Genomic DNA, 120,098 nt, shown 5'->3' on the forward strand with positions numbered 1-120,098 from the left:
AATGAATATGTATCATCATTCGCTCAGTTGTGTGTTGAATTCGATCAAACATGAAACAACAGCTCATTATACTTCTCAACAAAATGATGTTGTTGAGCAAAAGAATCACACTCTAAAGTAGATGATGAATGCTCTTCTATTAAGCTTTGAATTATCAGAGTTCATATGGGAGAAGTTGTGTTAATAGTTAATTACTTTTTAACTAAGGTGCCCCGAAAGAAATGGATAAGAGTCCTTATAAGTTGTGAAATGAAAGACAGTCATCTCCTAAATATTTACAAATGTGGAGGTGTCTTGCCAAATTTTGATGAATAATCCTAAAATAATTAAGATAGGACCAAAAACTATTGATTACATATTTACTAGATATGCATATAATATCAGTGGGTATTAATTATTTTGTATGAGTCACAAATATCGAATAAACACAAAAACTTGATATTAGAATTGAGAAATGCTTTGTTCTTCAAGTATATGTTTTTGTATAAGATCTGAGAGGAAGCAAATTTCTCAAAACAAGCATATGAAACATAAGAGGAAGAAGAATATGATGGACCAATTGAGGTTGAGTTCAAATGAAGTAAAAGAACTCGGATAGAAAAATTCTATAGAATAGATTTTATTATTTTTATATTAGAAAGTGAGCCCCAAAGTTACTCAGATTTAGTAAATTCTTTTGATGGACTTCATTAGAAAGAAGAAATTGCATCAGAGATAGACTCTATCTTGTAAAATTACACTTAAAAACTTAGGAATTTTTCTCAAGAAAGTAAACTACTAGGTTACAAGTGGATCTTTAAGAAAAAAATAAAATTAGATGGTACAATTGATAAGTTTAAGGCTATATTGGTAATTAAAGTTTACTAACAATGAGAAGGTCTTGGTTTCTTTGATATGTAATCTCTAGTATCAAGAATAACTTACATTAGAGTATTGTTGGCTATCGTCGCTTTATGGAATCTAGAAATATATCAGATAGATGTAAGACAACCTTTTTAAATAAGGATTTAGAAGAAAAAATCTATATGGAGCAACCTGAAGGATTTTCTATGTCAAGGTAGGAAAATAAAGTTTGTAGATTGGTGAAGCCATTTTTACAACTTGAAATAGACACCAAAATAGTGACATGAAAACTTTGATAATGTTATAAAAGAATGTGAATTCAAAATTAATGAATGTGATAAATTTATCTACATGAAAGTCATAGGAATGACTATGTCATCTTATGCCTATATGTAGATAACATACTTATCATTGGGAGTAATGATAAAATAATCAAATCCACTAAAGATATGTTAAATTCAAGATTTGTAATGAAACACATGAGCCTAGCTGATATGATTCTAGGAATTAAGATTCTTAAAACATCAGAATGACTTGTTCTAAATCAATCTCATTATGTGGGCAAAATTTTTGATATTGTACTGGCATAGACTCTGATAAATATGAGTCAACATTATTAGACAATCTTCCATAATAAATATTGCTTGCTGAAAATTACAAGGACAATTCCTAAATTGAATGTAGGTTCCGTGCGACAGGCAAGAGAGGGTAAATTACCCTAAAATTATAAAGACACCCCTCTCAGAACTTTTGACTAAAGTTAATACAAACACGTTTAATAAACAAAACTAAAATTCATAAAAACAAGTATGAGACAAAAGTGTTTACTTGATTTGCAACCGGAGAGGTTGCTAATCCAAGGCAAGTGAAGCTCAACTAACAAACTCCTTCAACACAAGTCGGAGGTGAAGAAACTTTGTACAAGACGTTTAAAGCACATAACTTGAAGAATATAATGGAAATTTGATTATAATGAGTGTTGTTCTAAATTGACTGAACCAGAGCTCTATTTATAGTGCTCTAGTGAAATTTATTCTTTTATGATGTGATGCAGTCTGAGTGCTTGGACCCTCATTGAGCGCCCCTAAGGTGGCAAATTTTATCTCTACGCAACGGGCTTCGCGCAAAGGTTGGAAGATAGACTTTTTCATGTCCCGGCGCCTGGACCATGTTCGGGCATCTGGACCATGTCCGGATGCCCTGACCAGTGCTGACATGGACCCAAAGGTGATCAATAGTAATGGAAATACGACGAGGAGGCTATGAGGAGCCTTGGTGGTCCGAACTCCTGGACCATCTTTTAAAGTTTAATTAAAAAAATATTTTAAATTTTTTAAGTAAATTTAAATTTTAAAGTTTAATTTAATTTAAATTTAAATTTTAATTTTAATTTTAATTTTAATTTTAATTTTAATTTTAATTTTAATTTTAATTTTAATTTTAATTTTAATTTTAATTTTAATTTTAATTTTAATTTTAATTTTTTAATTTATTTTTATTTTTTAATTTTTAATTTTTAATTTGATTTTTTATTTTTAAATTTAATTTAAAATTTAATTTTAATTTTAATTTAATTTTAAATTTTTTATTTAATTTTAAAATTTTTATTTAATTTAATTTTAATTTTTTTATTTAATTTTAAATTTTTAATTTAATTTTAAATTTTTAATTTAATTTTAAATTTTTAATTTAATTTTTAATTTTTAATTTAATTTTAAATTTTTAATTTAACTTTTTAATTTTAAATCCTTAGTCATCTCACCCCATCTACGTTTTCAATCAGGGAATCCTATAATTTTGTGAGATGAGTTAAGTTCAATTTCAGGGTTGGGTTTAACTTTATGTTAAATTCAGATTTAGCTTTAGGTTCAATAAATAGGCATTCTTTGGATAAACTTCTGGGCTATGGTGAGTCACCTGGACATCATTAGAGTAACCATGCCTTCGAAGTTTTCCAAATAGTCCTATCCATTGAACTTAGTACAAAACCTTTGTCTAACTAATTAGGATCTGTAAGGGGTAGCTTAAGTTAGTTCCACTAAGCCAAATGCACCAGGTCGAAGTTATATCTTCCTAGACATGTATAGACATAGTTTCCCTAACCTACTATCGTCCAAAACTTCACCAGTACTTTTGTCAAGTTAAAATGTTGTCCCTATTGTAGCTGGTCCTAATTCTCCTGCCGGGTAAGTTATTATTTTGGAGGTGCCAACTAATTTGAAGTCTCCTCCTGGATTGTTGAATATTTTGAGTTTAAGTTTTGGGTTTATATCGATTACTTAACTCCGCCCATGATGACCGGCCATGGCCGGTCCCAAGCCCGGATAAAGGAGGAGGGTTGCGTTAGGTTGCCAACCAGCGTCAAACTATGGCAAATATTTCATGAATGAATCCATTAAATTATTGTGCTAATGCTAGGTTGTTCTCCGGAATGAACGCGTTGCAGGGTTCGACTGTAACGTCTCGGCAAGGACCGCTACATCTCCAGAACTCGGGTGTAGTGATAAATATGCAAGAGTTCGCGTTACAGGGTCCGACTGTAACGTCTCAGCAAGGACCGCTACATCTCCATGAGAACTTGGGTGTAGTGTTAAATAGGCAAGAGTTCTCACACCATAGGTTAGATAAGAACAAATATGATAGGAAAACTAATAATCTAAGATTTGGAACATGGAACATAGGAACTCTCACTGGTAAATCAATGGAGGTAATAGATATGATGATTAGGAGAAAAATTAATATTTTATGTGTACAAGAGACAAAATGGACAGGTGAGAAGGCAAAGATGATAGAGAACTCGGATTTTAAGTTATGGTACACTGGAAAAAGTAAAGCAAGAAATGAAGTGGGTATTATTGTAGATAGTTTGTTAAAGGATGAAGTTGTAGGAGTAGTTAGAAAAGGGGATAGAATTATAACCCTTAAGATAATAGTGGCGAAAGAAACTATGAACATAATTAGCGTATATGCACCACAAGTAGGATTAGATGAATCTACCAAATTAAGGTTTTGGGAGGACTTAGATGAAATATTACAAAATATTCCACCAAATGAAAGGATTTTAATAGGAGGTGATCTAAATGGGCATGTCGGAGTGAAAAATGAGGAATATGAGAGAGTACATGGGAGTTATGGGTTTGGAACGAGGAATGAGGAAGGGAAAATTATATTAGATTTTGCGATAGCATATGACCTTATATTAGCTAATACGTTTTTTAAGAAAAGAGAAGAACACTTGGTCACATTCAAAAGTGGGAATAATAAATCGCAAATTGACTTTCTTATGGTTAGGAAGAAGGATAGAAAGATTTGTAAAGATTGCAAAGTTATCCCTGGAGAAAGCTTAACTACCCAACATAGGGTAGTAGTGTTGGATATACGCCTCAAACATAATATCAATAGAAAGAAAATATATACAATTCCTAGAATTAAGTGGTAGAAGTTAAAGGATGGGAAGCAACATATATTTAAAGAGAAGGTAGAAGTACAAGCATTAGGTGAAATATATGATGACTCTAATACAACATGGGATAAGATGGTATCAAAGTTGAAAATAGTAGCTAAGAGTGTCCTCGGTGAGTCAAAGGGGCATGCACCGCTAAGTAAAAAATCTTGGTGGTGGAATGAGAAAGTACAAGAGAAAGTGAAGGAAAAACGAATAGCTTATAAGGAATTATATATTTGTAAGAACAAGGAAAATTTAAAAAAAATATACAATAGGCAAGAAAGAAGCTAAGAAAGTAGTGAGTGAAGCAAAAAATGAAACATTTAAACGGTTATATCAAAAATTGGATACAAAAGAAGAGGAAAAAGACATCTATAGAATAGCTAAAGTGAGAGAAAGAAAAACAAGATATCTTAGCCAAATAAAATGTATTAAAGATGAATGTAATACAGTATTAGTAAGCGATGGAGAAATAAAAGAGCGGTAGAAGAGGTATTTTCATCAACTTTTTAATGAAGGTTTAGGAGACCAACTTAACTTAGATAATTTAATTAGGTCAAATGAGCATCGAAATTTTAATTTTTATTGTAGAATTCAAACTTCAGAAGTAAAACAAGCTTTAAATGAGATGCACAATGGAAAAGCCGTTGGATCAGATGATATTCCGATAGAGGTATGGAAGTGCTTAGGGAAACAAGGTATTGAATGACTTACAAAATTATTTAATATGATATTGAAAACGAAAAAAATGCCTGATCAATGGAGGATAAGTATTCTAGTTCCCTTATATAAGAATAAGGGAGACGTACAAAATTGTGCAAACTATAGGGGTATTAAACTAATGAGTCATACTATGAAACTTTGGGAAAAAGTAATAGAAAAAAAATTAAGGAAGGAGACCACAGTGACAGAAAATCAATTTGGGTTCATGCCTGGAAGGTCGACAATAGAAGCTATACATCTTCTTAGACAATTAATTGAAAAATATCGGGAGCAAAAACAAGATCTACACATGGTATTCATTGACTTAGAAAAGGCATATGATAGAGTCCCAAGAGAAATTATATGGAGAATTTTAGAAAAGAGAGGTGTTAGCGTAACAATATTAAACTAATTAAGGATATGTATGAGGATGTAACGACCAGAGTAAAGACTTCAGGTGGAGTAATTGAAACATTTCCAATAAAGATAGGGTTACATCAAGGATCAACTCTAAGTCTCTATCTTTTTACATTAATTATGGACGAACTCACTGCACACATTCAAGACACAGTACCGTGGTGCATGTTGTTTGCAGATGATATTATTTTGGTAGATGAGACACGTGAAGGAGTAAATGCTAAGTTAGAATCTTGGAGGGAAACACTAGAAGGGAAAGGTTTTAAGCTTAATAGATTAAAGACCGAATATATGAAATTTAAGTTTAGCAATATTAGAAGTAATGAAACAATTGTTAAGATAGGAGAGGATGAGTTGCCTAGAACCGAGAGATTTAAATATTTAGAATCATTTTTACAAAATAATAGAGGGATTGAGAGAGATGTCTTACATAGAATATAAGCAGGATGGGTGAAATGGAGGGGAGCGTCGAGTGTTTTATGTGACCGTAAAGTACCTCTTAAACTTAAAGGTAAGTTCTATAAAACTGCAGTTAGACCTGCTATGTTATATGGAGCTGAATGTTGGGCTATGACTCAAACACATGAGCAGAAGATGAGAGTTGCAGAGATGAGGATGTTAAGGTGGATGTGTGGACATACGAGGATGAACAAAATAAGAAATGAGAGCATTAGAGAGAAAGTAGGAGTTGCATCTATTGAGGAAAAACTCAGAGAGACACGTTTAAGATGGTACAGACATGTACTTAGACGACCAATAAATGCTCCAGTTAGACGATGTGAAACTATGATAAACATGTATATAAAACGAGGAAGAGGAAGACCAAAAAAGACTTGGTTAGCAACAATAAAACAAGATAAAATTTATTTAAATATAGATGATGATATAATAGGAGATAGAGCTCAATGGCGTAAAAGGATTCATACAGCCGACCCCACCTAGTGGGAAAAGGCTTGGTTGTTGTTGTTGTTGTTGTTGTTGTTTATATCGATTACTTTTATAATTATAGTATAGTTAATTATAATTTTTATTTATATTTAAGTTAGGTTTGAATAACTTAAGGTTTTTCTTTTGTTTTGTATTTAGTTTTGATGATTTAACTTTAGAGTTTAAGGGAGATGATTTATTATGATTTATACAATAAATTTTATCTTTAGGTATGTAATATTGATTGAGTCCTACTTGCGTGGTTAGACATGCTTTCAGAACCCAAGTTTTACTCTGATTTTTATTTTGGTTAACTAAAGATATAAAGGATTTGTAGGTTAAGTTGGGCTTATATCTGAGTCCGGACTTGTTGTACACAGTTCTTTGTGATCCAAGTATCATGTCAAGATACTTGGATCTAGTTGTAAATTTTTCAAGTAATTCCTTTAGTTTAATTATTTCATCTTTCAATCTGAGATTATCCTCCTCAAGTTTTGCAACTTGAGTTGGGATTTTAGTTTGAATTGGTTTAGTTGTTGAGTTCAATTTTAATTATTCATTAAGTTTATCATTTTCTTTTGTTAGTTCGTTTATTTGTTTTTCATAAGTAGTTAATTTCCTATTTAAGCATGCAATGATTTTAAAGAACTTTTTATTTAATCTAAAATATACGTCATCGGAACCTTCGGAAATAAGTGTGGACTCGTGGCTCGATTCAGGTTCGGACCCATCTTCCGATTTACTCTCCGATTCTGGACCATGTGCCATCAGTGCGAGGTAGTTGGAGTGCTTCGGTTCTCTACCGTCTGATTCATTTCTGGATGATTCGTCCCACGTCTCCTTGAGGGCCTTCTTCTTTTTCAAATTCGGGCAGTCGGTCTTGTAGTGCCCCTTCTTGTTGCATCCGAAGCAGGTCACGTTCTTGTTGTTGGAGTTGGAGGTGGAGTTGATCTTTTGCAAGTCCTTGCTGATGAAGTTCTTCTTTCTCCTGGTGAACATTTTTCTTACCAAGTTCACTAGGTGTTCTTCATCATCTGAGTCTGGGTCAGACTCATCTTCCGGTTCAGACTTGGATTTTGACTTGTTTTTTGATGATCCTACAATAAAAGCAAGATCTTTCTCGGATTCGGCGTTAGTCTGTTCGTGTAGTTTTAGTTCACAAAATAATTCATCTAGTTTTAATTTTGACAAGTTCCTTGAAATCTTATAGGCATCCACGATGGATGCCCACAGTGCATTTTGATGAAATGTGTTTAAGGCATACCTTATCAAATCTCAGTTCTCTAATTGATGGTCGATTGTGTGGAGTCCGTTGAGGATGTCCTTTATCCTCACATGCAGTTGACTGGCAGTCTCACCTTCCTGCATTTTGACATTAAACAATTTATGTAAAAATAAATCTCTCTTTGTTATCTTGGCATCGTTGGTTCCCTCGTATAGTTCTATTAGCTTATCCCAAAGTTTCTTTGCGTTTTCGTGTGGGCCGACGCGGTTCAGCTCTTCTTTTGTTAGTCTGCACTGAATTGTGTTGAGAGCTTTCAAGTCGATCTGCGCCTTTTTCTTCATTTCTGGATTCCAATGTTCCGGGTCCATTGGGATTCCAGCGTTATCGACTGGAGCCTTGTAACCTCGGGTGATGTTGAACCACTGGTCGAAGTTGGTCTTCAAATAAACTTCCATCTGCTTCTTTCAGTATGGGAAGCCGTCACCATTGAATAGGGGAGGACGGACGATATTTTACCCTTCAAGTTGTGTCATTTGATAGCTGTAGAAAAAAAAACTAAAACGGAGTACCAAGACTTGGTCTTGGATTAGCAGTATTTGAGATGTATTTAAAACGATTCAAACGAAATGCGAAAAATCAAAAATGATTCCCCCAGCTTGATTGGTGGTTGCACCAATTCAGAGCATAACTGACTCTAATACCACTTGTTGGATCGATCTCACGTGAGAGAGAGGGTGAATCACATGGTTTTCAAAATTTTTCTTTTTGTAGTTTTGAAATCACGAGTATGCGCAGCGAAAATTAAAAAGAAACAGTACAAGAAAACACAGGTGGTTTTACTTGGTTCAGAGCCTTCAGCGACTTTTACTCCAAGACCTAAGTCTTGTGGACCTATCGACGGGTAATTCACTAAAAACCTCTTCCGATACCTCCAGAAGAGAGAACCAAATACAAGAAAATTTAGAACAAGTGCAACACCCTACACTTGTCCTTTTGCAGTAATTAAATACACAAAAATAAATGTTACCGAAACTTATAGATTGATGTTGAAGTGCTTGTGTTGATGTCGGCCTGCTGGCTACGATCGGAACTCCTCGGAGCAGTTGTCAGGCGCAGCAGATTCGCAGTAAAGTAGTAGCAAGATCCCGGAACAATCGGAACCTCGAAAGAACGCGTAGTAACTCGTATGGTAGTTGTTGTGGCTTGCTTGGTCGAGCCTACCTTATATAGGTTGTGGAAGGCGCCTTTCATGGCTATGGAAGGCGCCTCCAATGAGGCAAGTTTGATCCCGAACAACCCAGCACTTATCCGCTACGATGCTAAAATTTTATCCTGTGGAAAGCGTCTTCCATAGCCATGGAAGGCGCCTTCTATGAACAGTACGAAAGCGCCTTCACTGCTTAAAGGCGCCTTCGACACTATTCATCTGAAGGTAAATCAGCTCCTTTTGTCCTGCAAAAACACGTTAGTCCAAATAGTCTGCAAAACAAGTATTATGACAAATAATAAATTATAATAAAGGATAGTAATTAGTTCATGTCCTCCCAGGACCAAGAACTAGTTAAGGTCTCAATTTAGGGATCCAAAATGGACCTAAACTGGACTAACACCTACTGTTCCTATAACCGGGATGTGTTCTCACTGGGTCACTCTCCTCCGGTGACTTACCTTAACTTACCAGTTTGCCAGACATCCAGTCAGCTCGTCGACCTGTCTGGACTTCGTGCCAGCTATTCGGTCAGCCCGTCGACCTGGTTGGACTTCGTACTAACTATCCGGTCGGCCCATCGACCTAGCTGGATTTCCTGTCAGCTATCCAGTCGGCTCGTCGACTTAGCTGGATTTCGTATAAGCTATCTGGTCGGCCTGTTGACCTAGCTGGATTTCGTACCAGCTATCCGGTCGGCCCGTCAACCTAGCTGGATTTCGTATCAGCTATCTGGTCGGCCCGTCGACCTAGCTGGATTTCCTGCACACTTAATCAAGTGGTTAGATCATGACAGAACCTAACTTAACTTACTTGTCATTCATCAAAATCCAGATTAGACCGTTAGTGCGAACCGCACCAATACATACTACTTCATTTTACTATTTTATTAAAAATCTATCCCCTTTACTAACTAATTTTGGTAAAATCTAAAATAAAATTACATTAATATCCTTTTTCTTTTTATATCAAAAATGATTTCAAGATTTATTAGTAATTTCCATAAACGCATCAATCAGAGATCTAAAGTTCAAGACTCAGCTGCGGTGTATTATTGAGAATTTTTCTCATTAATCAATCAGTGATCTAGAATTCGAGACTCATTTGCAGCGTATTATTGAGAAATTTTCTAATCAATTAGGAATCTAAAGTTCAAGACTCAGTTATGATGTATTATTAAAAAATTTTCTCATTAATTAATTAGAAATCTAGAATTCTCTTTAGTCTCACATCTTAGAATTAGCAATGCTGCAAGCAGAAAAGCTTCTATAAATACCTTGAGCTGACGATGTTAGAAAACATACTTGTCTTGACTTTTTAGCTAAAATCAAGTATGATATTAAATTAATTTTTTCTCAAAGTCACCCTAGCATTGCACTATTACATGGTGTAGTGCATCCTTACCTAATTTATGGATAATCTTTTGGATAAAATTAAGTGTAGTATTTATTTTTATCATCTTAATATCTTATATAAAAAATTAAATTATTTTTTTATGAATAAGAGTTCGTTACCTACACGCGTATATTATACACACAACTAAAGGCAGAATCGTGTATAATTTGGAACTACCCCATCTCAATTTTTTATAAATGTCTTAGAGGTGTATAAAATTATTAGAGTTTTAACCTACTTAAAAAAATAAAAATAAGGATAATGCTAAAAAATTAAAATTATTTTCTATATGTCAAGTTTTGTTCGGCATGTGCACGATAATTTTATTTTATCAAACTAATTAGTGAATTAATTTGACAAAAAAAAATTAAAGATTAAAATCATTTTTTAATATATACAGATATCAATTAAATTACAATATGTTTTTTATAATATTTTTTCTTTAAAAATAAATTATTTCAATAGTTTGCATGGTCGTGTTTCAAATCCTTTGCTATATGACTAATGATAGATTTTAAGAAATCTATCCGTGCCCCTTTTTTAATTACCATCCTCATGAAATGTACTCGCAATGTTCCACAAGATGGCAATAGGAACAAAAAAAACTCATTCAAGGATGGAGAGGCGTCTAATCACAGAATTATTATGGTATAGTCATCAAAAAAATGTGTATGTTGTTTTAATTTCGAATGATTATGTCTCTATGTCTCTTTACGGTAGTGTGATAGTTGAGACATAAAATATTGGTCAAAATTCTATGAATTCGAGCATAACTTTTTTCATATCTTGGCCACCTACACTAATGTTTAATAGTCCCCCGTGATTTATCTCATCCATATTAATCTAAGGACGAATTAGTGAAGGAATTGAGATGAACAAATCGTCTTTTACCAGATACAATGATTCTTTTTTAACCCATGCCAACTAAAGATTAAATCAAGATGTTATTCAAGAGATTAAATTTAAAATAAATCATTATTTTTATATAAAAAATTATTCATAATGATATTATATAACAAGTCTTTCGGATAATATTTGAATAAAATATAAATAAATAATTAAAAATATATATATTAAAAAAATATTAAGAGAATAACCATGAAAGTGCTAAAAATATAATACATCAGGCTCATTAATACTATATTTTATTTTACGAGATTTTTCATCAAACTCATCTATATGAATTCAATATCTGAACTAGTTAGAAAATATTTTGACTTTTATAATTTGAGTCAAATTTAAAGTACCTAGAGAAGAGGATATAGTAGGCTAGTTAAAAAATTTATAATAAACTTTAATACTTGGACTAGATAATATACCTATATAAGGAGGGGGCTAATCTGAGCTAAAATGTTTCTCCTATATGAAGCCAACTATTTTTTTTTAAGAAAAATTAACAAACAAACAACAGAGGATTCAACATGGAAATCAAAACAAGAAAATGAAGCATTCACAAGGTTGAGAATGCAGGTATCCCAGCAGCTAGGCAGATAGTTTACTTGGTAGGAAAAATGTCCGGTAAAACTTTTGAGATGCAAAATCATCACATCATATACCACCTTCTGTATATAGGGGCACTTGAAGAAACACTAAAAGAGTAAGCCATGTCATATAGAAGAAAATCTTAAGGGGATAACAAACAAGAATTTTGTAAAGCAATTCATCAGGTACAAGAGGTTGTCATCTAACAATTCACAGAGGGATCAATCCAAGATTGGAAGTCCTGCATAATACGCAAAATACTACTGATTCAATCCAACTACTATTAATTTTGGATCACAGGTTAACATACCAAGAGTTGTTTGACATATGTTTGGCAACCATCTTTTAGGAAAATGAAATAGAAGGACCAGATCTTAAACATAGGACAGAAGCTTGAAGTAGATGGCAATATAGAATGTCAGAGACGCCACAGCACATGTATGCTGCCAGAACAAGAATGCCGAAGCTTCTTTCACCCCATAATTCCTCAAGCTAGAAATGGCTCCCAACAATATAGCACTTGGTGTAGTATACTGCAACAAAAGCACAAAGTGGTACATCTGGTCTCCTTCAATCAAAAGATGCACTTTAGCAGCTAAAGTCATTTCTTTATATCAGTGATCGCTTTTCGATTTCATATGCTTTCTTTCCTATTTCATATCCCTTCTCCACACTACTCAAAACTGCCATCTTAAATCTTCGACCCAATAGTCAATAGAAATGTTCCAAGATTCCGTACCATCTAGGAGAGCCAATTAAGTAGAACTGCATGCACGACCAGTTTACCTATTTCGGCCTCACATCATCAGCCATGAAACAAAGAAGCCCCCATTTCATGTGCCTGCGACACCTCCACAAAAGCCCCAAATCACCTCAATCCACGTGTCCTATGGAAACCTCAGCTGCCGATCCCTGCCTGGTTCATGCACACTGCCTTCGACAGGCCAAGGTCAATGAATCGCTGCTCGCATGTCAATTCATGGCTCTGCCCTGCATTTTTTGGATTGAGGCTTCCACACCAATCATTAAACTTGTTTCTGCCTGAGGGGCCCCACTGGGCTCGTCCTATCCTAATCTCAGTACTAACCTCCATTGTGCAGCGTATTTGGTCCATCCCCAAGACCTCCAGTTCTTCAAAAGCTGTTATGATCATATCCATTAACCAAACCCAGATTCTCTTTGATCTGCCCATGACTTCAACATATGGCATGCACGTATTTGTTGAAGTCGTTCTCGCAGATGTTGGTCCTCTTGCTGGATGATGCGACCTGCAGGCTGCGATAAGGACACACCCGTTTTGGGCATTTCTGTGAAGAAAAACTCGAGTAAAATGCAAATATATCCAAATTTGTATTACAAAACTTGTTACGGACCAAGTAAATGTACATAGTTGATCCTGTATTAAAGTTGAAGATGGTGTTGGATAAGTAGCTACGATGTTGTATTAAAGTTGAAGATGGTGTTGGATAAGTAGCTACGATGTTGACCGGATGAAAACCTCTAGATAGGATGGAAGACGCTTGAATGATGCGCGAAGTTCCTTACACATACTCAAAATAATCTAACAGAACGTCAGCATCAAAAATCAGGGAAGGGGTCCCTAGCGAAGATTCTCCGACGTTCAAGTCAGTGTATACCTCGACAGGAATTAGAGCAACAGTAATGAACAGCAGGATGCGCACTTAGTGTAATGAAGTGCATGTACCTTGCCATCTGAGAGGACCCCTGTTTATATATCACCTCTATAACCTCCGCAATCATAAGATAACAGAAAATGTCGGATATCAGAAGTTGTTGAGAAACGGAGTATATGCATCATGGAAGACGTATAGCCAGTCCAGTGAATCTTCCGCTATTCGTGTGCACCTTTTCATAGCTGACGCTATTAAGAAAGTGGTTGATGGAATATGTTGTCATAATGTGTCAGCTGAATAGAAACATAATCACCTCCTAGGAAAGTTCCCTGGACCTACATCATTGTAGAAGAATATTCTCTAACAAACAATTATTATTCTATGATAAGTTGTTAGGATTTTCTAATAATATTGTTCCCTGAATATATCTTGGCTAAGCATTGACCTACTCGAGTGAATAATAAATGAAGCCTTGAGTTTTGTAAGGTTGGTTTGCACTCTGCACGACTCTAATATACATGTGTGGCAATGCCGAAGATATGAATAGAATACCGTCCAGTTCTTTGGGTTACATGAATATATGCTAGGAGTCTGGAGCTCTGAGTAAAATATTGTCGGGTTCTTAGAGTCGCTTGGGCCTGGACGACCTTAATTACGACCGTCTTGTCGTACACAGGGTTGCTCATCTTCTAGAGAAAGGAAAGTTTAATCCCTAGGGACCACTCTAATCTTTTGATTGGGCGTTTTTATAACTGGAAACTAACCCCCAATCACTAAAGTAATATCTCGAGTTAGTTAGATCCAGTCGGATCATTGATTGACCAGCCCTTAGGCCGGCCGATCATTGAATGACCGGCCCTTAGGCCGGCCACCCCTGAATTGAGGATCTTAGGGCTTGATGAGAGACTAAGCTCTATCCAAGGATAACCTTTTGACTACCACTTTTTTTAACTTGAACCTCCATCTCACCTTAATTTTACCTTTCACGTCAGCCCCAGATTCTCATTTGAGACCGTATATCAATACTAAACCATAATTCTCTCCACCACTAAAAACATGTCATCTGCCAATTCAGATAAGCTTCATCCTTTCGCTGTGAGGAAAACATAAACCTGCAAGAACCCACAACAGCAACAACCTACAGGAATTGGAGCAGAAGAATGGTCCAGGCCTTTGCCAACTTAATTACGATCCAAAATGTCTGTACGTATTGAGGACAAAACATTTTAAGCAAAAGAAAGAAAAATGGCCCTTATTTTGCTCGGCCACATAATTTTCATTTAAAAACTATTTAAAAATCTCATATTACAGCCGCGACCCATTGGAACCAATGGCTATGTCCTATTCAAACAGAACAGAACAATTCAGTGTCCATGTGCAGTTGCTAATCAAGAACACTCCTCCTAAACTTCAGTGAGATACCAATCTGGAAACTTTAATGGAGTCGTCTAAAGGGAAGGACTTGCCTTCAGACAATTATACCTCCTGTCATTCAGGATGCCCATAAAGACGAGTTTTTTTTTTGTTTTTTTTAAGCTGCTGCTACGTTGACTAACACGGCGTCCAACGACCGGCGGAGTGCTTTTGACTGAAAGATGCATCTTTTACCTCTATTCGGATCCCAACGGTGGACTTTAACTAGAATCTTTACACCACCCTATCACATATCAATGTCTTTTAGGGTAGATTCAAGTGTAGTAAAAGATAATTATACTAGATGAGGATGGGAAAAAACCTTTTCTTCAAAAATATACATGAACTGAAAATTAATCCTTTGTCATCTTTTAATTAACTGAACATCCATTGAAGACATCGTTTGTAGTAGATTCGAGTTAGAAGGGCTGGTGGCTTTGGATCCTTGGAGCAGCAATCATTTTGATCCATGTGACCATGGTCATGTAGCTCAGACACAGACGTAAGATCTCCAGTACTAATAAAAATCTTGACTAGTCACTACGTGCAAGGAAAGACAACCCTTCGTGGGGGTTCATAACCAACGTACACCTTGTTTCAGATTACAATGCATGTCAAGGCACAGTAGTTAATACTCCATAAGATTAGTTCGGTAGTATGAAAAATAAAAATTGTTAAGCTTCTCACAAACCTCTAGTCGAATATATAATTGGTTAAGCGAATGAATCTGCAAATATACTCGATGATATTCATTCCTTGACACTAGCAGATTTGCCTGACAACGAACTTAGCGCAGCTATCACCATTTACAACAACATACAATAGCAAGAGCTCAAAGCAAATGTTCATGGCCAATGATAGAAGAGTAAGTGGAGGACCACAGCTACATAAGAGAGGAACATAACAATGAACTGGTCCAAAAGTTCTACTCCAACCAAACGCTGCAAGATGCATCAGAATAAAACATTTTATGTTCTGTTGAATAAAGTGTACCAAGATTAATGAAAATCATGATAATAACTTGAAAATAATACAGTTACAATGTTACATCATTACATATTAAAAAATCAACTAGTCATATACTCAAAAAGAACATTATAGGTGGCGGTGTGATGTTGTGACTCCACCCAAATAAGATATTATGATTATTGGAATCGTAAAATTCACAATGGATTGCTCCACATCAAGTAACACATTCTCTGACATGAATTGCACAATTAATTGTCTAACTCAACTATCCATTATGGAATACAAGCAATCATTTTCCTGTAACTATTTAAATTTCACCATTAAAATATTATCATTTGTGGAAATACGACCCACCTAAACATGAGCCACCAAACTAGATGTGCCACGTATCCGCCTAAAGACAAGTTGAGAGACCTTTAAAGGGCCACCAGCTTCTCCTCCAACTCCATTGCTTCTCTGCTCCACATCCATGGGAGAGTCTCTTCAGGAATTCGACTACCTTAGGCGTTCCTTTCCTTTCGTGGAATGGGAACAAAATTTTGAGCTGATGAGCCAAGTTACAGAGTTCACTGGCTCTGTAATGCAGAATCAGTGCATAGGGTTGATGGATTACTCCAATAATTATTACTTGCCTCACCAGGAGTTTGCAGTGCCAGTTATTGATAACTCCGTGAGCTTCTTGCCACCTGTTGAATGTCAAAAGCCCATTTTAAAGCAGCAGCCTGTCCCAGGCTCAATTGGAGAACATATCCATGAAGACAGGAAAAGGAAGTCAATGGTGGCACCAGATACCAATTCATTGGCTGAGATTAAGGTTAAGAAGAATGTATGTGCAATAGGTTATAGTTCAAACTTAAGATGAGAAAGCTTCTGAAGGTATTTTTTTAATTACTTACCAATTTCTCTTTTATCTTCAGGCCTCAGGGAGTGGGAAGAGACACAAAAGAAATTCAAACGAAAAGAACAAACAAAAGGAGGTGGTTCATGTGAGGGCAAGAAGAGGCCAAGCCACTGACAGCCATAGCCTAGCAGAGAGGGTAGGCAAGTAGTTTGCATGCACTAAAATTCAGTCCCTTGATAGCTTATGTGGTAGGATTGTAGTACTTGTATATATATATGTGGAAAATTAAGAAAATGATATTTTCATAAAAAATAGAAATAACCTCTTCATTACCATGTAATATTTCAATTCTAATAAGCACGCACTGTTTCAGGAGAGAAGAAAGAAGATAAATGAAAGAATGAAGCGTTTACAAGATCATGTTCCAGGATGTAACAAGGTAATAGATCAAAGTAATCTTTAAACCAATGGTACAGTTAAAAGTTTCCATTAGTTTGACTTCTAAGCCATTGCAGAGAATGGGTATGGCAAGGATGCTGGATGAGATAATCAGTTATGTGCAATCACTGCAAAACCAAGTTGAGGTATCACTTCACTTGTTCAAACAACTGTTAATTTTTTTCAAAATAACTGATAGGATGAACAGGTGATCATTTCTATATAAAACTTAAACTGTTAAGAATAACCTTGTGCTTTAAAGTCCGCTAGGTCATTCAGAATATGCTTGAACATGAACCAAAAGCATGGGAACCCAACTAACCCATGAGCTTTGCGCAGATAGTCCCAAGGGAAACAAAGACATATAACAGAAAAAAAAATAACAGGGGAACAATGTCGAGTTCAATTAATGACACATGCATAGACACCATCCATGCGATGACATAAGTCAAAGTAGCAGGGGTCACTTATATAGTATGGTTTAAAAATTCACAATCTTCTTGATTAATTGTGGTACCTGATGCAGTTTCTCTCAATGGAACTCTCCGCCGCTAGCTATGTTCAAGACTACAGCATAGGCGCCGGATCCCTTTCGACAGTACAGGTGAAACATCCTTCAGAACTAAATGTTTACAACAACATCTTAATGTGAAAATTGGATATGTGAGGCAAAGGAAAATGGTTCATTCCTTGTACTTGTGCTTCCCAAAGCGAAAGAGTAGCAAAAAGATTGTTCATTTAAGATGATTGACAAAAAATAAAAAATCTAATAAGTCCTGTAGTTTGTACAGGACTATGATTTATTGTCAGTTTTCAACCTGATACAGAATCCTATGTTAGACTTTAACGACCTCATAAATTAAAGTGATAAACTGTATTAATATTCTTAGAAATGGACTGAACAATGCAGTGGATCTTAAAATTTGTGATTAGATTATCCACCATGTTGTTTTTCTAACTATCAGACACCTGATGTAGATTCCTTCGCCCCACAAAAGCTGTATAAGAGATAAGAAGGCCAATGTAGTTCTCAATAAAACTTTGTGGATTTTCCGCAATACACGAAATTCTTATCATGGTGGATGTAATCCAGATTCAATAGACATTATTAAAAGAGATAGATGAATTAGGAAAACATGAACAATTATACCACTTTATACCAGAAAGCTTATGCCGAATCCAAATTAGGATTAGTTTAGCCCCAGTTTAAGTGGAAAAAGTAGAAGATTATTTTGATATTCAAATAATCATATTGCACATTTATATGTCAACATCAGCATTACATGAATACTGCTAAGAATGCTTAAATTCAACGTAAAAAAAAAAAAGAGAGAGAATCATCACTTAATAGGCAGATAATGTAAAGCTAGGATGAAAGTTATGAGACATGAGCGCAAAGAATTATTTGCGCCAGTTCCAATCAAGAGGGACCGATAATTACAGAAAGGTCAAAGATGGGATATACAACAAACCATTAAGCCAAATACAGTCCCAAAGAAAAGCACCCAATATTTGTTATGAAAACATGAGCCTTATCTTTGTGTACATGTATATTTTGCAGTGACTCACCTATCTACGCTTTATAGAAAATGACAGGGGTCAATAATTAAAGCTATCATGTTAATTTGTTGTCACCTTTGCAGGTAGAAAAAGAAGATGGGGCACGAGAGCCAGAGAAACGGAAGAGGCTGATGGAAGGGCATGGAGACTGCACTAGCTTCCACTCATCAGTGCCCTTTTGACTCGTCTTTCGTCTCTTGGCTTTACCATGTCTATGACTACATACATTGCTCCAAATCCAGCCCAAGAGATGTATGTTCCCCACAACCCATGCATGTCACAGAAGGATCACGTAAGAGCTACATACTTCTCTGCACACGAGTGTGGTCCTTAAACAAAGACAACATAAACCAATCTGTTCTTATCACTTTGTTTTGTGTCTCATTCAATTATCCTTTCACCAGGTCATGTATTCATTATCTCTCATCACAATTACCCTAATAATAATTTCCACTATTTAAACCCTAAAGCACAGTCGACAATCAACAAGTGTTAATTATTTAAACCCTAAAGCACACTTAGCCTAAGGATTTGACGGACGACATAGGATAATATGCAATAATTCAAGGAATCGTACAAGAATCGCTCGTAGGTTGACTGGACAGGAATAATATACCAGATGAAAGAAAAGGAGACAGAGATGAAGGCATTAACCTTCCGTCTGCCGGAAACGGACACCGCGTAGATAACCGGAAGCAGCCGCCGCAACGGCCGGTAGTAGTCCTCTCTTCACTTGGCAATCCGCCGCCTCATTCGCCGTCTGTCACCTTCGATTCTTTCCACTGAGCATGGGCAACAGCCAAATGGTTCACTATTTTCATATTGGGCCTGGACGTCTTACTGGGCCAAATAAATCCATACGAATCTAGAATATTTACATGGGCCATGGAGAATTTATTAATTAATTAACAATTAATTTTTTTCAACTTTTAAGCATTATGTATAGCCTATATCATTGGTTAATTGATTATACTTTTTATTATTTTTGAATACTATTTATTTAACAATCATAACTTTTTATTCATCAGAAGATGAATTGAACTTTTCTTTTTCAATCCCTGGATCTGATTTTCTCATTTGGACTAATAAATACTTTTGACTTGGTACCAACCTATTCAACTTGACTGGTCTGCTCAGCTTAGTGGACTCAGTCAGATATTAACTTGCTCAATTTACTTGATTTAACAATTTTCAATCTGCTAGGACCAACCAATTGATTTGGCTTAATCAACTCGGCTAGATATGATTCGCTTAATTTTACCAACCAAATTTGCTCACCTGATTGATAATTAGTTTGGCCTACTTTACCAATTAATCACTCGACCATTCGTGCAACCCTTCTACTACAATTGACTCAATCAACTTGTTCAATTATTCTATTTGACTTATGTGAGCCGTATATATATATATATATATATATATATATATATATATATATTATTTGATAAATGAAATAGACGATATAGAATAACCATTATAAAACTGAATAAAAACAAAATATTTCTCAGATGTATCTAAATTTAAAGCAAATAAAATAAAATTAAATCCAAAGAAAACTAAAACCTCTCCTCATCATTAATTAATTAATTAATTAATTAATTAATTCCACTGTTTGTTTTTGTTTTCTTCCCCGGGAAGAGAATGGCCTCCCAATTCGCCCTCGACACCCGGCTTCACCCTGCCTCTCACATCTTTTCCCAGCTCTGCCAACTCCAAATTTGAACCAGACTCCAAAAAATTCCTGCGTAATTGCATGCCGAACAGTAGCGCACGCCTCTGTTTTCAGGCCGATCCCCAGTCCAGTAGATAATTAGTCGAGCACCAGAGTGGCCACCTATTCTGCCTCTCCCATAACTTGCAAATTACCTAGTCTTCTCCCTATGCTCTGTCTCCCATTCACTAATCACTACGGATAAAAACATAGAGTTAGAGAGCCTTTTAGCTATATATCTTTCTATCTACCAGCAGCAGGTAGCAATGTCTGATAAAAGTAGTTCATCGTCCATCAAATATCAGGAGATGGAGCTACGGCGAGGTCCCTGGACTCTAGAGGAAGATTCTCTCCTCATCCACTATATTGCCTGCCACGGCGAAGGTCGCTGGAACCTCCTCGCTAGGTCCTCAGGTTCACTCCTCGTCGGAACCCCTGCTTAATTATTTCGGTATAATTAATTATATATAGCTTTCCTGATTTAAATCGTTCGATGTGGGTGCAGGGTTGAAGAGAACCGGCAAGAGCTGCCGTCTCCGGTGGTTGAATTATCTGAAGCCGGACATAAAGCGCGGCAATCTCTCCGCCGAGGAGCAGCTCTTGATCCTCGAACTCCACTCCAAGTGGGGCAACAGGTGGTAGCTCGATGCAAATTAATAAATTCTCAAAATCTCGATTAATCCTAATTAAGAGTACGGTTGGGCTGCAGCCAGACATGATCCTCATTACGAGCCAAAAAAGGAAAAGAAAAGCAAATTATTTCAATCCCTCTTTTATGCGTTATGCAGATGGTCTCGGATCGCACAGTATTTACCAGGGCGAACCGACAACGAGATCAAGAACTACTGGCGGACGCGGGTGCAGAAGCAAGCGCGGCAGCTGCGGGTCGATGCCAACAGCAGCGTCTTCCGTGACGCCGTCCGCTGCTACTGGATGCCGCGACTGCTCGACGAGGCCTCCGCTTCCGCTGCCATCGCTGCCGCCGCCACTCCCTTGTTCTCACAGCACCCACCTGACCCTCAGTTTTTACATCGTCAAGAATTTCCTCAATTACCCACCGAGAATTGCAACTCCCGAGTCCTCATCCCTCACATGCCCCAATCCTCCTCGAACGATCAGGATCAGCTCGCACGATTCGATCCTCCTCCAATGGAAGCCGCCGCCATAACGACGCCGGACGATGTTAACTTTGATCCGGCCTTCAACAATTACTCCAGCAATTGCAGCGATATTGTTAGCGACATGACTAACGGTGAGCAAAGCGAATGGGGTATGGATGAACTCTATGGCATGCTGAGAAGCTACATGAAATACTAGGTAGAAGACCATTAATTATTCCGATCCCGATCGATCAGTATAACTTGGATTGATATATAGGTAAAATTAGTGCGACTTGCGAATTATCATCTGTAATTGTTATGAACAAATTCATAGGGGGAGAGAGATGGTGCATCATATATAATATATATTTTCTCAATAGCTCGAGGTTGATTGAGAAATTTGGAAGTGGGAGCAAAGTGATTGATCGAGCTAGTGGGAAGAGATGGTGCAATTGGATTGATGCTGGATTTTTGTGATGGTACCATCAAATCCGAGTGTGATGGTTGTTCTGATGCTCCAGTACGCCTGCAAACCAACAACGCTTGATGTGCCAGCAGCTGATCATGCAACAGGGAACGTTCAAACAAAAGGCAAACCGATTCCTTTAATTGGATCAAAAACCAATAATGAAAAGGAAAAAAAAATAGTTCCAAACTACTTTATGAGCATTGTAGTGGTAGATCTCTGATTGATTGAGGTGAAATTAGGGTTGGCATCTGGTTGTTGTGGTGCATCATTATCATCGATAGATAATTCATTTTTAAAGCTTCTTTATGTAATCGAGCGTACGCTAACTATGAATATGTTATCATGTTTATTAGGCACGTGGAAGAAGACGATTGTAAATATCTTGACAATGAATATGATCAGATGACAAAAACAATGTCATATACAATGATATATATTGAGATAAGATTCTGAGGTTCCATTTCAGTTTTAGCTAGGTCCAACCATCAAATGTGAAATTTAACTCTTAAGATTATACTTACTCAAGTCTTGTCAAGTTTGGAAAATTTAGAAAGCATTTAACTTTGTCTTGAGTTTTGAAGTGGGTTTAGTTGCTGTCTCCTAACTTAACTTCTTTTTCTATGGGTTGTCTTGAATGCCACACATGCTATTGGTGATCACAATAGAAAATCAAACAATTGTTGGAGAGCACGCACAAAACAAAACAATGTCATAATAATAATAATAATAATATAATGCAGAAAAAGAATATTTAAGTGTTCCATCAAATCATGCATTCAGTGTCAAGTAGACGCGTGAAGAGACTAAACTCTTGAGAGAGGCCACCTTCGCGTAGCTTTTCAATTAGTACCGTATAGCTAGGCCAACTAGTACCGTATGTCTAGGCCTACTAGGGAGATTCCCACCTATCTCCAATAGCAGCTATTCATCAAGCCATCTACAATTAGAAACTATTGGGAATCACCCAACTTTCCCTTGGAATGGACCATTATACCCTGCCACTCAATTGGGAACTAACTCAACCTCCACTAGACTCCTCTACTGATTTTCATTTTAACTCTACTCGTATCGGATCCATGGCATCGAGTAATAACTAATATAATATTTACATACAAATAATTTGGAGTTTGAAACAACACAGCAACCTTATGAGGAGACAGGAGGATACGCAGAACTAAGAGGTAGTTTCGGCTTCAAATTGGATCTATTGTCAAATCCATCTCTTTTTGTTATTTTAGTTATTGGCTCTTTTTTATGACCACAGTGGGAAAAGGGGAGAATCGCTCGTCTAGAATTCATAGATCTTATAGGCTTTCGTGTCCCACTGATTGGTGGAGGATAGGTTTTATCCTTTGGAGGAGCTGTCGTTTTAGTAGTTATTGGAGAAAACATTTTATTATTGCTCCAGAGGAAAAGTAAAGTTTGTCTAAAAAATATTTGGAGCTCCAGGTTAATAGAACATGATTTCGAGTAGAAAGGCATAACTAAACCTCCGTGTTTGTTTGTATCTGATTTCTTTCGAATTCGGTGGCCTTGTTACCGAGTCAACTTAGTTTTTGAGGATTAGGAAGCAACTGATTGAAATATTTTCCAGGGTCCTCAAATTGACCAGTAACTAAGGTACAAGACAAAACATCTCATTCATGACATCTAACACGAACAACGGATTCAAAGTCATGCCTCCCGTAGGCTTTCTTTTCATGATGATAGCAAGTGAAAAATGGCAGTCTGTATGTTGAAGATCTTCTTCCAAAAGTCCTGGTGATAAGACTCGCACACCTGTTGCACTGTTTCTGGAGATGTTAGCCATTATGCTGGGGAAAAAAAAAACACCAGTAGAGGATTTTGTTAGTTCAACTTGAAAAATGCAAGACGTTTGATTACCTTTCATAAAGAAAGTCGAGAATATCATCAGACTGTAAGAATTGCTTCCACTAGTAGAATTCCTTGTCAGTGCCTACTTGGCCCGGTAATGGAGACTTATTGTGAGGTTTATTAAGATGCAAAGTTGAAGAAGTCACTCTGAGTCAGCTGGTTGGAATGAATAAGGACATTCAATGAGCTGCAAAGGTCTACTTTCTGCAACCTTCTAAATTGGTAATCAAAGGAAAATAGCACGGGTCTCTAATTCAAATATATCGAACTTTCTTATATCAACACTTACAGGCCATGCTACTCGTCTTCTTCTTCCTTGTTTGTTTGTGTTAATTTCTGAAGTATGAAGTTTGGAAGACTCAAGAAAATACAGTTCGACTACAAATATGCTATCAAGTGTTCAACGTGTAAAAAAAATAATAATACACGGTCAATTTCCTAATAAAGACTCACATTTGGGTCCTGTGCTTAAGGTAGCTTGGACACAGGCACACCTTTGTTTTAGCAATTCGAGGCGGAACAAATGGTGCATACCGTGTAACGCAAGGGTTTAATGAAATCCCTCAAAGAATTTCAGGAAAACCCTGTACAAGCTTACACATGTTAATCGATAGTTCAAACAATATTTAGGGAGAAGAGGAAACTTGCCTGATCCGGTGGTAAGGCCGGGGTCCTCATGAGGGAAAGGTCAACGACACGTGGAGGTCAACAGTCAAAGGGGGGTCAACCCCATGGGCTCGACGATCGAGCAGGCGGGACATGCTAATCACTAGACAATGACCTTCATTCGAGAGAACAACCATCTGGTCGTGAGTCCAGATTTCCAATGAAGAAGATCATATGGCCGAGCGGATAGTCCGCTCGGCCGCGGTGCAGGGCAAGAGTAAAGGCCGAGCAGTTCGCCCGCTCGGCCAGGGGGTCAGGCTACGAGAGCCGAGCAGGCGACGACCCTGAACCTTCCCGGACGGACGACCACCTACGCCAGATCAAAGGCGAATGTTCTGGCTGAGAGGCTTGATGGTTGATCCGGGAAGAGGAAGTCAAAGAGTGTGGAACAGTGGGGACGTCATCTTAGTAACCTCTATTGCTGACAACAGACATGTTCGAGGACCAGGCCATACTCAGTATCGTACGACAAAGAGTTCTGCTGTCCCATCAAGGAGACGCTCAGACTGTAGCAGTATGGCGTCAGACATGCTCTTCTGACAAGCCCATGCTGCGGTATGGTATAGGACACGTGTACACCTCGGTTTGTGTGCACCAAGCTCCCATAGCTCTATATAAGAGCCCTTAGACTTCACCGGAGGTATGAAATCGATGATCCCAGGAGCCACTTTCTTATTTTTCGTCTGTCTGACTTGAGCGTCGAAGGGTCGTCGCCGGGAACCCCCTCCCGGCCCGACTTCCTTGCAGGTTCGCCGGAGTTCCATACAGCCGGTTGAAGATCTACGTCAGCAATTCGGAGAGAGCCACGTGTCCAGCGTCCGTTGATTCAGCATTCGGACAGGATCAATTTGACGCCGTATGTGGGAACGCTCATGCATCCGATTGGAAGCAATGGACGAGGCTGGACGATCGCACTCGGTGATGCTCTCCACGGAGGAGCTCGACGCTTTGATCGAGACAAGAGCCGCTATGCTTGTGGAACAGAGACAAAAGTCGCAAGCCGAGTGGATTGAACAACAAGCAACATCAGCATCAGGGGGCCGAGCGGAAGCACCTCATGCCACGGTTCCATTTCATCAGGCCTTATTCCGCACGCCTCCTGAAGCTGCAGCAGTAAATCGTGATCGAGGATCTTCGTCAGATGAAATACCAATACGGGACAACAGAAAAGGCAAGGCCTCCCGAGCGGGCGCCCCCTGCCAAGCGGAAGCCTCACACTGCTCATCACCCGCTCAGAGGACCGAGGGCCGAAGTAATCCGCTCCCCCCATGCGAGGTCCCATGTGCAAGAGGTAGCTGCCAAGCGGCCCAAGCCAAAGAAGAAATGGACCCCAATATTCTGCTCATTCCACCGGACGGACACGCATAACACCAGAGATTGCCGGAGTCTTCCTCTAATCGCCCACCCCGTTCCCCGGAGTGGCGGCCGTCGATCATCATCATCCGACAGGCGACAGAGACCTCGTGAAGCCGATCGGACGATACCCGACAGGCGGCAAAGACAGACTCCCGAGCGGCATCATACTTCGAGGCGTGAAGACAATCCCCGGATGTCTAGGGAGCGGCCTAGACCGTCCGCTTGGGAAGAAGAAAATAGAAACAACACTTCCCGAGGCGAAATCAACATTATAGCTGGTGGGCCGACCGGAGGAGACTCTAATCGAGCAAGGAAGGCTAGTGTCAGACAGCTCCAGATCCATGCGGTCGGCTGCAGCCAAGAAAGAGCGAGCGGACCCGAAATCAGTTTCGGGCCCAAGGACTTGGAGGGAGTCGAAGTGCCACATGACGACGCTCTCCTCATCAAAGCGGTAATAACTAACTACACTATTCACCGCGTTTTCATTGACACAGGAAGCTCGGTCAATATTATATTCAAAAAGGCCTTCGACCAATTGCAAATTGATCGAGCCGAGCTGCTGCCCATGACAACCCCCCTCATGGGTTCACGGGCAACGAAGTTCTGCCGGTCGGACAGATTCGGCTGGCCATTTCGCTGGGAGAGGAGCCGCTCAGAAGGACGCGGACTGCAAACTTCGTCGTGGTGGACTCTCTGTCGGCATACAACGTAATATTGGGACGACCGGCTCTCAGTGAATTCCGAGCGGTCGTCTCCACTTTTCACCAGAAGATCAAGTTCCCGGTCGAGGACAAAGTGGGAGAAGTACGAGGAGATCAACTGGCAGCTCGACGATGCTACGTCGAGATGGTACGAGCAGAAGCCAATTCTGCTCGGAAGGCGCCCCGGATTGAGGTAAACGCCATAACTGAAAAACCTCCCTCTTTGGTGTATGAAGAAAAAGAGGAAGTACAGATCCATCCGACCCGATCGGAGGCCACCACATTCATTGCGGCCGATCTGGAGGCAAGCCAGAAAGAGGAAGTGGTCAAATGCCTCCAGAGAAACTGTGATGTCTTCGTCTGGTCGACGCATGAGCTGCCCGGAATTTCACCGAGTATAGCACAGCACGAGCTCCACGTCCGACCAAACGCTCGGCCGGTGAAGCAAAGGAAGAGGGACTTCAGCGCCGAACAAAATGCAATCATCCGAGCGGAGGTCGAGAAACTCCTGGAGGCCGGCCACATACGCGAGGTCCAGTTCCCGAGTTGGTTGGCGAACGTGGTACTAGTCTCCAAGCCGGGCAACAAGTGGAGAGTGTGCATCGATTTTCGGGATCTTAACAAGGCGTGCCCAAAGGATTTTTATCCCCTGCCCTGGATCGATCAACTGGTGGACTCCACAGCCGACTGCGAGTTGATATGCATGCTCGACGCTTATCAGGGCTACCATCAAGTGTCGCTCGCCCGAGAAGATCAAGAGAAGGTTAGCTTCGTTACAGCTGATGGCACTTACTACTACAATGTGATGTCGTTCGAACTGAAGAATGCGGGAGCAACTTACCAGCGTTTGATGAACAAAGTGTTCAAGGAGCAGATCGGGCGAAATCTGGAAGTATATGTGGATGACATTCTCATCAAGTCGTTCCGAGCGGCCGATCTTTTTAAAGACATGGAGGAGACTTTCCGAACGCTGAGGAGGTATGGAGTTAAGCTGAACCCTCAGAAGTGTCTGTTCGGAGCAAAAGGCGGGCGTTTCTTGGGATACATAGTGACCGAGCGGGGCATCGAGGCAAATCCTAGCAAAGTGAAAGCATTACAAGATATGTCGCCCCCAAGAAATCTGAGGGAAGTGCAGCGCTTGACCGGTCGGATAACTACTTTGTCTAGATTCATCTCCAAGACTGCCGACCAGAGCCTACCTTTTTTCAAAATCTTGCGCAAAGCCACTAAGTTTCACTAGGATGAAGAATGCGAGCGGGCGTTCGAAGATCTGAAAACATACTTGAACTCTCTGCCTGTGCTAGCCAAGCCAACTATGGGTGAGCCACTTTGTATCTATTTATCTTCAACTGAGCAAGCAGTCGGCTCGGCACTAGTAAGGGCGAGCAGAGAAGAACCTGTATATTTTCTAAGCCATATTTTAAAAGATGTTGAATCTCGCTACATTGGGCTCGAGAAGTTGGCTTTTGCTTTGGTCCTCGCCGCTCGGCGCCTCCGTCCCTATTTCTTGGCTCATACTATCATCGTCCGGACGAACAACCCTTTGGGAAGAGTGCTGCTGAACCCAGAAGCGTCCGGAAGGCTCATCAAATGGACAACGGAGTTGAGCGAATTTGACATTCAATACCAGCCTCGTTCAGCGATAAAGGCGCAGTCCTTAGCGGATTTTGTCACCGAAGTACAAAAGCCAGAACCCGAAGCCATGTGGAAAATATTTGTGGACGGATCGTCCACTCGGCTCGGAAGCGGGATTAGCGTACTATTTCTCTCTCCTCAAGAAGAAAAGATGCACTTATCCGTCCGGCTGGATTATAGAGCTACAAATAACGAAGCAGAGTATGAGGCCCTTATAGCTGGCTTACAGGTCGCCCGGCATGTGGGGGCCGGACGGGTGACGCTGCATTCAGACTCTCAGTTGGCCGCTCAGCAGCTCTCTGGTACTTTTGAGATTAACAACGCTCGGCTCAAACTCTACGCTGAAGCCTTCGAAAAGCTTAAAGCCAATTTCAGAGAAGTCATTATCCAGAAGATACCCCGAGCGGAAAATCAGGCGGCAGATGAATTAGCCAAACTCGCAAGTTCAATAACGTCAGTCGTCATCCAGCAGCCAATTGAACAAGTATCTTTGGTGGCGCACGTCGACCGGATGGAAGGCTTCGCGTTTCCGAGCGATTGGAGGACACCCATCATGGAGTTTCTCCACTCGGGTGCTACACCGTCCGATCGGGATGAAGCCCAGCTATTAAGAAAGAGAGCTGGTCGGTTCACGCTTATTGGAGACCAACTCTACAAGAAGGTTTTTTCTCGCCCGCTTTTGAAATGCGTGAGCTCGGAAGACGCGGCGTACATCCTCCAAAAAGTACATCGAGGATCGTGCGGAGGGCATCCGGGTGGACGGTCGTTGGTTAAGAAGATCCTGCTGGCCGGATACTTCTGGCCAACCCTGCAAGCAGACGCCGCTCGGACCTTCGCGACGTGCCTTTCTTGCCAAAAGTACCATAACTTCTCCCACCGACCGGCCGAGGAAATGAAAGTAGCTACCGTGTCCTGTCCGTTCGACCAATGGGGAATGGATATTGTGGGTCCGTTTCCTATGGCGACCGGGCAACGGAAATTTCTACTAGTGGCGGTCAATTATTTTTCCAAATGGGTGGAGGCCGAGCCGCTAGCCAAGATCACCGAACAGATGGTCAAGAAGTTTATCTGGCAACATATCATCTGCCGGTTCGGCATCCCCCGTCGACTTGTTTCCGACAACGGGCGACAATTCGCGGGAAAGTTGCTCGAAGATTGGTGCAAAAGCTATGACATCGAGCAACACTTCACGTCCGTGACATATCCCCAAAGCAATGGTCAAGCCGAAGTAGCCAACCGGGAAATTCTTCGCATTTTACATGCTCGGCTCGACCATTTGGGAGGAAGCTGGGTGGATGAAGTGTCGGGCGTCCTATGGGCCATCCGAACGACCCCGAAGGAGGGCACGGGCGTGACGCCATTCCACTTAGTGTATGGGGGTGAAGCAGTGATTCCAGTTGAAGTGGGCGTCGAGTCCGTCCGGATCCAGAACTATGATAATGACAATGCCGAGCGGAGGAACATGGAGCTAGATTTGGTTGACGAGGAGCGGGCCAAGGCGTCTGTCCGGCTGATGGCGTACCGGCAGAGAATGAAGCAGAACTACAACCGGTGCGTAATCCCCAGAGCATTTCAAGTTGGCGACCTTGTCTGGAAGAAAGTAAAGCCGGTCGGCGACGTCGGCAAACTGGAGGCTCCTTGGGCGGACCCCTTCAAAATCATCGAAAAGCTCCGCTCGGGCGCTTATTATTTGGAGGATGAAGACGGACGGCGGCTGGATCGACCATGGAGCGCGAATCATCTCCAGCCGTACCGAGCTGAGTGAGAGGTGCGTTGATGTAATTTTATATATGTTTTGGTTGCCTATGTCCATGTAATGCAGGAAGCAGAAATGATAAAAGGATGGCAAATAGCTTCGCTGAACGGCAGTGTTAAAAATCGAGAGACGAACCGGCGTCTATAAACCCTCCGGCCGAAAGACCGTCGAGCTCCGACGGTAAAAATCGAGAGACGAACCGGCGTCTAGAAACCCTCCGGTCGGAAGACCGTCGAGCTCCGACGTTAAAAATCGAGAGATGAACCGGCATCTATAAACCCTCCGGCCGGAAGACCGTCGAGCTCCGACGTTAAAAATCGAGAGACGAACCGGCGTCTATAAACCCTCCGGCCGGAAGACCGTCGAGCTCCGACGTTAAAAATTGAGAGACGAACCGGCGTCTATAAACCCTCCTGCCGCAAGACCGTCGAGCTCCGACCTTAAAAATCGAGAGACGAACCGGCGTCTATAAACCCTCCGGCCGGCAGCCCGCCGCGCTCCGACGTTAAAAATCGAGAGACGAACCGGCGTCTATAAACCCTCTGACCGGAAGATCGTCGAGCTCCAACGTTAAAAATCGAGAGACGAACCGGCGTCTATAAACCCTCCGGTCGGAAGACCGTCGAGCTCCGACCTTAAAAATCGAGAGACGAACCAGCGTCTATAAACCCTCCGGTCGGAAGACCGTCGAGCTCCGACGTTAAAAATCGAGAGACGAACCGGCGTCTATAAACCCTCCGGCCGGAAGACCGTCGAGCTCCGACGTTAAAAATCGAGAGACGAACCGGCGTCTATAAACCCTCCGGCCGGAAGACCGTCGAGCTCCGACGTTAAAAATCGAGAGACAAACCGGCGTCTATAAACCCTCCGGCCGGAAGACCGTCGAGCTCCGACGTTAAAAATCGAGAGACGAACCGGCGTCTATAAACCCTCCGGCCGGAAGACCGTCGAGCTCCGACGTTAAAAATCGAGAGACGAACCGGCGTCTATAAACCCTCCGGCCGGAAGACCGTCGAGCTCCGACGTTAAAAATCGAGAGACGAATCGGCGTCTATAAACCCTCCGGCCGGAAGACTGTCGAGCTCCGACGTTAAAAATCGAGAGACGAACCGGCGTCTATAAACCCTCCGGCCGGAAGACCGTCGAGCTCCGACGTTAAAAATCGAGAGACGTCTATAAACCCTCCGGCCGGAAGACCGTCGAGCTCCGACGTTAAAAATCGAGAGACGAACCGGCGTCTATAAACCCTCCGGCCGGAAGACCGTCGAGCCCCGACGTTAAAAATTGAGAGACGAACCGGCGTCTATAAACCCTCCGGCCGGAAGATCGTCGAGCTCCGACGTTAAAAATCGAGTGATGAACCGCCATTTATAAAGCCTCCAGACGGATAGCTGTTCGCATGGTACGACCCGGTTGTAAGCGCCGACCCATAACCGGTCCTACTATTAAGGCAAAAATAAGGCCATCGTACGACCGCGCAGCTCCCTTATAAAGAATACTTAAGAGTGAAAAAATTAGTATGATCGAAACAAAGGCTAAGGATGAATATTGGTCTAGCAAGCAAATAACAAGCAAAAACAGAGTTCATTTACGCCGAACGGCGGCCAGACAAAAGTAGTAATAACAAGAATGTTCGCCCCGAACAACGGGCATACAAAAAGCGGTTCAAATACTCCTCACTCATCGAAATTAAAAAGGGCATCAGGGATAGAGCCCATCATGACAGCCAGATCTTCGGGGGGGACGGACAGCTCGGATGGTAGGTGACCCTTAGTCTTCAAATAATCAACCGCCACCTTAATAGTCTCTTCAAAGGTTAGGGACAGCTCTTCAAAGGTTAGGGACAGCTTGTCGCTGAACTTTTCACCAAACTCGTCCGAGCGGACGAAAGCTTTTCGCACTTCAGCCGACCAGCCAGGCTCCCCGTCTTGATATTCTTTGAACGTGGCTCAGGAAGCGTCAAGGGCAGCCTGGAGACCTTTCAAATCCCCTTCAAATTTAGCCCGATCAGCTGAGCGGCTCTCCCGTTCGGTGGACAAGAGGGTGCCCAACTCTTTGACGCGTTAATCTAGTCCCCGATTCTCCGCTTTCATAATATCCAGGTCTGAGATGGCCTGAAGCTTCCGGTTAGTCGCAAGCTTTATATCGTGGTCGCGCTTCTTGACCACAGCTTCAAGACGAGTCACCTCAGCCGTCAGCTCGGAGGACTTTCGCCGCTCGGATTCCAAAAGCTTTTTACTTTTCTCCAACTCGGCGGATGAATGCCCCTGACGTTCCCCTGACAGTTTGAGTTTTTTCAGCTCATTTTCCAGCTCAACCAGGCGATTGCTAATTGCAATCTGTTCCACCTAGGTCTACACAGAAGGAGAGATGTCAAGGGATAATTAAAAAGGAATGCCAATGGAGAAAGAACATACCCTGGTGACCTGCTGCAGATTGTTGTCCCCCAACTGACTGGGAGTCATGAGCGCGACACGAATTCGGGCATCCTCCCAAACTTTGGCAAGAGGCCCTGTTAGGGTAATTTGCTGCTCGGGGCTTGTGGGCCGATCGGCCTCCAAAAGTTGCTCCTCGGACGGAAAGCGCAGAATGGTCTTGATCACCCGAGGGCCGCTCGGATCATCCTGGGTCTCAACTGCCTGATCAGAAGGTCCCCCAATAGTAGAAAGATCACCTAAGCGCCTGAGGCGACGGTGAGTGCGGGGGCGAGAATCAGTCGGCTCCCCTTCAGGGAGCGCCTCAGGCAAGCCAAGCTGGGAGGGTGTTCGATTCGAAGAGAGCTCCTCGATGGTCGCCGGAGCTCCTTCTTCTCGATCGAGAGGAATACCACCCCGTTCAGAAAGCTGCTCACCAGAGGGGATCAATGGTGGCGTGGGGTCCGCCCGGCGTCTCTTCCGGGTCCTTAGTGGGGCGTCATCAATAGGAAGAATCTCCTCCCCGACTGGGGCGGGTGAAGTAGCGTCACCTGCGGCTTCATGTACGGGTGCTCGAGCGGCTGATACCTCGAGGGCGGACTGTGTCCCTTCAACCCCCGAGCTGGCTGGGACAAGCCCCCGCGCAACGACCTCCTTTTCAGTAGCCGCCTCAATCTCTGCGGCTCTCAGCTTCAGACGTTCGGTAGCCTTAGCGCGCCACATGATCTCAACTGCAGAAAAGAAAAATAAATCAGTTAGAGCAAAGGAGAAAGATAAAGATTAATCCTTACCCATGCTGCAGGGAATGCCAGCCCGAACGGGAGATAGGCCGAACAAGTACATTACTCCCTTAAGGAGTAACTTATCAATGTTGTATCGTTGGCCGACCAGACGGTTAGCTGCATGGAGGTAGGCTGGATCGCTCTTGTATTTGCTGAGCTCTGGTTGGGCCGGCACCGCGGTCTGCCACTTGGTTCGGAAAAGCGGCGGCTCGGGGAAACGCATATAGAAAAAGTATTCCTTCCGGTGCTTGTTGGAGCTCGGCATATTGCTAAAAAGAACAAAACCAATCCTAGTTTGGAAAATGAAGGTGCCCCACTCAGATTGTTTCAGATAGTAGAAGTAATGAAAGGTTTTGGGGTCCAGAGGAATGTCGTTCAGCTTGAAAAGAATTACCACCCCGCACAGTAGCCTAATGGAGTTCGGAACAAGTTGGTCGAGCGGGAGGCGGAAGTAATTACATACTTCCAAGATGAAGTGATGTATAGGAAACCGCAGGCCAGCCAAAAATTGATCCCAAAAAAAACAAACAGTGTCGGATGGCAAGTTATTGGGCCGGTCGGAAGGAGTGGCTAATATTATTTCAAGGTTAGTGGGGAACTCATAAGTACGAACGAGGCGAAGAGCATCTTCCTCATCAAACCGGCTCTCCATGGCCATATACCAAAGACCAGGAGCGTCGGTGGTCGGTTGGGAAGTGCTCGCCATGGTCCGGATTGAAGAGGATATCGAAGACGGAAAAGGGAAGAGAGAGCAAGCGGGGAAGGATGATGACAAGATGCAAAAGACAGCTACCGAAAAATGCAATGAAAAGATGAAGTGAAGGATGAGGGAGGCTTACGAACAAGAGAATGATCGAAGGGGCTGCGAAGTCGCCGGAGAGCCGAAAGACGAGGTCGCTGGAGCAAAGAAAGCAGCAAGGCTCCTGAACGCGAGGGAGCAGAAATGCGGCGGAGAGAAGAATCGAAAGCCTTATAGTGTTGGCCCCTAATGGCCTCAGCCGTCAGATTCAGGTCGCAAGAAACGAAGCTGTCATCGAGCCGTTCATTTCAAACGGCGACTGTCCCATCGGAGGTAACGCCATCGCCGTACGCTGACGACAGCGGGAGCGCCACGTGTGAGCAGGACACAGGGCGCATTTAATGAACGCCCATTACCGCGCGCAGCGCGCGTGCTTGGCGTTAATGGAGAAGATTTGGCATGAATTCCGAGGGGATACCGAAAGCGTCAGCATTGACCATCCGTCCATTGGTAGAGCCGAACGGGCATAATGAAGAGTGTGAGCCGAGCGGATGAGCATTCCCGGGGCCGGCCTAACGGTCGTTACTCAATCAGACCGGCAGTCCAGTCAGTCGGACTTTGACGCCTCCTTCGACTAGACTTGAGGGGGAGGCAAGTGATCCGGTGGTAAGGCCGGGGGGCCCTCATGAGGGAAAGGTCAACGACACGTGGAGGTCAACAGTCAAAGGGGGGTCAACCCATGGGCTCGACAAGCAGGCGGGGCATGCCGATCACTAGACAATGACCTTCATTCGAGAGAACAACCATTTGGTCGTGAGTCCAGATTTCCAATGAAGAAGATCATATGGCCGAGTGGATAGTCCGCTCAGCCGCGGTGCAAGGCAAGAGTAAAGGTCGAGCAGTTCGCCCGCTCGGCCAGGGGGTCAGGCTACGAGAGCCGAGCAGGCGACGACCCTGAACCTTCCCGGACGGACGACCACCTACGCCAGATCAAAGGCGAATGTTCTGGCTGAGAGGCTTGATGGTTGATCCGGGAAGAGGAAGTCAAAAAGTGTGGGACAATGAGGACGTCATCTTAGTAACCCCTGTTACTAACAACAGACATGTTCGAGGACCAGGCCATACTCAGTATCGTACGACAAACGGTTATGTTGTCCCATCAAGGAGACGCTCAGACTGTAGCAGTATAGTGTCAGACATGCTCTTCTGACAAGCCCATGCTGCGGTATGGTATAGGACACGTGTACACCTCGGTTTGTGTGCACCAAGCTCCCATAGCTCTGTATAAGAGCCCTTAGACTTCACCGGAGGTATGAAATCGATGATCCCGGGAGCCACTTTCTTATTTTTCGTCTGCCTGACTTGAGCGTCGGAGGGTCGTCGCCGGGAATCCCCTCCCGGCCCGACTTCCTTGCAGGTTCGCCGGAGTTCCATACAGCCGGTTGAAGATCTACGTCAGCAATTCGGAGAGAGCCACGTGCCCAGCGTCCATTGATTCAGCATTCGGACAGGATCATTGCATATCCTTAGTGCTATTCATTCATGAGATTTTCTAAATTTATTAGTCAAAAAACCCTAGTACATTCCAAGGTGATTGGCCATATTCACCACCGATGAGAGAACCAGTGTTTTCAAAACCAGAATGAGCAAGGAACTGGAGACCATGCTTACCCAGTTTTAGGATTGTATGTGTCAAAAATCAGGTCCAGTAGGTCGCTCTCCACTAATTGAACTGCAGCTGTTTGGCCTCAGATTATTGGTCGAATAGACTGGTCCAGTGCAGGTCAAAAAAACACTGGAGAAGATGAGCATCTCTCACCACCAAAATTAGCAGCTCAGATAGCTAACAAACAGAAAGCACGTGTTTCCTCAAATTTACTCCAAAATTATAACATTAATGGCATTCAATAGAAAATTATTATTATGCTGATTCTTCCAACTTGTATCTAGAAACAGAGCAGGTTGAAAAAAGGGTTCGCCAAACATCATCACCTAAGGAACGTTTAGTATATTTACTGTGAAAGTCTAGCCTCATACTTGAACAGATCCACCTGTGCTATTCTAAAAATGGTTAAGAATATCAATGCAAACTACTTGAATCATTATCAATAGTTACCAACAATAAATAATTGGAAAAACAAGGCCATTCTTCTCCTAGGAATGCTTAAAGAATATTGTTAGCCATGATCATTAGTGGAAACATATTTTTCAGAGAGGAAGCACCAAGGAAACATCTATATGTTACCAGTATTTTATGAATAAATAACAAGATGTCATGTACTAGAAATTAACACACCTGTTTGTAAGTGAGCATTGAACAGAGTGTTTGTATATTTATGTACTTTGGTGTCAGTCCAGCTCGCACAACATTGTCTGATGCAGAGATACATTCAATGCATTCACCAGATGTATATAGGCATGGGGTTCATTCGGACCAATATACAGTGCTTCACCTGGGCTAAGCTTCACGTAATTGAAGAAAAAAGATGCCAGAACACCAACATCAGCTTGATATTGCTTCTACAGAAGTACTGCCAGTTGTTCTTTCTCTGATGGCCTCCTAGTCTAAATGCAGTAAAATAAACTATCAGAAAAATGAACAATAAGAAGGATAGAATATTTGAATGGCACGCCAATCCAGCACAGAAATACAAATGGGCCATTGCACTAGGGTTGGTTGTGTAAATGGATGTTTTCCACAACTAAAACAATTATGACTGACGTTCATGAGGTTTTGACATGCCTTGGAATTAGTTATAAGACGTGATGAAGGGTGACTTTCATAAATCTTAGATATGTTGTGTTGCCTACATTGAACTCGAGTATGCACTAGGAATTAGTCCTACTCAGTAATCATGCCCTGGTCCATCCCCCATTGAGGCATCAACAACTACTAGCAATATGATACTGTAGAGAAGAAGCAATCTCTAAAAGTATTGAGATTACTGACTCTTTTTCACTCAACAGGAGGAATCCCAAATATTGTTATCGAATGACTTCATGATCACAGAACCCCTAAATTTGATTTAGTCAGATAGGACAATTTGGCTTTGCATTTACTTAGTGAGAAACGAGAAGAAAAACACTAGAGCAGCTAATAAACAAGACCTAGAAACCTCCTCAAAAAATGCCTCTCACTTGATGAACATCCTTTAGTATTTAGCTATTCTCAGAAGATTCCATCACAATGCAAACCAACAAGCCCCAGAAATCGACATCACTTCCAACTGGACTATGAGTCAGTTACAACATAACTCGATGACAAGCAACATGATTCAGTTTCGAATTTTTTATGTGGTAAAATCAGTAACTCTATGCCAAACAAAAACGCAAACAAAAGCTTGTATAAATGACATCAGAGCATATCAAGGAATCTTCAATAAAAAAGGGAAAAAAGGTAATGAAGGTAGATAAATTTTTGTTGGAAATAGTAACTGACAACCATAGAAGATACAAGTTTGAGAAAGATATATAAGCAACAAATGGCATTTTTTGATCATCCTTTCCATGTATTGCACTCGTTCTACCTATTGTTATCTGAGAGCTTAAGTTTGAGATTTGAATTCGGATTATGTTCCTTCAAAGGTGTTAGTTAAGTATTTCAACTAATACAAGACAATTCACAAGAAAAGGAAGCTTCGAATATTAATGATGATAATCAAGAAACATCTACTCATACCTAAAAGAATTAAGAGAAATAAATTTCAGTAGAGCTGTAGAAAATTTAGGAGAAAATAATACACATTTGCATTGTTAACAGAAATAGTATTAAGCAAACTGATAAATCAAAATTATTGAAAGTGCAAGAAGATATGCTCAACAATAAGTAATAACACTCGTATGTTCAAATGGCATACGAGGATAACTGCATTATCAAATATTTACTGAGGTATTTAAACAACTAAAAATAAGAGCAAAATTTAATAACCAGGTAAGTTGAACCCATGTGGCAAGTTCTGATTCTCAAATCTAATAGAATCAATTTCATTCTCCAAAGGTTTCTAATCAGACAATTTGACATTAGTCTGAAATACTTCATAGATCACTTTAAGTAGACGACATTAAAATTTTATGTTACTGGTCAAAGGAGAAAACAACACCATGTCTAATTGTATTTTTTTTCATCCTTAGTTATTAGACCAAAGAACAAAATGGCACACATTTCACTGTCCTCTGAATTCAGAATTTTTATATGAGAATAACTCTACATAAATAGGTTAGTTTGCCTTATTTTCAGCTTCTAAACGATTTTTTAGTTTAGAAACCAGCGTTGAGATTACATCTTTATTTGCTGACATAAGCTTAATGAAGGCAGATTGCATAACAGCTTTTGCATTCATATAGCCATTTAGCTCTCTTGTCCAGATAATTTTTCTTGCTTCATCATTACCAACCAGCTCTGTGATTTCAGGCACACTAAGAACATCCTTGAGTTCCTACACAGTATCAAGACAACAAGTGACTTTGTTACATTTTTACAAAGCAATAAAGAACCGAAATCAGTCTATTGAATGATTATCTTAAAACTGAATGATACATATAAAAGTGAAATAGCACAGATGACCAATACACACAATAATATAAAGGAATTTGTTACATTTTACAAGGCAATCAAAAATCAAAAGCAATTTATTGCATCCTTCTCTTAAACCTGAATGATAGGTATGACAGTGAGAGCTTAGATGACAAGTACATTTTAAAATATAAATAATTTTTGTTAATCAGATAAAGGTAACCGTGTAAAATTGGAAGAGAAATGGAGAATATGTGAATGAGAAGCAAAAGACAATCTAGAGATTAACAGCTGAAAGAGTACTTGAATGTACCTCCATGCTGACAAAACCACATAGTGCTTTGAACTCTGTCAGAGCAATCGCCATCTTTGGCTTATGGTTAGGATCCTTATAGACACTCGGACGCATCATATGAAGCATCCTCGCTAGCTCCTTATCTGGGTGTGTTTGTATGGACAATGCTTTAGCCATTGACAATATTTACCCAAAAATACAAGAACAAGCACAATTCAGCATCACCATAGTAGTACAACTACCAAAAACTTACCTCCACACCAAGACAAAAAAATATACAAATATTAACGGCTTGTTTTGAAGAATTTAGTTTCATGAAATAAAAACTCTATTTTTAATATTATACTAGATTTTTAGCCATAGTTGAAAAAAATGAGAATTAAAATTATATCTGGGATTGAAAATTTGATATTAGAAACTGCAGGATTTGGGATTCAAAATTCATAGGAATTCCTTGGTCTAAACAAATGCTAAATTGTAATATAATCTAAGATACCATGCATAATGATCCTATCCGAAAGCGGTGAAGGCGGTGAGCTGGGGACGCGGCTTGCTATTGACCAAATGTGAAAACTCTGCACTGTCTACAACACAGAGAGCGTTAATGTCGAGCCAGGGAAGGGGTCCCCGATGTTGCCCCTCCAACGCTCAAGTCAGTGATCGGTTTATAGAGAGGAAATAGTGAAGACCAACAGTAGCAAATGAGCATGTAAAATTATTGAGCATCGCATACCTCCACCTGTAGTTGGAGACCCCTTTTATAGTGTCACTGTTGTGTCTATGCACACATCTCAAAGCACTTGCACGCTTCCTAAAGCATTCCTAAGAAAGGATTTGCCAAAAAGTGTCTCTGATACCTTTCCTTAAACGAGCACGCAAATCTCTATAATTTGACAGGTTGGAAGCTTCTAAAGCACGATTTGTCTGCAAGATATTCTTTGTCATTTACAACACAAACTTCTAAAAGAGTATGACGTAGCAGGTACATGGGGCCTACGTTATGTCGACCAGCCATCACTTAGGGAGACCGCCAACTCAGCCTTATGGAGTGTCGTCCATGACTTGGTCTTCACTTGGTCGCTTCCTTGGTCGTAAAGACACAACATGTCCGATCAGTCGACCTCCCCGATCAACTGATGTAGTCGATCGGGTTTAGGAATGCTAATCAATGAAGCTTGCCTGCCCATCCTAGGTTGAGACAAATCGTCCGACCGAGCGGGAGACTCGATCAGACATTCGCGTCCAACCGGCTACGTGGGTAGCTCGGGCACGCCGCTTCAATTACTCCGTGGCTTTGACCTCCACGCCAACCGGTCTTTCCTATTTTGACCCCTTTTTTGGGGTCCCCTTTTATCACCGCATTACAAGCTTCCCCTTCAAGTCTAGTCGAAGGAGGCTGTAAGTCCGACTGATTGAACCTTTAATATTATAAGCACTCCTCCTTTCTGGCCGGGCATTTTGCTTTCTTGGTTGCCGCTCAACCTAAGCAACCATAGCCTTTAAAGTTTCTCCACGAATTCCTTACTCCCCGACCAGGGGCTTTGTGGTATGATGCCGTTAGGCCTGAATGCTGGTGACCCTTGGTTGTTTGTTATTTTCTGTCTCAACTTTTTCTCGAGCGACCTCCAATTTTGCATAGTGTTCTTCTTATCACGGCTGACATCATCTTAATTTCTCGAAAATCGATCAAATCCTCTGTCATTAATGCAAAGCATGCTGAGCATGCTTTTTCATCATGCGCCTGCTGATCACCTCCATTCCTCATAAATACCTCCTATCATTTACTGTCACCTGTCACGATCCCCTACCACCGAATATTCAATGTGACAAGCGACTATTGGGATTCGATGTGACAGCGACCTTTTCAAATTTTGACGGTCTATCAAATCTCGTTTCCCCAAACCCTTGATCGGGCGGCCCTGAACAACCGGCAATAACGTGTTTAGAGCCTTTGTTTTTCTTTACACTGTATCGCCTTTGTTTCAGCCTTTGTCTTCCTCCTTTACACCTTCTTCTTCTTTTTCGTTCTCTGTTTGTTGCCGCTGGCAATCCGCGTTCCAGTAAGTTTAATCCTTCTTCTCTCGATTTTTTATCTTCATCTTCTCCTCCTCATGGCTCGTTCACCTTCTCCTCCTCCCGCCATACCTGACCTGTAGTATACTTCCACTTCATCGAACTTTAATAGCGATAAAGTGGACCAAATGAAAATGACCTACCAAATTCCTCCCGATCATAAAATTGCTATCTCTTCCAGCTATGATTGTCCCCACACACCCCTTGACGGTTCTCTTACTTTTTTCAAGGGCCAGCTTTCCGCCGGCCTTTGTTTCCCGATACACCCCTTCTTTTCTGAAATTTACCAATGAGCAACTGGTGCCTAACTCTTTTAGGCTACTCTGTGGGGTTGTAGTGTTGTTTCATTTGTATAGAATCCCTCTTCACCCATGTATTTTCCATTACTTCTTGTTCAAAGCAAAACCTAAAATCTCGTATCAAGAGATACCACGAGTTAGGCCTTTATATAGAAAAGAAGAGATACACCAAAAGACAAAAATACCCCTTTACTTATTCTAACATTACTTATTCTAACACTTCCCCTCAAGCTTGTGAATATAGATCATATACACCAAGCTTGTTACATATGTAGTCAATCCGGGGACCTCTAAGTGATTTAGTGAATATATCTACTAGCTGATCATTTGAGTTGACGAAACTAGTAGATATTTCTCCAGATATGACTTTCTCTCTGACAAAGTGACAGTCAACTTCAATATGCTTTGTTCTCTCATGGAAGACTGGATTTGAGGCAATGTGCATAGCGGCCTGGTTGTCACATATGAGTGACATTTGTGTAACATCTCCAAACCTTAGTTCCTGAAGCAACTGTTTTAACCATATAAGTTCTTGACTAGCAATAGCCATAGCTCGATATTCTGCCTCTGCACTGGATCTTGTCACAACATTCTGTTTTTTACTTTTCCAAGAAATAAGGTTACCTCTGACAGATATACAAAATCCAGAAGTGGATCTTCTATCAGAGGGAGACCCTGCCCAATCTGCATCAGAGTATCCTACGACTTTAGTATGTCCTTTGTCTTCATATAAAAGACTCTTTCCTGGTGCTCCCCTGATATATCGAACAATGCGAGTCACTGCATCCCAATGTTCTTTGCATGGAGAGCTAAGAAACTGACTTACTACACTCACTGCAAATGAGATATCCGAAGAGTGACAGTAAGGTAGCTTAGTTTCCCTACCAATCGCCTGTACCGTTCAGGATCTGAAAGAGGCTCCCCCTGATTTGGTAGAAGCTTGACATTAGGATCCATGGGATTGTCGATTGTCTTTGAGTTTAACATTCCTGTTTCTTCCAGAATATCCATTGCATACTTCCTTTGGGATATAATGATTCCATCTTTAGACTGTGCCACTTCTATCCCTAGAAAATATTTGAGTTTGCTGAGATCCTTTGTTTAGAAATGTTTGAAAAGATGCTATTTCACTTGTGAAATCCCGAGATGATCACTATTTGTGATGACAATATCATCCACATAAACCACTAAGTAAATGCAACTAGTAGATGAGTAGCGATAAAAGAAAGAATGGTCAGCCTCGTTCTGAGTCATGCTAAACTGTAGAATTACAGCACTAAATCTACCGAACCATGCTCTGGGTGACTGCTTGAGGCCATATAAAGACTTCCGAAGGCGACATACAAGATCAGAAGACTTCCCCTGAGCAACAAAATACGAAGGTTGCTCTATGTAGACTTCCTCGAGCAGGTCACAATGTAAGAATGCATTTTTGATGTCCAACTGATAAAGAGGCCAATGTCGAATCGCAACAATGAAATGAAATAGGTGCACAGAAGACATCTTGGCAACAGGAGAAAAAGTGTCCCCATAATCTAATCCGAAGATCTGAGTATAGCTTTTAGCGGCGAGGCGAGCCTTAAGGCGGTCAACCATACCATCTGGACCAACTTTCATCGTATACACCCATCGACAACCAACAATTGACTTGCCAGGTGGTAGAGGAACGAGGTCCCAAGTCCTACTGCGCTGTAAGACACACATTTCATTGAGCATAGCCTGTCTCCATCCAGGATTGGCAAAGGCATCACCTGCAGTCTTTGGAAGAGAAACAGACGACAAGGAAGAAAGACAATAATAGTAGGAAGGAGAAAGACGATGATAACTCAAAGAAACATAGTGAGGAGAAGGATTACGAGTGGAACGCATACCCTTTCGAAGTGCAATAGGAATATCAGAGTCAGCAGATGGGACCGGAGGAACTGGCGAAGGACTTGGCTCCAGAGATGTGTCTACGGCAACATCAATGTTGGTCGGCGGCAAAGCAGAACGGGAACGACGCTGATAAACCTGTAAAGGAGGAGACGAAGCTGGGGATGACAGAGACGCCTCGTTTGTATAGAATCCCTCTTCACCCATGTATTTTCCATTACTTCTATTATCCTAAGCAATCTGAGTCGGGCATCTTCCTTTTCCAAGCCCGGGTAGACATTGTATACTTCAACAAAATTCCCTCATCCAATAAAGGTCGGAAGTCTCATTACTTTTACGTCCAACTTCCTGACTGGGCTGCTTTCTCGACCGGCTGGTAAATGGAGTTGCCCAACCCTCCCAAGTTGGGCAAATATAGGTGGGAGCCGACCTACCTTCAAGCCGTTGTGCAGCTAACTGGCCTGAAATATCACATCCATAGGTTGCTAAAAGAGGGTGTTTTGCACATGTTCAGGCTAAGTCCTATTTATGCATGACTGTCCAACCCTTTTGGTGAGCATTTTTCCTTCTAGATTTAACTAATTTTTTTTCTTCTTTTTTACAGCTAAAGTAATGTTGCAGGCTCTACTCAACGAATCCACGAAGTTAGCTGATGAAGAGGTCGAAGCTAGGGGAGCTGCTAAACTAGAGAGCTATTGGCTCTTGTCGGTCGGAACATCTGAAGGGTCGACCGGCGATGAAAAACGAGTCGAGTAGCGAGCCGCCGCTAACACTGAAGAGCTACCTCCCGAGCGCCCTTCATTGGTGCCCATAGTAGTTCCTTCAAAGTCCACAACATCCGCCAGTCGTTACTCCAATGCCAGCATTGTAAAAGGCTTCAAACGAAAACGTTTGCCCGATCAACAACCTCCGCTCAGTCGAGCTCTGCTGCTGCATCGACCGTTTAACCACCTTCTGAACGAGGGGAAAGTTCTACCTCTGCTGTTCCCGAGAGAGCAACCAGTCGATCGACTCCACCCTCATCCGATCGGACGCCTTCCTTATCTAAACTGCCCACCGATGTTATTCCCGCTCGACCTATAGCTTATCTGATGCCTCCCCTGGTCGACCCAATGGCTCCATTCTCCACCATCCGTTCAACTCCCATGTCCAAATCCAAAAGCAAGTTTAGCTCGGAACCCATCAACTCGAACCCTCGCTGGCACATCATGGCCACCCTCAGATTGCCCACTGATGAGTGGTGTTATCCAGACCCAGCGAGCCCCGCTCCCCTAGCACAAGATCAGAATCCAAGGACCCTTGGCTCAAACTTGGGCAGGCGCTAGAGCTCGGGCGGCAACAAGCTCACCCGACGAGCTCGCCGATCGTTTTAGCTGAAATTCCACTAGGGTAAGTGTAGTTATTATTTATACCTTTATGTCTCCCGGTCGAATTCACTTGAACTCTTTTTCACTTTAACAGTTTTGGGTGGACGACTTGGCTTTGTGCCAGAGTCTGGCTCAGCTGAATCATGAGTACAAGCAGCTACAAGAAATAGCTCGGGGAACGGGTGCCCCCAAACTTCTATCGAACGACTAATTGCTACAGTAGCCCAGCTAAAGGAGGATTTGGAAAAATACTTCGAGTGACTTCTGGGGTCCGAGCGGGCATTGATCGTGGTGAAGGACAAAAATCACGACCAAGCCATTGAGCTCGAGAAGCTGAGAAAGCAGACCCACAATTTTGAATCGAAGATAAGCTCAATGAATGCCAGGAAGCTCAGGGCCATTAAAGACTTGGACATCAAGAATAAAAAGGCCCAGGTCCTGGCTAAGAAACTCGAAGAGGCATCAGCCGCTCTGGGCCGAACGACCGAGCAAGCTAGCCGTGAACTTCAGCTTGAGGAGCGCCAACGATTAATAGATGAGAAAGATGCCGAGCTGCAAGCCTTAAAAACCAAGCTGGAAGCTTCAAAGGCCAAATTTTCTAAGTTCAGAGGAAGAGCCCAGTTGGTTGGAAACTCACAGGGTGGATTATCTTCGCTTGAGAGATTTCAACCAGCTGTTAATCGACCGGACCATTAAACTGTTCGGGTATGGCATTGAAGGGACCCTCAAACAACTGAAGGAGATGGTTATCTCTCTACCGAGGTTCCCCGGACCTTCATCAAAAGGTAGAAAATCTTGGAGGTGATCCCGGGCAATGTCATCGCCGACTTAGCGTAGAATTTTTGTCAGTGGTTCTTTAAAAATGTTAAGAGACTTTTCAAGTTTGATGTTGTGTATGCTTGTTCTATGCCTAAGAATTTTCATCGTTTGGATGATTTAACTTATAATCGTACTTCTTTCGTCTCTTAGACTTAGAATTTTTGGTCTACTCGAGCAATACTATAAAGAACCTTCATTGTAGTGGTCTACTGGAATTCCGAGAGAGCTTCAACACTTAACGGCGAAAGTAAGTTCACTTGTAACTCAACCGCTCACCCTGAATCTCTGAGACTTAGTCACCGAACAAGCTTTGTTATAAGACGGTCGATCGGCCCTCTTGCCTAATTATAAGACGGTCGATCGGCCCTCTTGCCTAAGTTTCTGGCGTGAGAGCATGCCACTTATAACTCAGCCGAACGACACGAAAGTCTAAATACTTAGGCGTGAGAGCAAGCTCACATATAACTGGGTTGAACGGCACGAGAGTCTAAATACTTAAGCGTGAGAGCAAACTCACTTATAACTCGACTAAACGGCACGAAAGTCTAAATACTTGGGTGTGAGAGCATGCTCACTTATAATTCGGTCGAGTGGCATAAGAGTCTGGGACTTGGTCGTAAGGGCAAGCTCACTTATAACTTAACCGAGCAACGCGAGAGTCTGAGAATTGGTCGTGAGATCATGCTCACTTATAATTAGGCCGAACGACACGAGAGTCTAGATACTTAGGCATGTGAGCATGCTCACTTATAACTCGGTCGAGCGGCACGAGAGTTAAGGACTTTATCATGAGAATAAGCCCACTTATAACTTGGCAGAACGGCGCGAGAGTCTGGATACTTGAGCGTGAGAGCAAGTTCAATTATAACTCGATCGAACAACACGATAATCTTGGACTTGGTCGTGAGAGCAAGCTCACTTATAACACGGCCGAACGACGCGAGAGTCTGGATACTTCATTATTTTTCGCTTAAAACTTCCTACATTTATAGAACAATAATTTTTACAATTTACATAAATTTAGCGCAAACTTACTACCCGACCCAATAGGCCTATAAATAGATTACGCTGCATGGTCGATCCAAGTTTTTTCCATTTTCATCCTGCAAGTAATAAGATTCTGAGCTGAGCTTTTGTATCACTCTATACGGTCCGCACCATGGGGGCTCCAACTTATTGACATCGCTGACCGACTTGATTCTCTTCCATACTAACCCTCCTGTTGTAATTCTGCTTCATTTTTGCCTATACGACATCAGCCGAACAACTGCTTTATCTATGATTTTCTCTACTAAGTCAAGTTTTCCTCGTCATATAGCTATCTCCGATCGGATTCAATGCCTATTTCCTCTGGTACTACTGCTTCTCCTCCATACACCAAGTAGAATAGGTTATGCCGATGGCTTCTTAGGACGTGGTGTGGTACGCCCATAGCACACTCGAAAGCTCATCGACCCAGCTTCCTCTAAGGTGGTCGAGTCAGGTTCTAAGTCCTCTGGTAATTTCTCTGTTGGTAACCTCTATTTGGTCATTGCTCTTGGGATAAGCCACGGAAGTGAAGGTCTACAGAATATCATAACTTACACACCACTCTTTAATCATTCGCCCTTAAAATTGCCTCCCATTATCAGAAATGAGTTTATGAGGAATGTCGAACCAACACACAATATTCTGCCATAAAAACTTAATAATCATTTGCTCTATTATCTTAGCAAGTGGTTCGGCTTTCACCCACTTGGAGAAGTAATCCACGGCTACAAGGAGAAATTTCCTCTGACCAGTCACCATAGCAAAAGATCCAACAATATCCATGCCCACTGGTTGAACGAGCATGAGACAATTAATGTCTTCAATTCTTCAATAGGTCGATGCGGTATGTTTTGATGTCTCTGACATGATAGATAAGTGGTCACTATCCGAGCTGCGTCTGCTGACAGGGTGGGTCAAAAATATCCAGCTAATAAAATCTTTCGGGTCAGCGAATGGTCGTCCAGATGACTTCCACAGGAACCTTGGTATACTTCCTGTAAAATGTATTGGATGTCCTCTGCTCCGACGCATTTAAGCCATGGCCAGGAAAAGCCCCTCTTGTATAAATGACCCCTATCAATGTGAACCGACCGACTCTCTTTTTTATCAACCAAGCTTGTTCCTGGTCTACTTCCCGATCGAAGGAATTCTATCAAGGGTGCCCTCTAATCACTTTGTACTTCTATTTCAGTCGATCTTTTGATATGAGCCACCAATAATACTTGCTAGATCAGATTGTCCGCTCGAGGAATCTTCTGCACTATTACTTCTTGGAACCCTGACTTTAACCTATCGAACGCCTCAGCATATAATTTCAACCTCATATTATTTATTTCAAAGTTGTCTGAGAGTCGTTGGGCCGCTAGCTATGAATAAGAATAAATGAACACCAGAGTAGCTCCCATATGCCTAGTTGTCTGCAGACCGACGATCAGAACTTCATATTTTGTCACATTGTTAGTGGCTCGATAGTCCAGTCAAATGGACAGTTGCATCCTGTCTTCGCGTGTTAATATCAAGAGTAACCCCACTCCACTACCCTGCCGAGTAGACGATCCATCCACATAGACTTTCTAAGTTTCCTTTGGCTCAGGATTTTGTATTTCCATCACAAAATCGGCTAAGGCTTGCGTTTTGATGGCCGATCTGGGTTGGTACTGTATATCAAATTCGCTTAATTTCGTGGTCCACTTAATTAGTCGTCCGGACGCCTCAGGATTGAGGAGAACTCGACCTAATATGTTGTTTAGTTAATACAATTATAGAATGAGAGAGAAAATAATGACGCAACCTCCGAGCAGGTAAGACCAATCCGTACGCCAACTTCTCGAGACTGGTGTAACGGCATTCAGTATCTTTCAATAAATGACTTAAAAAGTACACTGGCTGCTGTTAGGACCCGTGCGGCCGGCAAGAGGAGTGAATTGCCTTTCAAAAAGAAAATGAAACCTTTCTCGATTTTTGGAATATTAAAGCACTCGTATAAAATGAATTGATAAATTAAATAAAATAACAACGTTACCAATTTTACTTGGTTACAACCGGGAAGGTTGTTAATCCAAGACTTTGAAGCACTAATCAAATTCTCCTTTTGTCGTAGAAATCCCTTACAAGCGTTAGAAGTACACAATCAAAGCAGTAGAACAATAAACAAACTCGTGTACAAGTTGTTCTGAACTACTGGGATCAGGGTTGTATTTATAGCCCTGCTCCGAGCGCTTGGGTGTGGATAAAGTTTTATCCGTGACGCAACGGATCGCATCGCAATGGGTCTTGATAAAATTTCCGCTCCGGGCGCCTGGAAGGGTTCCAGGCGCCTGGAAGGGTTCCAGGCGCCTGGACCACTTTTGCATAAGGGTGCCTCGCCAAGGCGCTCGGAATGGCTCTGGACGCCTGAACTCCAGTCAACTCCGTGTCGACTTTTCGTTCAGGTCTTCTTCTCCGACTCTGCTCGATTGGATGATTTCGGCCATCCGGAATAGGGTTCACCCGAACCCTTTTTCCGATCTTCTCGAACAACCTTCCTCTCCGGCTTCTCATCCCTCGGAAATGTCGCGCCCTTCCTTCTCATCCGCCAGCGTACTTTTTCGCAGCACCTCATCCCTCGGACGCACCAAGCCCGTCGACTCTCTTTCGTGTCGTCCTTCTCACTAGCTGCGTCTTTCGCTCAACTTCTTGTGCTCCTAAGTTTCTGCACACTTAGACACAGGGTATCAAAATATAACAGAATCTAACTTAACTCGGTTGACCACATCAAAACTATCTTGGGGTACCAACAGCTATTGTTCATTATCATCCTGTCGCACCAACGCCGATCCGACAGCCTTCTCGGTGGAAGACAAGTAGATCCAGAATGGCTCACCGGCGATGGGCTTCGCGAGTACCGGTAAAGAAGAGAGATAGCTTTTAAGTTCCTCCAATGCCTGTCACACTCAGCGTCCCACTAAAATTTGGTGGCTCGGCGTAGAATATTGAAGAACGGCAGGCTCCAATCAGACGATTTTGAGATGAATCTTAACAGAGCCGTAATTTGCCCGGTTAGACGTTGAGCTTCCTTCAAATTGCGTGGCAAGGGCATGTCTTGAAGTGCTTGCACCTTGCCAGGGTTAGCTTCAATCCCTCGCTTAGTCACATGTAGTCGAGGAAGCGCCCGCTTCTTACCCCAAACAAGCATTTGTTGGAGTTGAGCTTGACCTCATACTTCCTCAAGGTTCAGCACGTCTCTTCGATATCTGCACATAAATCAACAGCTCAAAGGGATTTTATCAGTATATCATCAACATATACCTCTATGTTTCTGCCGATCTACCTCCGAAACACTTTGTTCATAAGCCTTGATAGGTTGCTCTTGCATTCTCAGTCTGAACAACATGACATTGTAATAGTAGGTTCCATCGGTTATGATGAAGCTAACCTTCTCTTGATCCTCCTTGGCGAGCAGAACCTGGTGGTATCCTTGATATACATCCAGCATGCATATCAATTCATAGCCCGCCATAGAATCCACTATTTGATCTATGCATGGCAGGGGGTAGTAATCCTTTGAGCATGTCTTATTTAAATTTCTGAAGTCCACGTAAACCCTCAACTTGTTCGTCGACTTGGATACTAATACCACATTCACAAGATAACTCGAGAATTTAACTTCTCTGATGTGTCCAACTTCAAGTAGCTTTTGAACCTCCACTCGGATGATCTGATTCTGCTCTACCCCAAAATCCTTATTCTTTTATTTGACTGCCCGAGCATCTGATCGAACATCCAACTCATGCTGCATTACAGTTGGAGAAATACCTAGAAGCTCGTGTGTTGCCCAGACAAACACATCATGGTTGTGTTTTAAGCAGGCAACCAGCTCGGCCTTCTTCTCAGGGCTCAGATCGGTTGTGATGAAGGTAGTGGCTTCCGATCGGTTGGGATGAATTTGTACTTCTTCCTTTTCTTCGTAGACCAAAGTCGGTGGAGCCTCTTGAATTGTTGACCACCAACCGTTGAGCTTTCTGGGCGGCCCGTGACTCAGCTCTTACAATTTTCACATAACATTTGTGTGCTATTAGCTGGTCGCCCCTAACCTCGCCGACTGAATCATCCACTAAAAATTTGATCTTCTGGCAGAAGGTGGAGACAACGGCCTGGAACTCATTAAGCGTTGGTCAACCAAGTATCACATTATAGCCGAGGGTGCGCCCACCACTATGAAATTTGTCTGACGAGTCCTCATGAGCGGCTCATCCCCAAGAGATATTGTGAGACGAACTTGGCCAATCAACAACACTTCGTTGCCCATGAACCCATATAACGGAGTCATCATAGGCTAGAGTTCACTTTTTTCTATCTAAAGCTGATCAAACACCTTCTTGAATATGATGTTGACGGAGCTGCTTGTGTCAACAAAGGTATAATGAATGTTATAGTTGGCAATCACTACCTTAATAATTAAAGCATATCATAAGGAATTTCCACTCCTTCTAAATCTCGAGGACCGAAACTAATTTCTGGTCCCTGTGTCTTCTCCTTGCTGCACCTGATCACATGGATCTCTAATCGCCTCGCGTGTGATTTTTGGCCCAGTTAGAGTCATTGTTGGTCGGGCCACCAGCTATTATGTCGATGTCGCCTCGAGTGGCATTACCGCGATTTTCTTCCTCTAGGTCTGACCAATGTGATTGTCGCTCGGCGGATGCCTGGGTGGGCCTTTGATTATACATTTGTTGGGGCTGTTGTTGATTTTGCTTGGCCGGTATATCGCCTTGACCTTCGGTCCCGCCCGATCGGCAATGATGTTAGCGATTGGGAGTGGGAGATCGTCGACGGAATCCTTGAGGGGCTGGTCGGCGCGGCCCTGGATTAAAGTGATAGTAGTCCTTCGTATTATGAGTCGTAGAGCGATGGTAGGAACAAAACATCGGAGTCCACTGTTGGGGCTCGGGGAATCGCATCCGCTCAGCTTCCACGTGTTGAACTGCCTGTGGTCGGGAATCATGATGTAGCTGTTGAGGACCCGATCGGGGCCCTTTAGGGGGTAGATTACTACTGCCCGATCGGCGCTTGGGGGAGACGATTAGCTCTGGAATTGTCTTTCTTCCGAGCAGACTGAGCTTCTTTAACGTTGATGTATTTTGTTGCTCGTCCGAGCATATGATCAAAATCCTTCGGAGACTTCCTGACGAGGGATCGAAAAAAGTCGTTATCTGTAAGTCCTTAAAAAAGGTACTCACCAGAATTTCCTAGGTGGCCGACGGGACGTCCATGACCACTTAGTTGAATCTCTTAATATAAGCCCTTAATGTTTCCTTGGGCCCCTGCTTAAGTGAAAACAGATTCATTGTCATTTTCTGATAATGAAGGCTGTTGGCAAAGTGCTGAAGGAAAGTTGCTCGGAAGTCCTTTAAGATGCTGATAGACTCAACATGCAGTCATTTGAATCATCTTTGCGCCTAGCCGGATAAGGTAGTAAGAAACACTCGGCATTTGACTTCGTCGGTATACTGGTAGAGTATAGCTATATTCTCAAAATTAAGTAGATGGTCCACGGGATCAGTCGAGCCTCCATATTATCCAATCAACAAAGGTCGAAAATGAGCTAGCAGTTAGCCATCGGGTATCTCTTGGGAAAATGGCATGTTTACCCGCTCGGGGGAATTGTCGATTCAGGGTGCTTTGCCCTTACGAACATCCCGGACGGGCACGTTCTCGGAGGACAATCCTTGTGTATTTTCCATCCGGACATGCTCTTCTGAAGGCATTCTGAATAATGCCCTGTGGTATGGGATTGGTGCATTGGGAATGGGTGGCAAGCCGACGGCGGGACGGGTGCTTGATGAAAAGTGCTCATCAGCTGGTGGTTCGACTGACGCCCAGTAAGACCCCTCCACTCAGGTCCCATGTTCAACTCATGGTTTAAAGTGATGTGTCAAGACAATCGAAACAGGCAAAACATCTCGTTCCGCCCAGCGACCGACATCGGCACAACCTCAATACCAGACCCACGACAACTGCAACATGTTGCAAGACCCCATGGCCACAGCGAATAGGTCACCTGACCCCGCAATAGCAGCGGAGGGTTTGCATAACCCTTCTGCTGCCGCCTCGGAGGCGTCGTGCCACCCTATAGCCACTGAAGAGGGGTCGCATGACTACCACAGTCGTTCCAAAGGAGTCACGCGATCCCCACGGCCTTGGCTGTGGGGTTGCGCAACCCCGCGGCAGCGCCGAAGTCGCGCAAGCTCACGAGTAGTGTCGAATTTTGGATTTTTTTTAATTAAATTTAAATTAATTATTTTAATCAACTCTTAGCTATGATGGAAATAATATAAAAAGACTTTATTAAACCCAAATAAAATTATTTAATTAATTTTATATTTCATTTATTTTAATTTAAAGATTATAATAAAATTTTTATTTATTTATTTATCTATTTTCACATCTTTTCCTTTTTTTAAGATTATTTTTTATATTTTTTAAATATTTATGTTAAATTTTTTTAATTAATATATTTTATATTTAAAAAATACCGAAACTATATCGGCATGGCACGATACGGTACTGAAACTGTATTCTTCCGGTCGGCACGGGTCAAAATTTTAAATCTTGGTTCAACTTATTGGCCGGTTGCAGATATGGCAGGGTCGTTTAGCGTTCGACACTCAATAGTCGCTTGTTGTTGATGTTGAAGCATTTTTGTAGCCCAAGCATTTATTAACATCTCCAGTTCTTCATGGGTTAATGTCACTGTGGTGAGTCCTCCAGCGTTCTCCATCTTCACGTATTGGATGTAAATGAGATTCCTACAAATGACGCCAAATATGATCTTGTCTGAAAGCGGTGAAGGCGATAAGCTGGGGACAAGGCTCTGTTGTTGACCGAATGAAGACTCTGCGCTGTCCTGCAATACAGATAACGTTAATGTCGAGCCAAGGAAAGGGTCCTCGTATAGGACCCTTGGCGGCCGACTAAAGGGGAATGAATAGACCTGTAAAGAAAAACAACCTTCCTCAAACTTTATACCTTAATAATTATCAACACTTGCATAAAATAATTGAAAAACTAAAAAAGATGAGGTACAAAGAAATTACTTGGTCACAACCGGGAAAGTTGTTAATCCAAGGAAGATGTAAAGTTTACTAAAACTCTCCTCTAGGCAGAGAAGCTTCTTACAGCAATTAAATCTCACAACTAATAAGTTAAACTGAAACTGAATCAATTACCAGTGTTGTTTCTCTCTTTTTCTTGTTGTGTTTAGCATCTAAGAGTAGGGCTGCTTTTATAACCCTATTCGGGGCGCCTGGAATGGGATAAAAGTTTATCCCCAACGCAGCGGGACGCGCCACGTCACAAATGGCTAACTTTTGGTTCCGAGCGCCCGGACCAGAAAGTTGACTTTTAGTCCTGGTCTTCCACTCCGGTCTCGCTCGCATTGGTCTGGATCTTCTACTCCAGCTCCGCTCGCTTGGGTGGATCTCGGCCATCCGGAATGGGGCTCACTCAAACCCAACTTCCAGCCTTCGAGCAATCTTCTGTTCCGGCTTCTCGTCCTTCGGAAACACCACGCGTCACCTTCTCGTCTGCCCGCGTACTCTTCCGCAGCACCTCGTCCCTCAGACGCACTGAGTCAGTCAGCTCTCTTCCATGTCGTCCTTCTCGCTAGCTGCGTCTTTTGCTCGACTTCCTATGCTCCTAAGTTCCTTCACACTTAGAGACAGGGGTTAAAAACCAACACGACCTAACCTGACTTGATTTATCACATTAAAACTACCTTAGGGTACTACCAATTTCTTCCTTTTTGATTTGATCAACCCCAAGTTAAATTAGGAAAAACCATAAACAAATAGTTATAATTTTTGGAAAAAAAATTTGCAAGTACAGAAATTAAGTACAAAAATAAAAAAATAGATTAAAATTGCACTACCTCCCCTAGACTTAATCTTTACTACTCCCTCTTTTGATCACATTAAAAGTGGGGTACGTTAAACATATTACTTGGAAGGTCTAAAAAAGTCTAAGGAAAAAAAATATGAAAAGCTAAGTTTCAAAAACTTTGATTTAAAAAAAACTCCTTTAATAATAAAAACTTTAGCAAGGGTTGAACAGAAAAAATTTTACAGAAAGTTAAATTTTTGGCGAAATTTAAAAAAATATATATTTTGATCACTAGCTCATAAAAACTTCTAACGAAAGAAATTTCAAAAGACGGTTTAGATTAACTTAAACAAATTTTAATGATTAGACCTTTTTAAATAAATTTTCTAGCAAAAATTTAAAGCATTAGTTGAATGCTTCATAGTAAGTCAATTAAACATTCAATTCAGTAATTGGCTGTGACGAAGCACTAGATCTTCTTGGTTATTGGAGCATCAACCACTTCTAGACAAAGCCTCTTAAAAAATTTAAACATTTAATTTTCTTTCTGAAAGCCTTAAGAAAGTAATTAATCTAAATATGATTTTGGAACCCAAAATAAGTTCCTTCCTACAAGATTAATCAGAAATTTCTTAGGAATGTATTTTTGTGATATTTTCCTAATTTGGCTCTTATGGTATTTAAAATATCAATTTAAATTATTATATTTTCTAATATTTTGATTATTTGAGTATGCACGATTTTTCAAATATTCTATTTCTGTTTTCAATTTGTTGTTTTCTATTTTTAAATTATCAAACAAATCTAATGGGCATGAATTAGCTAATTGTCTTTTCAAGTCTATATTTTATTTTTCTAATTTTACTAAATCCTTGGAAAGAATCTTAATAAATTGAAATGACTTTTCAGGAGATAAGGCACGTATCTGACTTACCTCATATTCTAATGCTCCCCCTTTATCATTGTTTTCTTCTGATGATCCTTCCCCATCATCGATGCTCATCTCTGAGCTGCTTTCGTCTTCTTTTTGATGGTCTACCATTAGGGCTAGTCCGGTGTAAACTTCGATTTTGGATTCGGATGCCGTGTCATCCCACGTCACCTTTAGATTATACTTAGGCCGAGTTGGCTTCTTGTTCTTCTCCTTGTCCTTGTTCTTCAATTTTGGACAGTCATTCTTGATGTGCCCTTCTTCGTTGCAGTTGTAACATTGGACCTTCTTTTTGTTCGAATAATGCCTTTTAGTCTACAATTTAAATCATTAGATTTAATAAATTTATTAAATTTTCTTACTAATAGCGTCACTTCATCTTCGTCGATTGACGCTTCTGAGTCTGAATTGTCCGTTCTTGTCTTCAAGGCAATGTTCTGACTAGGTTTCCTTTTCATCTCTGCACATCTAGATTTGTGAAGTTCAAAGGTAGAAAAAGATTTTCTAATGAACTAACTTCTAAATCTTTAGATATATAAAATGAATCGACTATAGAGGTCCACTCAGGTGTCCTAGGGAATGCATTTAAAGCATACCTTAATGAATCTCAGTTCGTTACCTTTTTGACAAAATTTGATAAAATAGATTCGTGTCTCTTTCTTTAACGATCTCTTCTTTAAATAAGAATTACAGTACAACATATTTTAGACAAGAAATTATTTACAACAATTACATTAATTATCGTTACTCTACTTTAGGTAAGAATATATATAGTCATTACTGCTAATCTATTTTAGGTAAGAATATATACTGTTAATACACAGATTATGGTAAATTAGATCTTGAAATATCAGCCATAATTTCTGTCATAATCTTAGCCATTGATATCTATAATTTCTGCTATAATCTTAGCCATTGATACCCCCCCCCTCAAATTGATGTTGGATGATCAGAAAGCATCAATTTGGTAACTAGAAAATGATGTCGTTGTCGTGAGAGAGCCTTAGTAAATATATCAACAGTCTGTTGAACAGTGGTGATATGAGGTAGAGAAATGATATGGGCATCATATGCTTCACGAATAGAGTGACAATCTACTTCTATGTGCTTGGTGAGCTCGTGAAATACTGGGTTAGCTGTAATTTGGATAGCACTAGTATTATCCGCATGAAGCGGAGTAGGTTTCATTTGAGGAAACCCAAGCTCACCCAACAGCCCTTGAAGCCAAACAATCTCAGAACATGCAGAAGACATAGCACGATATTCAGACTCGGTGGAGGATTTCGACACCCGATCTTGCATCTTGCTTTTCCAAGAGACAAGAGAGTTGTCAATAAACATGCACCAGCTAGTAATGGAACATCGAGTATCAAAACAACCAACCCCGTCAACATCACTATATGTAACCAAATGCATAGGAGAATCCATAGGAAAGAAAAGACCTCTAGTAGAAGTGCCTTGCAAGTAGCGAATAATGCGACGAACAGCAGCCAAGTGAAGGTGCCGAGGGGCCTGCATAAATTGACTAACTTGTTGGACAGCAAAAGAAATATCAAATTGAGTAATAGTTAGATAATTCAAGCTCCCCACTAAACGTCTATATAAGGAGGGATCAAGAAGAAAATCACCCTCATCACGACGATATTTAACATTCACTTCTAAGGGAGTATCAATATATCGACCATCTCGAAGACCTGCTAATGTAATTATCTCCTGAATGTATTTATGCTGATTTAAGAAAATACCAGCTGTTGTAGAGTTTACTTCAAGGCCTAAAAATAACGTAAAGGACCCAGGTCCTTCATATGAAAAGAGCTTTGAAGGCACTATTGAAGCTGAGAAATCAAATCTGAATCAGTCCCTGTAATAATAATATCATCAACATATACTAGAAGCAAAATTATTCCTTTAGCAGTCTTGCAAAGAAACAAAGATGAATCATATTGACTCTGGACAAAAGAGAAGCGAACAAGCATGGATCGAAACTTATCAAACCAAGCATGTGGAGCCTGTTTTAAACCATAGAGTGACTTTTTTAGCTTACAAACATCAGAAGAGGGTGTAGAAAATAATCCTGGTGGTGGAGTCATATAAATCGCTTTCTTAAGATCCCCATGTAAAAAGGCATTCTTAATATCCATCTGTCGTAATGACTAGCTCTTAGAAGCAGCAATAGCTAGAACAAGTCACACTGTTATCATTTTTGCTACTGGTGCAAATGTCTCATCATAATCAACTCCATACTCTTGTCGATTTCTAAGTGCCACCAACCTTACTTTGTATCGATCAAGTGAGCCATCATATCTTAGTTTAATAAAATATACCCATTTACAACCACTGGTTTAATACCAGTAGGACAAGGAATAATATCCCAAGTATGGTTCTCTTGAAGAGCTTGAAGTTCCTCTTGCATAGCTTTCTCCCAACATAAATGTTTAGTGGCCTGAGAATAAGAGGTAGTAATATCAGCTACAATAGCAAAAAAACCATACCAATTAGGAGGACGACTAATACAATTAGATCTTCGAGGAGCCACTGAATGGGCACTGGATCAGGGTCAAGAAGGATTTGCGATGATGGGGTTTGTCATCGTTGATAGACAAAACCAGGTTTAAAACGCTCAATAGAAGGAGATATATCATCAAAGCTAGGAAAAAGAATACTATTTGAAGGGAGATCTTGTTGCCGAAAATAGTACTCATGTTCAAAGAAAATCACATTTCTAGAAACACGCAGTCGATTAGTGGGAGCATCATAACACAAAAATCCTTTGTGAGTAGTGCTATATCCCATAAATGCACATCTTATTGATTGAGTTGTAAGCTTGCGGCGTTCATGTGAAGGTAAGTGAACAAAACAAACACATCCAAAAGTGTGAAGTATATGATAATAGGTTGTATACCAAAAAGATGAAAGTAAGGAGAATCAAAATATAATTGTTGAGATGGTAAACGATTAATCAGATAAACTGCAGTCGACAGAGCTTCCACCCAAAATCTAGGTGAAACTGATGTCTCTAAGAGTAAAGTGCGAACCATATCCAACACGTGACGGTTCTTTCGTTCAGCCACCCCATTCTTTTGAGGGGTATAAGGGCATGATCGTTGAGATATAATGCCTTTCTGTTGTAGGAAAGCTTGGAAATCATGTGACATATACTCACCACCATTATCAGACAATAAAACCTTAATAGAGGTGGAAAATTAAGTCTCAATATAAGCCACAAAAATTTTAAAAACGGTTAACGCTTCAGCTTTGGTACGCAAAAAATATATCCATGTGAAACGACTATAGTCATCAATGAATGTCACGAAATATTTATACTGTGCATGTGAAATGATAGGAGTAACACCACAAACATCACTATGTATAATCTCAAAACATGTATTAGCACGAGTACCATAAGTAGGAAAAGGTAGCACTTTACTCTTTCCTAGTTTACAAACAGAGCAATTAAGAGAGAAATTATTAGAAGAACACTGATTTTTGTTGCCAAGAAAACCATACTTCATCAAATGAGACAATATCACATTATTTGGATGGCCCAATCGTTTATATCAAACGTCAGCCTTATTTTCAGCAATAATAAAAGCCAAAGACAAAGTTCTAGGAATACTAAATTGCAATGGAAATAATCTACCCGCTTTAGGCCCCCTCGCGATCACCTTCCCTAACCTCTGATCCTGCACAAGACAACCACAGCGAGAGAAATTTACATCATAATTATTATCCACCAATTGCCCAATAGAAATTAAACTAGTACACAATCCAGGACAGACAAATACATGACAAAAGGAAGGTGCAATATCACCAATGGCTGTAATTGGAAGATTACCACCATTAGCAATCTGAAGATTTTATTTATCGGTATCCTTATGAAGATTATGCAGGTGATCCAGTCATATAATTTGATATCCCAGAATCAACAAACCAAGGAGAAGAAACAATCTTACCCTAACCATGAAGTCCAAGAGTAGAAAATGCTATGATGATCATCTGTTGAACCATTTCTGGAGTAGCAAAAGATTGATTTGTGCTAGCAATTGTGGCTATAGAACTAATAGTGGTAGGATCTGAGATAGCAGCCTGAAAAGCTTGGCCTCGTCGATTTTCTGGGCGTGTAGGACATTGCTTGATAATGTGTCCATTCTATTTACAATAATTGCAAAATTTCTTACCACAATTGCGAGCAATATGCCCGAACTCTTTGCAACTATAGCACTGTATTTGTCCCTTTCCTCGGTTCTTCACTTGACCCGCATAAGCAACATTAACGACCTCAGATATCTCCTTTGATGAACCTAGAACAGCTTGTGTAGCCATTCTTTGTTCTTCACGCAACAATTCTCCAAGACATATGTCCAAGGAAGGGATAGGATTTCTATTCAGTAATCCAGTCAGTGCAACTTCAAATTCTGACCTCGATTTCATCAAAAATTGATCGCGTCTACTATCTTCATGAATTGCTTAAAGGCTGGCTAAAGTCTCTTTAGGTACCTTTGAATAGATAAGACAAGAATATTCGCTCCATAGATTAATAAATCCAAAATAATACTGCTCAATAGGGAGATTACCTTGACTAAAGTTATCAATCTCAAGTTCTAGTTGAAATCGTCTTGCAGTGTTATCTTGATGATATATGCGTTGCAGATAATCCCACATCTCCTTAGCCGCACTAAAGGAACGTAAATTGTTCACCATATGAGGTTCAATAGAACCTAAAATCCAAGAGATGATTCGAGCATCCTTTGCCTCCCATTGACTAAGTTATGTACCTTCTTTAGAACCAGGAGCACACCCATCAATGTGATTCCAAAGCTCCTTCCCTTTCAGAAACATTCTGAACTGAAATTCCCAAGCTGCATAATTCTTTCCTATGAGTTTGATAGCCAAAGTCTCTGTAGACATTCTTCCAAGAAAATTCTCAGCAGACATTCTTCCAAACAAAATAAAATCTCAAAGCCAAAGTTGTTGATTAGAAATTAATCAACCCAAAAAAAATGACAGCAAACCAGAAAATTCTGTTAAGACAGAAGCAAAAAGAAACTAACAGAGATTCGAAGATTCAGTTATGAATTTCAGAACCTTGCTCTGATACCATGACAAGATTTGATAAAATGGCTTCGTGCCTCTTTCTTTGACGATCTCTTCTTTAAATAAGAATTACAGTACAACCTATTTTAGACAAGAAATTATTTACAACAATTACATTAATTACCGCTACTCTACTTTAGGTAAGAATATATATAGTCATTACTGCTAATCTATTTTAGGTAAGAATATATACTACTAATACACAGATTATGGTAAATTAGATCTTAAAATATCAACCATAATTTCTGTCATAATCTTAGTCATTGATATCCATAATTTCTGTCATAATCTTAGCCATTGATACTTTTCTCCGGGATTCGTGAGTCCTGTGATGAGTTCTTTGATCCTCGAGTGCAGATGTGCGACTGTTTCGCTTTCTTCCTTCCAGAGGTTCGTTAGTTGGTTCCGGAGCAGATCCCGTCTTGTAAGCTTTGCTTCAGAAGTTCGTTCCTATAGTTCTAGGAACTTTTCCCAAAGTTCGTTTACTGATTCGTAATTTCCGATCCGATTTACTTCCTGGGGTGGAAGTATGCTGAGTAGGTAGAACTCGGCTCGTCCGTTCACTACGAAGTCTGCTTGCTCCTTCTTGCTCCATTGGTATTCTTCCTTTTCATTTCTTTTTTCTTCTTTGGGAGCTACAAAACCATATTTAATTATCAAAAGAATTTCAAAATCAATTTTAAACAATACCTCCATGCGTTTTTTCCATAACGCAAATTCTCCCTCGAACTTTGACGGGTAGATGCTCGGTCTGGCCATCGTCGCGGTGCTTCAGTCGGTGGTTACTCCTTCTGAGGCGTTCTGGCTCTGATACCACTTGTATGACCCTTGGCGATCGCTAGAAGAGGGTGAATAGTCCTACAAAGAAAAACAACCTTCCTCGAACTTTATAGCTTAATAATTATCAACACTTGCATAAAATAATTGAAAAACTAAAAAAGACGAGGCACAAAAAAATTACTTGGTTACAATCGGGAAAGTTGTTAATCCAAGGAACATGTAAAGCTCACTAAAACTCTCCTCTAGGCGGAGAATCTTCTTACAGTAGTTAAATCTCACAACTATAAAGTTAAACTGAAATTGAATCAATTACAAGTGTTGTTTCTCTCTTTTTCTTGTTATGCTTAGCTTCTGGGAGTAGGGTTGCTTTTATAACCCTGCTTGGGGTGCATGGAAGGGTTCCAAGCGCCTGGAATGGGATAAAAGTTTATCCCCGACGCAACGGGACACGCCACGTCGCAAATGGCTAACTTTTGGTTTCGGGCGCTCGGACCAGAAAGTCAACTTCCAATTGACTTTTCGGTCCGAGTCTTCCGCTCCGGTCCCGCTCGTATTGGTCCGGATCTTCTGCTCCGGCTCCACTCGCTTGGGTGATCTCAGCCATCCGGAATGAGGCTCACCCGAACCCAACTTTCGACCTTCGAGCAATCTTCCGCTCCAGCTTCTCGTCCCTCGAAAACACCACGCACCTCCTTCTCGTCCGCCCGCGTACTCCTCCACAGCACATTGTCCCTCAGACACACCGAGCCCGTCGGCTCTCTTTCGTGTCGTCCGTCTCGCTAGCTGCTGTTGGTGCAACCTTAGGTCAAGGTTGACCTGGGTGACCCGACTCGAGTTGACCTGACTCGAGGTATATTTTGATGGTTGACAAGAATAGAGAAGTTATATTTTGATGTTTGACAAGAATAGGAACTTGGGGGATTGTGGGTGCAACCTTTGGTCAAGGTTGACCTGGTTGACCCGACTTGAGTTGACCTGATTCGGGAAAAGTCCAAGTATGGAGACTTGGCACGAAAAGGTCCAAGCAGGGAGCTTGGCACGGGAAAAGTCCAAGTATGGAGACTTGGCACGGAAAGGTCCAAGCAGGGAGCTTGGCACGGGAAAAGTCCAAGTATGGAGACTTGGCACGGAAAAGTCCAAGCAGGGAGCTTGGCACGGGAAAAGTCCAAGTATGGAAGCTTGGCATGGGAGGTCAGAGAGGGCTCGGTAGCTCGTTCTCTGGACTGGATGGAGTCGGAGAGGGCTCGGTAGCTCGTTCTCCGGACTAGGTCAGAGAGGGCTCGGTAGCTCGTTCTCTGGATCGGACGTGGGAGTCGGAGAGGGCTCGGTAGCTCGTTCTCTGGACTAGGTCAGAGAGGGCTCGGTAGCTCGTTCTCTGGACCAGACGTGGAAGTCGAAGAGGGCTCGGTAGCTCGTTCTCCGGACTAGGTCAGAGAGGGCTCGGTAGCTCGTTCTCTAGATCAGGAAGACTTTAGGTTTAAGGCTGGGAAATTGGATCGGTCTGCTGACCGATCCAGTGATACTATGGGTATCTGGATCGGTCTGCTGACCGATCCAGTGATACACTGATTCTCACTGTGGGTCATCTGATCGGTCTGGTGACCGATCAGTAAACAAACAGATTGGGAGAAGGAATAGGAGGGATCAGTCTGTGGACCGATCCACCTATGGCCTGATCGGTCCACAGACCGATCAGGTCTCTGTGAGAGTTGGGATCGGTCTGGGGACCGATCAGCCTAGGCCCTGATCGGTCCCATGACCGATCAGACCCATCCTAGACCGATCAGGGTAGAGCCTGATCGGTCCAGGCCTAGCCGTTGAGACACAACGGCTAGATTTCTGTCTTCTTCGCAGGTTCAAGTTATATAACGAGGTGGAGGGCCTCTACTGGAAGAATTTCTTCTTCCTCCTTGCGATCTGAGCTTTGCTGAGCTCTCCATTACTAAAGCTTCGTGTGAGCTTCCCTCGGCTGGGTCTCCAACTAAACAGTTGCTGCTGTGGTTGGCATCCGTGAAGTTGCTGCTTCATCAACAGTCGACGAGAAGGCAAGCAAACTAGTGTTTTTACATTCATATTGTTCTTGGCTTCTTGCTGTATTTCTTGTACTCTGATCTTGCTGTTGCAAGAGAAATTGTGGCGAGGTTTCTCCACCCAGAAGGAGTTTTCATTAGCCGGTTTTCCGGGGTTTCATCCACCGACGGATTGATAGGATTCGTCCACCTTACGGACACGCCGAGGAGTAGGAATATCATCTCCGAACCTCGTTATATCGTCGCGTTTGAGGTTTGATATTCTCCCATTTCGTTTCTATCTTTTATTTCCGCTGCGCTAACTCAAATTGTAGGAAGAAACGAGAATTTGGGGTCGGCTATTCACACCCCCCCTCTCTAGCCGCATCCGAAGATCCTAACAGCTGCGTCTTTTGCTCGACTTTCTGTGCTCTTAAATTCCTGCACACTTAGACACAGGGGTTACAAACCAACAGGACCTAACCTGACTTGGTTGATCACATCAAAACTACCTTGGGGTACTAACACCTCGGTGTTGGCCCTCCAACGCTCAAGTCAGTGATCGATTTGTGAAGAGGAAATAGTAAAGACCAACCGTGACAAATGAGCGTGTAAAATTATAGAGCATCGCATACCTCCGCCTGTAGATGGAGACCCCTTTTATAGTGTCACTGTTGTATTTATTTACACATCTCAAAGCACTTGCACGCTTCCCAAATCATTCCTCATAAAGGATGGGCCAAAAAGTGTCTCTGACACCTTTCCTTAAACGAGCATACAAATCTTTATAATTTGACAGACTGGAAACTTCTAACGCACGATTTATCTGCAAGATATTCTCTGTCCTTTACAGCACAAACTTCCAAAAGAGTATGATGTAGCAGGCATATGGGGCCCGCGTTAGGTCGGCCGACCATCACTTGGGGAGACCGCCAACTCCGCCTTATGGAGCGTCGTCCATGACTTGGTCTTGACTCGGTCGTTTCCTTGGTTGTAAAGACACAACATGTTCGATTAACCGACCTCCCCGATCAGCTGATGTAGTCGGTCGGGTTTAGGAATACTAATCAATGAAGCTTGTTTGACTGTCTTAGGTTGAGACAAATCGTCCGACCGAGCAGGAGGCCCGGTCGGATATTTGCGTCCGACAGGCTACGTAGCCAGCTCGGGCACACCGCTTCGATTACTTCTTGGCTTTGACCTCCATGTCAGCTGATCTTTCTTATTTTGACTCATTTTTTGAGGGTCCCCTTTATCGCCTCATCACATAAGAAAAAAAAAATATTACAATTCATAACTTCCCATAAATTTAGAATTAGCATTCTTAATATTCCTTTTCTGTAAGGAATTGAAATTTTTCCGTTCCAAACCAACTGAAGTCTTCAACAACACAGTACTATGGAGAAGTATAAACAAATCAACAGAACTATATAAAATCCAACAGGGAGGAATGAGCATTAAGTTAATTCCGTCCATAAATTAACTAAATTAATCGAAAATCAATTTAATATTAGTTAACCAAATTAAATTAAAGTTTCATTAAAATCAAATTAACCGAATCAAATTAAAAATAGACTATTTCAGTTAGTACCGAATTAATCGAATTTATTTAAAAAAAATATTTTTTGAAAAAAAAATATATAATATTAATACTAAATTAACCGAATTAAGTAAATTACCCGAATGCTCATCTCTAGATGTAGAAATGCCAATTATCGGCGGAGAGGAAGAACCTTGAACAAGAAAGGCAGGACCGTTCCCCATTTCACTACGACCCTATCTCCCAGAGCACCAGGGTTCTCCCGAATCCACTCCTTAAGTGCAATTGAATCTGAGCCCGCAAGCATCAGGAAGGACGGGCCCGAGTCATGCGTGCCCATCCAGAACTCAGCGTAAGGGCAAGCCAAATCGATCTGGGCGCTGGAGTTCCGCTCGAACAGACGCGCCACCGTCTATTCCTCGCCGCGTGGGCCCCATTCGTAGTTCTGGACCGAGCACCGAAGTCGCAACGGCCTCAGCAGCGCCTCCATTACCTCCGGGGAGAGCGGAAACCCGACGAGGAGGCAGGAGGAAGGGTTGGGCACTCCGTCGACGAAGGCGGGCGTCGGCGAGAGGGGTTTTTACAGCCGAGCGGGAAACAGAAATTGGAGACTGCACCGGGGGATGCGGATGGGATATGGGAAGGAAGGCTTTGGCCTCGAGCCGCCAACGCGGCTAAAACGTTGACCCAGTGTAGTTGGAATGTACTGTTGATGGCTGGACTTTGATTCGATAAAAGCTGGGATTAATTTTAGAGAGAAATGTTCTGATTTCTCAAAATTATCCTTATCTAAGTTCCAATTATTATCTCCATTGCAAACCAGTCCCTCCTGAATTTCAAATTTATCTGCAAAACTTAAACTGTGGTATTCAGTGCAAAACATGATGAATTCATTGCCGGTTTTCAGGATTGACAAGATCAGTAAACAATCAGAGAAGACACAAATTGTTAAGGGCATGTGTAAGGGATGAAACTTCTTTTTGATTATTATTATTATTATTCAGTTAATTCGCTCTTGATAAGTCAGGGATTCAAAATTAATTGGGCGTAGGGAATACTGGTAGACATACCATTTTAAATATTAAAAAAAATACGCATGATGTTAACTATTGTTCACGTAAAATAAGTAAGAGTAATACTCTCGTTTAAGTTGATACCTTAACTCTCTTTTAGGGGGCACGCTGTCAACGCGTCGGTTGTGCGGAAGTTATTAACTGCTGTGGTAGTCTGCCACATCACTTACGTGCTGCCTTTGGCATGTCGTTGCCTTGGATTCCAATGCAAATCAGGCCAATTAATTACAGATAATTAATTTAACGATAAATTACCATATCATACACTTAAATTTTAAAAATCACATCTAACTTTCGTATTTACGGAAGAGAATATTTATTTTTAAAAATATCCTTCCTACAAAAAAAAAATAATAAAAAGAATCGACGAAGCCGACAAAATCGCAGCTAGGCGCCGCCGTAAAAGTATATACTCCTTGGGTCGAGCCCGCGGTCTCCGATCATGGCATGGGAACGATGCTCGTAGCAGCCACGATTTTACTGGTCGCAGCCACCTGATCATGCAGCAACTGTTAATTTCGCGTCCGACCACGGTGGCTGCTTGGCCATGAGCCCACCGTTAGCTTTGATCTTACATTTGGCAAAAAGTTATACGTTGACGTTGAACGTCCCATAAGATCGGCTTTACAGTCATTTATAGCAAGGTAAATTAGGAAATTGAGCATGTCATCAGAGTATTTTTCCTGACTTTATCAGGAATCGATCCATTTGACAATTTTATTATGACCAACTCAGTCAAATCCTAATGGTTAGTCATGACCATGCATGTTCGTTGTCTGGGAGTGTTTTTTTAAAAGTTATGTACTCATTTTAGTTATTTTTAAAAGTTGTGTGATATGATGATAAATTAGTTTAGTTTTAAGTTAGACAAATTTCAGAACTTTGACTAACTCAGTACTTTGACCATATAAGTTTCAGACTTTTGACTATCCCAATTTCGCAGACAATTTTATACCCATATTATTAGTAGAATTGACATTAATATTTATTCATATTAACATTTATGCATTCATGAATTATACTTATTCAAATAAATACGTTCATCCGATTAATTTACAACAGCCTATTCAATATGTTATAGAACAGTCTCGCTTTTCTCTTAAATTCAGATCATCTTAAAGAACCCCCTGATCCGCTATCATATTGCAGGATGACAGGATCCATAGCAAGTCTAGAAGCACTAGCAGATTGCTTATCAAGATTGAAAAAAATCTCATGCATATGGACATGAAAAACATTAACAATTGACCTGTATATAAACCCTTTCAATAACAGCATCCAATTGACAATTGAATATCCCTGAATAAACCATCTTCAAGACTTGTTTCTCATCCTTATCATCCATTGATCTGAACTTGCAAAACAGAATGGCATTATTTGTTGATATAGAACACATTCGATAAAGAGTCGCAGTCACTCATCTTGATTTGGTTAATTGGGCACAGAAATATTTATAATTCAGGCCATGATGATGATAAAATGATGAATCTATATTGAGCAAAAGGTGATCACTTTCATCCAGAACTCCTTTCACCCAGGAAGACTACCTCATCAAATCTGAAAGGGAGGTAAATCACCCAGCACATTAGCCCTTTGCATGGATCCCAAGATGCATTTCGCACACGTTGAGAATCGACTCCATGACCTATTATAGCAACACCAAATGCAAATACCAACTATGTCCGTGGTGTGATAAATCTATCTAAACACACTCCTAGTAGCCACTGATCTACGACCAAATACGGAAAAACAAAGAAAAAGAATCCCTGTAGCCACTGAACAGAAACCCAGATTTAATAATTGGACTGGAATTTATGTAAAACCTTAAGATGTGAACGTTGCTTTGAGGCAGCCTGGTTGATGGTTCCATATTTAGGCTGAGATTGGACATGCAAACTGCAAAGTTAACCTGCCATAAAACGGATCGATGAAGCAATAGTACTCCAACCCACCCTGTTGTCTCCTACCAACCAGAGGAGATATGTAAAATCTCTCTCCAAAGAAAAACACTACAGAATTTGACATTCATGTGTTTTGCTAATCAGAGGAGGAAAAAGAAATCAGCGCAAAATTCTCATACTAAGCTTTTCCTATGTTCTAACCATATGAATCAAGCAAAAGATTTGATGACATGTTCAGGCCTATACAGCAAAAAGTTAAGGAGTACGTATGTGGTTCCTGTTCCAATATTCTAAACAAACCACTGTAGGTATCCATATGAAAGGTAGACATAACTATAATGGAAAATCTATTTGTTCCAAATTAGATTGTGCTGAACTATCAATTAATGTGATCTACGACTCTGACCAGAAGATGGAAGTATTAATGTGGCATTTATCAAGCAACTTCCAAAGTTGACAACCTTTGTTTTGATATTGCATACCATATGCGGCCATGGGCAACAAGAAAATGATATAGGAAGCTATTTCATTTTTCACTTGAATCTTGAAATTGCACAAGTGATCCCAAGTTTTTATTAAGAAACGGATGCAGACTGGATATGTGAAATGAGAGAAAACTGCAGCATTAATGCTAGGCAACCTGAAACTATCTAATGTTAACAGCACATGAACTGATCTAATAACAAAAAACTCTTCCGTATAAGAAGCTTCATTTCTAATTCTCTTTCTCTTGTGGAAGCTTCAGAAGCTATTTACAAAACACACTGCATGTTATTAAAATGACAATAAATGAAATTTATTGCCATTTCACACATTGTACCATCTTTGAACAAACTATTTCATGTATTTAAAGAAGCTCAAAAAAGAAATGAAACCGACCCTCATTTAAAGAAGCAGCAAAATGTCACATTTATTTTAGTTAACCATATATTTGATGGATTAACAGGCATTCTGCATAAGAACATGGTATTCTACATAAGAATGTAAACTATGACTAATTGAAAGACACGCAGCAACTGAAGCAATCTTTTCCAAAGAAGAGAACTTTAGTTCGCCAAATTATCCAATTTCTGCAAAAAAAACAAAAAAAAAAAGGGAGAGGAAACAAAATACAGTGACCTTCCAATTTGATCAATTGGAAAAAAAGAATACAGCAACATAAAAGGGGGGGAAAGTCACCTTTTCATCAATTTTGTAGCTGTCAGGTGTTATTTCCGACAACCACAAACCAGGAAATAGTGCCTGCAGGTGGATTTGAGAAAATTTCATGGTAGAATATGTTGATGCAGGATAAAACGAATAAAGTAAGAATCTAAAAGAAGAAAACAATCCAAAAATCCGATAATGCTTCGTCACAAACTTCATGTATTGCCCAAATAATTACTTACATCAAGTTCTCGCTGAATGATCTTAGCCCTTTTCTTTGGTCGTCGAGGGGGCTTCGTCCCTTTGATGGCAAAAAAATCCTCCTCTATCTCCCTCCGAGACAGAGAGACGGAGAACTTTATCATCTCTCCTTTCTCCAACTCGTTTGATCCCATCCTCAACGTCTTGACGGAGAAATTGACTTTCTCAATCGCCGCAGCCACGAGACTAGGCGAGCCATGGTTCCCGTTCCGAGTCTCCACTGGGGCATTACAGGCCGCCCTTCTCGTTCTCAAGTTCCAGGGTCTCTCAGTCTCAGAAATCGGGGCGGTGGCATGATTTCTCTCCGATTCCCTTCCTCTCGCCTCCCCCTCCCTCCGCTCCAGCACACCCGGTGACCCTTTCGCGGGGGGAAATTTTGTCGGGTTGGTCCTCCTGTTCTGATCATCCGCCACACTTACCGCGGATCCCACGCCATCGGAGAGTTTTAAACAGCGGAGAACACGCTGGCCTCCCCAGCTGAGAGTCGGGAAAGAGAAATTGTGAAGGCGGCGCGATTGGGTGAGCGTCGGCGGAGACGAAAGCAGGCTCTCCGCCACCGGGCCTCCCCATGTTCCGTCGGCTCTTTCCTTCTCCGAGACGGACTCCATCCTCTGGGTTTCCTCCGTTCTCCGATCGAGCGAGCAAGAGAGCAAGGAAGAGGCCAAAGCAATACAAGAGAAAATCAAAACAATGGGATTAACTCGAGGAACGTTCCGATGCGCTCTCGGTTTGGTTCTCGCTCTCGCGGGTTTAAAACAAGCTGGATATGCCGCGGCCGCCGAGGAACCTAACAGGCCACCACATTTCGACTCGAGCCCCAATGTCCATCTTCCGCTGCTTGAATGATCCGGGTGAGGCCTTTAAAAAAAAACCGTTATTCGAAGACGTGAGCCAAGTCCAAACCATATTAAAATCATGAAATCATCGTGCAGTAAATTTAAGTTATCGTGATCGATTGCACTTAATCTGTGTGATCACTGTTCCAATTCAGCTTGAGCTGCTTTCTGATGAATGAGGTTGCATGTTTGACGAGATCGAAGAAGCATCGATTTTCGCCCCTATCCATATAAACGTTAACCATCAATTCACCCGAAATCAAAGCCCAGCGGCTAGAAAATGGTGACGGTCTCTGCGCGTGCGTCGCACGTGCCCCTCCCGCACTTTGGCTCCCTGCTCCATGACGCAAGCTCACGTGACGCACGGCGTGGGACAGGCCTGGCCAATGTGAACTAATTGGAGCGATGGAGAGCGATGGGGTTTAACACTAAACTGATAGGATCTGATCAGCACCGTCAGAAGGCCGCCGAACCATGTTTTTCTTGACAGACAACGAACGCAGGCCACCAGAGACAGCGACGGCGCTGGCGAAGGAGTCGCGCGGAGTGGTCGTACAGGTAAATACCTTCGGAAGGCTCTCTCTTCCGATCATGGAGACGTGGGGGAACCAGCGGGTGCTACGCTGCGTGGGCGTGAACGGCAAGGGCGAGGGAGACGGCAGCGGCCGTAGCGACAGCGCTGGCGGACAACGATTCTCAGAGACAGAGGGGATTGGATCCGATGATCCAGAGGGAGGCAGTGGCGACACTAGTAGCGCGATCGAGGAGGTGAGGGAGAAGTTGTTGGTTCACCTCCGGGAAGCGGCGGACCGGATCAAGTTGATAGTTCAGGAAACGCCAGCGCTACCACCCCCTCCGTCCAGAGGCGATGAGCCAAGGGCAGAAGCGGTTCGGGCGGAGGAGGCCGAAGCGGAGCCGTCGTCATCCGCGCCCCCGACGTGGCCATGGAAGCTGCGGACGAGGCGGAGGGGGGCTAGGGTTCGGGCGATGTTTGGGCAGCGAGCGAGCGGATCGCTGGCTGTTGCGGGCGAGAAAAGAGCTGCGCGGCCGAGGTCAAGCGCCCCGCAGCGGGGCGAACGGTCCGATTTCTCAATAACCCTTACGAGGGAGGAGATCGACGAGGACATCTACGCGGTAACGGGCTACAGAGCACGCCGCCGGCCTCGAAGGCGACCCCGTGTCGTCCAGAAGCAGCTCGATGTGAGCCCTCACCCAGTCACCCGGTTTGCATCCAATTTCCACATTTCCCCATATTTTTCTCGCTTCTAATTGGCATTGTACAGCTGCTGTTCCCTGGTTCATGGCTGTCGGAGATCACCTACGACTCTTACAAGGTTACCGATTAGAAGCACAGCCGCGCCGCCGGCTCAATATATCTGGGAAAGAAGCCATATTTCTTCTCATCTGCCATCGCCGTTGACACAGCTTCTCCGATCACTTCGGTAAGAGCGCTTTTCCACACACGTTCCTTTCCTTTTGCCTTTTAACTTCCCGTTAATTTATGGTTTATTTAGATTTTCGGCTGTTGTCGTTGCCTCGTCGATATAATTGAAGTAAACATCCATTAAAAAAAAAAGTTCTGGCTTTTCATAATGCGTGCTTGTATTCTAGTAGACTCCAATGAACTTGATCTGCTGTAACATTGAAAATTGTTTGCATGCATATGCTTCCCATTCATTCCCACGAGATGAACTGGTGTTCGTCGAGAGGAATTGATTGAGATAGACGGAGTTCGACTAGATTTAGTGTCACGGGAGAGGATACAATTTTTGTGGTGAAAATAATAGGATTTGATTTCAATGTGAAGAAGATGGGAAGGAAATAATTAGTGATAGGGATCAACGGAGTGGAAAAGGTAAAATTGTCAAAACATTATAGTAAACTATGATTATATTTACCCTTATCTAGGTGTTTTTATAGTCCTTTCTCAAATTATATGAAAAAAAATAAATTATAAAATTATAGATTATAGTCAACCATCCTACCACTAAATGGCTAAGGAATGGAAAGTGTTTTTTTACTTAAAAAAACTATTAATGGTATGTTAGTTTAATGGTTTTTTTAAATATCATTAAAATTATTTTCAAATTAGCTGTAGAGATTTTAGAAAGCAAATGTATAATGAGAAAGAATTTAGTAAATGGTATTCTTTTTGTAAAAAAATGAAAAACAAACATGTTTTTTTTCCTAAACATTGATGGTCATTCTTAAATTGCTTTGAATAACATAAGCTTTTTACTGGCTGTAGTAATTTTTAAAATATAAATGTCTAAAAAATTAATTCATATGTAAAAAAGTACTTCTCTCAGTATATTCGTTCAAATTGATGTTTTATAGTATTTTTATAATAAAAAAAATTAGACAAATGTATGAAAATTAGTTTCATATCATTTCGAGATCTCTAAATTCATCCATCATTTTTTATCGAAATTGGCTGATGAATTTTTTTAAATACACAAAAAGAAAATCAATTCGATTGAAAACAAAATCAGTGGATTGATTTTTTTTCCAATCAAATTGATTTGAATACAAGGGTAAAATTGGAAATGGATGTGTGATTTAATAATTACAAAATTATAATAAGTAATTTGAATATTTTGAAAATTTATCCACCCGGTTAAATAAAATTGTATATTATTCAAAGCAATTTAACAATGACCATCGGGAAAAAAAAATACATGTTTGTTTTTATGTTTTATGAAAAAAATACCATTTACTATATTCTTTCTCATTATACATTTGATTTCTAAAATCTCTAACGTGAATTTTGACCGAAACTGATTGGTAGAGAAGGTATAAAATTAGTTTCTATTATTTGTATTCTTCTGATTATTAAAATATTATCAAAATCAATTTGAATTAATATATTAAAATCAGTAATTTTTTTAATATAAATATATTTGAAAAATTAATTTATATTTAAAAAATCATTACTCTTAATATATTGAATTAAATTGATGTTTGATAATATTTTTATAATCAAGAGAACTAAACAAATATATATATGAATTAATTTCATATTCTTCCGAGATATCTAGGTGTATCAATTAGTTTTGATCAAAACTGACTAATGAATTTTTAAACAAAATGAAATCGATTCAACTGAAAAAAAAATTAGTCGACTGATTTATTTTTTCAATCGAATTAATTTGAGGATAATTCGATTGATTTATTTTTTTAATCGAATTAATTTGAGGATAAAGATAAAATAGAAAGTGAATATACGATTTAGTAATTTTAAAATTATGATAGTTATTGATAGGCAATTTTGAATATATTATGCCTTAAGACTCTCAGGTCTCTCGTTCAAAATATATTCCGAATATGGTGCACTGGTGCAGCCTTGCAGCAGCCCATTCACGTCGGTTGGGTTAAAATGCACAAGAAATCAGACTATTAATTCTTTAAATTATATTTGACAAATTTCTTATTTGTCTTAGTGTTAAAAAATAAAAAATTACTTATAGTTTATTTATTTTAATAAAAGGAGAATTAGTTTAAAAATTTTGGGTGAAAGGGAATCTCAAAGTTGCAGTCTCGGAATCGTTATAAATCTCTTTAAAATAAAATTAGTTCTTATTTAAAATGAGGTCAATTTAAAGCAGGTGAAGATTTAAAAAAAAAACGTGAAAAATTTAAGCTGATGCCTAAATTTCTCCAAAAAACAGGAGAAGTTTTTATGCTCATCCTTTTGTCCATTTCAATTCTTGGCCAAGTTCCACATGATCAGTTGTATGGAAAAGAGCATCTGGAAAACAACCTATCTTGCATTTCCATTCATTTCATTTGGCAAAAGATCATATGTTGATGTTAAATATCTCATACGATGAATTCCATTCTTGGAAGCCTAAGGTAATTTAGCCACTCTGGGTTTGCATTTCTATTTATTGTAGCTAAAAATAATTACGCTCATCTTAAGACATCTTTATCGATCTTTTTCATGGCAAAAGATAATTCGCTCATCCCTAGTGCCTCCGTCAATCCGTCCTTATGCAATATGAAAGAGGTAAATCACTGGTGACTATTAGTCTTGGACAGTTGAATAACACATGAAGGAGAGCAGACATCTGACAACTAGTCAAGATTTAACCCCCATACCTCATTGTCCATCCCGAGAGAACCTTATAGTTCTTCCTCATGTGGCAAAAGGCGATTTGTTCGTCCCAGCGCCGCTGTCAACCCGTCCCTAAGCCAACACAAATGCAGTAAATCAAGGGTGACTACTAGCTATTAGTGCAAGTGACCAAGGCATGGGGGAGGGCATGCTTGGACACACCGAGTTTCGACCTCAGGACCTCATGTAGCAATACTCCATATCTCAACCACCCCCGAGGGGACTCCTTTCCGTCCTTCCCTAGATTATATGAAAGGAGGCTAATCACGGGGACAGTTTATAGTCGACTGCAAGTGGCTAAGGTGGGAAGAGTTTTTCCGTGAGATCATGCGCCCACCGAAAATTGATTCTTATCCCATTATAACAAATCTATCACACACTAACCAACTGGGTACCCTGTAGAGACTTCATTCATTTTAGTATAAAAGATGATTACGCTCACCTCAAACGTTCTTCATAGTTAGTCCTCAAGTTATATGAAAGATGGTAAATCACAGGGTCAATTTATAAGTCCACCGTCAAGTTAGTTAGGTGTGAGTGGGATTTTTTTTTAAAGGCATGCACCCGCTGAGAATTGATTTCTTATCTCATTATTGCAAATCTGCACGAAAACTCCATTATCTTCGATATGAGTGGAGATTTCATTCATTGTAGTAAAAGAGAATTATACTCATCCCAGACTTCCCCTCGTTCATCTCTAGATTATGTAAATGGAGTTAAATTATAGAGTCAATTTATAATTGACCGTTAAATTGAATAAAATGAGTGAGGATTTTTTTTATGCAGAGACTTCATTCATAGCCGAACCTATAATTTTTTTTCCTTTTTTTTTTTTTTTTTTTTTTTTGATCTAAACGATGATCGAACATAGTTCTCAGCTAACTAATAATGAAAATTGTTAGGGTCAATTCACTAGATCCTAAGTTTAATATATTGGACAGGAATCAATTTTTAACATATACAGAGACATATTTATGGAGAAAAACTCCATCAATCTAGTCACTTGGCGAACTCTAAAGAATATTTGAGATGTTTGGGATGATCATAATATTTTTTACTATAATATAATCTATGATTTTATTGTTTACATGGATGCCAGCATCATTATTTATTTTATCCATTTAAGAAGTATTATGTCAATTAGAGTGTTATTTGTTTCTGGGTAGCCATCATCACTATCATTGCATGACAAGAGTTAAATCAGATACAGTTCGGCTCGTACTTTTCTTTCTCCTGTCTGTAGATAATTTCAATTAATAAATACATAACTGACACAAAATATTTCTCATCTACCAAATGGCAATCAATGCCGCAAAAATAAATAAATAAATTCGAAACAGAGAAAGGAGCCATTAGCCCTCCCATGGCGCAGTTGGTCCCCTTCAACCACGGTGACACGACGAACGAACTCCTAAAACTGCTTCAAGCAAGTGTAGCTCCGCCGCAGCGAAGCTACCCCGCTGCGACCGGCGCCTGCGACAACTCTCTTCTTCTCCTCCGCCTTGTAGGCCGAGAAGCTGCCAACTCTGTCCGTCATGGCTTTTGAGGTCGCCGGCGGTGGGGTCACCGGCGCTCCCTTAGGCTTCTTGTTCTCCTTCCTGCATGCAATGGAGAAGACAGGCATGGAGCTGCGAAGCGGCGAGGCCATGGCGCTGCTCTTGCTTGGCGTAATGTTAATAGCGTGCCTAGGATCGACTGGCCTCGCTCTGTTCCGCCATAGCTTCTGGTCTCTGAGCTCGACGTAGGCCGAGTACATAGGGCCGCGGCGCATGCGGAAAACGGGCCGGTTGCTGATGCGTTCCAGGAGGTGAAGAACGCTGGCATCAGCCATCGATGACGATGAATGCCTGTGGTCGTCGCTCGCTTTTGTTGTTGCTGTAATCAAATCCATCGGCCTTCGCTCTTTGTAGTAGTGCAAGGGCATGATGGAAACAGAGATGGAGGGACGGATCTCCAACGGTCGAATTGGGCGACTAGCTTGGAAGGGAAGTGAAAAGTGGCAAATAGACGGATCGCATCTGTCGGCTTTCCCAACGGCTAGGTATTTTTTTTTTTTTACTTTCGTTTTTTTTTTTATCATTTATCGTGGAAGCCGGCTCCGTTGACTAAGTTTTCATTTTTCAAACGACATTTTTACTTTAGATTCTCTAATAAATCTAACTGTATCAAGTATAACCTCGACAGTGACCTATCGTGGTCATAGTAGATTAGGACCTTCAATCAGCCGAATTTGACGTTGGATTAGAACATCGATGCCGGACCACTTAGTGTAGATGGGACCCAACCACCATAACTTTGACATGTTCTGTCGTTTTCTGATTGGATCCCACCAGAGCAATGATTATAGAAGATCCCAAGTATGCACATCCGATCCAATACTCCAAATGAAAGCGGTAAGTTTACCCCTTTCGATATTGAGTTAAACTCTAGCGATCGATGGTTATTTATTTCTCTTTCTAATCACATTGGGAAATTTTGATGGCTTCAGAGCGACTATTATCAAGGAGCTGATTACGTTTATTCCAAGAACTCTTCATAATTCATTTCTAGATTATATAAATAAAGATAAATTATAAAATCTAGCTTATAACTAACCGTCGTATAATTTCTCTAAAGATATATATCCGTCTAAAATTGATCTCATCTGTTATAACATCTACAGTATGAATCAGGCATCCTGGGAAACGACGTTTATCAAAGAGGCACCACAGTTGGGATGAGGATAATGGGCTGGGCAAGGGATGGGACCCAGGCATTTTTATGCAATCGAAATGCGATCTGCTGTGTGCTGTGTGTGCGGAGTGAGGTGGGACCGCACCACGTTGTTGTTTCGAAAAAGGAGCCTCCCACACGTCCGCCACGTGATGCACGGTGGGTAACCCGAAATTGGATTTCTGCCATAAACCCACCACCGCCCACCTGCTCTTTTTCGGCATCCTCCCTGCCTTCTCGACCGCGCGCCGGACGGCGGCGGAGGGTACCTCGTCGGACGCCGGACCGTTGGTGATTGCAAGCCGAGGGAGGTGGCGAATATGGGCGGAATCACGTCCTCCATCGCCGCCAAGTTCGCCTTCTTCCCTCCGAGCCCGCCCTCCTATGCTGTGATTGCCGACGAGGGGAGCGGGCATCTCTCCATTCCCGGGATCGCGGTTGCGGGTCGCGATGACGTGCACATCCTCCGCCTCCCTACGCGACGGGGCAACGAGATCGTCGCAGTGTACTTGCGGCACTCCCAGGCGACCGCCACACTCCTCTACTCGCACGGGAACGCTGCTGACATTGGCCAGATGTTCGATCTTTTCGTCGAGCTCAGCGTCCATCTTCGCGTCAGTCTCATAGGGTCCGTCGCCCCTCCTCTTGGTTAATTCCTCAATAGGATTCCGTTTTTTTTCTAGGTTTCTTAGTAGCTAGCAATTTGGGTCTCCGATGAACATTTGAGATTTGTTCTTCTTCTGGAGTAGGACTTTGTATATCGGTTTTGGCAACAAGATCGAAATTTGTGATACATGAACTGAGCTCTGGCATAGGTTTTACTGTTTGGGGGATTTACTCGAAGGATGATTCCTAAGCACCGAAATACCTTTTTCTAGATATGCTCTTCAGTAAAAACGACAAATCGTTTTTGACTGGTATGCAAGCATTAATTTCACCACATAGATTTCTTGAGCAAAAAAAAAAAAATTATAGTCAATTGTTGTTGACAATTTATAATACTCCCTTGTGGCCAATGATGAATGGTGATTGATTAGTAGTATAAATGTGATGTACATTTCTAACCGTTGGTAATCAAAACTAGTGTGGTCGTTCTTGTCTTTAATTCATTTACTTATATATTGATAGTCTATCTTCATGTCTATTATTTTTTTTCCTCAATCACTCAACAATATTCCAAGATACAATCGGACCAAATGATATTCCAATGGAGGTATGAAAGAACCTTGTGAAACAAGGTATTGAATGATTCACAAAATTATTCAACCTGATATTGAAAATTAAAAAAATGTCTCCTCAATATAGGGTAAGTATTCTAGTTTCCTATATAACAATAAAGGAGACGTACAAAATTATAAAAACTATAAGGTTATTAAACTAATGAGTCATATTATAAAACTTTGGGAAAGAGTAATAAAAAAACTAAGGAGATCTCGGTAATTGAAAATCAATTTGAATTTATGCCTAAAAAGTTGACAAGCTATACATCTTCCCAGACAACTAATTGAAAAGAATCGGGGATAGAAGCAAGACTTAGACATGGTATTCGTCAATTTAGAAAAAGTTTATGATGGAATCTTAAGGAAAATTATATGGAGAACTCTAGAACAGAAAGGTGTTAGCATAGCGTATATAAAACTAATTAAGAATATGTATGAGGATGTAATGACAAGAGTGATGACTTCAGGCAGATTAACCGAAGCGTTTTTCATAAAGATAGAATTATATCAAGGATAATCATTAAGTCCCTATTTTTTTTACACTAATCATGGATGAACTCACTAGACACATCCAAGATACACGATATGTATGTTGTTTGTAAATGATATTGTTTTCGTATATGAGACACGTGAAAGAGTAAATACTAAACTCGAATCTGGGTGGAAAACGCTAAAGGTGAAAGGTTTTAAACTTAGTAGAGTAAAGACATAAAATATAAAATTTAAGTTTAGCAATATTAGAAGCAATGAGACAATTCTTAAGATAAGAGATGACAATTGTCTGTAACTGAGAGTTTTAAGTATTTATGATCATTTTTGTAAAAGAATGAAGGGATTGAGAGAGATGTCTTATATAGAATATAAGTGGGATGATTGAAATGGATTAAAGCGTCATTTGCTCTTTGTGATCGTAAAATATCTCTAAGATAGTAAGACTTAAAGGAATGTTTTAGAAAACGACAGTTAGATCTGCTTTGTTATATAGAACTGAATGTTGAGCTATGATGCGACCACATGAGTAGAAAATGGGAGTCGTAGAGATGAGGATGTTAAGGCAAATGTGCGGACATACAAGGATAACAAATGAAAATATTAAAGAGAAAGTCGGGTTGCACCTATTGAGAGAAAACTCTAGGAGATACGTTTAAGATGATACAAACATGCAGTTAGACGACCAATAAATGCTCAAGTTAAGCGATGCGAGACTATGACAAATGTCCATATCAAACGAGTAAGAGGAAAATAAAAAAAGACTTGGTTAGCAATAATAAAATAAGATAAAATTTATTTAAATCTGAATAATGATATAGTAGGGAATATAGCCCAATGACGTAGAAAGATCCATATAGTCAACCCCACCTAGTGGGATGAATAAAACTTGGTTGTTGTCGTAGTAATATCACTCCGACGAATAGCTTAGTCAAGATGTAATTTTCTTCACCAAACTCTACCTTTGACAATTGGTTTGAAAGCTAAACTTTTGACAAGTGTATATGATTTATTGGAACTTATCTATCATACTATTTGCATTTTTGGAATTAAAGTAAGATATTAATGTTGTTGGGATAGTAAATGCCTCAATCACTAAATGAGGTTGGATAATATCACTTGCATGAATGTATAGATCAAACCATGCTTATGTAGATCAAAATCAGGCACCACTAAAATATGGAATGACCTCTACCATAAAGTCACTTGATAGAATCTTTGAGTTCATTCATAAGATTACTTAGATACGCAAAGCAAAGATAAAAAGTGTTTAACTTAGTATGTCAATGGAGACAATCTAAGTCTATATAGTAGGAAAGTAAAAGTAGAATAAAAACTAGATTGATGCCCACACCATTTAGACGAGACAAACTTCTCTCTAAGCACAGATGGAGAAACAATAGAAACCTAACCTTTAGCACTCCTTGGGTACCATATAGTTCTTTCTGAAAAGAAAATCCTCCTCTACAAGTATCTTGGTCTCCTACAATCACCTCTTCACATTCCCTATGGCATCTCCTGGACTCCAGAATGCTCCTCTGGTAAGAGTTTGCAACCATTTTGAAATTCCAAATCACATTAAAATATCAACCTTGGAAGCCCTAAAACATGGTTTATATGGAAACTGAACCTTATTTCTCGTTTGGCCTACAATTTGGATGCCTACTATAGAGAATAGTAGTGATGCAAATCCAACCAATAGCATATACGTGCAAGTTCAAGTTGCTTTAAATAAAACCAATTCTTGGGCTATGTATTTTAAAGTTTTGTCAACTCTCTAATTGTGCAGGTACGATTACTCTGGTTATGGGCAATCCACTGGAAAGGTTGAGTTCTATCTGCTATTTTTGGTCATCTTGCATGAGTTGTAGTTTGTATAATATATTCTATATGTCTAACTTCATCTATGTGAATTTACTTTTCTTTGCAGCCAAGTGAGTACAATACATATGCAGACATAGATGCAGTTTATAACTGTCTTAAGGAACAGTATGGAGTAGCAGATGAGGACTTAATCCTCTATGGTCAGTCAGTGGGCAGTGGTCCAACTCTTGAGTTGGCCTCCCGTCTTCGGAAGTTAAGAGCTGTTGTCCTTCATAGTGCCATCCTCTCTGGACTCAGGGTACTATATCCAGTTAAGCACACATTTTGGTTTGACATTTACAAGGTATTTTTTTCCTGCGTTTGATTAGTAATAGTCACCTGTCAAATTATTGGTGATGATTTTGCTTTCTTGCAGAATATAGACAAAATTGGCCTTATCAATTGCCCAGTTTTAGCAATTCATGTAAGCTCATTTTGCTAGTTCTTGGATCTGTTCATTAAGCGTACATATGTTGCCCTGCTGTCCATTTATTTCTTGATTTATTATTTAATGACTTTTAGCTTGTATATCAATGTTCGTATCTGATCTGGTAAATTGTCATACGATGGATGTTCAACTAAGCATTTGGGATAAATCATTTATGTATCAGGTTGAAGATTCTTTTGCTCTCCTAGGAATTGTGTTCTTTCATAATGAACTTACTAGTCAGTATTTTGAAAATAAGTATGCTTGAGAGTCATCAACTTGCAGTGTTGTAAGACCGTTGCATATAGGTCATAGATCTACAACCTGATAGAGAAATATTTATAATCACATGTACATTTGTGAGAAAGAGTGCTGTTTTTTTTAATCAATAATAGTTGGAAGTTTGTAATAATAAAACAATCTAGTTGCAAAGAGTTTTATAACAGTTTGTATGAAAGCAAGTGAACACTCGAGAATAATTAATTTTACTTAATGCAATGACACTATAAAGCAGCAAGACACATACAATGTGCAAAAGAAAATGATTCCCCAGATAAACCCATAAATTTCATAATTCAAAACTATCTAATGTCCATGCTCCAGATAAAACTTTGTAGGTCATTGCAGCTATCACTGATTTGTTATTTTAATCTAATAGATGAACTACCATACATAACTGTGACAGCAGTAAAAGGCTTAGTTACCAATATGATATGTTGTCTTTTCTGAACGTTTTTGGTGGATCTAGAAAAATAACCATCGCCTTGTTTACATCCTTCTGGAAGGGTACTGCAGATGAAGTTGTAGATTGGTTGCACGGGAAGCAGCTTTGGGAGCTTAGCAAAAACAAATATGACCCTCTTTGGATAGATGGTGGTGGCCACTGTAACCTTGAACTTTACCCTGAATTCATTGAGCACCTCAAGAAATTTATTGCAGCAACTAAGAAAGATGGTGACAACATACAGAATTCAATGGAGACAAAGTCGAACAACGATGAACAAACCAGCCAATCTGAAACTATAGCTACAGATGATGAGCATAGAGCTTGTAGCTGTTCTGAGATCGCAAGAAAGAGTTTGGACAGTCAGCTAAGGAAACCTCCGAAGGCAGATCAACTGCTGAAATCAAGAATGAGCACTGATCTTAGTGAGCGAAAGAGGAAGAAGGGCATGGTATGGTGATGAATTATCTCCAGATCATGAACAAAACGTGAATCATAAAAACATATCCTCTGGTATCATTCAGCAAATGAATAGATCGGTTGTACCCATAAAAAGCTCATAGCACCGCGAGTGATATAAACGGCCGGTCTTTTGTATTGGTGTATGGCGTGTGATAGATTGCTTTCTTCCAGAGTTCCAGTCACATTCACAAGAAGGAATATTGTTTCAGTCACAAAGGCAGTGCTGAGTACATGTAATTTCTCAATTTTAAAAAACAATACAGAAAGACTTCAATAGTGCGAGCTCTGATGTGATCATTAATGATTTCGATCTTGAATTGTTTTCAGAATTTGGATCCCAATTCTTTCCCTGTAACCAATATGCTGACCACGTTCACATGAATCCTTAGCAATTATTGAAACTTTTCCAAGTCCAAACAAGTTATTTGGGTCTTTGTGACTATCTTTTACTTGATGCAAAAGATTAGTGGCTAAGTGTAGGATTAGCCCATCTAAGAAATAGGTTATCTAGACAATTTTTATAAAGGTTTTAATTAATACATTGTGATTTTTCATCTTAAAATTTATACATTTATTCTAATTTTTAAAAATAAATTTAGCACATTCTAAATTTATATTTTATATATTTATATTTAATATATAAATTGCACATTTGTTTAGTGTAATGGTATATATAAAATATCTAGTAACTCAACATTTTAAATTCTCAATTGGGTATTTTTTTTTAAAAAAATACTCTAATATTTAATATTTTTTCAAAAATGGCTATAAAATTTTATTATTGTCAAAAAAAGTCTTAAAAGTATTCTAATATTGTTTTATCTTTTTAAGTTATAACTTAAGGTCCATATTTATTAATAGAATGATATGTTTTTTATATATTAATCAAACTGTAGGAGCCTTTTAAAAATATTTCGAGGGACAGGAAAAAAAAATGTAACTACCATTAACATGGATTCAGAAATCTAAATTGATCTTTCAAATTTTAACCTCCTATAGCCCGGCAAAACAAAACAAAAGTAATATACAATATATTGTAAAGTGTAGAGGATACATTGAGGTTTCACAATCATATTACGATTTTCTACTTGGGATTTTTTTTTCCCACATAGCGTTGTTTAGTTTGTGAAGGTGACAAAAGATCTAAATGTTTATTTTTATTTTTAAAAATTATTAATCCCTTCGAAAAACTTTCTGCCCAAATAAAATTCTTTCTCACTCTCACTGATGGGCCGAGCCTCTTGGGCTTTATCTAACCGTGTCGTGTCGTGTCGTGTCTCCTGTCTCGTGTCGAAAATGACAATCTCGCCCGTTCAAATCTGTTTCTTGGACAGTGGGATATGATCCGTGCCCTCGATTGCAGGAAGTAGGGCTGTTGGGGTTTAATTAGGCATTCAGGTTGAGATCTGAGGAGCCGATTGAGCGAGGAGCGGAGAGGGAAAGATGGATCCACAAATGGTAGAGGTCACGCAGCTCTTCGAGCGATTCAAGGCCGCATTCGTTAGGAAAGATTTTGGCTCCTGCAACAATCTTCTTTCCCAGCTGAAGGTGCTCGCCTCTTTCAAAGATTTAAACGGCTTGGTATCGAGAATTTTGTTGTCTTTAATTGCTTTCCCTATACCTGGAGGGTTAGGGTTGATCGTCATAATTTCTAATACTTCTTGAGTTGATCAAGTTAAAAATATATATATTATTACAAGTGCTTTTTAGGGTTTGGATGTAGCATAGATAAAATCTAATGTACTTAAACAATTTGGTTCGTTTTGTACCCCCGTTGGAATTTCAGAAAGTAATTACTTTGAAAAGTAAACCTGGGAAAATCGGCGCTGAATTGTAAAACTGTGGATTTTAGTGAAGTTACCTATGTAATAGTGGCATAAAAGTAAAAAAAAAGGAATTATAGTATAATTCCATTGGTATGTATGATAATAGCTTGCTTTTGTGATATTTACTGACGAAGCGTATTAGGTTTGTTTCAAGTGTAGAAAGTCACGATGGGTCAAAATATTACACAGCAACAATAACCAATTATGTAGGTTACAAATTTCTTGGGTTGGTTATGTACGTCTAAAATCTCCATATAACTACTCTATGCAAGCCTATGTTACTAGTGATTTCCTGATTTTAATCATACCAAATGAATTATATCTTAGTGCACCGTTACCCCACCCTCCCTAGCTCCAATACCTAATCTTCATATCTAATTGATTCAGAGGTCAAAGTATGATAGTAGAATTCTTTGTCTATAATAATATGTTTTCTTCCTCTAATCATTCAGAGTTGTTTTTCAAATTTGTTTCAATTAAAACCCTCATACCAAGCTCCTTGTGAATAAAAATTGGAATTGTAAAATCAATTAACTTTTCTTGTTTGGAAGATTCATTTTTCCATATGCGTGAATCTAACAAGTAAAAGAGGCTATATGGAATGGTTGAGGGCAATTATCTGATTTCCAAGCCATGTACTGTGTATGATGGAAAAAGTCACTGCATCTATTTTGTAGGACTGCATGCTTTTTAATTGGTTATATTTGGGCAAAAACTATTTTATCCAAACTAATGTAACATACATAGATTAGTTTTCCTTATTTCAAATTTCACTTTGATAGATGTGCATACCGTTGCAAGCAATACACAGGATAATTGGAATATGAATGATAAATCAATGATTGTAATTACTCTTCATGTTCCTAAAGTTCTTTCTACACGGAAGATATTAGAACAAGATATAGAGGCAACAGTGAAATTTGTTCTTTATATTCAAATTTAATTGCATGATTTTTTATCCTCTCTTTTTTATCAAATAAAATTACTTAAATGAGGGTTAGTTTAGGTTGTTTAAAGTTCAGACATGCTGTTTGTATCGTAATTCTTCAGAGTGGAATTAAAAAAGATGGCTAGTTGATGGGATAATGACCTTGATCTGGATATCTTTATCTTCTAATATATGTTTATATTTTGCAGGTTCTATTGACAAAGTTTCCTAGCTTGCCACCAACGTTCCAAGTAACATCAAATGCTGTCCAGGAGTTGACAATTGCAAGTAATATTCACTCAAATATTTACATTTCTTTATCTATTTTTTTTTCATAATTAATTAAACACATTAGTTGAACAGAACAGTTAAAATAGACTTGTATGAAACATGTTGGTCTACATTCCAGTATGAGTTGCGCTTTTATTTGAAGCAGGAATTTTTATCCTCAGTGATTTACTCGATAGTTTACAAGAGATGCTATACATTTTATTATAAGGAATTAATTTAGACAATTGGCAACATGTTGATCCTGAATCAATTAGTTATCATGAATCAATAGTATGTCCATGTTGATCCTTGTTATTAGTGCTATCAGCCATTAACATTGCAATATAGTGTGAGACAATCAAGACTACATGGAATAGTACCATCCTCAAAGGTACAAGCACTTGCTGTGTAAGGTTATGGTCAATAAAGTTATGAAGTTGCAACCATTGGCCATATCACTAAAAATTGGGCAATATATCAGAAATTTTGCATTTCCAACTTCGTATAGCATTAGTATTATGCATTGAAATTGATAATAAGAAAATATAAGTTGATTAACAGTTGGGGTTGTTTTTCTCTGAATTGTTAATTTCCTAATCCTGAGTCCAATTACTCTCAACTCCTTAAACTAAATCAAGTAAATGACAAGAAGTTCTATCATTTTCTTAATGTTGTCTATTTGTCATATGTTAGTAAATTGAGGGCTGACAATGTCTTCATTAATTATTATTAATGCAGACTAGTATACAACAATAACCAAGCTTTATCCCACTAGGTGAGGTCGGCTATATGGATTCTTTTATGCCATTGAGCTCTATCTCCTATATGATCATCTATACTTAAATAAATTTTATCTTTGTTTTATTGTTGTTAACTAAGTTTTTTTTTTGTTTTCCTTTTTCTCGTTTGGTATGTGTGTTTGTCATGGTTTCACATCGCCTAACTGGAACATTTATTGATCGTCTAAGTACATGCACGTATTATCTTAAACGTGTCTCTCGGAATTTTTTTCTCAATAGATGCAACTCCGACTTTCTCTAATGTTCTTATTTCTTATTCTCTCAATCCTCGTATGCCCACACATTCATCTTAACATTCTCATCTTTGCAACTCGCATCTTTTGCTCATGTGCTCGAGTCATAGTTCAACATTCAGTTCCATCCAACATAGCAAATCTAATTATGGTTTTGTAGAACTTTCCAAGTTTTAGAGGTACTTTATGGCCACATAAAACATCCGACGCTCTCCTCCATTTTAACCATCCTACTTGTATTTTATATAAGACATCTTTCTCAATTTCTCCATCGTTCTGTAAAAATGATCCTAAATATTTAAACCTCTCGGTTCCGGACAACTCGTTATCTCTTATCTTAACAATTGTTTCATTACGTCTAATATTGCTAAACTTAAATTCCATATATTGTTTTTATTCTACTAAGCGTAAAACATTTCTCTTCTAGTGTTTTCTGCCGATATTTTTTGCCAAGATTCTAGTTTAGCATTTACTCCTTCACGTGTTTCATCTACCAAAATAATATCATCTGCAAACAACATACACCACATGTTGATAAAAAGATAGGGTTTTAGAGCTGATCTTTGATGTAGCCTTATTTTTATTAGAAATGTTTCTGTTACTCCAATGAAGTTTTTATTTTGATCGTTACACCCTCGTATATATTCTTAATTAGTTCAATATATATTACGCTAATACATCTCTTTTTTAAAATTCTCTATATAATTTCTCTTGAGACTTTATTATAAGCTCTAAGACAATGAATATCATGTGTAGATCTTGTTTTTGCTCTTGATATTTTTTTAATGAGTTGTCTAAGAAGATGTCTAGCTTCTATTGTTGACCTTCCATGCACTCAAATTGATTTTCGATTATCGTAGTTTCCTTAATCTTTTTTCTATTACTTTTTCATGTATGACTCGTTAGTTTAATACTCTTATAGTTTGCATAGTTTTGTACGTCTCCCAAACAAGGGAACTAGAGTACTTACCCTCCATTGATTAGACATTTTTTTTTTGTTTTCAATATCAGTTAAATAATTTTGTAAGCCATTCAATACCTTATTTCCCTAGCACTTTCATACCTCTATCGGAATATGTCCAATGACTTTTCCATTGTACATCTCATTTAAAACTTGTTCTACTTTTGAAATTTGAATTATATGATAAAAATTTAAATTTTTATTCTCATTTAATTTAAATTATTTAAGTTAAGCTAGACATCTAAACCTTCATTAAAAAGTTGATGCTTTCACCGTTCTTTTATTTCTCCATCGTTTACTAGTACCCTATTATATTTATCTTTAATACATTTTATTTGGATAAGATCTTTTTTCTTCCTTTCTCTCACTTTAGCTATTCTATAAATGTCTCTTTTTCCATCTTTTGTATTTAATTTTTGATATAATTTCTAATTTTTGATATAATCGTTCAAAAGTTTCATTCTTTACTTTATTCACTATTTTCTTAGCCACTTTCTTGACTATTACATATTTTTTAAAGTTTTTCTCGTTCTTACAAATATATAATTCCTTATAAACTGTTTATTTTTTATTTCACTTTCTCTTGTACTTTCTCATTCTACCACCAAAATTTCTTAGTGGTGCATGCCCCTTTGACTCATCGAGTACACTCTTAGCTACTATTTTTCAACTTTAATGTCATCTTATCTCATGTCGTATTAGTGTCACCATATATTTTACCTAATGCTTGTACTTCTACCTTCTACTTAAATATATTTTGCTTCCCATGCTTTAACTTCCACTACTTAATTCTAGGAGTCGTATGCATTTTCTTTCGATTGATACTATACTTGAGACGTATATCCAACACTATTAACCTATGTTAGGTAGTTAAGTTTTCTCTAGGGATGATCTTGCAATCTATATAAATCTTTCTATCCTTTTTCCTAACCATAAGAAAGTCAATTGGTAATTTATTATTTCACTTTTGAACGTGACTAAATGTTCTTCTCTTGTTTTAAAAAAATGTATTAGCTAATATAAAGTCATATGCTATCGTAAAATCTAATATAGTTTTCTCTTCTTCATTTCTCGTTCCAAACTCATAGCCCCCATCCCATGTACCCTCTCATATTCCTCATTTTTCATTCTGATATGCCCATTTAGATCAACTCCTATTAAAATCATTTCATTTGGCAGAATGTTTTGTAATACTTCATCGAAGTCATCCCAAAATCTTGATTTGGTAGCTTCATCTAATCTTACTTGAGGTACATATACGCTAATTATGTTTATAGTTTCTTTCACCACTATTATCTTAAGGACTATAATTCTATACTCTTTTCTAACTACTCTTACAACTTTATTCTTTAATGAATCATCATAACAATGCTTACTCCATTTCATTCTTTACTTTTTCTTATATACCATAACTTAAAACCCGAGTTCTTTATTATCTTTGCCTTCTCGTCTGCCTATTTTGTCTCTTGTATACACAAAATATTAATTCTCCTAATCATCGTATCTATTACCTCCTTGAATTTACAATGAGGATTCCTATATCCCATGTTCTCAATCTTAGATTATTAATTTTCCTATCATATTTGTTCTTATCCAACCTATGGTGTGAGAACTCTTACCTATTTAACACTACGCTCAAGTTCTCATGTAGATGTAGCAATCCTTGGTGATACGTTATAGTCAAATTTTGCAACACGAACTCTTGTATATTTAACACTACACTCGAATTTTGGATGTAGCAGTCCTTGTTGAGACGTTACAGTCGGACCCTACAATGCATTCCTTTCAGGGAATAACCTAACATTAGCACGTTTAATGAATTCATTCATTGTACATTTGTCATAGTTTTAATGCTGGTTGGCAACCTAACGCAGTCCTCCTCCTTTATTCGGGCTTGGGATTGGCCATGATTGGTTCATCATGGGCGGAGTTAAACAAACCAGTATGGTTAACCTAAAATTGAATCTATTGGTATAGACATAGATACCAGCTAGCATGTGATAAGGTGGTTGTATCTCCATCAAATCTATACGATGAAAACTGTAGTCTCCTTACTCAACTCTATGTTGGTGGAGATTAGGTATACAAAAATGAAGTTGTTGGTATGTGGCCTACCTTCATTAACCTAAGAGTTAGAGCATCCACGAAGGAGCTCCCTCTGTGGCGCCTTCATTAATTTCGAGGTTCACGGAGCCGCTTCTTCGTTCCTTTTTTTTTTGTAATGTTTTTTATTTCTGTTTACAAAAATAAAAATAATAAAATATTTTTTTAAAAAAAAATAGGGAACGTTAATTTTTAGTCATTTAACAACAGCTAATTTTTATTTAAAAAAATTCTATAAATATATTCTCTCAACCTTTCATTCTTCTTATCATTTTCTCAATTCTCTACTTCTTTCAACCATGGAAATATCTTGATTTCAAATGGCTAAAAATTCAAATCGATCTATGCTTCGTGAATTCTAGAGAAATGAATTGATGGAAGACGCGGAAGATATAGATGAACAAAGAATGTTCCGGTTATATGAGCAACAACAAATGGTACGTCAAAGAGCTCAAAGTTCTTCTAGTAGAACACAAAGGAGAAGGTATTTGAATCGGGATTATGAAGTCAGACATGCTCATCTTTTCAATGATTACTTCTTTAATAAGCCAATATATCCAGATGATTATTTTGACGTCGATTCTGAATGCAAAGAAGGGTTATTCGTTCATATAGTTGATACCTTAAAAAATCATTCATAATATTTTCAATGGAAAGCCTTTGTGACGGGGAAAAAAATGTTTATCGCCACTTCAAAAATGCACAGCGGCTATCCGTCAATTGGCGTATGGAGTGCTTGGTGATCATTATGATGAGTATCTACGAATTGCTAAAACAACTGTCATCCAATGCTTATTCAACTTCTGTTGATGTGTAATTGAAGTGTTCGGGGCCCAATATTTAAGAAGACCCAACACTTGCTTGAAATGCATGAGCAAAAACACGACTTCCTTGCATTTTGGGTAGTCTTGATTGTATGCATTGGTAGTGGAAAAATTACCTCGTCCCTTGGAAAGGTCAGTTTACTCGGGGAGATCATGGCGTCATAACAATTGTATTTGAAGTAGTCGCTTCCGCGGACGCAATGATATTAACGTGCTTAACGAATCACCTTTATTCAACGTCTTACAAGAAAATGCACCTGAGGTTAATTTTATAGTTAACAATACACAATATATGAAAGGATACTATCTGACTAATGGGATCTATCCAGAATGGATTACTTTCGTTAAGAGCTTTTCATGCCCCTGGATCCCAAGAAAAAATGTTTGAGGAATGACAACAGGCCACAAGAAAGGATATTGGGCTGGCATTTGGGCATTTGGGGTGCTCCAATCTCGATAGGCAATGATCAGAGGTTTAGGACAATTTTGGTATAAGGATAATTTGAAGGACATCATATATACATGCATTATTTTGTACAACATGATTATTGAGAATGAGGGATATGCAATAATCAATTGGTCGGATGATGAAGGAGATCTTCCATCACAAATATTTCAAGGCTCCACCCAAGAATTTCAAGAATACCTCCGGAGAAATTACGAGCTATATGCTAATCAACTACATCATCAACTTCAAGCCGACTTGGTTGAGTATATCTGGGCACGCTACGATTGTGATCAATGAAAAAATAATTTATTAATTGCTATACATCTATTGTAATATTTATGTAATTTTTTAATTATTAATGTTATTTCAGATTAACAGTTTGTGAATTTAAATTTTATAAAAATTTAATTATATATAATTTAAAATATGAAGGAGAGATGAGAAATATATATAATAAAAAGTGTGAGACCCATTAAGGAGTTCTTGAAATATATATATATATATAGTAGAGAGATGTGTGAGGTTTTTTACTTTTGACGTAGCGTGAATGTGGCAACGAATGAGCTCGTGGAGAAGTTTCATGATTGTGGATGCCCTTAGAAAAATCACCTTTTTCAAAATCTATGATGATTTTCTAATTTAATTAGGTGTATCCATAATCCATGTAGCCAATTAGTTAGGACATTAGTTCTGGTTGGGTAGTTTGTTGTAAGATGCAATGATGGTAGTTGCTCTGAATAAGATAATTGGATATTTTGTTAACAAATCTGATGCTTGTTTACTGCTTTAGAATAGATGTGATATCTTTTACCATTTTCTCAAGTCATGTTGGTTGTTCTTGTTTCAATCACTTCTTTCTTGATGCAGCTTTTTCTTAGTACCTCTACATTTCTTGTATGCTGAGTTGACTATTATAACCTTTTTAACCTGATACAAATCACTGCCTTATCCTCTACAATATTAATTGTTGCTATTTGAGGGATTTCAGGAGAGATTTATGAACATGCTGTTGTCTTGAGTGTGAAAACTGAAGATCAAGATGCCTTTGAAAGAGACTTCTTCCAACTCAAACCTTATTATACTGATACTTGGTATGTCTAATCAAATTTATTCTCGTGCTAAGTTTACAATTGTACCAATACCCCGTTTGAAGTTTACTGGTTTTGGTGAGCCATATAATTTTTAGTTAAACATGATCTAAATCAATTAGATAATAGTCTGTTACAGTATTGTTATGAGTATGCTGCATCCATTAGGTGAAAATTTAGATATATTGTTGTATGCATTTTATGCTCAAGGCGCATTTATCATGGATTGATTTATTATCTTAATAAAGCTTGCACTTAGCCTGTCTGTTAATTAAAATCTTGATGCATATTTATTCATTAGTTTGAATTTATTTTTTTTAAAAAACAATCATTGCTCTGTTATATATATATATCTATATATATTGACATCTCTATATTTCTCTGTTGACTTGATCCATTCTTTCCCCTTTAAAACAGTGGTATGATACCACCGTCTCTCCAGGAGTACCCAATATTGGGTCTTAACCTTCTGAGGCTACTTGTGCAAAATAGAATAGCAGAATTCCACACTGAACTAGAACTTCTTCCTCAAAATGCTTTGGAGAACCCTTGCATCAAGCATGCTGTGGAGCTGGAACAATCATTCATGGAAGGTGCTTATAATCGTGTCTTGAGTGCAAGACAGTCTGTGCCACATGATACTTATGTTTATTTCATGGATCTACTTGCAAAGACAGTCAGGTAAAATATACAGTATGTATTTTTTTCTACTCGAATAATGTAAGATTCTTTTAAACAAGTTCACAACCCCTACTTGTTTTCAGAGATGAGATTGCTGGCTGCAGCGAAAAGGCTTATGATTATTTGTCCATTAATGATGCCAAAAAGATTCTGATGTTTTCATCTGACCAAGAACTTTCTGATTATGTCTCAGAGGTACTTAACTTTTTCCATTTACTTACATACCACTCAGGAGTGCCTTTACTTTCAAGTTTAGCAAGTGACTAGTAAAAAAATCCCTTTGTTTTCTCCTAATATTCTGACAATTATGTAATAAAGCTAATATGTTAATCTACTTGAGCTTGCAGAAAGCCAGTTTTGTCATCTCATTCTTGTTACCGTGGTTTTCTTTGTTAATGATACTGACAATTATGTAATGAAGCTGATATGCTAATAAGTTATTTGCTTCACTCTTTGTTCTCTTAATGCAGTATGCTTCTTCACTTCAGCTAAAATCCGTAAATCCTATCCTGGTTTTCTTTCAACTTTAAAACAGCAAAAACAAAACAGTTTGAGTTCTGACTATTTATGTCAGCAACTTTGTTTTCCACTCTAAAACTGTCATCTAGTCAGCCCAGTTCACATTTCCTTAAAAATAGTTGTATGATGGTTTTGCACACAATAAACTTGTCTAAATTTATTTAAAATTGTAGCTGATTCATCCAGTGTTGTCCCTGCAAGTCTCCTGTATATGTGCTCAGCTCACTCAAATGTATCTCTGTTATCCATGCTTTTTCATCCATGTGCAGGAACACCCAGAATGGGAAATCAAGGATGGTTGTGTTTTCTTTCAAAAGGCTAAAGAATCTCAACCGTGCAAGGAAATACCAGCACTACAACTTATCAACCAGACATTAAGCTATGCTAGGGAGTTGGAGCGCATCGTCTAATAACTTTTATTGTGTTTTTCTATTGCCCACTGGGCGGTTTATACTTTAAAAGCACCGGAGTAAATTGCACCTTCTATTTGTTTTCATCTCCGTCGGTGGATGAGAAGATTGATCGTATTTGCACTAAAGCTCAAAACTCTGGCATTGCTTTTATTCTAATTTGATTTTGGAAATTCTGATAGATGCCAGAAAGCTTCCGTTCCAATTAATAGTACATTCGGAGTTTCTTTGTGATTGAAATTTAGCACTATGGAAATTCCTTAAAACCCTTTGGTTGCCATACTAAATTAACACTGTGCTTTTGATTGCTCGTTTGGCAGTAACATTAGTGGTATCGTCTGGTGACAATTTCGGTCAATTGTTTAGTGTTTACTTTTTCAATGGGTTTGATTTGTACTTTAGATTGATGGGTCACTAATTTTTTAACAAGAATGTTCGAGGGCAACCCAAAAGAAGATTAAGATGAGCAAAGTCTATATACTTCGCTTATGTGTTATGATTAGAGATGTGTAAAAAAGTAATCAATTTACCAACTTGAATCAAAAAATGGATTTCATCAATACGCTCGATTAATTGTCTGGCCAGTTTAGAAGAAGTATTTTTGATTTTTCATATTAAAAATTTGAAAATCTGATCCAATTTGGAAAGAGTGTTTCGCGCCTTTGAATGAAACTCTGATTAGAAAAAAATATATATATTAAAATTTTATTGATTGTGTTTGATTTTTCGATGCATGTTAGTATGTTAATTTTCAGCTCCCCTTAGATGGATTGAGTGGGTCGGACAGTTCATGAGCAGGAAAAACCGAGGCAAATAGATAATACAAAGTGGGACTGCGACAAACTGAGCTTGATGCATGACTTAAGTGGGCAGAGGAATAAGCGAAGTGAATAGTAGTAATGACTCAAACGCTCTAAGATAAATTGAGCAAAGCTAACATACCTCAGGAATCAGATTGGAAATGAGCTGATCAATCAGACTGCCAAACAAATCGAGCATGCAATTGACCAGTACAGTGAGCTATAAAAATTTAAAGGTTTAAAAACATCCGTATCAATTTTCCTATCATTATATTTAAAATTTAAATTTTAAAATTTAAAATAAATAATTTACTTTATTAAATTTAGATAATCATTTTTCATATATACTATATCAACTACCTTTAAATTTTTATTATCTTTAATTTTTAATTTTTTTCTTCTTTGTCTTCTATATTTTTTATTATTATATTTATTAAATGAGTGGAACAAGAGAAATTAAAAAGAAATGTTATTTTAGTAGAAATTTTATTTCCTAAATTTAAAGAATTATTCATTAAATTTAAATTTAGAGAATAGATAAAATAATTAATATAATTATTTTTAATTATTCTATTTAAAATTTGGAATAAAATTTTTAAATAGTGAACTAACCAAATATATGAGTAGAAATATCAATGTTGGGTAAGCCTTATGTTTTTAAGATTGATTTTTGATAGACTGATTTTTTATTAAAAAATTAATTAAAAAGTGAAAAATATTTTTATTTATTTATTTTTTTGAAAAGGGCAAGAAAAAGACAATGGATTAAAGTTAAACGAAAGATAGAAATGGATTTCTTTTTCTTGGTAAGAAAACGTGAGAAAAAATTTTCACAATAAAATTCTTTAAAATCCATTAAATAGTGATTATATTTGTTAGAGATAAATAACGGTACTGATCCGGCGGTAAAAATCCAGAACCCCATAAGGAGTCAACGCCGAGGGGAGGTCAAAGGGTCCAGTGGCTCGCCGGAAAAGGGCGAGCCGACCGGACTCAGAAGAAAGAGAAATCTGGTAGTAAAAGGCACCCTGGTAGGGACCAGGGGTCCGACGCTCAAATAAAGCAGTGCGTAATAACCGAGCGGAAGGAGGTGCCGCCCGGACGGCGCAAAGAATCAAGGCCGTCCGGACGACGTTCATCACCCGCTCGGCGGACCAGGCACCCCAGTCAGACTGTGGGTAAAAGACGGGGACATCTTCTGACAGCCGTCAAGTCGTATGGCTGTGCCATACTTCTAGTCTGACAACGGGTGGTCCTGCCGTCCCATCAAAGAACATGCTCGGACTGTGGCAGCATGGTGTCAGGTAAGCTCTCTGACAAGTGCATACCGTGGTATGGGTTGCTGACACGTACGCACCTCGGTGGGCGTGCATGAGTTCCTTCTCCGTCTTATATAAAGAGGCTATTACTTCGCCGAAGGTACGCAAAATACGAATTTGGCAGCCACTTTCTCCACCACTTATCTAACTTGAGCGTCGGAGGACCGTCGCCGGGACACCCCTCCCGGCTCGGTTTTGTTGCAGGTTCGCCGGAGCACTCGAGGATCCAGCAGAGAGCGCCGCGTGCCCAGCGTCCACTGACTCTTGATTCGGACAGGATCAAATTGGCGCCGTCTGTGGGAACGTTCCTGCATCCGATCGGAGACAATGGACGAGGCTGGACGACAACACACGGTGACGCTTTCAACAGAAGAACTCGAGGCTCTGGTCGAGATGAGGGCCGCCAAACTCATGGAGCAAAAACAAAAAGCATCCGCCGAGCGGGCGGAGCAACAAGCAACATCTGCGTCTGGTGGCCGAGCGGAAGCACCTCCAACCACCGTCGCATTCCATCGGGCCTTATTTTGCACCCCTGAAGCCATACCAGCCCGAAGAGATAGAGGATCTTCCTCAGATGAAATGCCAAGGCGGGATGACAGGAAGGGGAAAGCTCCCCGAGCGGACTCCTCCCCCGAGCGGATCAATCGCCAATTTTCGGAGGTTATCCTACGAGACCCTCTGCCCAAGCACTACGTGCCTCCGACGATCGGCGAATACAATGGAACAACGGACCCGGATGATCATCTGAGTAAGTTCGATAATACAGTCACGCTCCATCAGTACACAGATGGAGTAAAGTGTAGAGTTTTCCTTACCACCCTCTCGGGATCGGCTCAACGGTGGTTTCGAAGGTTGCCGGACGGATCCATCACGAGCTTCAAGGAATTCCGAACGGCCTTCCTCCACCACTTCGCCAGTAGTCGGCGTTATCAAAAGACAAGTGTCAGCTTATTCGCCATCAAGCAAGAGCCGAGAGAATCGCTTCGAGGCTATATTCAGCGATTCAACCAAGTGGCGATGGATATCCCAACGGCCACATCGGAGACGATGATGAATGCCTTCACGCAAGGCCTTGTGGATGGGGACTTCTTCCGGTCGCTCATCCGAAAGCCGCCCCGAGATTATGATCACATGCTACATCGGGCCAACGAATATATAAATGTGGAAGAAGCGCAAGCCGCTCGGAAAAAGGAAACTCCAGCCGAGCGCGCACCTGTTCATGCCGAGCGGAAACAGCACACCGCTCAGCAGCCACCCAGAGGACCGAGGGCCGAAGCAATTCGATCCCCTCACGTCAGATCGCACGTACAAGAAGTGGCTGCCGCTCGGCCCAAGCCAAAGAAGAGGTGGACCCCTATGTTCTGCAAATTCCACCAGACGGATACGCACAACACGAGGGATTGCCGAAGCCTTCCCTTTGTGTCCAACCCTGTTCCCAGGAAAGCCGAACGACGGTCGCCTCCCATCGACAGGAGACGTAGGACTCATGAAGCTGACCGGACCCGCATCGAGGGGCGACACCAGCAGACACCCGATCGGCACCGATCCCCGAGGCAGGAGAATCGTCGGGCGTCCAGAGAACGGTCACGACCGTCCGCTCGGGAGGAGGAAAATAGGAGCAATACTTCCCGGGGCGAGATCAACGTTATTGCTGGTGGGCCGACCGGAGGAGATTCCAACCGAGCCAGAAAGGCGGGCGTCCGTCAGCTGCAGATCCACGCGGTCGGCTGCAGCCAAGAGCGGGCAAGTGGGCCGGAAATCACTTTCGGACCCGGGGACTTAGAAGGAGTTGAAGTGCCCCACGACGACGCGCTGCTCATTAAAGCGGTAATAGCAAATTACACCATTCACCGCATATTTGTTGACACAGGGAGCTCGGTCAACATCATATTCAAGAAGGCGTTCGATCAGCTGCAAATTGATCGAGCCGAGCTGCTGCCCATGACGACCCCGCTCTACGGGTTTACGGGCAATGAAGTTCAGCCGGTCGGACAAATCCGGCTGGCCACCTCGCTGGGAGAAGAGCCGCTCAGGAGGACCAGGACAATAAACTTCGTGGTGGTCGACTCTCCCTCATCCTACAACGTCATTTTGGGACGACCGGCGCTCGGCGAATTCCGAGCGGTTGTCTCAACCTTCCACCAGAAGATAAAGTTCCCCGTGGAGGACAAAGTAGGAGAAGTGCGGGGAGATCAGCTAGCAGCTCGGCGGTGCTATATAGAGATGGTCCGAGCAGAAGCTTGTTCCGCTCGGAAGGCGCCCCGAATTGAGGTACACGCCATAACCGAGAAACCTCCTGCTTTAATTTATGATGAAAAGGAGGAAGTCCAGATCCATCCGACCCGATCGAAGGCCACGACTTTTATCGCCTCTGATCTGGGGAAAGAACAGAAGGAGAAGCTGATTCAATGCCTCCAACGAAATCATGATGTCTTCGTTTGGTCGACACATGAGTTACCTGGAATTTCGCCGAGCCTAGCGCAGCATGAATTGCATGTCCGACCGGACGCTCGGCCAGTGAAACAGAGAAAAAGGGACTTCAGCGCCGAGCAGAATGCCATTATCCGGGCGGAGGTGGAAAAACTTCTGAAGGCCGGCCACATACGCGAGGTGCAGTACCCGAGCTGGCTGGCCAACGTAGTCTTGGTCTCCAAGCCGGGCGGCAAGTGGAGGATCTGCATCGACTTTCGAGATTTAAACAAGGCATGCCCCAAGGATTTTTATCCTCTACCCCGGATAGATTAGTTGGTGGACTCCACGGCCGGCTGCGAACTAATTTGCATGCTTGACGCTTACCAAGGATATCATCAAGTACCGCTCGCCCAAGAAGACCAAGAAAAAGTAAGCTTCGTAACGGCTGACGGCACATATTGTTACAATGTGATGCCGTTCGGATTGAAGAATGTCGGAGCCACCTATCAACGCTTGATGAACAAGGTGTTCAAGGAGCAGATCGGACGGAATCTGGAAGTTTATGTGGACGACATTCTTATCAAATCCGTCCGAGCGGCCGATCTTTTCAAGGATATGGAAGAAACCTTCCGAACGCTGCGCAAATATGGAGTCAAACTAAATCCCCAAAAGTGCCTGTTCGGAGCCAAAGGAGGGCGTTTCCTGGGGTATATAGTGACCGAGCGGGGAATTGAAGCAAATCCCAGCAAGATTAAAGCACTGCAAGACATGCCGCCCCCAAGAAATACAAGAGAAGTGCAAAGGTTGACCGGTCGGATAACCGCTCTATCGAGATTCATCTCCAGAACCGCCGACGGAGCCTGCCATTCTTCAAGATCCTGCGCAAGGCTACTAAATTCCAGTGGGATGAAGAATGTGACCGAGCATTTGAAGAGTTGAAGACATATCTTAATTCTCTACCAGTGTTAGCCAAGCCGGTCGGGGGTGAGTCACTTTATATGTATCTGTCGTCAACTGAGCATGCTGTAGGCTCAGCACTTGTGAGGGCGAACGGCGAAGAACAGCCGGTGTATTTTCTAAGCCACATTTTAAAAGATGCTGAATCTCGTTACACTGGGCTCAAGAAGTTGGCCTTTGCTTTAGTTCTAGCCGCTCGGCGCCTGCGACCGTATTTCTTGGCTCATACCATTATTGTCCGGACGAACAGTCCACTTGGAAGAGTGCTGTTGAATCCAGAAGCGTCCGGACGGCTTATCAAGTGGACGACAGAATTAAGTGAATTTGACATCCAATATCAGCCCCGCTCGGCGATTAAAGCCCAATCCTTGGCTGATTTTGTGACCGAAGTGCAAAGGCCAGAGCCGGAAGCTATGTGGAGAATATATGTGGATGGATCCTCCGCTCGGCTTGGAAGTGGGATCGGAATATTACTACTCTCACCTCAGGAAGAAAAGATGCACCTATCCGTCCGGCTAGATTACAAAGCTACTAACAATGAAGCAGAGTATGAGGCCCTCATAGCCGGATTGCAGGCAGCACGGCATGTGGGAGCAGCTCGGGTGACACTCTATTTTGATTCACAGTTGGCCACTCAGCAACTTTCCGGCACCTTTGAAATCAACTGTGTTCGGCTCAAACTCTACGCTGAGGCCTTTGAAAAACTCAAAGCTACTTTCCGAGAGGTGCTTATTCAGAAGATCCCCCGAACGGAGAACCAGGCTGCCGATGAGTTAGCCAAACTAGCGAGCTCAATAACGCCGGTCGCCGTTCAGCAACCAATTGAAAAAACGCTACTGGTGGCGCATGTCGACCGGATGCAAGGCCTCGCATTTCCAAGTGACTGGAGGACACCTATTATAGAATTCCTCCGTTCGGGCACCACACCATCCGATGAATATGCAGCCCGGCTCCTCAGAAGAAGAGCCGGTCGGTTCACACTCATCGGAGATCAGCTTTACAAGAAAGCTTTCTCGCGCCCTTTGCTGAAATGTGTAAGCTCGGAGGACTCAGCTTACATCCTCCAGGAAGTACATCAAGGATCATGCGGGGGTCATCCGGGCGGACGCTCATTGGCCAAGAAGATCCTCTTGGCCGGATACTTTTGGCCAACTTTACAAACAGATGCCGCTCGGACAGTATCTACATGCCTTTCATGCCAGAAGTATCACAACTTCTCCCACCGACCGGCAGAGGAGATGAAGGCATCAACCATCTCATGTCCGTTCGATCAATGGGGAATGGATATTGTGGGTCCATTTCCGATGGCGACCGGGCAGAGGAAATTTTTACTAGTGGCGGTAGACTATTTCTCCAAGTGGGTGGAGGCCGAGCCGCTGGCAAAGATCACTGAACAAATGGTTAAAAAATTCATCTGGCAACACATCATTTGTCGGTTCGGCATCCCTCGCCGACTAGTGTCCGACAACGGGCGGCAGTTCACAGGGAAGATGTTAGAGGATTGGTGCAAAAGCTACGGCATTGAGCAACATTTCACGTCCGTGGCCTATCCTCAGAGCAACGGTCAAGCTGAAGTCGCCAACTTCTGCGCTCGGCTCGACCATTTGGGAGGGAGTTGGCCGGATGAAGTGCCGAGCGTCTTGTGGGCCATCCGAACGACGCCAAAAGAAGGGACGGGAGTCACACCGTTCCATTTGGTATATGGCGGTGAGGCTGTCATACCGGTCGAAGTCGGCGTTGAGTCAGCCCGGATCCAGAGCTATGATGATGACAACGCCGAGCGAAGAAACATGGAGCTGGACTTGGTAGAAGAGGAGAGGGCAAAGGCGTCCGTTCGGCTGATGGCATACCGTCAGCGGATGAAGCAAAACTACAACCGGCGCGTAATTCCCAGATCGTTCCAAGTCGGCGATCTTGTCTGGAAGAAAGTCAAGCCGGTCGGCGACGTCGGCAAGCTTGAAGCTCCATGGGCAGGCCCTTTCAAAATCATCGAAAAGCTCCGCTCGGGCGCGGATTACGGCAGCTAGATAGGCCGTGGAGCGCGAACCACCTCCAGCCTTACCGGGCGGGGTGAAAGGTGTATCACTGTAAATCACCTGTATTTCATTTTTCGACTAAATACTTGAAATGCAGAGATGAAAAGTCAAAAGAGCGAATATAAGGCATTATCCCCAGGCCGTTCGGCCGGGCTGCGTATAGAATATAAGCAGCGTTCGAAATCGAAGACCCCGAGCAGTTCGGCCGGGCTGCATACTAGTGTGGCAGGAAGGAAACCAAAGCCCTGCGCTGTTCAGGATGATAGAGGGAGGTTATTGCCTGGAGCGAAGGCCTGAGCCGGTCGGCCAGGTATATGGTTTTCCGAGCCAAGTGCTCGACAACGAAGGCCCCGAACCGCTCGGCCGGAGGTATACGGATCAAATTGGCGCCAAACGCTCTAAAAACGGAAGCCCCGTACCATTCGGACGGATATAAATTATCCGAGCCAAAATGCTCGAAGCAGACCCTGAGCCGTTCGGCCAGGAGTACGTTCTTGGGTAAAAGGGGCATATGGATTATCCGAGCCAAGCACCCGAATAGTGAATGCCTCCCTGCCGATCAGGTTCGCAAGCGAATGACCCGTGCTATTCGGCCAGGCATAAATATTGTTCAAGCGCGGGATATGAAGGCCAAGGTCGCTCGACCTGGTAAGGAGTCAGCCTCGAAGGCCGACGAGCACCGTCGTTAAAGATCGAGAGCCGCGCCGATCGGCTATAAATATCCGCGCCGTCTAGCCCAGACGTTAAACCGTAGAGACGAGCCGGCGTCTATAAACCCTCCGAGCGGAAGACCGACGAGCACCGTCGTTAAAGATCGAGAGTCGCGCCGATCGGCTATAAATATCCGCGCCGTCTAGCCCAGACGTTAAACCGTAGAGATGAGCCGGCGTCTATAAACCCTCCGAGCGGAAGACCGACGAGCACCGTCGTTAAAGATCGAGAGCCGCGCCGATCGGCTATAAATAACCGCGCCGTCGACCACCGACGATAAATATCAAGAGACGAGCAAAGGATGGTTGATCGGAATTAAAGAGGCAAACAAGTTTGCGCGCTGAGCGGCTGATCAAGCGCGTAATGAGACATTAAAGATAATTCGCTTGTCTGGCATAGCGAGGTGCCGAGCGGAATGGTTATAAAGAATACTTAGTAAGTTCTTGCCACAATAAAAGGTGAAAGGAACAGAAGATCATCTACTACGCAAGCTAAAAAAGTCATTAGAGAGATAGTCCGGGCCGAACGGCTGGAATACAAAAAAGTTTATAAAAACGCTCCTCAGACATCAAAATTAAAGAGAGCGTCGGGGATGGTGTCCATCACGCTCGCTATATCTTCGGGGGGGATGGTCAACTCGGCAGACAGGTGACCTTTGTTCTTCAGATATCCCACTGCCGCCTTGATCGCCTCCTCGAACGTGAGGGATATCTTGTCAGTGAACTTCTCTCCGAAGTCCTCCGAACAAAGGAACGCTTTCCTCACCTCGTCAGAGCGGGCCGACTCCCCCTCCTGGTATTCCTTGAGCGCGGCATGGGCGGCATCGCTGGTGGCTTGGAGCGCGGCCAAATCTCCGTCGAATCTTTGGAGATCCGCCGAGCGGCCCTCCTTCTCGGCAGCCAACAGGGCGTCCAAGTCTTTGATGCGTTGTTCCAACCCCCTGATCTCCACCTTCATACGGTCCATATCATTGATGGCCTGTTGCTTCCGAGTGGTCGCCGTTTTGAGCTCCTTCTCTCGTTGCTTGATCATCGTTTCGAGCCGAACGACTTTGCTCGCCAAATCGTTAGCCCTTTTCCGTTCGGCGTCCAGCGATTTTTTGGCCTGCGCCAGAGCGGCAGCCGACTGCCCGTTACCCCCAACGGTTTTTTGTTTTTTCAACTCGTCCTCCAGCTCGGCCAATCGATTGCTAATAGCGATCTGCTCCACCCAGTTCTACCAACAAATGTCCACAGGTCAGAAACCTAATTCGAATATGCAAATAAAGAAAAGGAGAGCATACCCCGGTGGCCTGTTGAAGGTTGCTATCGCCGAGCTGCCCGGGAGTCATCGTGGCTATGCGACGCCGAGCATCTATCCAAGCTTGGGCAAGAGGGCCCGTCAGAGTAATCTGCTGCTCGGGGACCACTGACCGATCAGCGGCAGCCATGTACGCCTCTGAGGGGAGGCGCAGAACGGTCTTTATCAAGTTTTGGCCGCTCGGCTCGCTCTGAGAAGCAGCGGCCTTATCGGACGGCCCACCGGCAGAAGAGGAGGGAAGCTCACCCATATGCCTGATACGACGCAAAGTTCTGGAAGGGCTGGACAGCGGCACCTCCGAGCTGGCCCTCGGAGAGCCCTGAGGAGATGGGGTACTCTCGAGCGAAACCGTCCCGGATAGCACCGGTGCGCCCGCGCTCCGCTCGGGCAGTGGCTCATCAAGGTTAGAGGCAGGGGCAGAGGCAGGGGCAGATTCTGGTCTTCGGCGCTTCTGAGTGCGTAGCGGCACATCATCGGCCGAACGGCCCCCTACCTCAGCCTCGGGAGGAGGTTCCAGGTCACCCGCGGCCTCATTGTGAAAGGCAGGGACATCTGAGGCTTCGGGGACAGTTGGTGCCCCCTCACTTTCTCCACCGGTCGGATCGGATGGAGCAAGGCCCCGCTCGGCGGCCTCCTTGTTCGTCACCTCCTCAATCTGAGCAGCTTTCAGTTTAAGCTTCTCGGTAGCCTTGGCACGCCACATGACTTCCGCTGCAGAAACAAAAAATAAATCAGTTAGAACAAAACAAATGAGAAGACAAGGAAACTTACTCATGCTGTAGGGCAGATCGGCGGGGATAGAAGACAAGCCGAATATATGCATTACTCCCGGAAGGAGCATCTCGTCAATATGATAGCGTTGACCGACTAGCCGCTCGGCTGCATGGAGATAGTCCGCGTCACCTCTAAACTTGCCGAGCTCCGGTTGCGCGGGCATAGTCGTCTGCCACTTGGTGCGGAAAGTCGGCCGCTCGGGAAAATGTATATAGAAAAAATGCTCCTTCCAATGTTTGTTGGAGCTCGGCATATGATCAAAAAGCACGAAGCCTATCCTAGACTGGAAAACAAAGGCACTCGGCTTGCTTGGGATAGTAAAAGTAGTGGAATATTTTTGGGTCCAAGGGGATGTTGTTCAGCTTAAACAAAACTACCACTCCGCTCAGCAGCCTAATAGAGTTGGGAACTACCTGGCCGAGCGGAATGCGGAAATAGTTGCAGACTTCTAAGAAAAATTTGTGAGGTGGAAAACGCAGTCCGGCCAGAAATTGGTCTCGGAAGAAAAGCACTGTGCCGGACGGCGGTTCATGAGGCCGAGCGGCTGGTGTGGCTAACACTATTTGATGGTCGGTCGGCAGGTCGTAAGTCCGGACGAGGCGCAAGGCGTCTTCCTCATCAAAGCGGCTCTCCATGGTCGTGTACCACAGACCTGGAGCACCGCCAGTCGACTGTGAAGTGCTAGTCATGGTCAAGGGACGAGAATATAGGATGCCAAGGGAAGGGGTGAGCAAAGAATGGAGCAGAAGCCGATTGAAGGAAACAGGTAACAAAAAGAAGAAAGCGCTGGGAACAAGAGAAAAGGCCTTACAAACAAAGAAGATGATCGACGAAGGGCCGAGGTTTGCCGAAGAGTTGAGGGACGAGGTTGCCGGAAGAGAATACGAGCAGAGAAGTGCCGGAGGAGAATGAAGCAGCGAGGCGGCGGCGGAAGCGGAGCCGCAAGCTTTATATTGCCGCCCGGAAGCAACCTCCACCGTCCGATCCAGGTCGTCGATATCGAGGTTGTCATCGGATCGTCCGTTTCAAACGGCGGCTGTCCCATCGGAAGTGACGTAACCGCCATACCCTGACAAATGCACGGTCGCCACGTGTTTGCCGGTTACTAGCCGCATTTAATGAGCTCCCCTTACCGTGCGCAGAGCACGTGATGGGTAGTGTGGGAGAACAACGGACATCGATTCCCAGAAAATACAAGGCATGGACAAAGTGTCGCCGGACAGACAGATATCGCCGCACGGAGGAGCATCTTTATGCCTGGCCGAGCGGCCTAAGGCAATGATCATTGTTCGACAGATCGGCAGTCCAGTCAGTCGGACTTTGCCTCCTTCGACTAGACTCGAGAGGAAGGCAAGTGATCCGGCGGTAAAAATCCGGAACCCCATAAGGAGTCAACGCTGAGGGGAGGTCAAAGGGTCCAGTGGCTCGCCGGAAAAGGGCGAGCCGACCGGACTCAGAAGAAAGGGAAATCTGGTAGTAAAAGGCACCCTGGTAGGGACCAGGGGTCCGACGCTCAAATAAAGCAGTGCGTAATAACCGAGCGGAAGGAGGTGCCGCCCGGACGGCGCAAAGAATCAAGGCCGTCCGGACGACGTTCATCGCCCGCTCGGCGGACCAGGCACCCCAGTCAGACGGTGGGTAAAAGACGGGGACATCTTCTGACAGCCGTCAAGTCGTATGGCTGTGCCATACTTCTAGTCTGACAACGGGTGGTCCTGCCGTCCCATCAAAGAACATGCTCGGACTGTGGCAGCATGGTGTCAGGTAAGCTCTCTGACAAGTGCATACCGTGGTATGGGTTGCTGACACGTACGCACCTCGGTGGGCGTGCATCAGTTCCTTCTCCGTCTTATATAAAGAGGCTATTACTTCGCCGAAGGTACGCAAAATACGAATTTGGCAGCCACTTTCTCCACCACTTATCTGACTTGAGCGTCGGAGGACCGTCGCCGGGACACCCCTCCCGGCTCGATTTTGTTGCAGGTTCGCCGGAGCACTCGAGGATCCAGCAGAGAGCGCCGCGTGCCCAGCGTCCACTGACTCTTGATTCGGACAGGATCAGGTACCAAACAATTTTCTAAGTGGGAGGAATTAATTCTGAATGAATTTTAAGGGATTTGAATCTTACTCCTTGGTTGCAAATTTACAATATTTGTATCAACTCAGCTACGCCCATGGGGCAAAGAAAGGTCTCCTTCGTTGATGCAAGTTTACTATTCGGATAAAAACTCGGCTACACCCTGAGAGCAAGGGAAAAGGAGATTCTCTTTATTGTAGCAAAAGGTGATTACGCTCACCTCAGACGTCTCTCGAAGCTCGTCCCCAGGTTATGTGAAAGAAGATAAATCACAAGGTCAGTTTATAGTAGACCTCCAAGATAGCTAAGAGGTGAGAGGGTTTTTTTTCCCAAAGACATATGCCCATCGAGAATTGATCCTTTACTCCATTATAATAAGTTTATCATCATCTAGTGAAAGGGAGATCCCCTTTACGGTGGTAAAAAATGATTCGCTCATCCTCAACGTCTTTGTCAGCCCGTCCTCAGGTTAACACAGAAGAGCTAAATTACAGATGGCTACTAGCCTTGGACAGTTGAATAGCGCATGCGAGAGGAAAGGTACCCAGCTACTCAACTCGGATCCTCTAGATCACGTCCTCTAGCCCCTCCTGAACCGCATAACTCATATAAAACCCATCTCACATGCAAAACGCGTGCACGTAGAAACACAGCAATGCAAAACCCTAACGGCGTCGACCTCTCACGATTCACAACCTCCCGCGGCCTCTCGTGACCTCCTACGATCTCCCTCCCACAACCTCTGACCGTCCGCGACCTCCCATGACCTCCGACGACTTCTAAACACAATCGTCCGAAGCTCCGAGTAGCACGCCGTCAATGACCCAACGTTTTGACTCCTGCAACGATGGCCAACTCCGAGGCCTCACCCTACCCTCGACCCTCGACGGCCCAAGCTCCGAGCTCCGCCCTATAGCTCTTGGGAGACAAAAGGTCCGCTTCTTAGTTAATTGTTGTTCTTGAGAGGATCTAGAGCATTTGATAACTAAAGAGAAGTTGGACATGCAGAAATTTGACATAAAATTGATGTTTTTATATGCTTCTTTTGTTGCTGTTTTTTAGCCCTAAATTTGTTTTTTTTTTTGCAATCAAAGTAATTATCATGAGGGTTAATTTATGAGTTGTCGTCGTTTGAATTTTGAAGGAAATGAAGATAGTCGAGAAGGTGACTTTGATGTTATTGATGAAAGTAATAAGATTCAGATTGAGAATGTATTAAGCTTTAGTATATCAAATTTTCCTTTTCAGCCATTTTGCTTTGTTTGTTTGATTTTATAGGCTTGAACATTGAAACATATTTGGATATATCACAAATGGGGTTAGAATTTGAGATAGAAGGAGATGCATATCAATTTTATTTAACATATGTTAAAAGTGTTGGATTTGGAGTAAGGAGAGGTAAAATTCACAATGATAAATCGGGTAAATTACTTTATGTGGTTTTTATTATTGTATCCAAGGTAAAAGAGGAAAAGACAAACAAGATCTTTATGTCAAAGCAAGTCGTGGTAAAATAAAGTTTGGTTGTGAGGCTAAAATGAATATTAGTAATAAAAAAAAAGACAAGTTTATTGTGGTGCAATTTTTTAAGAGCATAACCATTATTTCTCAAGTTCAAACAAAACACACCTCTATAGAAGTCATAGGAATATATCTTCTTCTACATCAATACAGATTGAGACAATAAGTGATGTGGGAATTCTCCCAAAAACATCTCATGATCTTATGGTAAGACAAGTAGGTGTGAGAGAGAATATAGAATTTATCCTAAGAGTTATAAAAACTACTTACGATCTAAAAGAATAATAAATATAAGAGTTGGGGATATAAAGAGTGTATTGGAGTATTTATAGAAAATGTAGTTCATGATCCTAATTTTTTTATGCTATTCAAGTTGATGAAGATGATTTGATTACTAATATTTTTTGGTCTGATGCTAAAATGAGAACTGATTATGCTAATTTTAGAGATGTTATTTGTTTTGACACAACCTATAGAAAGAACAATAAAGGTTGCTCAATTGCATTGTTTGTAAGTGTTAATCATCATAAACAATCCATACTTTTTGGTGCAACTTTATTATATGATGAAACCAGTTGGACTTTTGAGTGGTTGTTTGATACATTAACTAGAGCTATGAGTGAGAAAAAAAATTAACTACTATTCTTATAGATCAAGATGCAGCAATGGCAAAGACATTAGCTTCCAGATGTCCTGAAACACATCATCATTTATGTATTTGACACATTTATCAAAATATCGCTATATATTTGAGTGGAGTTTTTTTTCTCAATTTAGAGACTTTGCTAAAGATTTTGCCTCATGTGTATATGATTTTAATGAAGAGAAAGATTTTATTTTAGTATGGAACATAATGTTGGCCAAGTATGCACTTGAAGACAATGATTGGTTGAGACACATGTACAATATAAAGGAAAAATGAGCTTTAGTATATGGATGACAAATGTTTTGTGCAGATATAACTACAATCCAAAGAAGTGAGAGCATGAATAGTATTGTGAAAAAGTACATCATTTATAAACACAAGTTTTTAGATTTCTTCATTCACTTCCAAAGACTCATTGATGATCATCGATATGAGGAATTAAAGCTAATTTCAGATCAAGTACAACTTTCCATATTTAATGTTTCCAATTGAGATTTTAAAACATGCTAATGAAATTTATACTATTGAGGTATACAAGTGTTTTCAACAGGAGTGGTGTTTATCTATTGATTCTAGTTTAGAAATTTGTGAGGATACATTTACAAAATATAAAGTTACTTCTCATAAAAAGAGAAACCATCGTATAGTTAGCTTTACTAGAATTAAGTGTAGTTACAGAAAATATAAATTTATTAGAATTTTGTATTCTCATATTCTGAAAATATTTATGTGGAAAAATATCATGAAGATTCCAAGTGAGTATATATTACAAAGGTGGACAAGAAAAGTAAAAATTATATATTTTAAAGTTAATTATTCAATGGCAAATAATGCTAGTTTGGATCCAAAGGTACTTCAAAACATGTGATACAAAGTATTGTGTGGGTTAAATGTTCAATTGGTTACCAAAATAGCGGAAAGGGATGACACTTATAAGGTTGTTAAAGATGCTATGTAGAGTTTGTGTAAGATGGTAGGTGATAAGTTACAAGTTAATGAATCAAATATCTAATAATTAAAAGTGAGTCAAAAATCTTAGGAATTTGATTATGGTGAAGGGAACTCTACTAGAGTGAAAGGAATTAAAACGAAGAAGAAAATGGTCTTAGGTAAAGGGTTGAAAGGTGGGTTAGAGAAGATTTTAAGGAAAAGAAAAACAGCAAGGAAAACAAACCAAGTTTCAACGATTGTAATGGTTTATACTCCATAACTTCTAATTTTTTTTATTTAGTATTCTTTGTTGTTAAATTTAAACAACTTAAATCATTCTATTTTTTTATATATAACATGGGGTGTTGATCAAATTATTTCCATTCTGGCCAGCATACAATGTGATCGGATCAATCATCAAGTTGGTATTTGTTTATTTATGTTAAACTAAGATAATTTATGTTATAAACATCTAAGACTGTATTTTATTTTCTTATTTTAGCCTATAAATTTTGTACCAATAATTGATAGCTCTGTTGATAATTTAAGTATGACTAAGACTCAATTTCTACCATTATTGGCATCACAACTTTTTCAAGTATTTATTTTTCATACAAGTTCACAATCTTTGATTAGATGACCTAGTTTAATACGGGTATTTATTTTTCATACAAGTTACACCATTTAGTCATTTAACTTATTTTTTTAATAGTTTACGGTTAAATATATACTTGATAATGTTTTACTGTTTTGTTATAGGTACATCAATCATCTCATCTTGGTTATTTTCTAACAAATTTCCTAGAATAATGGTACAAAAGATAGTTATTGGGGACCCAAAAGTGAAAATTTGTGAAGCTGTTGAGAAGACTATTCTTCTGATTGTTGTTTAAAGTTTAAGTTATCCTGTATATTCAAGTATTTATTCTTTTCCTTATTGGAGAATCTGTGTACTAGATGGGTATTGGGCATCACTTAGAGTTGCAATGTTTTTCTTCCTATGGTTGCAGTGCCCTAGTGTTTAGATGGATGTTGATAGAGTTACTTCTGGATCTAGTGATTCAATTTTTTTTCAATGTCGTCTTGCATCAACTTTTCGATGCAGAATTATTGAGGTAAGAAAATTTAAAGATGATCAAATAAGGAGTAGAACATAGATGATCGAAATAAGATTATGAATAGTTCATTTATTCTTTCAGAAATTGAAGAGTTATAAGTTCTTTCTTGGTCTTAAAAAGGTAAGACATACGTTGACTAGTAGTTGAAAAATTACTTCATCATAACTCATGTCAGCAATCTTACTCCTTATGGGGTATTATTTCATTTGCTGTTGAAACTTGGCAACCATAGTTCAAAAAATTCATGGATGCATCATGCATGAATTGATTCTGTGATCATGTAACTTTTGTGCAATATTTTTTAAGGCACTTATCTATATTATAAGAGGCTAAAGAACAATATTAAAAGGCAACATGGAAGAGCACTACTTTCAAGTAGTTCAAGTGATGGTAACTTATCATGAGACTCAGTAAGATTGAATGAGTGCTAGAGTTTGCTAAGACTTCCAGAGCTAGCATTTCATTGAGGATGATCTCTCAGTTTTCAACATTACTTTGAGGAAACCTCCTTCCGATCTCTCTCATAGAAATTAGAAATGATTGAAGATCAATTGAGCAAGTGTGGTCTTACCAATTCCAACAATGTCGTAGATGGCAATCACACTTTCGGTGCACGAAATTTCTATCAAACTTAAACACTATTGGATTCGATCTACAAGTTGTAAACACAAAACAAGTTATATCAACTGCATTCCTATCATTACAATCCAAGTACATATAACTACAACGATACCAACTCTAAATTTTCTATTCAATGAACATATTGTTGGTGTAGTCGACACCAATGGTCGAACCTAAGTTTTGATAAATGACAAGTAAATTAAAGTCAGATGTGTTGTGATCTAACCTTTCTACCCAGTGTAGAGGACTTGACTGGTCTGATACTAGGTTGAAATTCAGCTAGGTCTGGAGGACCTGATAGCTGGTGTAAAAGTCCAGATATGTCAAGAAATGACCTGATATCTGGTGGAAAGTATGGCTGGGTCCGCGGGACTAGACAGCTAATTAAAGTTCAGTTGGGTTTGTGGACTTGACAACTGGTGGGAACACCTAGTGGACCGCAAGGGAGTCAAGTGATTCTGCATGGTAAGTAAGCTAAGTCATTGGAGGAGAGTATTCCAGTGAGGGCGAGTCCCAATTAGGGACTTTAGGCGTAGTCTAGTTTAGGTCCATTTTGAAAACCTAGATTGAGACCTTGATTAGATTCTGATCCTGGACAGATAGGATCTAATTAATAAATTCTTATTTTATTGTTATGCTACCTTCGTTTTGTAGGATATACTTTATTTTTAGACTAACACATTTTGTAGGACGAAAATAGCAAAAACAGCCTCCGATGAATAATGTCTGAGACGCCTCTAAGGTGTTCTGAGATGCCTCGAATCTGGAGGTGCCCTCAAGAAGATAAGTTTACGAATAAGGCTTCATCACACGAAGGCACCCTGGAGGTGTTGGAGGCACCTCCAAGGCTCATTGAAGGTGCCTCGGAGTGCTTGGAGGCGCCCTTGCGTAGATAAAAATCATAATAAGCGGTGGTTATCTTGACTGAGATGTTCGAGATTAGTTTTCCACTTGGAGGTGCCTCGAACAAGGATGGGAGGCACCCTCAACAACCTATAAAAGGAAGGTTCACCCAAGCTTTCAAAACAATTCAATTACAACTTCTAAAAGTGAACTTCCTAGTTTCCGGCTACTTCGACGTCATCCTCTCGCTGGGTTGGGATACTACTACGCCCTGCTACTGTTGAGAAGTCGTCCGACATCGAGCTCGATTCGAGAATCTTCACGTGTTGGGTAAGGAAAGTATTTTTAATTATTTAATTACTGCATTAAGAAAAGTGTAGGTTGTTACACTTTTCCTTTTGTTATTATTATACTCGATTCCCTCTTCCGACGATTCCGAAAGAGGTTTATAGTAGATTGCCTATCGATACGGTCTGAGGGATCATGGAGTAAGAGTCGTCGAAAGCTCTGACCAAGTAACTCCTTGTGTGCTTTTGTTTTCTCGCATTTTATTTAATTCCGCTGCTTACTCAGTTTTCAAAACCCAAAAAGACAAGTTTTTTAAAACCACATGATTCAACTCTCTCTCTCTCTCCCCCCCGCGTCTTGTCATGTGTGTAATGATCCCACACATATTTCATCAATCAACTGCATAGTTATATGATTGTTGTTCCCATCATCTAGAACATCATTGTATTCAACTGCACCCTCATAACTAGTACATTTCTTCAATTTACTAATCTTCAACTTTAATTTTTTGTTATTTCTCTTCAACCCATTAATAATTGTCTTACTTCTCTCTGATAGTTCTGGTCATGTCATAAGAAGAAGCAACATCTCTTTTCCAGAATTCATATCAACTTAATCAAAACTCAATAATTAAAAACTCATAATAACACCATGTTGGTATAACAAAAACTTACTTTAAATTTTGGACATGAAAAAATTGCCTTCCTAGATTAGATTTCGTCCATAATGTCTGAAGAGTAGTTTGTAACCTACAATAACATAATATATGAGAAGTTTTACATTGCTCATCGTTCATTCGTCATCGAGTGAAATTGATGCTAATAAAGAGTTGGCTACCATGATTTTCTTTCCTTTTACTTGAATAACACCAATTTACGAAAAGGGCATAAATTCAAGTAAGCATATAAATTTTGACGAAAAAAACTAACAACAACCCTCAACATGCATCAATTCCTCAATTCCGTCAAAGAATGCCTAACTCAACATTACCTATCAAACTAGATTCATGAAGTCTCATGAACTAAAGCAGGAGTAGATCCACAACTTTCTCTTTGCCAACATTTAAGTAATTTGTTAGGTTCATTCCATGGTATTATTGTATTTATCCAGAACAAGTAATTGTTTGTTTCCACCTCTTTATGATTAACATGGTTTGTCTTCCATTCAAAAAGTTCTATTGGTGGCATAGTTTTAGAGTCAATCAAATCGATACTTGCTTTTTTGTGCATTTATTATAGATTTGTGTTTACCTCCCTATCCGTCTTATAAATTTAAGCCTGTGTAAGGAGAGCAAATGCTAAATGCATGATCAAATTTGATATTATAAGTGTCCATTAACTGATTCTTCATATGAGAGTTTGCATCATCATCTCCTTTAGAATAATCCATGGCTTGAAAACTTCTTATTAACCATAGTTCATAGTACGTGGAATCCTGATTTCTCTACAAACATGAGTTTATGTATCCTGACTATTCATAATATAGCATCTTCTAAATGATAGTTGGTAAAATTGTAATGTATCCTAAATTAAATAACTAGAGCCAAAACAAAGTTCACTTCTAGTAAATACATTGTTTCTTCCTTCATGAAATCCTACATCTTACTGATAAATTCAGATAAACAAGCATGATTCAACGAGTCCATAATTAAGGCAATGGCCAAAATTAGGATACAATAATACCTGAAAATCAACTCTAACGAGAGAGGAGCTTGGGTTGTCGAGGGTCTAGGGCAGGACGGGGCCTTGGGTAGTCAATGGTGTGCTGCTCAAAACTTCGGACGATTGTGTTCAGATGTTGCCGGAGGTCGCAGAGGGTCAAAGGTCAAGGGAGGAAGATCGCAAGAGGTCAAGGGAGGGAGATCGCAAGAGGTCAAGGGAGGGAGATCGCAGGATGCCCGGGATGTCACGGGAGGCCGCAGGAGGTCGCAGATCACAAGAGGTCGACCTCATTAGGGTTTTGCGTTACTGCGTTTTTACGTGCACGCGTTTTGCACATGAACTGGATTTTATATAAGTTATCCACGTCGTCAGATGCTAGCTAGGAGTTGACCCCAGATCTTATTGTGGCAACACCACCATGCGCTAGTCAAATGTCAGTGCCGAGGGGACTAGGGAGATCCCCTTCACGAGGGTATTTGAGGAGGTGAAAGAGACTCTAATTCTAAGATTCCTAACGCAAACAACGATGTAAGGTGACCCTTCAATGGTGTGATCAAGAAAAGAAAGATGGAGCTCCCACGAGCATAACTGAGATGGTAAATGGATGATTGTTTACCACATAAGGTATCGGGATCGAATTTCAAAACTGACAAAATATAAATTCTTGCACCTCATGTAACTCACCCCATCTATTTGCCTTCTCAATCATTATAATTTACCTTCTTCATATTAATTTTTTATTTTTCCTAATTTTTTATTTTTGTATTGATCTTGAAATAGACTGATAGATGCATTGGATACGCGTTTTACCTTTTACCATAAGAAAAGAAAATAGAAATATATCAGTAAAGGAAGAGACGAATCAAGGGTAGTGAGTCAATTTTTTCCCCTCTCGAAGGGAACACGTCATTGCAATGATTTTTCGCGGATTTTATTCACCCCTACTTAAATTTTTTCCCAACTTATTTTATTTCCTTCCTCCCCTAAGAAACAAAGCCCAAGTGATACTACACCAGCTGGCCTCAATTTTCCTTGAAAATGCGAGCAAGAATCACTTTCCCAATGACTTCAGATGCAATATTGGACAGGTAACAGAAAATAAATAGCAAGCAAAATGCTTCTTAGATTTGCAAGATACCAAATAGTACTCGGAGACCGGGGGCAACAGCCAACATCTTTGCATTTCAATTACCATAGATTTTCCAAAAATATATACACACACATTCTGTACATATTTATTTCCTCAATGGCATCAATTTGCAAGATGAACGCCTTGAACAAAATATACAGCAGTTGGCATGCTTCTCCATCTGTGATAATCCTGTGAACCTAGTAGCGGCTGCACCAAACCAGAATCTTGTATAGGCTTTTCGAATTTTAATTCTCGAATCAGACATGCCCTTGCAAGATTACTTGCCAGTTGCCAACAGATTCATTCTCCACAATTGTTTACAGGCAACAACATATAACAAAAGTGTGATTCTTGTATGCTCCTCTTGTATTACAGAATGGCAGCAAGTGAACCTCTTCCCACAAAATGCATATAATTATAACTTGTCCTGCCTATTTGACCACACAACATTCATAAATTATGCTGCAAATATTTAATAAATGTAATAAAAAAATTCAAATCATCACAAAAGGCTGATCATCAAAAGCTGGCTTACTTCCTGATCAAGTTGCTTAGGTTCTTTTTCTGATTGACTACAACAGCTGAAAAAGAGAGATCATTTTGTTTCCGTGGTGCATTCAAGTGAATTTGCTCATCACTAATTTCATCATTGAAACTTTCAGATATTGAACTGAGTATCTGGACTGCTAAGCTGCCACCTAAAAAAGAAATAGAACATTTCAGAAGGGCAAGCAAGGAAGAGAAGAAAATGTAATGCCACAGAAAATATACAAATATAGTGAAAAAGATTCAGGACAATTTCTTTTCCAACCATAGAAACCGTAGGCATTAGAGAATCTAGGATGAGATATTTTATTCACATGAAAAGTTAATCATGAAGATATTGTCTTAAAATTTTCCAGTTTTCTTCTAGCATATGGTTCAAAAAGGTATATTTCATAATTATGTGATTCAACATACAAATCCCTCCAACAGTGAGAGGTGAAATACATACATAATACAAGAGAAGCTCCAATCCATTCAGTACTTCCCCACCTCTCTCCCAGCAAAAACCATGCAAAAGCAGCACCCCACACCGGTTCCAACCCATATACTATTGCAGTTTCAGTTGCCGATATATCATTCATAGCATTCATCTGAAGAAGTTAAATCCTTTAATCAATTTGTTTCTATATCAAATTTTAAAATAAAAATCTTAATTTATAACTATAACTAAAGATAAAAAAGATGCCAACCTCAGCCCATAAGCATAAACCAGTGGAGAATACACCTGTATACAATGTGGGTATCCATGGGAATGAACTCATCTGATCCCACATATTCGACAATGTCCATGATTCTAAATTTTCCTGATGCATGTTGCCAAATATATTTTTCAGCATGAACCAGATAACTGTTGATAAAGCCACAGTGCAGACCTAGATAATGAACACCAAGTTTAGTTTGTGAATCCATGTAAATTGTAATGGTATGAAGAACCGAAAAGATATTTTAATTTATATACTCATCAGTAAGACCAACCTCATAGCCAAGGAGTGCCATAACTTTCTCTTTTCTTGTAGATCTTGTTATGTGCTCAGTCCTCAGCATATGGATCCCAAAGAAGATTGCACTTAATAAGTTCAAGATATCACCAACCTTTTGAAACAAAAGGGTCTATTAGACAGAAAACAATATCAAGCACCCATCTTGAGTATGCTACTCAGTTGTCTTATTTTAATAAATATAAATCCTACCAAGCAAATCAAAATGACTGGAAATACCATCTAGACCAATTCATCAGTAAAATGCATAAAAAAGAAAGATGATGCAGTATTAAATTTAGATTTGGAAAAAAACATGAACCCATACGCAAGGAGGTGTGCCGCCACATTCTAGCAATGCTACCCCGATGAGAGATACAATTGCCCCGAACCATATAAACGGAGGAATCCGTGCTCCAAGCATTCCATCTACAAAGGGAACAATGACCACCTGCTCATCATAAAGTACTTTTAAGAGATTCATTCTAGCTTATATTGGTCTTTCAGTTGAGAAAATTGTGTGACAAGCAACATAGCATTACTTACTGTGAAAGCAGAGATGAAAGATGCATGTCCAGCTTCAGAAGTTAGTAACCCAAGAGCTTGACTAAGGTAGCCACAGCTTACCCAAAATCCAAGTTCTGTCCCAGCAGATCTAATATGACCATCCCTCCAATCTCTGAGGATAAATGGTAGGAAGGGAATGGCTGTGATAGAAAATCGCACCATATTAAAGAATGATGGCTCCATAACTGCTTCAACTTCTTTGAGGACTGGAATATCACTGGCTGAAAAATAGTTGATTTTAAGATTCTGTTAACCATAGCCATGAATTAATATAACACTATTAGAGAACTGTGTTATATAGAACTCTGAAAGTCTCATTCAATCAAGCAACTATGACAATAGCACTCTGTTGCTTGTTTAGAACAGATATATATTATGGATCAGAGTGCACAAAAAGTTAATCTAGCAGAGATGGAAATTCTAAAAGAGATGCCAAATTATTAGAAAGTATTAAGAAAACACTAGTTAATGTAATAAAGGAAGGTGTCAGAACACGACAACTTGATGATGAATTGATGAGAATGAGGATTATAATGAAAATGTCAAGTATTATGTACGCTCAAAATCCATTCAATTAATCAGGAAGTAGGAAAAAGGTGGAATTTCTATATTGGCTTCAACCCATGAAAGCCCGAGGCCTGCATTGGTTTGAGTTTAGAATGCTGTCAGATTAAGCCGGCAATTTTTAAAGTAAACTGCCTCTAATATATTTCCCTCAGGATTATAGTTGATGTCTAGAAATTCTTATCCAGAAACCTAAGCACATTATTCACATAAAAAAAATGCATTCTCATTTATGTTGCTCCCAACAAAAAGTCTTACTACCTGGAAAATTATTACTATCAGGAGAATATCACGGATAAAACATAGCCACTACGAAATTAGGAGCACTGAGATGTGTACCATAGATGACAGTGAGGACGTTGAGCATGATGATGCTCCTGACCTTCTTGGAAGCAAAAAAAATTCTCGACCACAACCGACGCTTACTAGAGGACTTGGAGCGCAGCCTAAACCTCGGCCTCCGACTAAGAGGAGTGAATCTCTGGTCTTCGACGAAGGCAAACCTAACCGGCTCCTTCTTATCCACAGCGCTGCTCTCAAGCTCATCAGTAATAGGAAAAGAAACCTCCGCAGGACCAACCGCAGTTTGCTGACGAGAAGAAGAATCTCCATTCAGCGAGCACCTAACGACTCGGTCTCTTCTCCTAGCTTTGTAGATCGAGAAGGAACAGGTGGAGGAAACAGTTGAAGTGGTGAGATGCGAGATCATGGAGGTCTTAGAAGACCAAATCCACCTGGAGGAGGAAGCGGCGGAGTGCATCGCCGCGATCCTCCGGCGAAAGGCTTGAAGGTGTTCGCCGGGAGTCGGCGAGGGAAACAATAGCAGGTGGGAAAGAGAAGGAGATGCCTCCGCAATAAAATAAGGGTTTTTTAAAAAAAAAAATTAACACGTGAATTTGGGGGAGGGAGATACAGCCGTGTCAAGTGGACATCGAATTTTATAAATAAATATCTTGAATAATAAAGAATTGAATATTGTTACAAATAAATAAGATTTTAAAAATAAGTTTTAAGACTCCAAGGCCCTTACAATTCACGTGTTTTTATTTTTTTAACAAGGTATTTAATTTATTAAAATGCGAGTTTCATTGTTTGAAAGTTGAAATGTGCTTCCAAGTAATTTAAATTTCTCAAACAAAGTAATATAGAAGAAAGAACACGCTTTTAAGTATTTCTATTTTCTCACAAAAACATTAATAATCTGTGGATGCTCATTAATTATTTTTTATTATCTATTTGAAAAAAAAAATTCTGCTCATTTTTGCGAAATTATTTGTTTAGAATTGAATCAAATTGGACGAATATGGTCTCCGGCTGAACAATTTAAACATACCAGTTTTATATGCTTTTAGGCGCCGGGAAAGGTTCGGCATTTGATTGGACCGGATGGACCAGTCCAAGCTGTACAATTAAGAATTGAAAGTCATTATTCTTTAGTTAGGAGTGGCATGCACTATTAATGTGATATTAGCCAAATTTTATGTTTCTAGGTTTAAAATTTCTTTAAAATAAGGAAAAAAAAACTTGGCTATCAGATATTCAGCATTAAGTCATGAGATGTTTCATACTAACGCTGGTGAATTTAGTCATTCAACAAAATAAACTTAAATGGATCTAGAAAGCCCTTTTCCAATAATAAATTTGATATTCAACAATAAAATATTTATTTTAATAATAAATAGAATCTTCTTTTTAATTTAATCCATTTAAAAGTAAAAGACAGACCATCCATATTAATTTTTTATAATATTTTTAAATTTTAAAGATAAATTATTTATTTTATTAAATTTAGATAAATCAATTAACCATAAATTATTATTATTATTATTATTATTATTATTATTATTATTATTATTTTATTATTTTTAATTTTTTATTATTTTTTATTTCCTATAGAATATTTATTTTTCATTATCCAATTTATTTCTTTTATTTCCTCTTTTCTAAATTGAATGATATTTTAATATTTAAAAAATTAATTTTATTTTCTAAATTTAGAAAAGAATTATTGATGGAATCTAAATTTGGGAAATGAATAGAATAATTGATATAAAAAAATTAAATAAAATATAAAATTTAAGATAAATTTTACATTTAAAAAAGTTGATTTGGATGCTAAGGCAACTAAGATGGATGGAACTTAGGGGGTGTTTGGTTCTTTCCTATGAATAGGAATCGGAATGGGAATCATTATATTGTGGAATGGAAATGGATATGAGCATGGATATCATTCTTAAAAGCAATGTTTGGTTAGTTGTATATTTTCTATCGAAATAAATCAAAATTTCCTTTTTTACCCTTAAAGAAAAATAAGAGAAAAAAATTAGTTGTTAGAGAAAGATAAATGTGAGAGAAAAATATGATGAGAGATAAAGTATGATGAGAGAGAAAGTGTGATGAGAAAGAATGAAGAGAGAGAAGGTGTGATAAGAGAAAATGAAAAAAAAAAGTGTGATAGGAGAGAGCATGATGAGAGAAGATGAGAGAGAAAATACGATGTAAGAGAAAGTATGATGGGAGAGGATGAAGAGAAAGAAAATGTAATGATAAAAAATGAGGAGAAAGAGTATTATGAGAGAGATTGAGGGGAGAAAAAGAATGGTGAAAGAAAAAGTAAGATGAGAGAGACAGTGTGATGAGAAAAAAAGAGAACAATGAGTGTAATGGGAGAGATTGAGGAGAGAGAAAGTATAATGAGGGAGAAAGTATGATGAGAGAGAAAGTGTGTTGAGGAAAAAAAATGAGAGAGTGTGACAAGAGAGATTGAAGAGAGAGGAAATGTGATGAGAGTGAAAGTGTGATGAGAAACAAAGAGAAAAGAGAGTGTGATGGAAGAGATTGAGGAAAGAAAAAGTGTGATGAGAGATAAAATGTAATTAGAAAAAAAAAAAGGAAGAGAGTATGATGGAAGAGATTGAGGAGAGAAAAAATATGATGAGAGAGAAAGTATAATGAGAAAAATAGAGGAAAGAGAGTGTGATAGGAGAGATTAAGGAGAGAAATGTGTGATAAAATGATGAGAGAGAAAATATGATGAGAGAACACAAGGAGAGAAAAGTGATATGAAAGAAAAAATAAATAAATATATTTTGATATTTGATATTAAGGGAGAAAATTTTAGTTTTAGGTCAAAGGTATTTTTGGAATAAGGGAATATTTTGATTGATGAAAATAAGGTAATGACTCATTGAAGGGGAGTTACATGGGAATGAGTTATTATTCAATTTCAAAGATTCATTCCCTTATTTGTATTTCTATTTCTATAATTCAAACATTAATAATGACAATCAATGATTCTCATTCTCATTCCTCACTTTTATTTCTCTAAATCATCGTCCCCTAAATTATTTTATAAAATGACAGAGAATAATTTATGAAATAAGTGCTCTACATTTTCCAGTGTGGAGGGCTTAATTGATAATTATGATATTATTTTGTTTTCATTTTATTTAGGATGAATAAAAATTTACTGAAATTAAATTAATCAAATTGAACCGATCGTATTTAGAAATTCGATTCAGTTAATTAAGTTTTTGATTTTTTTTTTAAAATTCAGTTCAATTTTTTATTAATTCGGTTCAATTTTAATTTTAAATTTTATAATTCAGTTAAATTGAATAGAAATATTAATTTAATTATTTTTTATTTAAAAATATAACTAATTAAATAAAATCTTATTTTTTAAGTAAAATTAATAATAAGATTTTAAAATTTTAATTAATTCGGTTAAAAATCGAATTTTGATTGTTCTGTTGGTATAATTTTCATAGATTTTTTTTTTCGACCGGTTAAAAAAA

The 120,098-nt window shown here is 40.4% G+C and overlaps 8 protein-coding genes, 2 long non-coding RNA genes and 1 pseudogene across 14 annotated transcripts; 5 read left to right on the top strand and 6 right to left on the bottom strand.

Annotated features, from left to right (window-relative positions):
* Positions 1 to 7,609: 7,609 nt before the first annotated feature.
* On the bottom strand, positions 7,610 to 8,014 carry LOC122010490. The gene has a single exon (XM_042567029.1). It carries the CDS (start codon positions 8,012 to 8,014, stop codon positions 7,610 to 7,612), a length of 405 nt encoding a protein of 134 aa, XP_042422963.1.
* A 7,876-nt stretch (positions 8,015 to 15,890) lies between these two features.
* Positions 15,891 to 19,297, bottom strand: LOC122012344. Its single transcript, XR_006120189.1, has 2 exons — positions 19,153 to 19,297; positions 15,891 to 16,345 (listed from the first exon to the last, which is right to left on the bottom strand). It is a non-coding gene; the product is annotated as an uncharacterized LOC122012344 (long non-coding RNA).
* LOC122012343 (transcription factor bHLH75-like) lies at positions 16,129 to 19,140 on the top strand. Of its 2 annotated transcripts, none has more exons than XM_042568843.1 (6): positions 16,129 to 16,485; positions 16,577 to 16,696; positions 16,874 to 16,939; positions 17,016 to 17,084; positions 17,465 to 17,542; positions 18,582 to 19,140. In XM_042568843.1, the coding sequence occupies exons 1-6, from the start codon at positions 16,129 to 16,131 to the stop codon at positions 18,678 to 18,680; spliced, it is 789 nt and encodes a 262-aa protein (XP_042424777.1). In that variant the 3' UTR covers positions 18,681 to 19,140. The 2 variants fall into 2 exon arrangements, with proteins under 2 accessions (XP_042424777.1, XP_042424778.1); XM_042568844.1 differs by having other exon boundaries at positions 16,129 to 16,473.
* A 948-nt stretch (positions 19,298 to 20,245) lies between the features above and the next one.
* Positions 20,246 to 21,666, top strand: LOC122008021 (transcription factor MYB2-like). The gene is made up of 3 exons (XM_042563596.1): positions 20,246 to 20,623; positions 20,715 to 20,844; positions 20,998 to 21,666. The coding sequence occupies exons 1-3, from the start codon at positions 20,476 to 20,478 to the stop codon at positions 21,524 to 21,526; spliced, it is 807 nt and encodes a 268-aa protein (XP_042419530.1). The 5' UTR covers positions 20,246 to 20,475; the 3' UTR covers positions 21,527 to 21,666.
* A 14,323-nt stretch (positions 21,667 to 35,989) lies between these two features.
* On the bottom strand, positions 35,990 to 64,763 carry LOC122011665 (annotated as a pseudogene).
* A 3,259-nt stretch (positions 64,764 to 68,022) lies between these two features.
* LOC122012314 lies at positions 68,023 to 69,633 on the bottom strand. The gene is made up of 3 exons (XM_042568806.1): positions 68,546 to 69,633; positions 68,337 to 68,399; positions 68,023 to 68,227 (listed from the first exon to the last, which is right to left on the bottom strand). The coding sequence occupies exons 1-3, from the start codon at positions 69,170 to 69,172 to the stop codon at positions 68,204 to 68,206; spliced, it is 714 nt and encodes a 237-aa protein (XP_042424740.1). The 5' UTR covers positions 69,173 to 69,633; the 3' UTR covers positions 68,023 to 68,203.
* A 77-nt stretch (positions 69,634 to 69,710) lies between these two features.
* On the top strand, positions 69,711 to 71,250 carry LOC122012312. Of its 3 annotated transcripts, none has more exons than XR_006120181.1 (3): positions 69,711 to 70,600; positions 70,684 to 70,842; positions 70,915 to 71,245. XR_006120181.1 is itself a non-coding variant. In XM_042568804.1 (3 exons), exons 1-3 carry the CDS (start codon positions 69,875 to 69,877, stop codon positions 70,946 to 70,948), a joined length of 942 nt encoding a protein of 313 aa, XP_042424738.1. In that variant the 5' UTR covers positions 69,711 to 69,874; the 3' UTR covers positions 70,949 to 71,250. The 3 variants fall into 3 exon arrangements, 2 of the variants coding, with proteins under 2 accessions (XP_042424738.1, XP_042424739.1); XM_042568804.1 differs by having other exon boundaries at positions 69,711 to 70,623; positions 70,915 to 71,250; XM_042568805.1 differs by having other exon boundaries at positions 70,684 to 71,245.
* Positions 71,251 to 76,397: 5,147 nt separating this feature from the next.
* On the top strand, positions 76,398 to 81,740 carry LOC122012315 (alpha/beta hydrolase domain-containing protein 17B-like). 2 transcript variants are annotated; one of them, XM_042568808.1, is made up of 5 exons: positions 76,398 to 76,854; positions 79,725 to 79,761; positions 79,866 to 80,069; positions 80,175 to 80,222; positions 81,011 to 81,740. In XM_042568808.1, exons 1-5 carry the CDS (start codon positions 76,547 to 76,549, stop codon positions 81,407 to 81,409), a joined length of 996 nt encoding a protein of 331 aa, XP_042424742.1. In that variant the 5' UTR covers positions 76,398 to 76,546; the 3' UTR covers positions 81,410 to 81,740. The 2 variants fall into 2 exon arrangements, with proteins under 2 accessions (XP_042424742.1, XP_042424741.1); XM_042568807.1 differs by having other exon boundaries at positions 76,401 to 76,854; positions 79,866 to 80,102.
* Positions 80,692 to 81,346, bottom strand: LOC122012316. Its single transcript, XR_006120183.1, has 2 exons — positions 81,232 to 81,346; positions 80,692 to 81,128 (listed from the first exon to the last, which is right to left on the bottom strand). It is a non-coding gene; the product is annotated as an uncharacterized LOC122012316 (long non-coding RNA).
* A 1,014-nt stretch (positions 81,741 to 82,754) lies between the features above and the next one.
* LOC122012317 (26S proteasome non-ATPase regulatory subunit 8 homolog A-like) lies at positions 82,755 to 92,683 on the top strand. The gene is made up of 6 exons (XM_042568809.1): positions 82,755 to 82,959; positions 84,375 to 84,453; positions 90,793 to 90,895; positions 91,310 to 91,573; positions 91,657 to 91,768; positions 92,362 to 92,683. Exons 1-6 carry the CDS (start codon positions 82,855 to 82,857, stop codon positions 92,500 to 92,502), a joined length of 804 nt encoding a protein of 267 aa, XP_042424743.1. The 5' UTR covers positions 82,755 to 82,854; the 3' UTR covers positions 92,503 to 92,683.
* A 20,985-nt stretch (positions 92,684 to 113,668) lies between these two features.
* Positions 113,669 to 117,159, bottom strand: LOC122012318. The gene is made up of 8 exons (XM_042568810.1): positions 116,641 to 117,159; positions 115,717 to 115,958; positions 115,499 to 115,621; positions 115,169 to 115,285; positions 114,883 to 115,065; positions 114,642 to 114,783; positions 114,183 to 114,345; positions 113,669 to 114,078 (listed from the first exon to the last, which is right to left on the bottom strand). Exons 1-8 carry the CDS (start codon positions 117,059 to 117,061, stop codon positions 114,063 to 114,065), a joined length of 1,407 nt encoding a protein of 468 aa, XP_042424744.1. The 5' UTR covers positions 117,062 to 117,159; the 3' UTR covers positions 113,669 to 114,062.
* Between the last annotated feature and the right edge of the window lie 2,939 nt (positions 117,160 to 120,098).

This window comes from Zingiber officinale, chromosome 8A (assembly GCF_018446385.1).
Source record: "Zingiber officinale cultivar Zhangliang chromosome 8A, Zo_v1.1, whole genome shotgun sequence".
Taxonomy (NCBI): Eukaryota; Viridiplantae; Streptophyta; class Magnoliopsida; order Zingiberales; family Zingiberaceae; genus Zingiber; species Zingiber officinale.

Excerpts from the sequence above, each read along its gene's own strand:
- LOC122012312 (XM_042568804.1), top strand. The coding sequence starts at position 69,875 with ATGTTTTTCTTGACAGACAACGAACGCAGGCCACCAGAGACAGCGACG. Across the intron at positions 70,624-70,683 it reads AGCCCTCACCCAGTCACCCG|CTGCTGTTCCCTGGTTCATG; the intron begins GTTTGCATCCAA and ends GGCATTGTACAG. Across the intron at positions 70,843-70,914 it reads CAGCTTCTCCGATCACTTCG|ATTTTCGGCTGTTGTCGTTG; the intron begins GTAAGAGCGCTT and ends TGGTTTATTTAG.
- LOC122012317 (XM_042568809.1), top strand. The coding sequence starts at position 82,855 with ATGGATCCACAAATGGTAGAGGTCACGCAGCTCTTCGAGCGATTCAAG. Across the intron at positions 84,454-90,792 it reads CCAGGAGTTGACAATTGCAA|GAGAGATTTATGAACATGCT; the intron begins GTAATATTCACT and ends GAGGGATTTCAG. Across the intron at positions 91,769-92,361 it reads TTTCTGATTATGTCTCAGAG|GAACACCCAGAATGGGAAAT; the intron begins GTACTTAACTTT and ends ATCCATGTGCAG.
- LOC122010490 (XM_042567029.1), bottom strand. The coding sequence starts at position 8,014 with ATGGAAGTTTATTTGAAGACCAACTTCGACCAGTGGTTCAACATCACC.
- LOC122012315 (XM_042568807.1), top strand. The coding sequence starts at position 76,547 with ATGGGCGGAATCACGTCCTCCATCGCCGCCAAGTTCGCCTTCTTCCCT. Across the intron at positions 79,762-79,865 it reads ATGGGCAATCCACTGGAAAG|CCAAGTGAGTACAATACATA; the intron begins GTTGAGTTCTAT and ends TTTTCTTTGCAG. Across the intron at positions 80,223-81,010 it reads GCCCAGTTTTAGCAATTCAT|GGTACTGCAGATGAAGTTGT; the intron begins GTAAGCTCATTT and ends TCCTTCTGGAAG.
- LOC122012314 (XM_042568806.1), bottom strand. The coding sequence starts at position 69,172 with ATGGAGTCCGTCTCGGAGAAGGAAAGAGCCGACGGAACATGGGGAGGC. Across the intron at positions 68,400-68,545 it reads TCATTCAGCGAGAACTTGAT|GCACTATTTCCTGGTTTGTG; the intron begins GTAAGTAATTAT and ends ATCCACCTGCAG. Across the intron at positions 68,228-68,336 it reads GCTACAAAATTGATGAAAAG|AAATTGGATAATTTGGCGAA; the intron begins GTGACTTTCCCC and ends TTTTTTTTGCAG.
- LOC122012343 (XM_042568843.1), top strand. The coding sequence starts at position 16,129 with ATGGGAGAGTCTCTTCAGGAATTCGACTACCTTAGGCGTTCCTTTCCT. Across the intron at positions 16,486-16,576 it reads AGATTAAGGTTAAGAAGAAT|GCCTCAGGGAGTGGGAAGAG; the intron begins GTATGTGCAATA and ends TTTTATCTTCAG. Across the intron at positions 16,940-17,015 it reads ATGTTCCAGGATGTAACAAG|AGAATGGGTATGGCAAGGAT; the intron begins GTAATAGATCAA and ends AAGCCATTGCAG.
- LOC122012318 (XM_042568810.1), bottom strand. The coding sequence starts at position 117,061 with ATGCACTCCGCCGCTTCCTCCTCCAGGTGGATTTGGTCTTCTAAGACC. Across the intron at positions 115,622-115,716 it reads CTTTCATCTCTGCTTTCACA|GTGGTCATTGTTCCCTTTGT; the intron begins GTAAGTAATGCT and ends TATGATGAGCAG. Across the intron at positions 115,066-115,168 it reads TGGCACTCCTTGGCTATGAG|GTCTGCACTGTGGCTTTATC; the intron begins GTTGGTCTTACT and ends TTCATTATCTAG.
- LOC122008021 (XM_042563596.1), top strand. The coding sequence starts at position 20,476 with ATGTCTGATAAAAGTAGTTCATCGTCCATCAAATATCAGGAGATGGAG. Across the intron at positions 20,624-20,714 it reads CCTCCTCGCTAGGTCCTCAG|GGTTGAAGAGAACCGGCAAG; the intron begins GTTCACTCCTCG and ends ATGTGGGTGCAG. Across the intron at positions 20,845-20,997 it reads CACTCCAAGTGGGGCAACAG|ATGGTCTCGGATCGCACAGT; the intron begins GTGGTAGCTCGA and ends TGCGTTATGCAG.